The 144,179-nt window shown below is 42.8% G+C and overlaps 6 protein-coding genes across 9 annotated transcripts; 4 read left to right on the forward strand and 2 right to left on the reverse strand.

Moving 5' to 3' along the window:
* Positions 1-19,581: 19,581 nt before the first annotated feature.
* Positions 19,582-26,984, reverse strand: hpxa (hemopexin a). The gene is made up of 10 exons (XM_069663418.1): positions 26,974-26,984; positions 26,709-26,737; positions 26,490-26,606; positions 26,201-26,355; positions 24,359-24,512; positions 22,463-22,675; positions 20,753-20,851; positions 20,320-20,447; positions 20,075-20,222; positions 19,582-19,852 (listed from the first exon to the last, which is right to left on the reverse strand). Exons 1-10 carry the CDS (start codon positions 26,982-26,984, stop codon positions 19,626-19,628), a joined length of 1,281 nt encoding a protein of 426 aa, XP_069519519.1. The 3' UTR covers positions 19,582-19,625.
* A 9,691-nt stretch (positions 26,985-36,675) lies between these two features.
* Positions 36,676-58,287, forward strand: ankrd50l (ankyrin repeat domain 50-like). Of its 2 annotated transcripts, none has more exons than XM_069663494.1 (4): positions 36,676-36,849; positions 41,840-42,655; positions 53,335-53,552; positions 53,778-58,287. In XM_069663494.1, the coding sequence occupies exons 2-4, from the start codon at positions 42,228-42,230 to the stop codon at positions 57,323-57,325; spliced, it is 4,194 nt and encodes a 1,397-aa protein (XP_069519595.1). In that variant the 5' UTR covers positions 36,676-36,849; positions 41,840-42,227; the 3' UTR covers positions 57,326-58,287. The 2 variants fall into 2 exon arrangements, with proteins under 2 accessions (XP_069519595.1, XP_069519594.1); XM_069663493.1 differs by lacking the exon at positions 36,676-36,849 and adding an exon at positions 41,608-41,762.
* Positions 58,288-74,443: 16,156 nt separating this feature from the next.
* On the reverse strand, positions 74,444-101,337 carry fhip1b (FHF complex subunit HOOK interacting protein 1B). Of its 3 annotated transcripts, none has more exons than XM_069662969.1 (12): positions 101,182-101,337; positions 96,249-96,683; positions 92,788-93,192; positions 90,891-91,121; positions 88,032-88,277; positions 86,456-86,623; positions 85,771-85,850; positions 85,387-85,556; positions 83,819-85,216; positions 81,486-81,664; positions 80,773-80,935; positions 74,444-79,518 (listed from the first exon to the last, which is right to left on the reverse strand). In XM_069662969.1, the coding sequence occupies exons 2-12, from the start codon at positions 96,375-96,377 to the stop codon at positions 79,208-79,210; spliced, it is 3,480 nt and encodes a 1,159-aa protein (XP_069519070.1). In that variant the 5' UTR covers positions 96,378-96,683; positions 101,182-101,337; the 3' UTR covers positions 74,444-79,207. The 3 variants fall into 3 exon arrangements, with proteins under 3 accessions (XP_069519070.1, XP_069519071.1, XP_069519072.1); XM_069662970.1 differs by lacking the exon at positions 101,182-101,337 and adding an exon at positions 99,644-99,724; XM_069662971.1 differs by lacking the exon at positions 81,486-81,664 and having other exon boundaries at positions 79,443-79,518.
* Positions 101,338-103,688: 2,351 nt separating this feature from the next.
* Positions 103,689-108,556, forward strand: cnga4 (cyclic nucleotide gated channel subunit alpha 4). The gene is given in 8 exon segments (XM_069663420.1): positions 103,689-103,732; positions 103,822-103,928; positions 104,334-104,917; positions 105,387-105,632; positions 107,363-107,528; positions 107,644-108,370; positions 108,372-108,471; positions 108,527-108,556. Coding segments are annotated over 8 exon segments (2,004 nt in total).
* A 1,046-nt stretch (positions 108,557-109,602) lies between these two features.
* On the forward strand, positions 109,603-131,579 carry trappc10 (trafficking protein particle complex subunit 10). The gene is made up of 23 exons (XM_069662984.1): positions 109,603-109,750; positions 113,295-113,376; positions 114,304-114,439; positions 117,078-117,277; positions 117,598-117,793; positions 117,980-118,091; positions 118,204-118,451; positions 118,612-118,758; positions 119,104-119,218; positions 120,933-121,009; positions 121,236-121,327; positions 122,863-123,003; positions 123,377-123,486; positions 124,639-125,168; positions 125,314-125,455; positions 125,549-125,707; positions 125,984-126,213; positions 126,890-126,990; positions 127,122-127,245; positions 127,466-127,630; positions 127,814-127,994; positions 128,161-128,355; positions 128,709-131,579. Exons 1-23 carry the CDS (start codon positions 109,690-109,692, stop codon positions 128,954-128,956), a joined length of 3,792 nt encoding a protein of 1,263 aa, XP_069519085.1. The 5' UTR covers positions 109,603-109,689; the 3' UTR covers positions 128,957-131,579.
* A 2,306-nt stretch (positions 131,580-133,885) lies between these two features.
* On the forward strand, positions 133,886-135,696 carry gdf3 (growth differentiation factor 3). Its single transcript, XM_069663736.1, has 2 exons — positions 133,886-134,174; positions 134,849-135,696. The coding sequence occupies exons 1-2, from the start codon at positions 133,886-133,888 to the stop codon at positions 135,694-135,696; spliced, it is 1,137 nt and encodes a 378-aa protein (XP_069519837.1).
* The last annotated feature ends 8,483 nt before the right edge of the window (positions 135,697-144,179 follow it).

Below are 144,179 nucleotides of genomic sequence, written 5' to 3' on the forward strand. Positions count from 1 at the left end.
AAGAGACTATATATGGAGTGGGGACAAAGGGTGTGTGTGTTTGTGTTGTAACGCTTGTGTGTGTACCAGCAGAATAAGATCGGGTCACCATACAGTCTCTGTGACAGAGAGTATTGAAAGGCTGCTGAAGAAGAGAGATGCCTCTGTGTGTGTGTGTGTGCGTGTGCGTGTGTGTGTGTGCGTGTGTGTGTGTGTGATACAGAGGAGAAGAACAAAAAAGAGAAAGAATAAAGAAAGAAAGTCTGCAGCCTTCAGACACGTCCTCCTCCTCTGTCTGAGGCGTGACATTGTGTGTGTTTGTCTGTGTGTGTGTGTGTGTGTGTGTGTGTGTGTGTGTATGCATATGCATATGTATGTGTGTGTGTGTGTGTGTGTGTGTGTGTCATCCTTCGTACTTAATAATTTAGGAAGTCACTTATTTTGCTTTTGGAGTTTGTCTCACAAAGTCAATGATTAAAAGTCAATACAGATGCTGCAAACAATATTACAAGAGCACAACCTGATTATAATGCATGTATCTAATGATGCTGATATCAACAGGTTGGATCTGATGTCCTTATCGATAGAAGCAATAATATTTGAAATTGGCGCCATAGCTGTGGAGAAAGTTGTACAAACAGCTCGTGGTTTCGCCCATTCTACATTCCTACAACACCCAGCATGCATTGCACCCCTCCCTCTGACAGCCTTGCGAGAGGCGCTGGAGTGAAATGCTACTATTTCGCTGCAGGCGATGGCTCAGAGCGGTACAGACTGGAAATACGATGAGAATATACCAGTGGATCGTCAATCTTCAGGTCTGCAGTCTACATTTCAAACCTGACGATTTTTAACGAGACATGACATCGGAGGCGGCGTCCTAGATTGAGGAAGTGCAGTTCAGCAAGCTTTTTTCCAGGGCCCATTGGAGAAGCGGATAGCGTCCTCCAAAGGCACAGAGCGAAATGGCATTGGCTCCCCATAATAGCATGATAGGACTGAGGTTGAAAATCTGCGAACTGGCCCTTAAAATCTTAACCTAAGATCAAGGCATCCGCAGCCAAAGTCCCATTTAACCATTCTGTTGACTCTAAATTAAGACCAATTAAAGGGAGTGATTTTTTTAGGAGTAAAAAATGCGATTTCTCCCTCGCTCACTGTTAAGTGCGTCTCAGAAGTCAGTCAGTCAGTCACAGGGCTGACACATAAGCTGTGTCTCAATTCCCGCCCTTACCCTTGCGCCACAAAGCGCCGCTCCTGACGCCTAGCAACAGGGAGCTAGTTTGCTAACTAGCCAGATTCATTTAACATTTGTGTCACTAGCCATTCAATTGAGTTAAAACCAAAAACTTTTACATTTAAAAGCGTATTCCTCGGCGGCTTGACAGTCCGCTAATTTTAACTGGCACGATATGAATCTCGGGATACGTTGGGCTGGAAGGATGCACATGGGACAGCCTTCGTGACGCAATCTGCCTTGAAAAACATCCTTTAAAGGATGCAGCTGCTGAATTGGGAAAACTTTTCACGCTCACATTCACACCTACGGGCAGTTTAGAGTCACCAATGAATCTAACGAGCATGTCTTTGGACTGTGGGAGGAAGCCGGAGTACCCGGAGGGGGCCTACGCATGCACGGGAAGAACATGCAATGGATGGCATGGCAGCGCTGAGCATGATTTTGCTGAGGTGTAACCCTGTCACTGATCGAGAAAGAAACCCCGTGCCATCTTTAATCTAGCAAAGATTGGATTTTATATCAGTGGAACTTATTTAATTCAAATAGTTGATCATATTTACAAATTAATTTTGGACCAAGCTGTTGGAGGAGTCATGAATTCAGCAGGATGCACAAACACCGTCCTCATGCTGGTTTTGACTGGTGAACACAGGCTGGTTTGTGTGTGTGTGCACGTTTTGTCCTCATTCAGTGCGTCATACAAAGACAAAGAAAACACAGCCTGCAAAACGAAACACACACCTGCATCCAAACCCACAGAGGAGACACTCATGTGACCGTCTGAATGGTGTCACTGCTTTCTTTCTGTCTCTTTCTTTTCTGTCTTTATGTCCCTCTCTCTTTCTTTCTCCTACGAGCGACAGGCTGCCCTCTATAATCTGCGTACCATCAGCATACTGTACACAGAGCTGTCCCTGTTTGCAGTATGAGAGACAGTTGGCGGTAACAGTGTAATTCACAGTGAGTGCTGTCACAGCGAAGGAAGCAGAGACACATTCACTGTCTAACAGATGGCTTCGTACACGCTGCGGAGCCTGACGACTTCTATTCTCACACTCAGACGCTTCAAGGAGATGCGACTGTTTCAATGCCTGTTTGTGCTGCTCAGAAGTGACAGGGAACATGTTTACAGAAAGAAAAGTTAGTGAACACCAGATAGTAAATAAAACGCTGTGGAAGCAGGAAACGTTTGATCCTGTAACATAACCAGAAATCAATTCTTACTAAAATATGACTTTCTTTTCTCTCAGCACTTCTTCAAGATCCAATAATTTTTTAATTATAAAAGTGAGAAAGTTTTTGTTGGCAAAACATCCTCATGACCCCAGAAAACGACCTTTCAATGTATGTTCGATCTCATGATTTTGGACGTGCAGCACAGGACGCAGTCAGGTGACCTTTGCCAGGTGAAGCCAGTGGTTGCAATAATAAACAACAGGGTAACTAAAGTATGTAAGATGGTTGCAGTTGGGGCGGATGTGGCTCAGTGGAAGGTTGGGGGACACTGAACCCCAAATTGCTCCACAAGGCATAACCATCAGTGTATGAATGTGCATAGATAGTGATTGGAGAATGGCACTTAGGCCTTTGCCATCAGTGTGTGAAAGGGTGAATGTGACATGTAGTGTAAAAGCAGCTTTCAGTGGTCGGAAGACTAGAAAAGCGCTGTATAAGTACGGCCCATTTACTATTTAGGTTAAAGTGGTAATCTCCAAGATCTCAGTTTCGTTCTCTTTGGCGGCACCTGTGGCAATAAGCGGTAATTGCAGGAGCACACTTCCCAGATATCCAGACAGTGCTGCATGTGTGACGTCCACAGTTGGCTCCGGTTGTAACTCTTGATTTTCCTGCCTGACGGTCGCTTTCCTTTTCAGACTGTTTGCTTCATCTGAGCGTCGAGTTTGTTTCTTTTTCTTTGGATTTTCACTTCTTGTTGAAGTTGTATCTGTAGTCATCCATCTTTTCTTTGTTTGTTCAGCCATAGTAGATTACTGTTTACCCGCAACACTTGCAGAGAGCGGAAAAGCAGCCGCTTAGCTCCGCCTACCCTCTCTGGCAGACCAACCACTGCTGGCTGATGGAAAACGCGTCACTAACTGGACACTGCTTGTGATTTTTTCAGAGACACCCAGTCTGTCATACTGCAAATGCAAAGGCTTTCATCAGTGGGCCACAGGCTTAATCACCATTTTGTTACCTCATTCGGCAACAGATAGAGACTAAACAGACATTTATTTACATGAAAATCTTTAACACAGCCGTGTGATAAAACCTTTAGCTCACATAAAAGAGGAAGTTGCTGTATGTGTTTTTATTGTTCATCAAATGTTGCTGAAAATATAATTTGCGAATGTCTCGGCCATCCAATTTCGCTACATAGCAAACAGGACAAAATTATAACCTCCTGTCAGAAACCTGGACCTCCATGAGACAAAGTCTCTTTATGTGATCTCCTCAAATCTCACCTGACAGATCAGCACTTGTTCTGTTAAAGACACCATAAAAAAAACTACAGAGACCCATGTCTGGATATTGTTTCCCAATTAGCCAGAACGGCAGTCCTTTCTACAGAGACTGTTGCCAACATCTGAAACAACAGCCAGTGTATTTAGCAATTAGCCGCAGTGTGGCCCGATGGGAGAGGGAGGGTCCTGGCAGAGGGAGAAAACATCAGGGACGGACCTGGAGACGGAGCCGGGTAGAGACGACTAATTTCCCTCAGGAGGACTCGGACGCACACGGACGAGCACGAACGCATGAATACAGAGTGTATACGGACATATGCACACACACACACACACACACACACACACCAGCTCTTTTCTTCTTTGATAAAACCTCGGGGGAGTTCCGGGTTGGAGCCAGTGGTGTTGACCGGTGTGTGTTTGTATCTCTTGTCTAATGAGGAGGTGCCAGTCCCACCAGTTAATTTAGCACAAGACAATCGCACACTGACTCACACTGACATTTATAGGCAATTAGGACCTGCCTGAGAAAAGTGTGTGTGTTTGTCTGCGTGCATCTGTGCATGTTTGTGTGTGTGTGTGTGTGTGTGTGTGTGTGAGTGGATAGGTGCAGCGAGTAGATGAACATTTCTATCCGTTGAATGTGACAGAGCAGCCCTGCAGCTAATTCTGTTTGCATACAGATAATGGGGAGACATTATTTTAATTGCATCAGGACTTGTAGACATTACATCTCTGTGTCCTTTACAAGGTTTGTGACCATTACAGAAGTGTCTGTGGGCATTTACACACATAGACTGTATGTGACCTTTTGACCATTTGTGGGTTTTGATTACTATTAATTATGCATCATGTTTATTTATCTGAATATAAATATGTCTTGTATCTTTATATATTTAATCTATTGAAGTTTAAAGTTTTTCCCACTTTGTTCTTTAATAAAAAAAACTCTTGTCCCCCCGTCGGCCACAGTTACTCATCATGTCTGTCACTGTGCAGCTTTGCAGAAACATTTCAGTGTTTCTATAGCCGCTTACACTGCCAGTTCAAGGTGGGATTATTACACCTCTGTTTCGTCTTCTGGGTAAAACGTACGGAGGCGGAATGGTGGGGGGAAGTCGGTCCGCGTCTGAGCCGACATCGGAGGGAGTAACAGAGGTGAAACAGCACCGTGTGTGTTTGTTTACACCTCGTGCATGTTTTGCTTCCACAACGCTATGTAAAAACCAAGGACTGTATATAAAGATGGACGACACGTCTCCATCTGCTCTCATTGTACGAAAGTGATGCCAAAATAGCCCCTGTGATAGGCGCTGCCATCTTGCGATGGTGACATCATTTGGAGCCAGAGTCTGCGCAGTAGAGATCAGCGGGTGGCGCCGCCTCAGCCACTTTCGCTAACCAAAACACACACTTAACTTACTGAAAAAAACCAGCAAGAATCCCACTCGCCGGAGTGTTTAACAGCAGAACAGCTTCTTGTGTTGGTCTGAAGCAGACGTTCACAGATATGAAAACTTCAATGACTGTAGTGATTGTTTTAGTTACGTCTCCTCTCTCTGTTCCTCCTCTACTCTGCTAATCCGGAACAGACCGGCTGCAGGAGCCTGATTGGTCAACAGAGCTGTCAATCATCCTTTTTACAGCATCAAATAACTAATTAAAAATAAACTTGTCAGAAAAATGAACACTTGGACGTAAATCACAAAAGTTACAGCGCTGAGGTGGAACCGCAGTGTAAGAAGGGCACTAAAAAAAAACCATTATCAATATACTTAAAACATAACATTAGCAATAACATGCAGACATTTCACAGTCACACTTACTGCATAGAGAGTCCAGTTCAGCCAACATGCATGTCCTCGACGGTGGGAGGAAACTGGAGCCCCTGAAAGAAACCCATAAAATAAGATTTTTTAATTAAGAAAGTGAACTCTGAGTTTCGGGGTAGACAGTAGCTCGGTCTTTATACACTTGGCTTGGGAAGCGGAGGTTGGCTGGGTCAAGTCCCAGGAAGGGACCAAGCGTGAAAATTGGGACTGATCGCTGGAGAGGTGCCGTTGAGCAAATCAATGAATCCCTCGGCTGCTTCGGCGGCATGTCCATGTGCTACCTCCTCACTGTGACATCTCTCCATTAAAGGGCTGATTTTAAACTCAGTCCTGTCATGCTGTTATGGGGAGCTAAGGCCATTATGGCAGAAAAAACGCAAATCAGCTTTATGCCTTTGGAGGGCGCTATCCGCTTCTCCAATGGGCCCTGGGAAACGCTTCATCTGGCGGAGGCCAGGGAGCTCGCTAAACTACCCTTCCTCAATCAAGGACGCCCGCCTCCGATGTCACGTCTCGTTCAAAACTGTCAGGTTTGAAATGTAGACTGCAGACATGAAGATTGTTTAGACGATCCATCGGTATATTCTTGTCAAATTTCAGATTCTGTACCGCTCTGAGCCGTTGCCTGCAGCGAAACTGTAGCATTTCACTCCAGCGTCTCTCGCTGGTCCTTCCTTTCAGAGGGAGGGGCGCAATGCATGCTGGGTGTTGTAGGAATGTAGAATGGGCGAAACCACGAGCTGTTTGTTCAACTTTCTTCACAGCTATGGCGCCAATTTCAAATATTATTGCTTCTATTGATTACAGAGAACACCAGCTTTGACTGACGGTGGCTTTTTCCAGGGGCAGACTCCTCCTTTAATGCATGTCCATAGAGTCCTGTTTGTGCGTGTGTGTATTTCAAGCTGTTGCAGCTTTAATGGTTAAAATCAGTTCTGCCCCTGTGGAGATAAAAATGTCAAGAAATTGTCTCTCCTGCAGATTTGAGACTAGAAGAGTTTAACATCCGTAAGGTGGGTTTTAACAGATTGTACCCTCGGGAAACAAACTGTGAACATTTGGCAAAGGGAAAAATAGTTTGTCCAAAACTTTAGCAGGCAAAAACGTACATTAGAGTCTCAATTCTTGAACAACCTACATATAAACACTAAAGGTAAACTCTGGGTCCACAGAAGTCTGAGGTGAATGCTTCAAATCTGTCTTAATCAGCTTTAGGTCAAAAATAAAAGGAAAAACAAAATAATTTTCCCTCACAAGATACTTATTTTTGCACATTTTCCTTCATCTGAAATATAAACACAAAAGGAGTATGTTCCATAAAGTTCTGAAGATGTATTTCCAGTCCTCAGATGAACCCATCGAGTCTCTTACAGCCCGCCAAGGGTCTCAAACAGCGCTGAGCGGTGTACAAGCTGCAGCCTGGAGGATCATATGTGATGTAATGCTGCTTGCATCACACTGTATCTCCCCCAGCTGATGACAGTCAGGCCTGTTTCCCCTGCCAGCGCGTCCCAGCTGCTATGAGGCAATGTAGTCTGCAGGCACAATACGGCGTGTCAGCCCCAACAATGGCCGACTTGTGCTCCCTGGATGGCATCATTGTCACAGTTTTTTTTCTTCTTCTTTTGGAGGCAGGGCTTTGTGAGTTGTTGTTGTTGTTTTTTTGTTATTGTTATTTTAGATACATGTCTGTCTCTAGGTTAGCCAGTTATTAACCCTTTCATTGTTGGCCGGGAGACAATAGACGCAGTGCGTGATGATGCACGGCTCATACAGGCTGGATGTGGGTCATGGGAAGAAGATGGGGTGCGATGGCGTCGTGGGATCGCGGGGAATCTTCAGTGATGCCAAACCAGGTCAGTAGAGTCGGGCAGTACGGCAAGCTGAAAGGTGAAACCGAGCTGGAGAACTATCATACCCACACACTAAGTTACATTCAGAAGAAATAAAACCTCGCTCAGTTCAACACAGTTGCCCCATCCATGCATGGTCTGGCATGGTCATTAGTTAAAGATGAATGTTCTGAGAAAACATTAAAGGGGACATATTTTAGCTTTGCAATCAATGTTCTATTCTTCTAATGTGTTTTTGAATCACGTTGGTAAAGTTAGTTTTGCTTTAAAAATCATGTACATAATTGATTATTTTTCAGAGCCTTTCCTTCCTCCTGAAACGAACAAGCTGTTTTGCCATTCAAAAGTCAGACCTTAGCCACGATTAGCTGACAGTATTTGGAGTCACAGTGTAGCCCCTCCCCCATGTGTGCGATCCCACGTCACTCCAAAGTTGTAGAAAACATGGCTGCTCTAGGATCGGTTATTCGTACGAGCCAAAACTGCCCCGAGGTATCGGAGTGGTAAGTTGAAATCTTGACGACTGTGTCTGCGATGTGACTGCGGTTCGGCTAACTTGACTACAAGCTAGTGCAGGGGGGCCCAACCCTGCTCCTGCAGATCCACCTTCCTGCACGGTTTCTCTGTACTCTAACACATTGAATTTGAATAGTGTGCTCGGTATCAATCCCCCGAGAAGCTTCAGTTGATTGCACATCATTCAAATCAGGTGTTAAAACACGGGGAGACCTAAAACAGGAAGTTAGCTCTGTTGTTTAAGTGCGAGACTCGCCAGAAAAAAAATAAATGGGCGCTGCTCCGGGGTATTTAATGAACCAAGAAATGACATCATGCAGACACATCCAGAGGGGCGTTCTCAAGTTGCAAACTGGACTGTAAACAATGCAGCACACAGAGAAAGGAAGTCCTGACTGGAAGTTGTTTAACGCTAACTGCTAGCTAAACCGGACACGCCCGACATGTTATGTTGTCTCAGATGACGGGTTCCCAGATTGAGAGGGCTTTGTAGTGAAACAAACAAACTTGTTGTGTTAATACTCCTTATGACAATCAGAGTAACGAGCCTCTCAGTTACATAAACAGGAGCCTTCCTAATGACACTGGTTGCCTTAGGCCAAAATGTTTACAGTCTCTTCTGCTGAATGATTCATTAAAACTTAGAAATAGTCCCATGAGGGTGGATTTAGGCTCTTTGGGGGTTCATATGAATCCAAGCTTCTTTTTGCACTGCCAGTGTTTTATTTATACCAAGTGGATAAGCCAAAACTCTAAAGAGGATTGTTCAAGATTTGGTCGCCTCAGAGGGCTGATTTACCTGCTTTTACCTTTTGCCGAGCATGAACATCATGCATGGAGACGCTTAAAATCGACCAGAAGAAGAAACTAAGCTAGTGTGTCTCGCCTATGGTTGAAAAGCACAAGAGTGTACGGAGGTGCAGCTCCAACAGGGGGAGATAATGACATGAGCACAGACTCTGTCACCTGAAATCAGGACTAAAAGCTGCTGTGAAACAAAAGTCAACACTGACGTACTGACACAGACCTGACACAGACCTGACACAGCCCTGACATCTGCAGCAAAACACTCGGAACACCTCAAATGGACTGAATATAATGTGGACCCAGCCGGTGCCAACTCAAGGTATCAGTTACGTGGCACCGAGCAGACGTGTGAAAACCCCCTTTAAGTCTTTCTACCTCACCCATGTGTTGTCACAAAGTATCTCCTGCACTGCCTCCCCCTCTTCCTAGAGCTAAAGTCCCTCCCTCACCCTCACCTCGTCCCCTGAGCTTCACCCGTCCTCATTAGCGGGTATTTTTCCCATGTTTGTTAATTGTGTCCTGCTTTTCGCACCACCTGCCCCTCCCTCCTCCCTCCTCCCCCCACCTTCTCTTTTCCTCCCCCCTCCTTCTCTCTCTCTCTCTCCTGCCTCCCCTGCTCATCTGTGCTCTCTAACAGCCACTAATTGTCATCATAAGGATGCGTTCGCTGTCACAACTGGAGAACAGCCTGCGGACCGACAGTGTGCAGCCTGGCTGCTCTGGCCCCTGGAGGCCTCTGCTGCGGTGTCTGGGGGGCCCGGAGGACCTCGGCAGGCAGGAAACCTCCCTGTGCAAGTGTAGCTAATGAAGACGGGAGGAGAGTATTACCTGGATCCACATAGGCAAACTGGGGATTAGGAGTAAACTAGAGGAAGGACAGGCAGCTGCAGTGACTTACAAGGTATATTTAGAATGACTCAGTTCTGCGGTAACAAGAGAATAACACACAATAACTCCCACTGCTGAAGGTTTCATCACTCTGCACATTCATGGAGTTAAATCATGCAGCTTCAGGATGAACTCAAGTCAAACTTTTCGCTCAAATTAACAGAAATTAACAGAAACTTCTGTTTGTTTAAAGTGATAATCTCGAAGATCTCAGCTTCGTTCTCTTTGGCGGCACCTAATGGTGATGAACGGTAATTTGCAGGAGCACACTTCCTAGATATAAATGGAAAATGAAGCTGGGGACATCTCTGAAATATAAGAGTCACTTTGTTTAAATCCAGCAATTAAATCCAACATAATGAGGTGTGTCTTATTTGTCCAAGTGAGTGTTAACATCTGACATTGATTAGAGGACAGTGGGTCACATGACCTGGAAGCTATTGAAGAAAAAATATAGAAATGGCCGTACAAATATACATACCCTTAGCTTCTGTTGTGACAGCTCATGTTGGGTCCTCAAAATCAGCCCGACTGCACAACATGAACATTCAGTGACTAAACTTGTAATGTTGAAAACTAAAGGTGGAAATAGTTGTAATCTCAAAGATCTCAGTTCTCTTTAGCGGCACCTATGGCGATAAACGTAATTGCGGGAGCACACGTCGCAGATATCCCGACAGTGTTGCATGTGTGACGTCCACGGTTGGCTCCGGTTGTAACTCTTGATTTTCCTGGCTGACGGTCGCTTTCCTTTTTGACTGTTTGCTTCATCTGGGCGTCGAGTTTGTTTCTTTTTCTTTGGATTTTCACTTCTTGTTGAAGTTGTATCTGTAGTCATCCATCTTTTCTTTGTTTGTTCAGCCATAGAAGATTACTGTTTACTCGCAACGCTTGCAGAGAGCGGAAAAGCAGCCGCTTAGCTCCGCCTACCCTCTCTGGCAGACCAACCACTGCTGAGTGATGGAAAACGCGTCACTAACTGGGCGCCGCTTGAGATTTTTTGACACCCAGTCTGTAATTCTGCAAATGCAAAGGCTTTCATCAGTGGGCCATAGGCTCAGTCACCATTGTGTTACCTCATTCAGCGATAGATAGTGACTTAACAGACATTTATTTACATTTATTACTTTACACCCATGTACACCCATTATGCTTTGTTTTTACTTTCTGACACATATTGAACTTACAAACTCTTCATGATGAACTGTAGCTGATTTTCATCGGCTGGTATCTTTAAACAAAGCATGTATCAGAGCTGCTCGATTAACGACGACCTGAATGATCATCACGATCATTTTCATCGGCATTGAGATCACGATTATTAATTCATTTTAGTGACACATTTTTTTTGTACTTTCACATAAAATAAACAAAGCAACAGTTTCTTTTTGTTCGTACACAGGCATAGAAAACCAACACAATGAAAATCACATTCCTGTTTGGTGAATGTGATGATGATCAGTGAGATCTGAACAGTCTTTAAACAGATTTACTCGTAAAGAATCAGAGAAGAAGTAATTTTTATGTTTGTTTAAGGTTGGGGCGAGCGCACTGCAGCTTAGTGTTTGTTTATGTCTATATACGCAGGCAGGCCTGTGCTTCCACACATGCACATCTTAGTGTGTGTGTGTGTTTGTGTGCAAGTGGGAATATGTGCTGTGTGGCATGTGTGCCCTCAGCATGGGGCCGTGGTGGGCCCCGTGCCGGCCAGCTGGAGCCTCAATCTGTTGAGGGGGTCCACCGCTCAGTGGTGGGAGGTCGGCCGGACCCTCAACGACGGCCCGACCGCTTGCCCCGGCCTCCCCTCTGACCAGGACGGGCAGCTTGGCAGGACCAGCCGGGGATGACAGCTCCGCACAACACAAGCCACAAGACACTGCCAAGGAGGAGGAGGAGGAGGAGGTGATAGGAGAGGATGTGGAGGTAGTGGCAGCTTTAGAGAGGGATGGAGGCAGAGGGAGACCGCTCACAGCAAGGCAGCAAAAACAGCAGCAGAGTAAAGTCCAGGCACGATGCCAACTGCAGAGAGAAGCAGATTAAGACGGACAGGAAGGCCGAGAAAAGTATAAAGTGCAGACGGCTGAAGGAGGGAGGAGAGGAGGGTGAGGAGAAGAGAGGCGAGAAGGAGGTACAAGAGACAAATGAGAGAGGAGACTTAGAGAGTGAAGAAGGATCGATTCAGGGGACGTGTGTTTGAGCTTTCAGTTGTGTTGTCCCTCACAGCTTGAAGAGGCCCAGCGAACAGTGGAAGTATTTGGTCGTATCGTACGTATAGATCGTCGTGTTTTTCTTGAAGGTTCTTGGTTTAAACAGGATAAAAACACATTTTAGTCAACAGGGTCTTGTGTCGCTTCTCATTTCCTGTTTGATTATGACTGGATCTGACTTGTCACGTGGAAGCTGAACCTGGTGATTCTGCAGGTTAATCTCAGCGCCTCAAAACGTAGCGCAGGAGCTAACTTTAGCGTTTACTTTAGCAACTCTCAACTGAGTCCTGTTTTCTTTGAGGAGGTGGACAACTGCTGAAAGCAATAATAATTAGACTACCTGAACTTTTAAACTCAAAATTGCAGCCTGCGTGTTGAAACAATTTTCCAGATTAGAAGAGACGTCTGAACAGCAGCTCATCTCTTCTTCGCTGACATCGCAGTCAACTTCTGGTAAGGACTGAGGCAAACTCCTTGGGTATAGAACTTATTATTTCATGGTCAGGACTAATGACTGTATAAAAAGATGGACGACAAAGTGAAGCCAAAGCCTCTCTATCGCCCCCTGCTGACTGGCTGCAGTATAGGTCATAAAGCCCGCCTCCTCCATGTTAACAGATGGGACATGAGTCAAACTGTAAAATCAAAATACGTTTTTCTCAAACATGGTTTCTGTCATTATAGTTAGTTCTTATCATGCTGATTTACGTCCAAGTGTTAATTTGTCTGACAAGTTTAATTTTAATTAGTTATTTGATGCTGTAAAAATGATGATTGACAGCTCTGTTGACAAATCCTGCAGCCGATCTGTTCTGGATTAGCAGACCAGAGGAGACGTAACTAAAACAATCACTACAGTCAGTGAAGTTTACATATCTGTGAACGTTAACCTCAGACCAACACAAGAAGCTGTTCTGCTGTTAACCGTGCAGGTTCTTTGCTGTTTTGTGTGTGTTTTCGTTAGCGGTTGTGGCTACGGCGGCTCCACATGCTGACCTCTACTGCGCAGACTCTGGCTCCAAATGACGTCACCATCGCAAGATGGCAGCGCCTATCACGGGGGCTATTTTGGCATCACTTTCGTACAATGAGAGCAGATGGAGACGTATCGTCCATCTATATATACAGTCATTGTTCAGGTTATCTCTTAGCTAAAGCTCCATTTAACACGGACACGGCATCATATTGTGATTCACTCTCTTTGGTTAGTTTGCTTTTCTTGTTGCATCTTTAGCCGATATAGAGAGAGTCTTTAATACTAAAGTCTCGTCAACAAGCTGTCTCTTTCAAATAAGACAGTTGCACGCAGCCAAACAACACATGTGCCAAAATACTTTAAGAACAATTGCCCCAATGTGCCTTTTCCCAGAGCTTTGTTCACATCATTTTGTTGTGTATGCATGTGTGTGTGTGTGTGTGTGTGTGTATGTGTGTGTGTGTGTGTGTGTGTGTGTGTTTTGGTCCTCTATGTGTGTCTTTACCAGCCTGGTTGGCTGCGCTCTCTGACAGTTTGATGCAGGGCGCCGGGGTTACATCTGAGGAGTGTGTTTAGCGGTCACCAGTCTACAGAGGGGACGCTAGCTGCCACCATCTGGTCATGAGATCCAACGTTTATCTGGCACAGTCTTGGCCAATGTCCATACCTGCTTGTTCCACACACACACACACACGCACACACTTACTGGGGGTCAAGCTACCCTAAACGACAGGCTGAGAGCAGATGTCCGTCAACCCTCCCAGTCCAGTTAATTAAGCAGCATAACAAACAGCAAGGAGACAACTTACACACACACACACACACACACACACACACACACACACACTGTACATGCCCACAGACAGTCCAACGGCTGTTGGTCCTTAATGCAAAGTAAACATGTGGGGACTTTTTGTGCGTAGCTCATAGGTGCACCTGTGTTTTGGATATTTTAACATTAAACATGATGTCTGTCTTTAAGTGAGAGTTAGTGGTTGTTATGATTTCATGGCTGCTCTGCACGATCTGTCACTTATGATTCGGAGGTGATGAGCTTTAAATATGTTAATGATCATCAACAATTTAGGAAAGGTTGCTATACCTGCAGCTAGTAATCGTTTTGTCTCTCAGTGGATGAGGGATGAGTTCTAACTGGGGTTCCTTAGCTAGCTGCTAATGGAAAGCTTCTTTCCCGTACTCTTGGCTACTGTCTTTGATCAAACATTATCGTGCAGAAACCAGAGGGCAGAACAAGCTTTCATTTTCATTCTTAAAGTGGTAATCTCGAAGATCTCAGTTTCATTCTCTTTGGCGCCACCTATGGTGATAAACGGTAATAGCAGGAGCACACTTCCCAGATATCCAGACAGTGCTGCATGTGTGACGTCCACGGTTGGCTCCGGTTGTAACTCTTGATTTTCCTGGCTGACGGTCGCTTTCCTTTTCAGACTGTTTGCTTCATCTGAGCGTCGAGTTTGTTTCTTTTTCTTTGGATTTTCACTTATTTTTGAAGTTATATCTGTAGTCATCCATCTTTTCTTTGTTTGTTCAGCCATAGCAGATTACTGTTTACTCGCAACACTTGCAGAGACCGGAAAAGCAGCCACTTAGCTCCGCCTACCCTCTCTGGCAGACCAACCACTGCTGGCTGATGGAAAACGCGTCACTAACTGGGCGCCGCTTCTGATTCTTTCCGTGAAAGTCGCCACAAACACCCAGTCTGTAATACTGCAAATGCAAAGGCTTTCATCAGTGGGCCATAGGCTCACTCACCATTATGTTACCTCATTCAGAGATACATAGTCACTTAACAGGCATTTATTTACATGAAAATCGTACTAATTAGATTTGTTCCCATCCACCTTTGCATTTTCAGGCAGCTAAAAACACACATTAGGGTCAATAAGGTCTGCTACACACAAGCAATTTATTAAACTGCTTTTTATCGACAGCACAGTGAAGATGTCACAGGAAATGTGGGAAGAGAGAGGGGCTGATGTGCACCAGGGGGCCGAGGTCAGAGTCGGTGCGGCGAGGGCTTCCCCTCTGGTGCCTGCTCTACCAGCTGAGCGAAACCATCGACTGCTTCTACGTATTTTAAGAGTGGTCGTCATTCTAAAATTGTAGCGACATTTACAATGTAAAAATAGAGAGGAAGTTATCTTCTAATTTGGTGAAACTCTCCTTAGATTTTTTCAGTAATCTTTAAACGAGTTGGTGCTTTAATCCAGACTCAAGGATGTTTCCAAACATTACAAGCAAATACTGATTTTACACTTTAAATCTCCGAACATGTTGCTCTCATCAGACTCATTACAGATTAGACGTGTGTGTTGTTGTGCTGGCAGCCTCCGCGGGTGACCGTGGCATCATATCAGCGCTGTTGAAGGGCCTCAGTGTTTCTGCCTCTATTGTCATCCCAGCAGGCCGTGGGGTGAAGTCAGGGATTGTGTGATCCGATGAAGCGTGCTGTTATCAGAGGCTTCGGCCCCGCTCATGAAGCTGACATCACCACATTGCCTCAGTTTAGAGCTGCATGATGCTCAGCAGGTCACTGAGGACGGGAGGAGAGCCTGTGCTGATCAAATTCTTCTTTGGTTCTTTTTTAGACCTTCATTTAAGAAAGATTTGATATGAAAGTGAGTGAAGCGTGGGCCCAAAAAACTGTAACATTAAAATATTAAAGGTTCATTCAGGTATTTTTTTAAACCTGGGCCCTCTTTGTTTGTTTTTATTAGGGCCCGAGCACCAACGAATTCTTCTTCTTTTCCGCCACTTTAATCACATTTTTGAGGGAGTTGCAATTTGTGGCTCAGTAGCGCCCCTTGCAATATTTCAAAAATTCAGCCCCTGCAGCAAGTTTAGCCTAGATTTATGAGATTTAGTACACATATGTATCATGCCTAGGCCTACAAAAAAGCCTCTTACAGCCATACCTAAAACCCAACAGGAAGTGCACAATTTCATGATGAAAAAATTGTGAATTTTGCCCATTTTTACGCGTCAAACTTGGATTAACTGCTCCTACACCGTTCACCCGATCCACTTTAAATCCAGTGTACAGGTAGAGGAGACCTGGATGACGAAAGCAGCTTTCATTCTTTTTTTATCTACATGTTTTTGCAGAGATAATTTTTTTTCAATCCAAAAAAGACCCCGACTCGATCAAGTCTCTGAAATGTCACGGTGCAAGGTGAGCTGTTACAGAAAGGAAATGTGAGTAAAGCTGGAGAGAGGAGGTCGGGATCCTTTCTGTACTTTGACGGTTGTGAGAAAGAATTAGAATGCAGCCTGTTTTGCAGCCGATGGCTGATGTGATCTACGGGACGAATTCCAAATCCTTTGAATGGATATTCTCAGTTTATTGTTCACAGTGAAAAAGTGCATAACTGCATAATTCCATGTTTTTCCAGAATGACATTTTTAAAAAGGTCGCCTCTGAAATGGGCCGCTCAGAACAGCTGCAGGTTTCTACGTAGAGCCTTGCTTTCGCTGAAATCGACCAATCGTCATTCACCATCATTCACCTCAGGCTGCCAGCTTACCATTCCCATACCTCCTGGCGATTCTGGCTCGTACATAGAAGGCCAAATAACCGATCCTAGAGCAGCCATGATTTCTAGAACTTTGGAGTGCAGTGCGGCTGCTCCCCCACGTGGGATCGCACACATGGGGGAGGGGCTATGCGGTCACTCCAAATACTGTCAGCCAATCGTGGCTAAGGTCTAACAAACTTCAACGTGATTCAAAAACACATGAGAATAATAGAAAATTGATCGCATAGCTAAAATATGTCTCTTTTAAGACGGCAGCATGGAGGCCTTACAGCGGTCAGTAGGTGTAGCTTTGCTTGTAAGGCACGGTTATTATTAGTCCTGCACACTGAAAGGAGAGCAAACTGTTTAAACTGAGCAGTGAAGGAAAGCGATGGAATTTAGTTTCAATCATCGTCAGTAGACTTCAGTTTAACCACACACATTTTGTCATCTATTAAAAGCCTCACACCTGCGTAAAATCATGACTGAGAAGTGTTAGAGTTGTGAACGATGTCTGATACCACCACATGGTTGGAATATGTTTAACTGCTTGCAGGTTAATACAACTTTTATCACAGACAATTCACCCGAGAAGACACTACAGGTTGATGCCAACTACAGAGTGTCTGTAGGATTTTAAAAGGTGAACAGCTGACGTGTTCTGGTGTCGCTCTTAAATCAAAAGCTCCCTGCGGCTGACTGAAATCTTTGTCACAGTTGAATGAAACGGTTTCACACCTGCGCTGACGTATCGGTGCTGCTCTGCAACAGAGAAAAAGCATGAAGACAGACTGTTGCTGCAAGTTTTACAGTCATCAAGCTGATTCCTGAAGTGGAACTCTTGTGCCCTCTACTGGTGAAAAGCTAGAACTACTGCTTGTTAGGGCATTGCAAACGGGCTCTATTGAATTATAGAGGAGCTGGATAATACAATGTTCGGTCTGTACACGGAATTGATCAATTCATTCCAATCAGTAGGTAATTTAATCTGCAGAGTCATTGCTAATTAACATTTGTAAAAATAAATGAGTAATAAATTAATCTTTACATTAAATTTAAATGCAGCTTTTACTGTTTTTCAGGGACTTTCTCTAAAAACAAACAGCTCAAATCTACACAACTAACTGAAAGAAGTGCGTTCCTAGCATCATTTTTAGTATGGTTCAGTTGACAAAATTACGGATTTTTGTTGGTCACTTAAAGGGGACATATTTTAGATATGCAATCAATTTTCTATTTTTTTTAATGTGTTTTTGGATCACGTTGGTGAAGTTTGTTTCGTTTTAAAAATTGTATAAATATTTGAATTCAATTATTTTTCGGAGCCTCTCCTTCCTCCTGAAATGAACAAGCTGTTGCCATTCAAAGGTCAGACCTCGGCCATGATTGGCTGACAGTATTTGGAGTGAGGAGTGACGAGTGAGGTCCCACGTGGGGGAGCAGCCGCACTGCAAAGTTGTAGAAAACTTGGTTGCTCTCGGATCGGTTATTCGGCCTTATGTGTAAGAGCCAGAATCGCCAGCAGGTATCGGTATGACTACAAGCTTGTGTAAGCTGGCAGCCTGAGGTGAGCGACGGTGAATGACGATTGGTCGATTTCAGCGAAAGAAAGGCTCTACGTAGAAACCTGCAGCTGTTCTGAACGGCCCGTTTCAGAGGCGACCTTTTTAATAATGTAATTCTGGAAAAAAAGAATTATGAAGTTTTTAATTTTTCACTGTGAACGATAAACACCCAAACATGTGACACCCATGAAAAAAATGAAAATATCCATTTAAAAGATACGGCCCCTTTAACTCAACTCACCTCAGCCTTATTCATGTAGCACAAACAGACATTAGGAAAAATCTGAAAATGACAATAAAGTAAGAATTAAAATATAATAAGATAATAAAAGATGATTAAAATGCAATAAAAAGATTTAATTAATTATACAATTAAATTTAAAATAAATGTATTATATGTATATATATATACATATGTATTAATTAATTATATATATATATATATATATATATATATATATACACACATTAGATATTAAGAATCATCAAAAAAAATTACAAAAATAAAATAAAATTAGTAAAAGTTGAGTAGGCTAGAATAAATACCAGACATAGGACTATTGTTAAAGACAATAAAAACAAAGAACAAGGCGATAAAATGACTCTCTGTTAAAAGCCTGATCAAAAAGATATAGTACGTCCTTCACCTGCTTTTAAAACCCCCCAGAGAGCTTGTATGTTTGATTTCAGGAGGCAGCTGCTTCTACAGTTCAGGTGCATAAAAACAGAAAGCTCTGTGTCCGGTGCTCGTGTGCGATACACGGGGAACATTTAAAAGGGAAGCACTCGAGGACCTCGGTGATCTGAGAGGAACATGAAAAGAAAGTAGGTCTGAAATGTGAGGAGGAGCGAGGCCGTATAAAGCTTAAAAAACAATCAAAAGAAACAGGGAGCCGGTGCAGAGGTTTGAAAGTGGAGTTACATGATCTGGTTTCTTTGTTCTTGCTGCAGTGTTGTGAATCAGTTCAGACTTTTTAGGTAAACCTGTAAAAAGGGAGCTGCAGTAGTCTATCTATAAAAGCATGAGTTACAATTTCAGCATCCTTCTGTGTTAATTAAAATGAGGATAGTTGAATTTAAATGCGCTTTAGGCGTCAATATATATACTTTATATGGTTGTTGCTTATTTAAACATCCAGCAGCTAACTTTATTATTCATTTTCAGTCACGTCTGGTCATAGTCAAGTCCAATATTCATTTATTTTTTTTAGATCTGTTCCGTTTCAGTCTCTGCAAACACGAGGGAAATAACCCTAACCCTTTGTTCACCAGCGAGTCTCTAACTTTAGTGGTGTGTTGGTGCTGTTCAGTTTATATTACACGAGATTACATTGGATAAGTAACTGTGACATAACCAGGCCGTATTTCCCACTAAATAACAACCAAATTCCACGGTTGTAACTACATGAAAGTTATTACAATATCATTAGACCATTAAGTATGAAGCGAAAAGCCACAAGGTAACCGTCTCAGTGTGCCTCAAAGCCAGACAAAGTCGACTCTGTGTTGTTTCTTGCCTCTCCTCTTTATTCACAACACAAAATGAATCACAGAAAAACATGTTATACCCTTAACAAAGAGGACCACCGAGCGTAATCATAATCACAAACCAGAAGGGAAACTAGCATGAAACACTGCGTCATTGTCAGTAAGCACATGTAGTTATTGTTCGTAGAGGCCTCCTGCATGATGTTTTGTTTTTCCATGCTTCATCGTGTTGTGTGCGACGTTCTGCACCATCAGTCCTGTCAATCGAGCCACTTAGTGATTGCAGCCCAACAGCTCGGTGACCAGATGCTGCTCAGGAAGGACCGGGGCAGCGACTAACGCCTCGGGGCTATCAAATCGGTATAGGTGGTTTCCGACGACTATAACCAGTCCTCCATCGTGGTACATGGCAGCATCGACCTTCGTGACGATGGGAATGACACGCTCGTTGGTTGCAACACGAGGGGTTGCCATCATATCCACATCATACATGGTCTGACCTGGAGGACGGCAATCAGGAAGAGATGTGAGTACATGTTTATTAACTGCAGAGAAAAGTAAGATGTCTATCCATAAGTTATTCTTTGACCTGGTCTTTGGTACACTGCAGTAGTTTACCAGCAGGTATTAATTCAGTGATATGCAGATCAGAAAACTTTTTTAGAGCTCAGGGTTACATATGTGTGTTATTATTGTTTCTCTCTGTGTCTCTTTGTCTTTACCTTTAATAACGTGAGCAACGTCACTTTTACCCATGACAAAGGCAGCATCCACGGGGCCCTCAATGCCCAGCTCTACCATCATAGGCTTTGGGTAGCCCTCCAGGTGGGTGTGGGGCTCACCAATTTTGTAGACAAATACACCGTCACCCTGGAAGTGAAAAATTAATAAACGTTGTCTTTTAGCCTTGAGGAAAAGTTGATGACACGATCAGTATAATGTGCGTACTCTTGCCTGTGTAGTTTACCTTCATCATGTAAATGTGCTTATCATAGATGAAAACAGCGTTCACTTCACTGTGCAGCTCCTTGAAAGCATTCTCGATGGTGTCACCCTCTACTGATTGATTGCCCTTCATATGGACGAAGTGGTGGCCTGCAACACAAGGACAGCATTAAGAGTAAAACTGCAGGAGTGGAACTGGATAATTTAGGGCCTGTCTCCTCTCAAGGCATTTTTTGCACTGGCAGCTAGCAGCGCAACGATAAGTCCACATTGTCTGCAAAAATCACTGACAAAATTCTGCCGTTGGCCAATTTAATTGTCAATAATTAGTCATCACACGTGTTTTTCATGCTGAGCGCAGACATAACATCGCTTTCCAGAGACGAGCTGCTGAGGGGTAAGCCCTACCCGATACCAAAGTAAGAAGGAAAAAGCACCCTGCTGTCAGATCTCACCTCTGAAGGAAAAAACGTTGCCGTCCATGTCAGCTGCGATGGCATCCAGGTGCACATGGCTGCATTGCTCTCTTTCTGTGTGGTTGCTGAAGTCCATACCTGAACAACAAACAAGTGTGCTAATGTTAAATGTAGAATCGACAGCTTTGTCTGTGCTCATCATGAATTTCAAACTTTTTCATCCTCTCTAATTGTGTTGTGAAGAGCGGGTCTGGAGGAGGAGCTTTCTTTTGAGTGGAAACAGGAAGTGGCTCATCAAAGCTTATGTCAAGTTTCTTCCTGTTTCATGTCTGGTATATCCTGTTTTATTTTGAAATCACTCACCCCTGTCTCTGTTCCAGGTCTGTGTCCTGCCCCTCCCCCGTCATGTGCTCACCTGCTCTTGATTGTGCTCTCCCCAGCTGTGTCTCATCAGCCCCATTACCTCATGTATTTTACCCCCTGTCTCGTTGCCAGTTCGTTCGTACCTCTGTGTCGCGTTCCAGCATTCTGTTCCCTAGCTCTCGTTCGACTACTGTTCTGACCCTGTTTTGCCTACTTACCTTGCCTTTTACTGCCTCTCGTTTTTGATACCTCTGCCTATACTTGCCTTTACGTCTAATATTTCATGTTTAGGTGATGAATAGCCTATTTTGTTTATTTTTTGATAAATATGTACTGTCACTTTAAGAGAGCGCACCAAGGCGCATGTACTTCTGTGACGCTGTTGTACGGTGGCATTGTGTAGAGGCTAGACTAGCTGTGGAGTCACACTGGTTTTATACCGTGTCCTGTCCTGTTAAGTTTTATGTTCAGTGGATTAACATACCTGTGACACCTGTGGAATAAAGTTTTGTGTTTTCTTAACTCTACAGCGGAAATCGGTGGATTTGTAAAACTACAGCGATTGGACACGTGTAAGCCAAGGCTACCAGCTAGGTTATGTTTTCTGCGGTAACACCCTGCCTGCCATTAAATCAGAATTTTGATCACCTTCCTCTTGGTCCTCGGTTCATGACACTTATATAAGGAGGATGGGAATCCGGTGCGAGTCTTTCACCGTAGCTGCAGAGAAACCCTGGGCTTCAGGCAGCAATTGTTCTGTGTATTATGTGAGTTTCCTGATTAGATTATTTATCTTGAGTTTATACTTTTGATGTTTAAGTTGATTTACAATTGTGTACGTTTTAATTGTTTGTTTAGACAAAAACCAGCAACAATTGGTGTCATCCCCTACAACCCCGTGAATGAAGACTCTTGGTCTTCAAGTGTTTAATTGTGTCACAACTCCTGGTAACCAGCCTACTCCAAATAGCCTATATTCCTACAAGTTCTGACACACTTTTAACGTCCCTCTTAAACAAATTCAACTGCTCCTGGGACCACTGATAACTCTAATTGAACTCTAAAGTGCATTTTTATGTGCAGCTGGAGGGAAGTCAATTGCGTTGCAGCCAAAAAACAGATGCTCTTCAAAGATGAAAAGATAAAACTTTCAGAGATTTGGTCAGAGAGCGGGAGGATTGAGAGGAAAACAACAAGCTCACTTTGAGCACATTTATCCCCTCTGGCGAAGAAAAAGACCCAAGAGAGATGGAGGTTGGACAGGAAGTCTGGGTCTCATGAGTTTACAGTGATTATCTTAATGTCACATCAAGTTGACACTAATATGACTTAAAACAACACATATGCTTTAATGATGCATAAACACACACACTTCTATGCACTTACTGAACCTGGGGCATCTCATGAAGAAGTCGCGGGCCTCTTTGGGGTATCTTCCGTGCACATCGCCGGTCTTTGGGTCAAACTTGGAGAACATCTCTCCGTGGAAGCAGTAGTAGTTCTCCAGGAAGCGGAAAGCAGACGTGCAGTTTGGCATGGACTTGTATTCCTTCATATCTACAGCCTTGGTTTTGACGTTGAAGTGGAAGATGTCGTCTCCTACCCACATCGAGGACACATGATGTTAGAGATTTGTTTAAAAGGTGGAGAGTCCGAGTGTTCGGTATGCTTAAGGTGTTAAAATCTTTATTGTGTGAGCATTTCAAAACTATTTGCTTTTTAGCAAAGTCTAATAAGAGGTACCGTCCCTACACTGTTCACTTTATGCACATTCAACACCTTCAAATTAAATCTAAAAGCAAGCATTTTAACCGTTTAGTCATCGTTTCACTTCAGATGCGATGTCCATCTTGAAATCCTTCACATTGTTCCCTTTTTCTTTGACTTAACCTTTCACCCAATTTCACTAAAAATATCCTGCTAAAAAACCAAAAACAACCCCCTAGGCAAACATAATCATGGTTTAAAGTAAACATCAAAGTTTGTCGTTGAGTCTCTGCGTCAAGGAGGTCAAGTATCTCTGCGTCTTGTTCACTAGTGAGGGCAAAATGGAGCGTGAGATTGACAGACGGATCAGTGCAGCACCAGCATTTACGCGGGTTGTTGTGAGGTTGAAGACAAATTCCTTAATCTACCAGTTGACCTATGTTCCAACGAGGGATACGATGCACGGTATTGGATTTTTTGCCGATATTTACAACCCTTTTTGCTGTTTTCGCTATATTAGGCACATGTTTTTTTCCACCTAACTGTAGAGAGCATCAGGTCTCTCCTGTAGTGGAATTGATATCATGGCCACTCTTATTGTAGTGGCCAAAAACTGCCATATCGCAGACATCTTACACCCTTGACTGAAGAGCGTTGTACAAAAGGTTATGTGTCTGATCACTCACGTTTCTGAGTGCACCTGAATGCAGCATCTCCTCGAAACATGGCAGTGAGGGAGACATGTCCGGACTTGTTTACTGCACCTACTACGGAGACATCAGCGATCGCTGACGGACTCTTTCTATCGTGTGTGCGTCCATGAATATGTAAGTTTGTTTTGCTGATATTGATTGAATGATACTGATATTTATGTTACACCCTGTTAGCGTCAGCTTTGGCTGCGAGTGTATTTCTGGTGTGTTTGATGTTGTGAAGTCCGGTAAAATGAATGTGAGCTAACTGTTAGCTTGTTCAGAGTTGTGAAAGTTGTTTAACTTCTATTCATTGGCTCGAGTTTGTCACTTTTTAGTCTTTATTTCTATATTGTTGATAACTTTGTGCAGTGCGTGCACACTCGTGCCGAGTTTATGTCGTAGCATTACATCAAGCTTTTTTAGGGAATCATCGAGCATTTAGGCAGAATTAAATCGTTGTTTTATCGGTGGAAAATATTGGCAGAAAAATGCCGATGCCGATATGGGATTTTCAAGCCTTTATCTGCAGATACTGATAACGTGCCGATAATATCGTGCATCCCTAGTTCCAACCCTCATCTATGTTCTTGAGCTTTGGGTAGTGAGCGAAATCTTATCAGGATGCCTCTTGGGCGCCTCTTGTTGGAGGTTTTTTGAGCACGTCCAACGAGAGACCCCGAGGCACACCCAGAACTTGCTGGAGGGATTATATATCCCGACTGGCCTGGGAACACGCCGGAATCCCCATGGAGGAGCTGGGAGAGGGACGTTTGAGTCACCTTGCTTGGCCTGCTGCCACCGCGAACTGGCCCCGGGTAAGCGGAACATAATGGTTGGGTATCAAGATTCTCATGCAAAGAAGAAGGAATGGTACACTGACCCTTGAAGAAGATAACAGAGTCTTCACCACACTCTGATTTGGGACACTCCACAGCAGCGTCCAGGTGGTCGGGGATTCCAGGGAAGACTTCTGAGATGTCCTTGGGGTTATCTTCCTCCAGCTTGTGCTGGAAATAGCTGAAGACCTTGTTGTCCTGTACGAAATGATCATAACGATTTCCAGGTTATACTGACAACAAGTCATGTTCCTACAGTTAAAATACAAAAATCTATTAAGACACTTTGATACAGTTTGAACCTTATGGGAGAAGTAGGTAGTGCAGAAAGATTTGATGCTTGAAACAGTGTCAGAGCAGTAGAGCAAAATGGCAGAGCGACCTACAACTTTTGAGGGACGGAGATATCGACATCACTTTGAATTTGTTGCGTGAAAGCACCCTAATTTAATGGTAAAGTGCAAACTGTGTCCAGACCAGACGCACCTATCCACTGCTGTGAACACAACATGGAATATAACCAAGCACATGCAAAAGCGACACACGAACACAAAGCTGGTATCAAAAGAACCCCGGAACCAGAGTGATGTTCAAGCTGAGTGTTTGCCCACCCCAACCAAGAAGCCAAAGCTCGACAACAGGTAAGAGACGTAGAGATGAACAGGCTTGCAGCATCGTGTAGTCGAGGAAATGTTGCCCATTTCTACAGTAGAATTGCCGTCTTTCAGAAACATACTCGGCAAAATACAGACAGCTCCTTCTTAGGATAGGGATTTGTGCTGATACGTGGGCATCTGTAAGTAGTTAAGTAAAGTAATGCATTACTTTTTAAAAGAGTGACGAGTAATACATCACATTTTTGAGTAACGACCCCAACCCTTCTTGTTTTGGATTACTAGTTGGATTTTTTGCACATCAGATTAAGCCCTTTAGCGTTGTCTTGCTCAACGACTCAACGACTTACCAACTTTGTTTCTAACTTGCCTTTTTTTTTTTTGAGAGAGAGACGTGCATTTTTGTACCGTTCCCCCCTGAGCCAAACACAAAGTGATAGTCCTTAATATTTGAGCTAGAAAACTTTCAAGCATTTCAGACTACTTAGGGATTTTCTGTAGAACAAAGCGGTTGACGGAGTGCATCGCCAGCTAATTTATTTCAACACATGCTGCATAACTGTAATTTTGTCGGTGCACTTCTGGCTAAAGACCATTGTTGTACATTATTCCCCCCTCGCTCTTCCTGTTTACTGTTTAACTCTTCACTGTGAACTGTAAAGTAAAGGTTTATACTCCCTGAATCTTAAGGCCAGTTCAGGTCAATGATTAGCAACGAGACTGGATATAACTGCCAAGGGTGAACATTCTAAAACTGGGCCGTTCACATCAAAGCAACGCAATGCAGCTGACCGTCTCCATAGCAACGACGCACTGACATACCCCACTACTTCTGCGTTAATACTATAACGTTAGAGACAGGGTGCCTACGCCAACTTATGCTGTTTCCTGATTGGCTGAAGTGAAATAGCGACATCATTAAGTTCTAAAACTGCATTTGGAGATTTAACCAGTGAAATCTTTTGCAACTACACGCAACGGCTTCAGACGCTCTGCAACTAACCAGCTCACACTGCTGCAATTTGCTCTGCAACATTCTAAAACTGTTTTGTTGCATGGCGAATCATTGATCTGAACTGGGCTTTAAACAAATTTAAAGAAAGGTTACTCCAGGACATGAACCTTTGTTTCATAACAGTTGCAGTATAACGATATCTCAAAATAGATTAAGTCATTTGAATCATTTCCAAAACCACCTAATATGGTTGTTAAGTTCAGGACATTATTGGCCTCACTAGAAATTTTCGTGACGACTAAAAAACTCTACCCTACCAGGAAGAAGTACATGTGGTCGTGGTCGGTGGAGTTCTCGTAGTGCATGCGGAAAGCAGCGTCTACATGGCCAAGATGGTGATGGTCATCCAACTCAGCAAAGGATCCGTTGGACAGCTCTGCTTTGCCATGGAAGCCTTTGAACAGATGGTCACCTGAGCAGAAAAACAGGACAGAACATTTAGCTCGAACAATACAGTTTCTTCCACAAATCCACAATACAACTTCTCATTGTATTAAGATCATAAAATGAATTCTACTCATGATTGCTCAATATTTAAGGACTTACCCTTGAAAAAGTATGGGATTCCCTCTTCGTTCACTGCAACAGCGTCCATCTCAAGGCCTTCACAACGGTCAAGGGTCTCCGCAGCCGAAATATCAACCTCTTGAACAATTACACCAACTGTTTAAATAAAATGTTAACATAGACAAAGAGAAAAGTTTAGGCAATGACCAAATGTCCAACTAGAGACATCAAAATGAACAAAAATCCTTTCCATCTCACCTGATTGATGATCTTCTGGGCTGATTAAACTGAGCAAAAACAGAAAAGTATTCTCACTTCAGATCTTCTGATCATTTTGCTAAGTAAAAGCTGCTTCCCATTAGGATTAAGTATGAAAAACATGACCAAAAAACAAAGCTGAAATCACTTTTGCTATCTTACATACTACAAATGTAAATATTGCTGGAAAAGTGTTAGCAAATTATATCAATCTTTTACTGAACAAAATTACCGGTAACCCAGCATTAAGTGCAGGAATACTTACTCTTGAGCCATTGCACAAGTACACAGCAGGAGTAAGGCTAGCAGCTTCATGGTGAGCATTTCTCTGGACCGCGAGAGGCCGGAAACAGCAGGCGAAACGTAGCCTGGCAGATGCTGCACAAGCTTTTATGCGAGAGCCCAGTTTACGTGGGCTGAGGTATGTGGGTACCAATGGAGGAGGAGCAGACGATGTGCAGGAGCACTATTCATATAGACGCCCACAGTGTTTGATGTGATAGAGAGCTCTCCCCCAGTCATCCCACTGCTCAAACCAGCTTCCAGGAAATTAAATCCTGGGGCAGCAGAGATTCAAAGAATCAATACATGTGTATCAAGCACTTTAGGTGACACTGGGACAACTCATGCATACTTTGTCATGTCATTTACCACATTAAGCACTTTGCTGAGGACAAAGCAGCTGTTAATACAAAATTGATTTGTGAACTCTGCTGTTGGCAGATTTTACCATTTGATGACGCCAACACATTATTCATCTTTTATGAATGTAAATCATTATATTATTTAACATCAAATATGTCTGCAGCAGTAGAAACCCCTGCTGCTGGTACCAGAGAATTTGCCTGGTTCCTTTTGCTTCTTATATGTTGCTAGAATTATCCGAAGGCCGTGTGAGTATTATTGATGAGAAAAGTATACAGAAAACTTTGCAGTTTACTGAAAAACAGTCTTTTTAAAGCTTGCCAAACAATTTTAAAATCTTTATTTTAAGTTATTTGTTGCATTGTAGGGTGAAGTATGCTCATAGAAAAGTTTAGCCTTATATGTAACCAATATGTTCCGGATCATTCCAGCCGTCAGCCCGGACTGATCAAAGTCACCTCTGCATCTCGGATCTGACCCAGCTCTGAGTAACTAAGCCAGTGCACTTATAAAAATAAATAAAAACTGCTGACCACAGGTCTTCACAGTCCTAAAGTCTCACAGTTGTGTAATGTTTGTACAGTGAACATTAACAGAGTAGTGGCATGGCTTCATTGCATGTCATAGGCTACTGCAATATAAAAACTTGTTCTCTGTATGCTTCCTATTAGGCCTGTACGATATGACAAAACTCTGCAGTGTGTGATTACGTAGTTCAATATTAAAAAGTACATATTACCAATAACTCACAATCTCTATGTCTACTGTCTGCTTTTTTTTCCACCACTGAATTCACACCAATTAATCTGAGGGTAGGTAATAGCCAGTGTTGTGACCAAGTCATCTTTGTTCAAGTCCCAAGTAAGTCTCAAGTCATTTGGTCGAAGTCGCAAGCGAGTCTCGAGTCATTTTTTGTTGGGCAGGTCGAGTCAAGTCACTTTTTTTCCACCCAAGATGCAGCACTCTTACCTGTAGTATCCGGTCTTTATAAAGAGAAAAGACAAGGTGTTAGTAGCCTGAGCTCTGTTGACCAATACCGCTCCTGCAGCCAGTAATCAGTTCCGGATTAGCAGACTAGAGGACGATCCGTGACAGGAAACGTAACTAAAACAATCACTACAGTCATTGATGTTCCCATACCTGTGTACGTTAACCTCAGACCAACACAAAGAAGCTGTTCTGCTGTTAAACACGCCGGCGAGCGGGATCCTTGCTGTTTTTTCGTTTAGTGAAGTGTGTGTTTTGGTTAGTAGAAGTGGCTACGACTACTTCACCCGCTAATCTGTACTGCGCAGACTCTGGCTCCAAATGACTTCACCATCGCAAGATGGCAGCGCCCGTCACGGGGGCTATTATGGCATCATGCGTCGTCCATCTATATGTCATTGGTATCAATTAACAACAAAGTTGAGAAGCCAGGAAAGACAGAAGTCTGGAGCCAGGGTTTGGCTTACACTACAAAATGATACAAAAGTTAAAAGAACCAGGTTGATCCTTTAACCTCACTGCCACATTGGTTCTCTGCAGATGCAGGTTGAAGTAATTCAAGTGATTCCATTGATTTCTTTCTTTTCACAAACACAAAGCCCATTTTTATCTCATACGGCTGAACCTCAAATACGCGAGGGAGCTGAGTAGCATCATTTGAAATGGATGTGATAAAAAAAAAGGTTAGCGTGCCCTCCAAGTGTTGTAATCGAGACGGTAGCTGAGCCTAAAGGCACAGCTTTTGATTTACCTCAATCTACCCTCTCACCTGTCTGAGAGACATGTTCAGGTATGCAACTTTGCCAGCCCTTCTCAGTTATACTACCTTCCTGCTCAGCCTGTTAGTCTCACTTTGGTCTTTCTTTGTGCCAGCAGCATAATTACACCATGGTAGTTTGCTGACCTGGCAAGGCCTGTGAAAGGGCTGGCAAGCTTTTTTTTGGATAATGAGGTCAAAACGTGAACAAATATTTACCTCCACACACTCATAACAACCCAGTGAATGGGTATGAGTGAAAAAGACTTCACACACACACACACACACGCAGATTACAAGATAGCGGGTAATTTATGGAAGATCATTATCGACAGAAGTGTTGAGGCAGGAAAATTCAATCTGCTCACAGAGCTCCCGGGGACGGATTTGAAACAGCGGAACATTTGGAGAGCGAGCACAGACAGACGCCTGTCAGATTTCTAACCGGACAAGACAGCAGCGATTAAAGGAAGCCCCCCCCACCAAAAAATCAAGAGTTCACACTTTAACGAATCCTCAAACACTTAACTCTAAAGTCTTGTTTTGTCCAATGGGATCACAATGGTTTTTATCATGTCATGTAACGATACTCTACAGTTGTTTTAAGTTGTTTCTAGGGGTGGAGCAAAATATCAACACAGCAATATATCGTCGTCCTGAGTTGTGCAATATGATTATCGGCTGCTGCCAAATATCCACATTTTAATTTACACATATTCAGCACTGTAAACAGATTTAACTGCCATTCTGACTCACCGCATCACAACTTCACGACTCCTCGCGGTGGCGTGAATGAGGGAAACGTGAACGGAAATCAACTAGCCGTAACAGAAGTTAACAGCAGGATAAAAGAAGAAGACAGCAGACTGCGGTGACAAGAAGTTAAGAGATGCGGCAGGCACTTTCAAATCCAAAGTCACAATTTGTTTCTACAGTTGTTTAAATTTACGAAGGAAAACACGGACATTGTTTCATCTCAGTTTGTGTCAAATTCTGTGAAACTGGCACCATTAATACTGCATTTTACCTTTTAAGGGACGTTTTGTATTCTGCAGTTAATCAGATATCCTGTATCGTTAAATGATTGTCCTACAATATGCACTCGCCGGCCACTTCATTAGGTACACCTGTACAATCGAATGCAGTTCAATACAACAGCACTACCATGGATTCTTTAGTTTTGTAGAGTCTGAAGTGTGTAAATAGTCATGTTTATTACTGAGGCCGTACTTAAAGGTGGTGTCGTACTGAACTAAAGCATATTGAGTTGTGTCTCAAATTTTTTGTCCTCCCTATTTACATACACAAGGCGGCCAGAGGATTAGAAACACCCCTGAATATGATGCAGCTCAGTACAGCCCCACCACCAGTTAGGACCTTGACGCTGAAATATCATTGCGTTAACACCTCTATGACAGCTTAGAAAAAAACCTGTAGATTACAGGCAACATAAAAGCTAATGGCTAAACTGGTGTATTGGATTACATTAGATTTTTCAGGTGTACCTAATGAAGTCGCCGTTGAGTGTATACATTATTGCAGAATCGCCGTATTGTGATATTATCGTTATCGTGGGCCGCATATCGCATATCGTATCCTGAGTTACCATGTGATTCCCACCTCTGATATACACCGAGCAGATTTGTTAGAAATATATGTGCATCTTAACTGCAAGTAGAATATTTGTAGCTTAATTGTTGCCACTATTAAGTAAGAATAAATCAAGGAGAATACCTTCTTTTGGCGTGGAAATGATGTCTTGTACTTTTGATATGCTCAGTGTTGCTTCAAACAAGTCCGGGGCAATTTATGACAAAAATGGGTTATTGAAGCTTGTTTTTGTTTAGGCCTCAGTGCTTTCTTTTTATTGCTGTCCAGTTGTGTCTGTGTTTTCTCAGTGTTTGGTTTTGTAAAATCACTACACAGCATTGTTGAGCAACTAATTTCAAACTCAAGAGACCATACAGGTTGAATTAAGGCCAGTCCAGACCAAAGTGATTGGTATACGTGCTTTCTGAAAGCACAGATAGGAGCCGTGCGTCTGACAGCAGATTAATATCTGGCAGGTCGAGGGACAGTCCAGTGAAAGAGCAAACAAACACAAGCTGCCTGCTGACAGTGTTCATTACATGTCTGCACCATCTCGCTGCTGTTGTTACGCTGAGTCTCAGTTTGTCGAACATGCTCAAAAATGCTTCTCCAGCATATTCATTCATATTCAGTTTATTTGCTCACTTCAGTGTTTCATAACACAACATACATGATGCGCTTTCTCAAATACTTAACAGATATCTGCACTCTCTGTTACTAAATGTTGACTTAACGTTCAGAGGTCGATGACTCTTCTCTGTTTATGTTAGTTTGATTCTTGTGTGGTACGTGTGATTTCAACATGAATCAACTTTGTTAAATAAATACCTGGGTGGATATTTAAACAATTTCAGAAGAAAGAAATGTTAAGCAATCTACCCTGAAGTCTGAGAGTGACCTGGGAATAATTATAAACAATTTAGCAACAATTTAGCAAGCTAGCAAGGTAATGTGATGCAGCAATGCATAGGCATGATGATTTATAGAAGGCAGAATGATTTGAAATTATACAAGACCTCCACACTGATGAATAAAATCTACAAAACTTTAGTAAAAGTTTTATACCTGAAAAATACATCAGACTACAGGGTGTATATATAGGAATATATGTTAGGGACTTCCTGGAGAGGGAAAGGGCATGTGAACGTTCAAGCAACATTGTTCTTTTTTTTCTTTAAACATTTATGAAGATGTTGTTGTTGCTGTATCTCTTGTTCTGTGTTTTTGTAAGAGACGTGAGGTGGTATTTAACCATAACTAAGTCGCTTTGGTGCCTAAACCTGACCAAACAGCAGTGTTGTCAAGTCGAGTCCTCAGTTAAGGCAAGTCAAGTCCCAAACTTTTTTTCCACCCAAGCTCCAGCACTCTTACCTGTAGTATCCGGTCTTTATAAAGAGGAAAGACAAGGTGTTAGTAGCCCGTGTAATAGTGATATTATTGGCCAGTTTATATAACCTGTTCAAAAAGTATGACAATGAATTGTATCTGTATTATCTCGGCACAGACGCAGCCATGATGATGGTCTGCTCTGAGACTGTGTTGAGTAGTAACGAGTACGACTGATGAGGGTTCTCTTTGGGGGCTTTGATGTTGTTGCCATGGCGAGGAGTTTGACTGACAGCCAGCCATCCAATCATGATTCCCAGTTTGCGCTGCGTACATACTTGATAGTTAGACAGAAACTTGGCAACATTGAATTTTATCATTTTATATTTAACAGCTAACATTCAAACTTATGAACAGTCATCAGACAGACAACATGTGTAGTTCAATCAGGAGAGACCAGTGAAGTAAGTAAGGAAGAACATTTATTTTACAATGATGATGTGATAATGAATCATGGTCAGAAGTCTTTAGCGCTTGGACTCTACGGGGAGATGTGGTGATTGAAGGGTGTTGGCCCTGAGCGGCCGCAAGTTATGTCCCCCCCATGGTGCCTGGTGGTGAAGGTGTTGGCTGATGATGTCATCTAAAGGCTGATTAGAAGATGAGCTGGACGGTGTTCGGGAGGTGCAGGGTCGCACATGAGGACGGCATGAATGAACTGGAGGCAGAGAAAAGTAAAAAGACAGCAACAATATGAGAGTGTGCTGCTCTGCTATTGGACAGATGTGACCAGGTGATGAGAACAGCTGATGAGTTTGAGCAGAAAGGTATGAGATATGAACAATAGAACCAGCGTGCACAATAAAGTCTTCCTGATTGAATTTTGTCATTCATCACTCTCCATTAAAAACTTTTTTTAACCGTGTTGCACATCTGATAGCCTGTAAAGCAATTCTTCTTAATGTACCACATCAGGACCACATAATAGTGACTGGAGGCTGACTGTTACTTGATGGTGTTGTGCATTTTTCTTCCTCCCCCTGAGGTGCAGCAGAGATGATGGAGAGAGGTTTGGTTTGACATTAATGAATGATCCAACATTACAAAACAATACAGTGAGTCTCTATGAGGCACCAACAGACAAGAGGAGGAGGAAGCCTCAGAGATGTCAGGAGCTAAATGAACATCTAAAGATGGATGTCTTTCCTAGGGCTGTCACTTGTCAATCGAAATTTGATAAATCGTTCGAACATGGTGAAATATTAATAGGACGAATTGTAATGATGTAATCCAATTCAAAGTTGCCCACGAACAAATTCGTAATCTGCTTTCCAGAGTCGCAGGATGCTGTCACATTTAACGTAGTGTGCCTTGTATTCCAACAGATGGTGATAATACGCTGCCTGCTACAAACCAATGAAGGAAACTAACGCTTTTGTTAATCTTTCCTGCTTCAGCGTCCCGACCGTAGTCAGAAAGCACAGGGGAGACTGTTCTACTCCAGGGCCGAAGCTGCAGCTAGCTTCAAGGCTAACTCCCGTCACTTTTATACATCAGCAGCATGCCCAAACTTCACATTAGTTCTGTTGTTCAAACATCTACCGGTCACTCTTTTCTCAACTCTTTCGCTGCTCCGGTTCCCGACACATCAATTAACTCGTAGGTTCTTGTGCACTCGCTCTAACACCCCACATTCAGGTGCTTTTCCCGAAACAGAGCTACGCTTCTAGTGCTACAGGACTAATCATGTCAACACCAACGCACTTCAGTAAGCGCTATATGTACCACTACGTACGGGGGTTGTTGTTGAGGTTACTGTTCGATATAATTCTAATGAATTCCGAATCCCGTTGAAGTCCTTTGATCTTGATTTTTCCTGTTAGTATTTCATTAATTTAAAAGTATCTTCTGACACCTGAATACAGCATCCAGTGTCAGCTGAAATGTCAAAGAGCTTGTAACGACATGCAGAAATCTAAAGCAACCTCATTTTTTATCCTTCGTCCTGTTCATTTTTTTAATCTGCTGTTCATGATTTAGTTAATACATTTGCTTTAAATGTAATTCTCTGTTTTCTATTAGTCTTAAGATTTCGATATTTGGCCGACCTATTTTACATTTTATCAAATGTTTTAATGTCAGTTCTTCATTTCTGTTTCTTCTTCTAAGATGTTTATTATTATTCCTCAGCTGTACTGTAAACGCTATTCTACCTTTATGTATCTCCTATTTCAAATATAGGTTGAATGAGTGATGAAGAAATTAATATATGTCAGGTAAATCTGTGTAATTAAAACTATGATTATCATTATATTAATGCTCCTTAAAAAACAAAGTAATATGTTTAAAGGTCTGTCTGTCATTACTACAAACATCCAGTAGAGGTCTCCCCTGCTAATATATTAGAAGACTGTGACTGACTTCCATGTAAGAGAAATATCATTGATAAAGATTAGTTTAAAATTTACCCTGTAGTGTGAAATTTGTAACAACTGGGAAGTGAAACAGCAGCATGAAGAAGGCCAGAAAATTAACTACTTTTATGCAACTTTAAAAAAGTGTTTCTGGCCTCTCTCTTGATCTAACTTTGCACGAGGACGAGCTGCATTCATGGCATTCAGCACCTCATAATGTCACGATGCAATATTTAGTGGGAAATATTAAAGTCATGACATTTTGTTGGTATTTTTGAGTCCATGTGAGAATGTTAGAATGTGGAGAATTGGCTAAAAGGGTGAAAAGGTCATTTCTCATTGCACTGTGAGTACACTTGTCATCTTGGTACAGTTCGGGGGCCCCTGAAAGCCCAAGGCAGAGTTTTCTGTGTATTTTGACGAAATACATCATGTCTTGACGTCAGCTGTGAAATCTGCTGCAACTGTCAGAAGGACCTCTGGGCATCCTACTATGAAAAATTCAGTAAAGAAAGACTGAATACTTGGACACTTCCTGGAAAGCAGCTGCACCAGAAATGATGCGTTTGGACAGTGTTGCCAGATTGGGCGGGTATTTAACAGCAGAACAGCGTCTTTGTTTTGGTCTGAAGCAGACGTTCACAGATATGTTCACAGTGATTGTTTCAGTAACGTCTCCTCTCACCGTTCCTCCTCTACTCTGCTAATCCGGAACAGATAGGCTGCAGGAGCCGGATTTGTCAACAGAGCTGTCCAGAGCCTTTTGACAGCATCATATAACTAATACACTTTTCAAAAAAATTTACTCTTGGACATAAATCAGCATGATAAGAACTAATGACAAAAAACATGTTTGGGAAAAATGTATTTGAGGTGTATTTCGATTTTATAGTTTGACTCATGTCCCATCTGTTAACATGGAGGAGACAGGGCTTTATGACCTATACTGCAGCCAGCCAGCAGGGGGCGATAGAGAGGGTTTGGGGAGCTGTCAGGTCGTCCATCTTTTTATACAGTCTTGGTTTAAACTGTCGTCTTCATCATCATTATCCTCGAAGAACGCCAGAACTTTTTTTGAGTCTGTTGGAGAATTTGGCGCTTGACTAGAAACTGTTAGAACAAGTTAACGGCATTGAAATTATCCTGCAAGTGAATCGATTACAGATTATATAAACCAACCAATCAAATCGTGCAAAAAAGTTAAACGGTAATCATCACTGACGTCACAGAAAGGTCATGACGTAAATTAGAAATATGATTAGCTTTTAGTTTTAATAAGCCAGTTCCAATCTCTAGAAAAAAATCATATTTTTTACTATATATATTTTTTCGCAAAGTATCTCATAGTTATTTTGTACTTAAAGCTAAAATTTACTTTCTACCTCAAACTTTTAATATTCTGTTTTATAATTTGGATGTTTTATATCTAAATTCTGACTTAGCTTAAAGCTCCTGTGAAGATTTTTTTTCGCTGGTCATGAAACAGACTGAAATTAATTCTGATGACTCTATATGAGCTACAAAACCAAATCAGACCTTCAGCGACAAGATTGATTATTTCTATGTTGTTATTTTTAATGCCTTAAACTGCTGGTGGGGGGTAGGTGTCAGAAGAAGCGATTAACTGCACGCTGCCTTTGTTTACATTTTCCAGGGCAAAAATTTAAAGTGAGTGATACTTGTGACTTGTGATTTTTTGTTAAAAAAACACCACTGAAGCACGTACAGGACAAAATAAGAAGAGAGATAAGAGGTACGGCTTTCTCCACAGGGGGCGCCAAAATCAACACAAACCGAAAGTTCCTCACAGGAGGACTAAATTTAAAATTTGGACTTATTTAAATTTTTACTAAATATGGCAAAACTATTAGCCTAAATAAAAAGTCCAAAATATGACATAAATCACAAGACATAGATCTGCGTACAATTACAGAAAACAAGATATGAAAAGGGACCATTAATCGATTTCTGTTGGATAATGTGTTCTTTGATTATCCATAAATAGGCTATTTCTATTTTTTGCCAATCCTAATATGTTAACCATCTTTGTTTTTTTAAAGGCGTTAACTGGTTTCAATATTCATCCTCTGAGAGTGAAACTAAGACAAATATCGCTCCAGTCTAACGTGTGTGAAAGCAGCCCTGCAGAGGATGTCCTTGTAACACAGTTTTTTTTCTCTCTCTAACATCCTCTTTGAGCGCGTGCAAGGAAGGAAGCAGAGAGAGCAGACCCACAGAGAGACAGTCCTTGAAACATGCAGGACATCTTCACCAGACATAATAAGTTTACCTTTAACGTGATGTTATGGAGGACTGTGGGAGTGAACGCACGTGATTAAATCCGGTGAAGTACGGCGGTTTGTCGGTTAAAGGAGAGCCAAGGAGGAAGGAGGGGGACGGAGATGGAGAGCGGTTCTGACAGGTAAGATCATCTTTGCTGGATTTAAAACTCAGTTGCGGTATTTTTGGGGGGGAAATAAACGGTGTCTGTGACTTTAGGGGCTTTTCCGGAAAGAAACTATCTTCACGTTTTTGTTTATAATGGCGTCGACCACAGCGTCTGTTTAACAAGGTCAGTTAAAACTCACATTTGCACGTAAATTGGGGGTTTCATTGGCTACACCTGCCGGGAAATATCGTTACATAGTTGTCGTCGAGGCAGACAGGTGCAGAGATGACAGGCTGCAGCGGGTCACTTGTAGATTCAGACAGTAAGACAAATGTGAAGGAGCTGATGTCATGTTTACGGAGGTTACAGTAAGTAGGCCAAATTTAGAGTGACCTTATTGATGTTATAGTTGCTTGTATTTTTTCCTCAATGCATTTCATAGGAATTGTCGCTCACTGTAGCCTACACCCTTTAACTGCAATGTAGCCTAAACATGTAAATTGTTGAACAAAGAACTAAAATGTTGTAAAGAAAAAGTTCAACAGTTTTAGCAAAAGACGTCTTTGCAGTTCACAAAAATGATATTATCGGCACGTTATCGGCATCTGCAGATTATGGCTTGTAAATGTCTCACTGGCAGATATGTAATTTCTCTGCCAATATTTTCCACCGATAGAACAAAGCTTTGATTTTGCCTAAATGCTCGATGATCCTCTAAAACAGCTTGGCACAATGCTACGACATTAACCCGGCACACTGCCTGGCGCCTCTTCTGTCAGATGTTTGCGGTGTGGCAGTTTATCAAAGTTTCAGAAAGGGACAGCAAGGTTGCTATTTGCAGCGGTTGCTCAGCAGCAGTCATGCGAGGAGGGGCTGAATCTCATCGTCCAAGCCTGTCTAAGTCGTATGAATATTACAGTTTTATTTGAAGGAAAATATTACATACAACATACTTTTCTTATCTTGCCGAGTGAATGTGTACATTTTAAAAATGACTATTATGTTATCATTATGTCTCTTAAAGCTCCTGTGAGAAGTTTTTTGCTGGTTATGAAACAGACTGAAATGAATTCTGAGGACTATATACGACCTACAAAAGCAAACAAGACCATCAGCAACAAGATTTATTATTTCTATATAGTTATTTTTAATGTCTGAAACCGCTGGCGGCGGGCGGGCAGGTGGGCGGGCGGGGGTAGGTATCAGACGAAGCGAGTAACTGCACGCTGCCTTTGTTTAAAGTGAGTGATACATATGACTGTTAAAGAAAGCTGGATGAGTTTCTTTTGTTAAAAACCACCACTTAAGCACGTACAGGACAAAATCAGCAAAGAGATCAGAGGTACGGCTTTGTCCACAGGGGGCGCCAAAATCAGCTCACACTTGAAGTTCCTCACAGGAGCTTTAAGTGACATTCAACTCTTCTTTGTCTGGCCTTTCAGACATAATAGGAAAACTGTCGCAAAGTAGCCTCTAGAAGTCTAAATAAATATTAAATGTTGGTGCTGTGAGGACCAGGTAGAGTCTGGGGATGGGCAGACATCTGATGATTGCCCTGCTATGACCGCAACACTTTCAGCTATGTAAACTAATTGGCATGACTCGACTCGGCTTCTGCATAAACAGCATGTCAGTGAAGCGCTTTAAAGACGCTCCTCCTGGCTTGGGTTGCTGCAGCAGCGTCCCTTCAGGCTACATGCCCGGTTTAGAAGGCTTTGTAAATACCACAAGTAATGACAAGAATGTGGACAACTTCACTTCTCTGTGTCAGCTGTCGTCACCGCTGTCTTCAGTGTCCTGCTGAAACAACAAATCTTCATTTCCCAGCTCTTTATTTAGTTTCTGGCACTTGTCCACTGATTGTGTAGCAAGTGGTGAAGTCATATTCTTAAAATGCATTAGCTTCTAAGAAAGCTGCCTGTTCACTTATTATGATTCATGTTACCACGCTGAATCATGCAGTCCCCAGCTGATCATGTTTTACCTAACATGCACAGCAGCGAGGCTTTTTCCAGCTAATGTCAGTTATAACCTGACAGATGTAGCTGGTGTTGGTTGAGTCATTGGCTTGAAACGCAGAGCAGTGTGCTCTCTCACCGCCGTGTTCACTTTGTCACAGAAGCCTTCGAGATTCCTCGTCTGGATTCCTTAAAAGTTTTTCATAAGAGGTCAAGCGTCTCGTTCGTCCTTTCTTCTTTTCTGTTCTCATTTTTATTCCCGGCGAGCTGAGCGGTGCTGGGTTTCATCCTGCTCGCTTTTATCACATCCTGTAAATTATTCAAATTATTATATTATTTAAAATTTGGTATCACTTTAAAATCACTTGGGTAAAAAATTAAAACAAAAAAGCCTCAAATAAATGCAAACCGCAGGCACCCAGAGAGCACAGACCTCCGCCTACAGTCCAGTCCTCTATTATGTGCAAATCTGCAAATACAAGCGCTTGATATGTTTGGAAATGTCTCCTAATCTGTAAATGTTACTGGGTGTACATGACTCGGATCTGGTGCCACTTCAGTGGTTTCTTCATGAAAATTGGGTCAGTAGTTTTAATGATCACACTTATAAAGAAATAAACAACACAGACAAAATAACCTCCTCAGCAGAGGAAAAACTTTTTCATAAGTAGGGCTGCAAAAAATGCTTTTCTTTAAATAATTTACGACTCAGATGATGGTAAATTATGAATTACACTCATTACAGCCCATCCAAAGTCGTTTTTTGTTGCTCCATCTTTTTGATCATCTCGAAACTCAAAAATATTTAATGAAAAAAGATGTTAAACACATTAAATCAGGAACCACATATCTTTTCCCCCTTTTTAACTGCTGATTTTATTGACTAATTATGTCAAGTCAACATGAATATTTTATCTAGAGTTACCGTAAAATCTGGAATATAAGTCGCACCGGAATAAAAGACTGTTTTTGGGGAGTCCCAGAGAGAAAATGTTTTCTGTAGCTATTTATTAAAGCTCCTGAGAGGAACTCTCGGTTTGTGGCGCCCCCTGTGGACAAAGCCGTACCTCTTATCTCGTTGCTGATTTTGTCCTGTACATGCTTAAGAGGGGGATTTTAACAAAAAAACCCGCTTTCTTTAACAGTCATATGTATCACTCACTTTAAATTTCTGCCCTGGAAAATGTCAACAAAGGCAGCGTCTGACACCTACCCCCGCCAGCAGTTTCAGGCATTAAAAATAACTATATAGAAATAATCAATCTTGTCGCTGATGGCCTGGTTTGCTTTTGTAGCTCATATAGAGTCATTAGAATACATTTCAGTCTGTTTTATGACCAGTGAAAAACTCCTCACAGGAGCTTTAATAAAAACGTGTATACACATTATCTCAACACAATTACAATTTATTTCAATTTAAAACGCATTCAAAACACACACAAATTAAAGTCTACCATCTGTTTTCGCCTTGTTGAGTTTGCAATCCTACTAGCTAGTGGTGCTGTAGCTAGCGGTAGCTGGCAGCCCACAGTAATGTTGATTGTTGTGAGGGTGGCGGCTGCAATGGCGATCATGACGGCGCACGTCTGTGACAAAATTGAAGCGAAAACACAAAACAGCACTGCTGCATATTGTGAATAGGAGACGTTGAAGTGGCTTATAGCCGGAAACAGTTAAATGCGGAGGTGTGACGTCACCACTTAACACCCTATAACTTTAGCTTGATTATAGCGCCATCGTCTGGGTAAAACACCACAACACACCTCTGCATTTTATACAGGTATACTGGTTGCACCGGTATAAAGGACGCAGCCCACTTTTTAAATTTTACTTTATTTATTTAACCTTTATTTAACCAGGAAGTCCCCTGAGATAAAATCGCTTTTCCAAGGAAGACCTGCCAAGACAGCATACCGGTTACAGTTCAGATAAAAATAACAAACAAGAAATACAATCAAATACACAAGGAGAGGACTCAGACCGGCTCAAGTGAAGCAGAAACATGGACTTTTAACAGGGCTTTAAATTGTTCCAGGGGGACTAGACTTTCATGAAAAAAATGAAATGAAAAGTATTAAAAGTGCGTCTTACACACCGAATTTTACGGTTGGTCAGACATTTTTTTTTATAAAGAGTCATGTTGTGATGCAATCTCATGAACCCTCAGAGGATGACATGTTACTTTCATGAAAGAAAACTTCAGTAGAAGGATGTGACTTTTGTGTGTGTACAAAACACCTCTACTGCGTGTCTTTGCAGAACCTCATCCTTTTCAATTTGGCGTTCTTGTTTGCAGCGAGCGCGGCCCCTCCGACCCTGCGAGTTAGCGGACAAAGTGCTGGTGACACATCATCCAGAAATTCAGCAAAATTCTCACCTATTTTTTCAGCGTGCAGCATGAGGTTCCTGGCAAAGATAGACTGTGAAAATGATCTGTTGACGCTTCCACTGACGTCATACAAGCAATATAACACCTTTCGCTATAGATTATATGTATGACACAAAAACAAGCAGCAGCAGAAACTGTCTGTGTGGACTCCACAGATCATAGCAGCGTAGTTCATGTACAGGTAGAGGTAGTCAGTGTGTCCCAGGATACAAACTAAAGCTTCAGGTGCAGCATTGCCCTGTGACTGAACCTTGACCCCAGGTAATCCCTCCCCCCTGTCAGCTGAAGAAACTGCTCCCGGCCATGAGTCCTCCCTCTCTCCTCTCCTCCCTCTCTCTGCTCCCCTGTGCATGCCCCGACATGCCACCGAGAGGGGGAGGAGACAAAAAACAAAACAAGAAAAACCGGAGAGCATGCGAGACGGAGCGACAGAGAGAGGGAGGTGTGAGGCTGGAGGGAGCGTGAGAAAGGAAAAGGGAATTTCAGCTCAGAGCCGGGATCCACTCGTTGAAATCTTGAGAGAAACCAGGACAGAAACTGAGAGGAGAGAAGAGTGTAGCTGTAATTGGGAGACGGAGGACGACTCAGTCAGGGGAGGGGTGAGACACTGTGTCATTTTATCTGTGAGAAACATGCTGTCAGTTCCTCTCTTGACTCATTCCTCTTCCCTCTTCAGATTCTGACTGAGCAGCTCCATGGACTGAAGGAGAAGCATGACGAGCGGTGGTAACCATGGATTCTCTGCTTCGATTTGGCGCTCTAACAGCGAGCAACTCAAAAATGAAGACAAGTCTGAATAATGGAAATGAAGAGGGGAATCATTAGCTGTTTAACGTTTCTTTAACTTCTCCTCTTGTCAAAATTACCCCTTAAGACCTGCAGGCTCCTGATAACGATCGCCTGATGCAACACTTTCAGAAGCTCACAGCGTGAGGACATACCAGAGCTGTCACGAGCCAGAAGTGTCACCAGCTGCAGCTCTAATTTAAAGTCGGAGTGAAAGAATAATTCTGGAGGAGCATGGGACATGGAGTTCAGAGCAGTGAGTTGACCCCCAGGAGCAAATGAGCAGCAGTGGATTTGGCAGCAGCTCCAGCTTGCTCCAGGGCCGGCGTTTCTACTGCCGGGAATGGGCCCTGGACAAGCTGCAGCGCTGCCTGGACACCCGCTCCGTGCCAGGTCACCCGCCGGGGCTGCTGGTGATGGGGGGACCAGGTGCAGGGAAGACAGCCTTGTGCACCGAGGTGGTGTGGCCCACCTCAAAGGCAGGGCAGGCGGCCGGGCTGGCATCGCGCTGCCTTGCCTCCCACTTCTGCCACAGGGAGGACCAGAGGAGCACGGTGCTGTGGAGGTTCGTCCTGGGCCTGGTGGAGCAGCTGAGGGCCTCGCCTCTCCTCTCTCCGGGGTACGAAGAGATCCTCAGCAACCCATCTGTGTCCTCTAGTCTGGTGCCGCTCACCTGTCAGAGAGACCCTGATGACACCTTCAAAAGGTTTGTATCACATTTTTTGCTCTAAACATCTCATTGCTGACTGACTGATGGTCTCGCTTAGTCTGAGGTGGGTTGATTTCTAGGGAAATTTCAAGGTTGCCAAATGAGAGAGAAAAGTGATGTAGCATGAAACCCATCCAGGCGCTCTGCATGTGTGTGCATGTTTAATAGTGTGGCTCATACCCAGCTCTACACAGCCAATGTATTGATGGAAGCTAAAGCAGCTGAACAAAGGTCAATCCAACATGTGTCAGCAGGAAAACAAGAGGTTTAGCAGTGAAGTGAAACCTGTGCTACAAGGCTCTATTTGTTTTGTAAACGGCCAGTTTAAACATGAGATTGTGTGAGTGTTTGTTATCATCTTAGACGTGATAAAACAAATGTGGGTTTGATTTGAGAGCAAAGACACATTTAGGAAGCCTTAAAGTGAACGCTTAAATGCTACACAACATAGGTAAAATACGGTGGCTGACAAAAAAAGCCGGAACAGAAACGATGCAAAGTCAAAAACACGAAACCCAGAAAGTGAATTAAAAAATAACGCTGCACATCCAGTCATCACAACAGAAGTGCTCCAGGCCTGTAGGGGGCGCTAATTGTAACCGCTTTATTTTCATTGAGAGAGAGAGACTTCATGTATGGTCCCAGTCCGACTCTCCACCCTAAAGCCTTAGCACAGGTGTGCAGTGCGTGAGTCCGTGAGGGTTTGTGGGCTGCATAAAAATGAGGAATGGGACGCACTGTCATGGCATCACACGTTGCCTGGAAACCAGATGGGCCATTGAATCTAATAAGAAAAAAAGCCGACCTCCAGCGTGTATTTGTGTGTCACATTACAGTGTTTACATATTTTAACAAACTATCAAAAGCCAGAAAGGCATTATTATTAATCATTTTGAATATTTAACTGTTGTCACTTACAGATAAACGTATTTGCGGTTCCCGTCAGCGTCCACGCTCTGTGTTGAATACTACTTCATATACAAACATTTGTTTACATTTAGAGGGAGTCTGGACAATCGCGTCACCAAGTTGGCTATGAACTCTGGGTAAGTCCCACAGGAAAGTCAGTAAAGTAAATACATTTCAACAAATCTAGTTTCAGTTAGCGCCCCCTACAGGCCTGGAGCACTCCTGTTGTGATGAGTGGAAATGCAGCATTTTTCTGTTGAATTCTTTGGGGGGGTTTGTGGGTTTTTGACTGCTTTTTTTTCTCTGCCCTTTTGCAGCACTTATTTTGTTATTTGTTTCTGTCGTTGTAATTGTTTAGGACTTTTGTATATGTTTTAGAATTTGCATCGTCGCGTACTAGAACCGCCCGGGGTCACAGTTCACCTTAAACCGCAAAAAATCTGAAAATGTACCCGTTATTAGATTGTATTGATTTTCAATGTACAAGGTTCATTTATTAATCATTTTACAACACAAAGTTGTTTAATGAAATGTTAGATGTGGTGTCTTTATGCAGCGTACAGTATGACAGCATGACAATGAAATATATAACAATGAAACAAAAACCAGCATACAGTCCAGAGACCTCCGCACCTTCCGACTCACCTTCACTCGAGGCACTGAGTCAATCTAAGGCCTGATTTACACTCATGCATCTCTTCCTCTTATCCATGTGGAATTGGAGTTTATGACTTGATGACACACAGTAGTAGAAAAAAAAAGGCGTTGCCATAGCAACATACAATGTATCAATCTAGACGCGCGGAATGAACAGCTCGAACACGACGACGTTCTATATATGGGTAAATTTGACCCGCTTGCGGTTATAGGTATAAATGGCCATTTTTAAAATCTGTCTTTATGTTGACATTTTTTAACAATAGGGGGCGCTACTGAACACACATTTAGGAAAAGTCAAAGACTGGGGGGCTTCAATATTTCCTGAAAAAAAAGTTACATACAATCAAGACAGGTGCGGGTAAATTGTACCCTTTACCCTAAATTTTACCCTTTGGCGGTTTCAGTGTTAAACTTGGAGCCTGTCTTTGTTTTTGTGTTTTTTTAAAGTCACACAATTCTGTCAGTTATTTGCAGCCCTAGCTGCAATATCAGCAACCCTGTTATTTAACATGAATGCATAAAAAGATCCCAAAGCTGCATAGAAAAGCTGCTGTCACTTATGTTCTGGGAAAAAGATCCATAAAAGCTTTATGCCAGCGCCTATTTTTCTCTAAATAGAGGCGATTCTCTGCAGGTGTTTGTACTGTCTACACACAAAGACAGTTTCAAAGCCTGTAAAATGTAAACCTGTCTCAGAAGCAAAGAGAGGCCACGGCAGTCACAGGAAAAAGACGGCAGCAGCAGCCATTCTTCCTCGTCTTATATTTATTTCTCGTCTCATAATGCCGCCCATTCACAGCACACACAATGGGCCTCCAGTGTGAATGAATGCTACAGTGTTATTTACGACACAACATCCTTTCAGACGGGGGAAAAAAGAACAAAGAGGTGAAAAATGCCTCCAGTACCCCAGTGACCGTCTCTGCACCAGTCAGCGAGGTCGTCCTCCTCTCCACAACTTTTTCACTCTCTCCTGGTGTGTTTGCTCTGCGATGAGCCGGAGCTTTTACACTCCTCCTGTGTTTGCTCTCCTCTGGTGTGAAGTACCGAGCTGGATTCCACATTCCCCTCCGGCTGGCTCACATCCAGCAGCTGCTTGTGTTTCGGAGCTCTTGTGAGAGAAAGTGGCTGCAGGCGGAGTCTGCCATGTGAGAACAGCCGTCGACAAACTGATGAAACACGGGCTTGAACTGGCAGTGAAAGGGAGCACATGGGACGTGAGCCTTGAACAGGCTGGTAGCTGCCTGTAGTCAGCACATCATTAACTGTTCCGTGAACTTTTATGGGGCGCTGCTCCCATTGCTCGAAACATTCAACGGTTAGATGTAAAGTTCAAAAAGTAGGTCCTTTTTTGGATCTAAGTCAAACCTGAAAAGACAACTCGATGTGTCATTGTTTCACACCTGTAGTGTGGCAAACTTCACATGGGAAAAAGATCTGTTTCTGCCTCTTTGTTCAGGTACACTTTATATTCACACCAGCTTATTACAAAAGTAGCAAGAATATCATATGAGTCATAAGGACTGACAGGTCATTCAATAGACTTTATTTCTGTGCACCTAAGGCCCCCGCGCCCTTTTCTTTGTTTCTATGACAACAATAGGTTTAACTTAAAACACAGCTAACAACAAGCGTTGGGCGATAAAAGCTCAACACTTCCGAGCAACGTTTAGTGTCCAGCCGATCTGCTCCCACAAACGGTCTTTTCGGTCTCTGTTGCGATTCTGTTTGTTTGTCATATTGTACAGCTCCGGGTGGACAGAAACGGCCAGAACAAGTTGCTCCTCCATGTTTGGTGGTAACCAGGGTGACGAGTGGCGCCTCATCTGATAGGTTGCCTGAAAAAAAGCGGCGGTGACGACAGCAGCGCCTTTCTGAAAATTTGAGAGAATTTCAACTCGAAGCGCTCGGAGCGGCTGCATGCAGCTGCATACGCTCTGTCCTCATGGGGAACAATTGCAAAAAGACTCAGAAAAAGGCGCTATGTGGACACAAGGCCTAAAGTGGTCATTTCGATGTTGCCAGGGTCTTATGATTATAAGACATTGGTTAGGGCTCAGGTTTGGCAATGGCATTAGGGTGGGGATGTGACGTTGTCAGTGCAGGCTGCGTTGTTGTACACAGAGAAATAAAGCAATAGCCCGACAGCCTGAATTGTTTTTGGCAAACCAAACAAATAGATTTACCAACCAGTCTAGAAATGACCCCAAACCACAAACTGACTGTGATGAAGGCAGAGAACATACTGAGACAGGACAGCCTCCCTCATGTCCGTTGGGTGCTCCGTCGCTCTCTGCTCTGCTGACTGTCAGAGAAGTCGGCTAAGCGACTTTTGAATACCAACAATGGTTGGTAGAGGGCGTCTTTAGATGATTGCATCGTCATCAACCATCCCAACCCTAGTGAAGGCTTTCTTCACAACAAAGGAGGATGGGCTTTCAATTGCATGTGCTTTGACAGGGCCATCTGATCCTGCTTCAGGTGGAGAGCCTGCATGGATAGGGCGCTGTCGTGGCCGCTCCCACGATGCACTCTAGGTTAGGTACAGCCTTTAAACCATCATTGACGGCCAGCTGGAGCGTGTGGGCCAGAATGATTGCCGCCGCTGCTTCAGATTTCTGTAACGTGTCACAAAGTTGCAATTAAACGATTCCACAGAGATTTCTGCTCCATTGGTTCATTGGTTGCCACGACACGTGAAGTCGTGGCAACCAAGTAAGTGTGTCAGTTTACTCCTGACTCAGTGTTCTAACGGCAAAAGAGGGTCCGACATCAGACGCTCTCTGTCCGTACACAGTCATATGCAGTTGTGTTTCGGAATGTAAACAATCCTATTGTGTATCTCTGTGTGTCCCTATATAAATGCATTGATTGTCGCTGTCTGTAAAGCTGAGGTGAAGATGTCATTTGGTAACAATCGATCGTTTGGATCGCTAAGTCATGAATAACGTCCCTTGTGCACACGCGGCTCACGTGCTGTGAGAACTGAACCGGAGAGAAAATATTTAACTTTTGTGACTTAATCAAACAGACTGCTGATGAAGACAGTCAACACAGCAGACAGAGAGGGGGCGGGGCCAACAGCTGTGCAGAGAGCAGAGGTGCAGGTGTGTTGGGGGGACTAAAGCAAAGCAAAGTGATCAGATTAAAGTAGATTGTGAATTCTAACTTCATAAGGTGAAGAAGAGAGAACAATTACAGTGTTGAAGTAAGAGATAACCCTAATCCAGACTGAGTAAGTCGTATGGTACACCCACTTTACTTTTAAACCTCAAACTGTTGGAGTTATGTTTAGTTTAATGTTGTGTCTGTGGTCTGAAGATCAGTGTTGTTGCTGTTTATCTTGGCCTGGGCACTTAAGTTTAAAGTCTTCCTTTTTAAGTTAAAAAAAGTGCAGTGTTACTAATAAAAGGAGTTTCACTTTAGATCATCCCGACTGTGAACATAAGAGCTGCGAAAGTCTAGTTTTCTAATTAAACCTTGCTCATTTAGCTCAGTAGCAAAGGGAAGGGAAATATGCAGAAGAAGAGTTCAGCCAGGATACAAGAAAAGGCAACACATGAAAAACATCCTAATTGTGGGATGTCTGAATCTGGCACGCTCCCTTCTACATGTCCAATTAAAGCTCAGGGTCAGAGGTCACCGACAGGCCTGTGTCCGGGACTGTGTGGGCTGAATGAGGCGTAAATACCTTAAGCAGTAATACAAGGTTCATTACACTCCCTCCTCCGCAGAACGGAAAGTGTGCCAGTGAGGGAGTGTCGCTTTAATCGGATGACTAAAGCGCACAGAGGTATGATAATCCTGTTGTAACCTAGATGTATCTCGCTCACCCACGGCGGGTTTTAGTCCTGCTTTTAATTACAGGAAATGCACGATAATAAAAGTCAACTGTGTTAGATAATGTGTTACGGTGATGACATGATTCACACACGTTAAGGCTTGGTCTGTTAGTTCTGCAGAAGAGGAAACTAGGCTGATATAAACCTCTATGACTAAAGAACACTATCTTAGTGTGACTCTCCTGTGTTGTTTTATATCCCTCAAACACAAGAGTTAGACCTAAAACATGTAATTTATCAAAAGAAATGTATTTAAATTCACTATATAGAGCCAAAAAAACAACACCTTTGTGTGCTATATCATTGTAAATAGAATATTTTTGAGTTTTTGTTTGCACAAAAGTAGAAAATTGAAGATGTCACCTTAAAATTTGAAACTATAGATTGAATTTGACCTTTTTTCAAACCTTTTATTGATTGTATGAAAGTATGAAAGTAAAGATAGTTTTTATAACATGTTGCCCAGACAGACAGACTCCACCTACGTCAAACTAATTTAAATCTTTTATGATAAATTATATTAACCTTCAGGGGAAAAGAGCAAACACACCAAATATTTAATGGCGATGACTCACTTCCTTTTAGGCTGTTATCTATGAACTAATTATTCATGGGATGAGATGTGATAGCGGCTTACCACCTCTGCTGAATCATATCCTGGGTTAAACCCTGACACATGTAAATGTTGTTGACGCGTCTCCATCTGCTCTCACTGTACGACATTAAAGCCAAAATAGTCCCTGTGATAGGCGCTGCCATCTTATGATGGTGACGTCATTTGGAGCCAGAGCTGCGCAGTAGAGATCGGCAGGTGGAGCCGCCGTAGCCACTTCCTCTAACCAAAACACACACGTAACTTATCGGGAAAAAATCAGCAAAGATCCCGCACGCCGGCGTGTTTAACAGCAGAACAGCTTCTTGAGTTGCTCTGAGGTTAATGTTCACAGATATGAAACTTAACTGACTGTAGTGATTGTTTTAGTTACGTCTCCTCTCGCCGTTCCTCCTCCACTCTGCTAATCCGGAACAGATCGGCTGAAGGATTTGTCAACAGAGCTGTCAATCATTTAACATTTAATCAACTTAACTTGTCAGAAAAATGAACACTTGGACATAAATCAGCATGATAAGAACTAAATATAATGACAGAAACCATGTTGGAGAAAAATGTATTTGGCGTGTATTTTGATTTTATAGTTTGACTCATGTCCCATCTGTTAACATGGAGGAGGCAGGCTTTATGACCTGTACTGCAGCCAGTCAGCAGGGGGCGATAGAGAGGGCTTGGCTTCACTTTTAGGGAGCTGTCATGTCGCCCAGTGTTACCAATAAATGCTGTAGCACCTTAGTTAAAATATCCATTATGTGTGGATAAATGCATTAATTTACTGACCATTTAAAGGAGGTGCTGATGGGTAATTTTCTGTGTGTGTACATGATGCATGTATTCATGTCAGTTTTTTGAAGGTAGCTCAAAAAGGGGAGCTCTTCTTGTTTCGGATTCAACGCGCATGTTAATCCTGATTCTGATATTTTACTATTCATGTCGACACCTGAAGTTAATGACCCTGCTGCTTTTAATTACTCGTTCCACTTCTGTTTGGTTAATCCTCCAAGCTCCTGCATCAGCGTTCAGTGAAGTGAAGTGTTCATTTCTGACATGACGGCTGTGTTTACAGGTTACACAACCTCTTCCTGGTGTTTTATAAACACTTCTGGAGCTGCTTCCTTCATGGCAGCATCGTCGTCTGCTTTCACAAGATTGGAAATGTTGCTTATTTTGCTCTTAATAAGCAGCAGAAACACCTTTTTTTAGAATAACTCTAAAACTGTGGATGATTTTGAGGCTGGAAAGCTGCATTTTTCTTTTCTCTCTGTAACTGATTTTATCTGAAGATGAAAGGTTTTTCGGTTTTCTTAGAATCAGGTTAAAGAAAATAACCAGCTTGGTGACTAAAGGTGACAGGACCTTCTGGTCACTCTTAAACATAGACATTACCTCTAATGACAGCACACACGCAAACACACACCCGGTGTTTATTGGGGGGTAATTGACTTGAGTTCAGCCCCTGAGTGACCCATTTGTACCAGACTGCTGTCACAGGTTAATCACTGTTTGTCACCTTCAAAACAAGAGCCCCGTCTTTATGTGTCTTTTGTTACGATCCCTGTTAAGCAGAGCACAAAATCAAACCAGGCCTTGTACAACAAACGTGGTTCCTGAAACTGTTAGAATGTAGAATCAGAGACAGTAAACTTTATGGGCTCATTTTCTTTATAATGAAGCGAACAAAAACAGCACATCCGACACGTCATTGGGGATTGATCAATAAATACCTTATTCCTATTGTTTAAACGATATTAAATCACAAGGGCAGACGGTCACAACATTTTTAAAGCTAAACATGCTAAAATGTTAATTAGCACTAAACACAAAGTACAACAGAAGCTGTTGGTAATATTGTTTTAATTTATTTGTTTGTTAACCAAGACTTTTTTTAAGACCTCATGGTTGAGTTGGAGAATATACGGGTACGACCCCCGGGGAACATGAATGACGAAAATTTAATGGCAGTCCATCTGATAGACTAAACTGGTAGACAGTCCCTATGGCATTGTCGCTAGCATGGCAAAAACTTCTTTATGTTAAAGCAACCTTCTTATATTGTCTAAGATTGATTGTTGATGATGCTAAAACATGTCGTCAGTAACCACTATATAAGTTAGGTCAAGAATCTCAATTCCGTGACCATTCTCTGGCTAAGATGTTTTGATGATTGATTTGACAGTAACCACGACAACAGCCCCCAGAATAGCCTGTCCCATTTGTTTAAACCTTGGTGTATTATATATCATTTTGATATATATAAAAATATGTTTTCCCGTTTAAAAGAAGTGTTCACTCAACTGGGAGGCGGCCATCTTGGATTTATATGAAAAAGTGTCTTCGTACATAATTCTAGGTGCTTTGGTTCAAAAGTACATTTTTCCTGATGGCGCCGGCAGCCATCTTGAATTTAGCCCTCTGGCAAATAAATCCTGGGGGCAACATTTTTTTTATAAAGGGTCCATAGAAGTCAAATCAATCATCAAAACAGCCAGAATAGTCACAGTTCTTGACCTACAACTATATGCTTTGTAGTTAATCCATTAACTACTGTTTAAGACGCCTCTCCTGACCTTGGTTAAACACATGTCTGCCACTGCTTTGTTAGCACATGGTGAACATGGGTTCCTGTTATAACAAGGATAACTTTACAGCTACCATAACACTATTATTATTAAAGGTGGGGTTTTTTTTCTGTGTAGAATATTTTCACTGCAGCCAAAGAGGACATCTCATCTGGACAGCTCTGTAATTTATGTTGACTGCAGGATTTCATTCTCCTCAGAGAGACTCGCCTCAGGTCCTGGGTCATGATTCAGGATTTAAAGCCTGCAGCTGTAACTGCAGTCCAAAAAACCTTTGCTCTCTGTGCTCCAAAGCCGGGTTCAGGTCCTCGTTCAGTTGTTACTCTTTTTGCCGCATTATGTACAAACTTTTCCTTTTTTTTATTGTGTTATTTTACATTTCTAGAAGTTTCTGAACCGCCAGATTTTGAATCGGCGTGAAAGTTTATGCAGAAATTTTCATTAATGTTAGTATTTTGATCCTTGATGTTATGGTCAGAAGTAAAGGGTTTTGCAGGATCAAAGCTCAGGCATGTCACCGTGAGGGGTTTTAAGGTTCGGGAAGGACTTCAAAAGGAGAGGTTGCAAGTATGCTTGGGCATGTTAGGATTGTGTGTGTGTGTTTATAACCTGTGTACACTGTGTGTGTGTGTGTGTGTGTGTGTGTGTGTGTGTGTGTGCTAGCCCAGGGTGGAGCAGGAAATTTCAGAAGTTCCATTAACCTGAGTCACCGTGAGATCACATTAGGATTGGTGCTGACTGCGCTCTTTGAAGGACATGCCAGGCACTGATTGAGGGTTGAGCAAAGTTTATGACTGTTTAACTGTTTTTTATTATAATTTAATGTTGAATCACAGGTGAAGATACGATACTTAGCATTTGTGTTGGCTTATCACAGCTGTATTCCAGTGTTTAGGTTTAAACCTTAAACCATATTCCCGATTAAAGAAGAATGTGTTGGTTTGACCAGAAAAGAGATCCAAAGTTTAGCATCTGCTCCACAAGCTACAACAATCAATGCTCAATATTCAAGAGGAATAGAAACCTTAAGGGTCCGATCAGACAGGACGCGTTTTGCAGGAGTAAAACGCGAGGCGCACTGCACTGCCTTTTTGTGAAAGTAAAATCCCAATCAGACAGAGCGCGTTTTAGCAGCTGGGGGCGGCTTTTTTCCCCTACTGTTGTTAAGGCAACCACCGAATCATTAGCTGTCATTAACCGAACCGTTACATTGTAAACTGACAGAAGGCTCGCCTCTCCTTTAATCCGATTGGACAATGAGAAAAAACGCCCACGACGTCGGGCGCTTTTCTGCTTTGAGTTGAACTTTTTTCAACTCGAGGCGCTCGGAGCGTTTCCTCAAAAACGCGAGGCGCACAGAGCGGAAAAAAGCGAGGCGCTCTGCAAAGCAAAAGCAGCGCGCAAAAAGCCTCTCATTGAAAACAATGACAAAAAAGCCGCCCCCAGCTGCTCAAGCGCGTCCTGTCTGATCGGGCCCTAATGGTGTTAAAACACATTAATATTTAAAAACAAACATATCAAATTGTTTTTCACAAAACTAAGAACACACAACATTCTGCTGAGAGTAACACACTTCTTGTCCACGTCTGGGTTTTAGTCATTAGGAAGGCTAAACGGCTAAATATCAGCGGGGTTTTGAGTAAGGTTTACTATTCTGAAAGTTGTTGCAATACAGAATTTGTTAAGTCATTTGAGTACATATATAAAGTTGTTTACTTCATACCGTCTTGAACTTAAAGTGTTTTTTACACAACCTCAGCGATATGGTAAAATTTATTCTAAAGTTAATGAAATGGAAAAAAAAACATTTCCGTATTGTAAGTGTAATTGCCTCCAGTCATGGGAAAATAGCTTTCTGCACAGACATTGAATGATTTCATTCAGAGTCACTGATTTTATATGCAATGGTTGACTTGTTGTGTTCTGTATCTGCGATGGAATAACACTGCAGGCAGTATAAAGGGAAGGGTTACTCTAATCTCTCGTATCTGCCCTCGAGTGCATTTTTTATATCGCTGTCTTAAGTTTCATCTCTTTCTTTTTATGTCTCTCTTTATTCTTGCATGTACTCAGAGCAGTGTTGGGCCCCCTGTTGGACCTTCCTCCCCCTGCCCAGACTCTGATGGTGTTAGTGGACTCTCTTGATGTAGGATATGAAGGCAGCGAAGGAGGTGGGAAGAGCAGCTCCATCGCGGAGCTCTTGGCCACCAATCAACACCTACTGCCTGGCTGGCTGCTGCTGGTCTGCTCAGTTCGCCGCCACAACAGGGCTGTGTGCAAGATGTTCTCAGGTACCAGCTGCCTGTTGTCCATTTTCCTCTTAATCATAATGTTCACAATTTGTTTATAATCCTTCATTTTGACCTTTTGTTCCGAGGTACAATGAAAAAAAGATTATTGCAAGTTATCTTCACATTTTCCTGTAACCCAAAAAACATTTTGTAGGAAGTCAATGCAAGAGAAGTGTTCAAAACTATAACTGGGTTAAAAAACATGCATCTTTTCCTGTGTTGTAGGTTTTCGTAAGCTCTGTCTGGATGATCTACGAAAGCCCCCGCCAGTCCGTGACGTGCAGCAATACATCCTCTGTCGGCTGGATGAAGAAGCAGCGCTTCGCCGTCAGCTCACCCCTGACACAGCTGACATGCTGAATCTGCTGCACATTAAGAGCGGTGGCTGCGTGCTCTTCCTTGAGCGTGTGCTGGATGGCGTGGCAGGTGCATTGGTAGGTCTCCGGGAGATCCGAGACATCCCAGGGACTCTCAATGGCCTCTACCTTTGGTTGTGCCAAAGGCTCTTCCCCCGGGGGCTCTTTGTCTACGTCCGACCTCTCCTCAATGTCCTGTTGGCAGCCCCAATGCCCCTAACGCCCCAGCAGCTGTTCACAGCAGTCTGGACACATGACACTTTGCTCAGCCTCCAGGACTTCCAAAACAAGCTTCGAACCCTGGCTCCTCTCCTGATCGATGGCCCTGGGGGCACCAAACTGCTTTTTCATGCAAGCTTTGCTGAGTGGCTGACAGATGTTAAGTATTGCACACACAAGTACTTGTGTAGCAAAACAGAAGGTCACAGCATGCTTGCCATGGCTCTGACTTTGCAGGGACCTCACCTTGAAATTGAGGAGACTTGCCAGCTGGCCACACATTTAGTTTGCTCAGGTATTCATAAAGAAAACCCCTCGTTATTGGCACTTTGGATGCTGTGGGCTGGTGTGTCTGTTCAATCTCCTGGTGGCAGTAGTGCCCACACCACATCCTCAAGCAATCCTGTTCTGGTCAGCCAGGAAGTCCTTCAGCTGTTTATGAGGAGTGGACTCGTCTCTGCAGACTTTTTTGCAGACGGTGACCCAAACGTCGGAGTTCATTGTCTAGGTGAAAAAGAAACTAATTCACTACATCAAGTTAAAGGGGAAGTGTCTGTAAAAATGCTGCTAGAAAATGGGCTATCTGTAAATCATATTGGTTCTAAAGAGAGACAGACATTGCTTGCCAGTGCAGCACATGAGGCTTCTTCAAATGTAGCTGAACTTCTCCTTACTAATGGATCTAATCTACTGGATAATGATGTTCATGGTCAAACACCTCTGACTTTAGCCTCCAGGCAGGGTCATGTCAGAGTCTTATCCGTAATCCTAGAGTGGGCCAAGAGTCAGGAGCCAGAAACTGCAGTGCGGATGATGGAGCATGTTGACAATGAAGGCTGGACAGCCCTTCGTTCTGCTGCTTGGGGAGGACACAGTGAGGCTGTCAAGCTTCTCCTGGATGCAGGAGCAGATGTCGATGGATGTGACAGCGAGGGCCGTACTGCACTCAGAGCTGCTGCGTGGGGGGGTCATGAAGAAATTGTCCTGACCCTGCTGGACTATGGGGCACAGGTCGACAAAGCTGACAGCAAAGGCCGGACGCCTCTCATTGCTGCAGCCTATATGGGACATCATGAAGCTGTGGAGATATTGCTGGACCACAATGCAAAAGTTGAACTAGCTGATGGAGATGGACGAACTGCTCTGTCAGTAGCTGCCCTCTGTGTCCCCACAGCAGCAGGGGTCAAAGGTTATGGCGAAGTAGCAAGTTTGTTGCTAGAGCGTGGAGCAGATCCTGGCCACAGAGACCATGATGGAATGACACCATTGCTTCTGGCAGCCTATGAGGGCAATGACGATGTAGTTGAGCTTTTATTAGAAGCTGGTGCTGACGTAGATGAGACTGCTGGCCCTGATGGCAATGTCACTGCTGCAGCTGCTGTTACTCCCCTGCTGGCGGCTGCAGCAATGGGCCACATGAAGACGGTATCACGGCTGCTTTTCTGGGGAGCAGCTGTGGACGCTATTGATTGTGAAGGCAGGACAGCTCTCTGCCTGGCAGCAGCGAGAGGCAGTGTTGAGGTTGTCCGTGCCCTGCTGGACCGAGGCCTGGATGAAAACCACAAAGATGACCTTGGCTGGACTCCACTGCATGCTGCTGCATGTGAAGGCCATCGTGCTGTTTGTGCGGCCTTGACAGAGCGAGGCAGCATGGCACGTGTTGGAGAAATGGACATTGAAGGACGCACTCCTCTTATACTGGCTGCTCAGGAGGGTCATTGGAGCACTGTCAGGCTGTTGTTGGATAGACGTTCTCCCATTGACCACAGGGCATACGATGGACATTCTGCCTTGAGTGCTGCCCTCCTGGAGGGCCATTCTGAGGTTGCAGATCTGCTTATGAGGCGAGGTGCTGATACTGATGTCCGGGATGCAGAGGGAAGGCCTCTTCTCTACCTACTGGTGTTAGAGGGTCGTCTTGAAATGGCTACTCTACTTATAGAGAAAGGTGGGGTACCCTTGGAGTCCAAAGACCCTGAGGGCCGTACAGCGCTTCATGTGGCTTCCTGGCAGGGATGTGTTGAGATGGTAGACCTACTTTTAAAGCATGGGGCAAACACCAATGCACAGGACACAGAGGGGAGACCACCAATGCATTCAGTGGCTTGGACAGGACATGCTGAAGTAGGACGTCGTCTCCTGGAAGCCAATGGTGTCAATATTGACCTCGCTTGCCACCAGAGGGCAACAGCTCTGAGCATCGCTGCCCAGGAGGGGCATACTAACATTGTTGCAATGCTTCTGGAAAGAGGTGCAAACCCCAATCACATGGATAAATATGCCCGTAGTCCAGTCAAAGTGGCTGGGAAACATGGTCACTTTAACATTGTCAGGCTTTTAGAGAGCTATGGAGCCAAACCATACCTGGGCCTGTTGACCACGAACACTTTCTCCCCCATAAAACCCAACAAGATCTTCTCCTCAGGCATCTCAAATAGTAATGGAGGTGAAGTCACCGCCACTACCTCCTCATCTTCAATATCTTCTCCCGGCTCCACTGCTGAACGATTCCACTCCATGCAGAGCTCCCAAACCTCGTCTACTTGCCACTCACTTGCGACGGTTCAGACAGTTCCAGCTGACAGCCTCAGCTTCATTCAGCAAATCCAACAGCACTCACTGCCACGCAGTCGTAGCCGTCCCTCGACCCTCCCACCGCCAGGGAGCTCAGGCGTGGGCAGCCTCCATGGAAGCAGCCAGAGGTATCCCAAAGGCAGCCCTCCCTCTGTTTGCACAGTCACTGCCATGGTGCACAACTGCGACTTGCCTCAGAAAGGTTTGGCGCCTGGACTTGTATATCACGACAAAATGTACAAACAAAACTCAAACCTTATAAAAGGTGAGAGGACTACTTGCGCTGGTGGTAAATGGCAATCAGTCATGACTTCCCTTGGGATAATGCCAGGGCAAGACAACCCTGCAGTAGGTGCTAAAAACCGAGAGAGTCCACCTCTGGGTTACCCATACAGGCTTCAAAGCCCACTTCAAGGGGACGCTTGGGATTCTATACCCCAAAAGAACATTTTGTCACCTAACTGCTACAGTTTTACCCCAGTCTCACCTTGCAGTGCCTTGCCGGAGGATGTTATGGTAACCATGACAACTACAGATCCACAGCTTAATCTGAAACAGGCCATAAAACTGCAGTTTGAAGGTCCCACCAGTGCAGCCTTATATAAGCGAGAGACACCCCTCTGACTGTTGCTCCAGTCTGGACCAAAGATATCGCTACGCTTCTTTCCCAAAAGTTTTTTTTTTTACTTTGTTACAGTATTTGGGTCAGTGCTGAAACAATTCGGTCTTAGAATTTAAAAATTTAGAGAAAGAAATTTCAAGAAAGTTGCCTGGTTCCACTGTCTCAAATGTGAGGACTGGTATCTTTTTAAATTCTTTGTTGCAGCCTTAGTTATAGGCTATTTTCTGGTATCTTAAAAAAAGAGTAGCTGTCTCTGCCGGCATAAATTTACGACATTTACAGAAATTTGAATTCTAATAAGAATATTTTCTTTTGGGTGAAAACATTGTTGCAGTTCAAGGAGGTTCTGACAGGGTTTCAATGACCTTCTGGGTGCAGATAAAAGATGAAGTGATCTGTTTCTTAACTCCAAGCTTCAGAAAAACACAGAGGAAGTACGGACTGAATGACATCAAAGCTTACATTCCTGCCTTTCCGCTTTGTGTGTTCAGCAGGGCTTTCACAGACAAGATTGTGGTTATTCATTTAAAGTATAAATAATTCATTTATTTTCCTATTGTTCTGGGGACTCTACACTGAAAAACACGGCCTATAATTGAACTCAAAGTTCTAGGTTGAGATATGTTTTAAATTATATTTTGCTAGTAAAGATCACTATTAGCAGCGAACATCCTTGTGTAGGAGCTTTAAGCTTGTGGCCTTGATATTTATTGAAGCCTTTGATGTTTACTATCAACTGGCCTACATTCCCCGCAGGCCTGTTGCCGACAACCAAAACTAGTTTGCAGATAAGCAAGCCTTCCAAAGACTGACCCAGTGCAGGGTTTATGATACAAACTATAAAAGACAGCCAAGTTAACTGAACCCGTTGGCTCACCCACCGCGTGTCTGTGAGCAAACAGAAAGTAAAGTGAAAGTTGGACCGTAAAAACTGAGGGTGGATGTGGGAGGGTTGTTTATTCCAAACAAACAAGCTTGTATGTTTTCAAAAGAAATTTGTAGTTCTTTTTCATTTTTCATTTAATTAATATTTAATTAGATTCATTCATTAAAATGGAAAACACTGCCAAACTCTTCTCGTTTGTGAATGTTTTGTTTCCTGCACTTTAAAACAAAATGTCACGGGTTTCGTTTGATGTGAGGCATCAAGCAGAGATAAAAGGCTGGCAGTGGGCTGCTGGTGGTCGCCTGGGATTATTAAACCGAGCGCTTTCGGACAGTTTCCAGCCACATCCAAGTTATTTTATCCTCCATGTTTCTGTTGTCTTTGTTAGACATTTCATGTATTTGAACCAAGGGAACTAGATTTATGAAATATGCTTCCCATGTACAGTAAGCTCTTCAGTCAATATTTGCCCAGACAAACGTCTAGTGCCTGAGAGGTTCATTATAATCTGCTACATGCTAATATGAAGTGCATAGAGCCTGTCTTTCTCCATATAGCAATGTGTCATGAATGTTCTAACTTTCTGAAAACAATTTTAAAGCTAAGCTGGTTACATCTTCTCCAACTCTGTGATGACTTATTTTGTGTTTCAGTACAGAAAGCCAGTCTTCCCTCGTTACAGCCTCAAGCTTCACTCTTTACCACTTTAATTATATGTATTTACTCAACGAGGGCCCGTCTCATTTCCTGACATGTTTCTAGAAGCTTTTCAAGCCACATATAATTGACAAGTATTTTGTGTCTGTCCAATAAACATTCAAGAGAAGTCCTAATATTTGGCACGTTAGCTGTTGTTGGATGCAAACAAATATTTTCCTAATTAGGAGAGTTTTACATAGTTTGAGTAGAAGCGCTCACAGAAGACGGCAGGCTCTATGAAAGAAGAAAGCGACATAGAATGGATCAAAACCTAACCCAGATATGAGGTGCCAAAGAGCTTATTGAAGAGCACAAGATACAGATATTGTCACTGACAGCTGTTTCTGCTGTCAGATAACTGCACAAATAAGTGTTCCCAGAGTCTGATACACTGAACCATGTCTGTGAAGATGTGAAGCCATACATCTGGGTTATTTAAAAAAGCTATTTTACCCCTTTTTTTACAACATGGTGGATTTGTAAAAGCTCGCTCTTCAGCGGTGTAACATGTCAGCTTGTTGTGACAGAAAGGCAAACTAAGAGATGCACTTGGAAATCATGCACAAGACATGAATCTGTTTCCCGACCAGAGGCAGCCCTGTGTGCCTGTTTGAGTGCGTGATTGTAGGCAAGTCACGCTACTCGGATTGCTGACAGCTGTGTTGCTGCCTTCATAAAGAGAAGCTGGAAAGGTTGTCTGGTAGCTTTCAGCCACGCGGCTGCTCTGCGTTCTCTCTGGCGAAACATCTGCCTACTCGTCGGCTTTAATTCACGCTAAGTAAAAGAGCAAACATGTTTTTGAAATGTGTTGGCGTAATATTTGTGGAAAGAGTCACCTGCCCTGCCTGGCAGACAGGATCTGAAGGTAAACATCAGGTGCACAGAGACTCGGAAATATTAACTGAATGCAACAGGTGGTGGGAGAGTTCAGCAGCGGTTTGAAGGACAGTGTTGGAATAAAAGATCATGAGCCTCTTATAATGTTTAAATGTGCAGTTCTCCATAACAGTGGCAGTTTCATGTTAGTGTCTTGTGCGTAGGTGCTCAGTCATTTCCATAATTCTTCCTCTACAGCTCTGCTTTGAATAAATGATTTAAAGCAACAGCCTCGATGAACACAGTGTGCACAGAGTAATGATGCTCTTATATAAATAAATGATTCCGAAAATTAGACAATTGCTCGTTACAGACAAAATAAACAAGTACAAAAGGGATTCTATGTGTAAACTTTGCTTGGAGAATGGTTTCTAATTTAATTTGTTAGTTTTAAAATTCATTTTGGCAGCCTGTGTGTTCAGCTCCTTTGGTATTATTTGTCAATTTATTCTCTGCTGCTGCAGCTGTGCAAGCTTTTTTTTGTACGAAACAAGGACAAGGATTGTTTTGCATACTGTTTGGTAAAAGCTAGATTGTCTGAAAGCACGTTAATGAAATGAAAACTGATGGGTGGGGTAATGGAGGGCAAGTGAACTGGGGAAAGGGGTTCGCAGACTGAGGAACAGGAAAGCTTGATGACAGGATGACCAGCTGGCTAGGAAACAAGACGGCTCGCTTACGTGGGGAACAATGGAGGAACAGGATAGTACATCAGCAAGGAAACAGCTGATGGGAAACAGGAAGATTTGTTCTGCAGAGAAGGAGAATTAAAAGAGCAGATGATTGACCCAAGGCAAAGAGAGCAGAGAGCAAGGCTTTCGTCGAAAATGTCTCTTTAGCAGCACCTAGTGGCAGGGGCAAGAAAATGCAACACTGCACCTTGCCTGGACATGACCCTCTGGGTTTTCCCCAAATATTTTGTATGTTTTCATTTGGTTTTAATTTGACTTAGAGAGAAATCCAAGGCTGTGTATCTTAAAAATATTCTGTACTACAACATGAATGACCCAATCTTGCTCTGGGAGTATCCGTGTCTACTCCTGCACAACACTGACTCAGGTGAGGTGATTTAGCTAACGTAAGTAGTAAAGCTAAAAGTTTATAGCATGCTGAATATTCAGAGTATCTTGTGTGTGTGTATTGTATACAATAGGGTGACCATACGTCCCGATTTGATCGGGACCGTCCCGTTTTCAAGCTATATGAAAAATATCTCTAATATATATATATATATATATGTCCTGGTTTTGAACAGGCAATGTCCCGGTTTTGACCAATTGAAATAGTATCGATGCACCATGCTTACAACACTGGTTTGTCTGTATTTATGTCAATCAATGTCGTTGCCAAGGCTGTTACTGTTTTAACCAATAGAAAACATCACTATGCACCACCAGCCAAAGTTGAGTAGTCATTTGTTTGTACATGTGTCAGTCAATCGGTGTGCGGCTGTTGCTTCGCTTGCCCATCTTATCATCCTGAAAGGACCTGCTGCATAACATCAGGTAGGCGAACTGTCATGCCATTTTTATGTTTTCATTAATCTGTTTAAGTTATATTGGCCTCAAGGTATTTCCAGGCCTAGGACTTCCAGTCAAGACTTCCTTTTCCACGTGCTGCATTGTTTACAGAAAAAGAACCCGCTTTTCCTGTGAGGTACTTTAATTAACGGGTCTTAGCTTTGCCGAAATTTCAACATCGTGATGCAGATTAGTAAAAAGTAAAAATGAAGCTTTGTCAGGTCTGTCATCAAGAGGAGAAGAAAACTACTTTAAAATGCTCGTTTGTTGAACGGAGGTCGGCTGATCATCTGATGATGCATTCAAGGAGGTCGGGAAATCTGAGCGCTAATCGGCTTTAGTAACAGCGTCAAGGGAATTTTAGATCTAGTAGGGATTGTTGGCTGAACTTACATACAGACTGTTTACAGCAGCCTATTGCAGCCTGCTGATACGTGATTAGTCAATATTACTCAGACTAAAAGCGTACTACAAATGAAAACTAGAACAATTGCAATCCCTTAAATCCACGTCCCTTTCTACAGATTCTATATTTCTAGAATCTGTAGATAGAACTTACCGATCTAGTAATAAATAAATTAATGTTTTGTGTTTACTGGTGTTATATAATTATATTTTTCAAATAGGCCTAAAGTTTCGGTTGATCTTGAGAGACATGATTTTTCGTTTGCTGAGGTACTTTCCATGGTGTCGAAAGGTGCACTGATGAAATATCGAATTGTACCATGAGCTCATACATGTGGGTTTGCGGTAAAAAATGTTTATGATGACATGCAGTTACATTGCTTTGCTTCATCAACAACATAAGCTTGCTAGCTTGTGGTGGTTCATGTTAGCTAACATTCTTTCATATTGTGTAGCCTGCCACAAGGACATGATGTCAATTCCTCGAAGTAAACAGGAAAACTTTAGGCTAGTAATTGCAGCAAATACACACAGCCCTACCTATCTGGTTCAGGTGACTTGATAATGTGGAGCATTCCCAGGAAATATACACAGCCGGGGAAGCTACAGAGTTTGAGTTATTTTACACAGAAATCAGTTAATATTACTTATTGCACCTTTTAAGAAACACTTACCTGGGACAGTGAGTACAGGAATGAGGGTAGTCCGTAAATTAGGGTATCATGCTAATGCTCAGGGTTGCTTGCTAACGTAGCCTCGTCTGACCATAGTGCTCCAGGAGGGTGCTGACTAATTCATGGTAGAGTGCACTTTTGCATTTGCAGTTCTTTGAGAGACATAATTGTGTCAGCAAGTGCTGCTTAATTTACTGTGCATGCTTACGTCACTGCTAAAATATATTAGCTAAATAAAACTGTCTAGTTTAAAACAGGAAGAATGGTTAATGTAAGTTGCTTACTACCTTTATGTGTTGGTTTCAGGGGCTCACACACTTGTAATAAGAAGACTTGATTATATAATGATTTTGGCTTTACGCTGAAGCCCTCGAGCACACTGCTCTTTTATGACTCCAGACAATTTGGTGTTTGATTCATAACAGGCCTTTTATTAAAATCCCTACAAGATCTAGCTTAGCAATTGTATATTTACCAGAGTACAAAATGTGTTACTTTATAATGTCATAAATCTAATTTGGACTATGGCTGATTTACACAACCCTGCAGTTTTGGTCATGAGATATTTCTCGATGAACCCCTGCTTTTAAATCTATTCATGAGCCCAGAACTGGAAGGCACCATCCTGAATGAGTCTACATAAACAGTTGATCAGTGCAGGGGTTTCGGTATGATAATGAATCTCTCAGATGTGGAGGAAAAAGACTTAAAATGCAAACAAAGCTCTCGTGTTACTCCTCACTTGGCAACAGATATGAGCAAGTGGGTGTAAGACCCAAGAGATTCCTCCTTCAGTTCTTCCAGTGTGCAAGTTCGCTTTGTGGTTATTAATTTTTTCAGCACTCTAATTCTAATTATGGTTTGCTGGAGAATTGAACTCATGTGTTCCCACTAGAGCCGGAGATGGCTGACATATCCTGTCTAATAAGTGAAAATAATTAAGTTAATAACAAATATTGCGAGATATGAAATATAAATTCCTCCATTTAGTTGAAAGACTTTCTCCATTCTGTGAATAAACTTGTAGATGCAGTGTTCATGCATTCAAATACTGAGACTTCTACATACTAAGATTAACTTTCAAATACAGTAGAAGGCATTTAAAATGTATGCGTAATTAGGGATAATTAGGGATATCAGCCCTCTGCCTTTTTTTATTATTTTTTTAAAATCTGACGGCCGATAAGAGATCATTTTAAAACTGGGTTATTTTGGCTCTGATGCAGCCGCGCCTCTCTGTCTGCAGTCACTACTCCGTCTCCAGCATTGTCCCACCCACAGCACTGATTGGTTACATGCAGAGCCATGGCACAGGTAGCAGCCAATCAGCAGTGAAAGCTGTGCATGCAGAGTGCTCACACACACGGCGGAGAGGAGAAAAAATTCATTTCTTTGCAAATTTTATTTAACTTTGTTTTATTTACTTTATAAAACTTCAGGAAGTTATTTATTTATTTATTTAAATTTTCAGTTAACTTTATAAGAGATGCTGCTGACCCTGGGAACTCCCCGCTTTTTGTTTGTTTGTTTAATAAACATATGCTTAAAGGCATTTAAACAAAGTTAAGTGTTGGAGCTTGTATTATTCAAAATTTTGACGCCAATATTTTCATAAATACAATATTATCACAATATTTATTTTCCTGCAAATGAATATCGGCTCCAAATACCGGTTATCGGCCTCCTTGACTATTATTAATCGGTATCGGCCCTGAAAAAACCATATCGGTCTATCTCTATGCGTAATGTGTAATGCGTAAGTGGATGTGAACGCCTCACAGAAAGGTCTCCTACGGGGCATGTATGGGGCAGGGGACCCTGTGCACGGGTTCCCTCCGGGTACTCTGGTTTCCTCCCACAGTATGAGCATGAATGGTTGTCTGTCTCAATGTGTCTGGCAGCCCAATAACAGCTGGAATAGGCTCCAGCCCCCCCCCCCATGACCCAGAACAGGATAAACACTATTTGATCATTAATGGCTGGATTATCTTTATGTAAGACAAGAGAAGTAAATAAAGTAAAGATCACAAAAATTCAGTCCAGCCAACATTTTGTTTTAATTAAATATTAACACACATCAGAACAGTAATGTGACTTAATCTAAAGCCCAAATCTAGTAAATGGGAATTAAACGAACAGGTAACTCCAAATTTCCTGAGTTGTAGAGGAGTTCAGGTTTAAAATATCCCCAAAATGAAACACTTCCATATTACCAACATTTATACACAGTACTTGTGTAGACGTTTTTAGTAACTTCACATCTTGCCAAATCCCAAATGAGCATTATTCCACTGAATGAAACATCTGCTATAAACAGACAGAATCACTGTAGATGATTCACCCACCCTACTAGCTGGCATCAGTGAATCCACATGTTGAATACAGAATCCATCAAAGACAGATGGATCTACATGACAGACACAGTTAGTGAAAGAAGGCAGTAGGAGGGCTGAAGAAAGCCAGCCAGCTCCACTCATTGCGATTTAAGATCAGCAACAGTGTAGAAAAATCTGAAAATTATTGAAGCCAATCATGACAAGAAACACTCAAACCACATTTTAACATCACACAGCCACACAGGAAGAGCAAGTGTCTGTATCTTGCACCTGATCTAATCTCTGCATGCTAACGGTTTTGAGTGAAAACTCTGACAACTGCTAGCATGTCCTGGAGAAAATTAAAGGTAACACACACAGAAATTAAAGTGACTATAATTAGATTCTAATTTATGACAAATATTCTGCAAGTTATCAGCAATTCTATTCGACCCTGAACTGTTAAGGACAGCAAGAATTAAAATATAGGAACAGGGTTTGGTTTTAATTGCAGTTATAATCTAGCAGTAAAATTATCCAAATTAGTTTGATATGAATATATACATTCAAGGTCTCAGCTGTTTAAAAAAATATGTCTCTTTAAAAATCAACTTGCCCTAGTCCTGTCTCATCTTGTACTGGTATATCTTAATGCAATGGTGCATACTGTCGGACACTGCTAGATGGCCCTCGGATAGCAGGGCCAGGCCACGTGGGCTACTCAAGCCCTGGCTTACTATTGGCCACCCCACTCCCTGTGCTGGGTATAACAGGACTCTGTGCTGCTCTCCCCAGTCTGCCACCAGCACGTTACCATCTGAATCAATACAGATTCCCCAGGGACAAGCTAGGACTGGTCCCATACCAGCACATACACCAAGAACTCTCACTGTGTTCCAGCCTGGCTCGAGGACTTTTATGCAAGGCACGCGACCTGTTTCATTGCCCCTTTCAGACACAGCGATCATGCCAGAGCTCAAGCAGGCTGCAACTAGGTAGGGCCGATGGAATCCGGTAACCACTGTGCGCTCAAGGCGGCAGCCTGTTTTAGGCTCAAGCTTAAGGGCAATGAGGGTACCTTTCCGGATATCCGCTATCAAGAACTCATCCAGTCTGGTTACGGTCACACCCCTTGGAGCCTCAAGCTCATCTCTTGCAGAGCCCAACCCTGACCCTCCAAAAGTCTGGAGAAGGCGACCATGCCGGCTGAACACAAGAAGGGCTCGCTCTGCTGCACAGCTTAGCGCTATCAAGCCTTTTGCATTGACGGCAATGTCAAAGTAATTCCGACATCGTCTTGCAGAGGCGTCAGAAGTTGGGGAGGTCACTTGCTGGAGGACATTCCCCCGAGGATCAGTCACCTGTTTCAAAATTTAAATTAAGTTTGGCTGCAACTTAGTTTGCCATTTTACACATACTGTATGTTGTACATGTATGAAAGAAGCTTGAAACAACACATACCTGAACACGTGCATTCCCACAGTCAACTATAAAGAGTTGGCCCTGTGGTGTGCCATGGATACCACTCGGTAGGGTAAGGTCAGACCGACCTGAACCCTGCTTCCCAAACTGGCATATCAGATGGCCTCCTCTAGGGTTGAATGCTGTCAAGGACAGGTCTCCCTCCTCCTCTAACTCCTCCAGGGCTGGCTCTCCTCTCTCCCCTCTGACCCTTTTTTGTTCTTGGGAGGTACCATCTATATAAGACATGGATAAAGACCTAGCTACCGGAGGTTGTTTAGAGCCAGCTACTGTGCTTTTTTTCTGTTGCTGCTGCAGTGTATTATAACCTCTGTATGTCGGGTATGCAAGCGTCTGTCCAGTGTCAGAGACCCGTGGCCCCCTACTTAGAGTTGGTGAGGTGGAGGTGGAGCTTGACATAGAGTTGAAGTTGCTACACTTCACCTTCCAAACTCCTACGTGCTCACTTGTCCCAGCATTGATTGATGGGCGTGTCTTGTGAGTCAAGTCCACTGCAGACTTTGATAGACGACAATTGTAGTTCAAAGATCCTCTGTTCATGCTGTATTCATGGGATGGACTTACAATAAAAGTATAGCTGGAGTCAAGGCTGTCTGTTGGGGATGGTGCTCGGCCAGAGTCACCATGGGTCCCAAGAGAGTGCTCATCAGAAGACTGACTGAGGCGAGAGTGAGGTCTTCCCCTGGAGGTGAGGTCCAGGCAGCTTTGGCTGGTCAGAGGTTCTCTTGAAGTCATCCTGGGAGAGGATATACCACTGTTGCTGTACTTTAAATGTCTACTATTAGATTCTAGACTATATTTTCCTTTATGTCCATCCTGGCTGTCTAAACTCAAGCAGTGACTGAGCTTAGTATGCTCCCGTCTTCGTTCCGGTGAGGGCGATGGCTTCCTACCAGACGCCACAGTAATCGACTTCCTCTGATTCCTTGGAGAGTAGTGTCTCCCATTACTTTTCATCTTGTATCCTGGCTCCTTGTCATTGGTATCCATGTTTTTAAGTACTGTGGGGACTGTCAGAAATACATCCTCCCCTTGTGGCGTAAAAGAGGCAGAATCCATCTCATCATCCTGGGACGACTCCCAATCAGACTGTTCACCCTTAGGAGGCCAGTGACATGTCTTTGTTGAGGGGAGCTTTTTTTCCTCCTTTGATTCTAGATCACTCCGGTTAGACAGGCTTATCTTTCTGACAACCCTGCCTGTTGGTGAGGTCCACCCCTGTCCTTGGGTGCTTTTCTCTTCTCCAGAACCTTGATGGTTTGCTTCTTCACTCTGCATCTCATGTGAATGGAGAACACACAGCTGGCCATGTGGCCCGCAACCTCCGACATGCAGGCACAAACTTTGTTCTTGCACACGAATATCTCCAAAGGCAACTGCATTAGGTTGGGAGCTGGGTTTGAAGTTCACCTTCTTTAGGGAAACCGAGATTTCCCAGGGTTGCAGAAACTCTGTAATCTCCTTCAGTAGCAGGTTCTGGTTAGGCAGTTTTACATCCAGACCTGACTGTTGTCCCAGCTCCTGAAGCTGATGCTGAAGTTGATCCAGTTTACGGAGTCTTTGGTCCATCAGGGACTGGCTGACCCGGGCTGCTGCCATGTTCTCCCTCTGGACCTGCTCCAATTGTTGCTGAGTGTCTCGATGGTCCTGCTCGACCCTCTCAAGCAGACGCCGCTCTTCTCTGCGTGCTCCCAAGATGGCCCGCTCTACACCACGCTTGACAGATTCATTCTCAGTTGCATGGCGCTCTTGTAGGCGCCGCAGCTCGCCCTCTGCCTGGGCAAGGTCGAAACATGCCTGTGTTGCCCAGCATGGAGGTGACTGATGCAGAAGAGCAGGGGAAGTACCATCTGAATGACGATCGGAACCTGGGATAGGGGAGGCGGGATTGCTACCCAGAGGAGACCCCACAAACATCATAATGATTGTATCTTTTCTTATCTTCTCCCATTCAGTTTGAGTTCCTGCAGAAAGACATAATAAAGGCAAGGGAAGATAAATGTACACATAACAAACAATATCGTGAATGAAACCCATTATGCAGGTAGGTCAGATTTCAGATTCTTAAGCAATTGGGATTTTATGCTATTTAGGTCTTTGCTGTTCCCATTTAATAACAATCAAATAAAGCTTAGATACTTTGACGAAAGGAATTCTCTAAATCTTTTGATTGACTAACTTCCAAGGAAAAGGGTGCCAATTATTATCACAGAATTAGATCTCAGTGTGGCTTATTGATTCATAACCATGAAGACCATCACTAATACAAACCTCCATGTTAGCCTTTGTGTTCAATACCCAACGCTTACACCTCCATGTTTTTGTGCAGCCCCAAAGTATGTTTCATAACGCTAAAACTGTACAAAGTATTTTATTGAATCTGAAACCCTTTTTTTATCATTCGAAGCAGAAACGTCCTTATTAGAGCATTTTCTGTGAAGAACACTGATGCTTGTGGAAAGGTGATACAGCTATAAAGTATGGCCATACGAAAGATGGGGCTGTGGGCAGAACGAACTAGTATTGGAGAAGAAAGTTTGGAGTTTTGCACTGAGAAGTTTATTAGCATTTCAAATGGCTGCAGACAGCCAGAAGCATCTAGAGTGAGGGCGAGAGTGGGAGGTAAAGAGACAGCCTGAGTGTCAACACAACAATACTTCTCAAATCCCCAGTACTGCAAATAGACCCTGCTTTGATATTTTATTCATGAGCAGAACAAAGTGATGTAGGGAAATGGCAGTGAAAGATGTCTGTCCACTGTGTTATGTATTGTGATAATACTCGAACCCCCTGGGAGTCGTCATATGATAAACAGAAAGTAGCTTTCTTACCGGGAATACATTAGGACGTTTATGGCCCCAAACATTGTCTTCATCTCAAAGAATTGATGCAGTTGCCAGTCCTATGCATGAATACAATATAATGCTTTTTCATTACTTCACAATTTGACAGGAATTTCTAAAAAGAAATAAAACAAGCCAAATCAGCCTCGAACACAGCTGTGCTAGGACTTTGACTGTAATAAATGCAATCTTAAATAAACAAAATTATGACTAAAATAGTAAATTACCTCCTCACGTTCAGAAGAATAACACAAATGAAGTTTTCAGTGACAATTTTTTACTACTTATTGGTTTGATAACAGCTCGGATTTAGTGACATTCTATCGTTTAGAAAAATAAGATGTTGAAGAAAAGAAAAAGAGATATCAAAGGCCCTAATTTTTTCTTTTTAAAGGGTGACATTTTGATTAAAAAAAACTATGTTAGGAATACAAAATACTAAATCAATCAATCAGACTTTATTTGTATAGCACTTGTCATACAAATAAAATGTAACATAAAGTGCTTCACATAATACAACAATGTGGAAAAACATTAAAATTGTAATAGCTAGTGGGAGGAGTTTGCCCCCAGGGCCCCCTGCCAGAAAGCCCCCCAACAGAAACCCATGTCCCCCAGCAGGGTCAGGGTTTGGGGTAGGGGTAGGGGAAGGCCCCGAAGCCAAAACCCCCCCCTCCCTCCTGTGCATCAGGATAATAATAAAAACAGGAACTGAGGAAGCGCTATCATAATTCGCGTTAAGTTGCAGTTAAGTTATTTTCATTCTGGTAGAGGGTCTTTTAAATTCCAATGTCGGTGGTTTTAGGCTCTCATGATTTGTTGACGAAAACAAAGTATTGATTATCAGAAGCCTAAACCATGTGAGGCAGCTGCATTCGTAATATAGGTAGATACAAACTGTAGCCTAAGTTCTGAATAAAAGGGAACTATAACTGCTGCTGTTGGAATAGCAGTTAAAGTAGTCCTTGAGGGAGACTTTTTAATATGTTTTAAGTAATGTCCCATTTGTATTAGGGGAATTAACACTGGGTCTACCATAATTCTGAAACTACTAGAATGACCATAGCAGTCATTTTGACTGCTCAGACATTATCTGCATATAATTTGGATAATTAATAAAAAGATCTAAGAATAAATTGATGGAATAGGTAAAAAACACATCAGAGCACAAAATGAAAATGAAATGAAAATGATCACCATTATTTGTCTGGATTTTGCTGTCATGTGTCTGGAGCGAAGTTCATTTGCGAGTCGCATTATGAAGTTCCTCCGTGACATCATCTCATTTCTTGGATAGGATGTTGTCAGTAGTTGTCATTTTTGCCTCTCTTGGGTTTTGAGTGAAGCTTTAGCTAGATTTTAGCTTCACAGAGCATAAAAAACAAAACAAACAATAGAGCAGGAGAAAGAGCGGGAAAATGTAGCAAATAGTGAAATATGACACCCCTTGTAAAAAGCATGCAGTCAATTTGACTGCTATGGTCATTCGAGGTAATAATACTCAGATCTCTTTTGTGTTTTGAAATTGTAATGATAAAACAATGTTAGAATAAAATATACACACACGTAGGAAAAGTCAGGGTCCTATTGGTACATAGGTTTTATTTCAACAAAGTTATGACGTTGCAAATTTTGAAAGCAGTCAAAATGACTGCCTTGGTAGTTCGAGTGTTAATAGTGTATGCATTTCAGTAGCCAACTGTTATCCTACGTGCTGGGGTTTAAGTTACTAAAACATTAAATATTTAAAAGATTCTAGTGTTCATAAGAATTACTTGTACTTTTATTACTTAAAAACATTTTAGTTCACCTTTTTTAGGTTAGATGATGAGAGAACGTGTAGTGTAAAACTTGTTGTGAAGATTTTGATGTTTTATAGTCTTTCAACACAAGTGCCAGAAAAGTTGTTTACACTGGAGATAAATGATAAGTGTATTTGAGGCAGTTTGCCAGTCCTATCTGTTTCCACACTCTTATTACAAAACTACATTATAGATGAGGAGGGTCCAGTTTCTCATCATGTGAGTGCTGCTGTGGGATAATCGGGTCATTAGCAAAACAGCAAACAAGGTTTACTACACTACAAAAAAAAATAAGACAAAACTTAAGGGATGTATGATATTGAATTTTTTTGCCGATATCCAATATGTTGATATTTTCCAACCCTTTTTGCTGATTTTGATACCGATATATTGGGCACATGTTTTTTTCCACGTCTCCCCTGTAGTGGAATTGATATCATGCCTGCTCTTATTGTAGTGTCCCATTGGCAGATGCAGAAATAACATAATACAGTGCTTTCTAAAATGTACACATTCACAGGGCAATATAAGAAAACTACTTAAACTTAGGTTATGTACAAAATGCCATATTTATTTGTATGTAACATCTTCTCTTTTTTTCTTTAAGGGAATCAGCGAGCATTTAGGCAGAATTAAAACGTTGCTTTATCGGTGGAAAAATGAACGATATATCATTTTTATGCCATAATTTGCAGATGCCGATAACGTGCCGATAATATCGTGACCCTACTAAACTTTAAAAATAATCAAAATATTGCACTTAATGAACCAAAAAAAGAAAATATTTATAGAAAAGTCGAACACTGCAATTTCACACACAAACAAAACATAAGGTGCGCTCAATCAAATTGTACTTAATTATACAATCTGATTTTATAGAATGATTAAAAAGATGAACCCATCACTCCATCTTACCTGAAGTCAGGTACCAGCTGCCACGACCACATCCTCCGCTCTACTTTACCTCATCTCCTCCCTCCCTCACGATATCCACCTACCTTTCTTCGTGCCATCGCCCCTCTCATTGGCTGTTGCCCGGAGACCGCCAAGCCGACTCCAGTTTCCCGTGTATGCAAACTCAGAGTGTGCATCCACAAATGACTTTTTCTTGCTCTTCAAACTGTGTGCTTAATGCTCTTCTTGGCACCCCGCTGTGTGCTTGAGAGAGAAGCACTGTTCTGCTGTCTGTTTATTGACTCAGTGGGGAGCTGATTCATTAATAACACAAACCACACAGGCGGAGGAAACAAGGTTATTTTCTGAAATACACCTAGAAGCTTCTGCATGTGATTCAATTGAACTGATGTGTTCTTGTTGTTACGGTTTACCTGGCCACCTAAGCATTGATTTCTTGGGTTGGTTAGCATGTTGTTTGGCACTCAGTTCTGGGTTGGTTCTTCCTGCATGGACGATTAACAACAGTCCAAAGATGATGAGACACAAACGAGCGTTAAATCGGATATTCTGGAGTATCAAGCTTATCTTCAAAAATATGTTAAAACAACTGTTTTTGATTGAGCGCTGGATTTAGTATGTTTTAGTTCTAAAAGTGTCCAGGTGTTTTCTTTAGGCATCAGTGCAGGTGTGTGTGAGACATCCAGCTCTATTATACTGTTATTTCTGTATGATTCGAGTTCCTTTTTCGGTCAAGGATTAACCCACTTTGGTTGCTGGTTGCCTAGACACAGCTGTATTTGTCACTCTGTCGTTTTCTTCTGCACCTCCTCACATTAAGAAGATGAGAGTGGGAGTGAAAAGAATGATTAATTAACTAATACACTGCCGGCGTCAAGACAGTATAATTATATTGTTATTTCATAGTTTGCTATTTTTTTATTACATCAAGAAATCCAGACATGGATTGTACTCCTCGGGTACTTCTGCAGTTGCATACAGGAGGCTTGTGGCTGAGCTAAACGAGAGTAGAAATTACGATTTTTTAGGAATAAAGAATTTATCGATACATTGCTGTAACAACTGAACACTACATATTGCAATCATGCAAGTGTGCATGTAAAGTAGTTAACAATCAAGGACAGGGGTCTAAACAGGTAGCTAACAGTAATGATAAACAGTTGAAATAGTTAGCTTAAAGTCTGGGACAGTTAAATGCAAAAGTTAAATGAATAGCTTAACAGTAACAGATTAATGGTTTGAACAGTTAGCTTAAGTAATGATTAACTGTTAAAATGGTTAGCGAAGGTAATCAATAAACGGTTAAAATGGTTAGCTAAAGTAGGCTAATGGACAAACCGGTAAACTGGTTAGCAGCAGTATATTGATAAATGGTTAATATGGTTAGCTAAAGTTGGACAAACCATTAAATGGTTAGCTAAAGTAGGCTAATGGACAAACCGGTAAACTGGTTAGCAGCAGTATATTGATAAACGGTTAATATGGTTAGCTAAAGTTGGACAAACCATTAAATGGTTAGCTAAAGTAGGCTAATGGACAAACCGGTAAACTGGTTAGCAGCAGTATATTGATAAACGGTTAATATGGTTAGCTAAAGTTGGACAAACCATTAAATGGTTAGCTAAAGTAGGCTAATGGACAAACCGGTATACTGGTTAGCAGCAGTATATTGATAAATGGTTAATATGGTTAGCTAAAGTTGGACAAACCATTAAATGGTTAGCTAAAGTAGGCTAATGGACAAACCGGTAAACTGGTTAGCAGCAGTATATTGATAAACGGTTAATATGGTTAGCTAAAGAAATGGAAAACGGATAAATTGGATAGCCAAAGTAATAGATAAACAGTTAAAATGATATGATTTATTAAAGTCATGGTTAAAACGGTTGAAGTAATTAGCTCAAAGCTATAAATAAGTGGGTAAAATAGATAGCTTTAATGACTTAAATAATAAAAGTTATGGCTTAAGAGTTGCTTAGCTAAGGTAATGGCTAAACAGTTAAAATAATTAGCTAAAAATAACAAATAAATGGTAATACCTAGGAATACCTGAAATAGTAAGCTTAAAGTAATGGCTATACAGTGAAAAGTAATAGATTAACAGTTCTAATAATTGGTTAAAGATAAATAGCTGAAAGTAATGGCTGAAAGATTCAGCTTCAACGACTGAACCCCCCAAAATAGACACTTTAGAAGGAAACAACTGTTGTGACATTCACCTTTTAGTTTCACCCACACATGGGAGAAAGGTGTTTTAAATCTGGATATGGTGTAAGGGCCCAGGATCTTATCTGAATACCCTTGTTTCTCAGGACCAGGCCATTCGCTTCATAAGGTTTCTATAACCGGGATGTGTAACCATTTAAACACGATCGCCTACAAACTTAAATTTGAGACACTACTTGGTGGACATGTTCAATAGATGCTTCGATGGGCTCCAGCCAAAATGTTGCTTGTATAGAAGTAAAATCGGGATTTAATTGCATTCATAATTGTCTTAAATTCAAGTTGTAAAAACCTTGTGAATAGTTCAAACTTTCAAGCCTCTAAAAGTCCTAATATAAGAATGTAAGAGTGATTTAACCTTTCCGCATTAAAGCCGTACTGTTTGAGGAGAGGTAACATGAGATATGATGTGTGTGTATGACGCAGATTAATACAACCAACCCGACACAAAGACAAGACACCAGGACGAGTGCAGTATTGCTAGGCAAAGAATTTATAAATTAATAAAAACATTCCCTTTGTAGTGTTCTTCTGACAGCTTTTTCCCACGTTGTATTTCTGTCCTTTTTCTAATGATTTCAAAATATAGAAAAATATTTCTGACAACATTCATCATTACATTATTTTTAGCATGATTTTCATTCTGTCTCGTTGGTTATTTCACATACCTCTGCATTTTTTAACCCATCACGTTTTTACAGTATTTACACATTAAACCAGTCGACCAATCATCTTTCAGCCTCGAACATGGGGGGGGGACACCAGAGCATGATTTGCATAGATCACAGGGGAGAAATCATTCAGAGGGGGTGGAGAGGCAAAGCTTTTTAAAGGTGAGATTTTGTGTTCATCCTGTGATAAAGCGTTACAAATCAAAACAATTTCAAACATGGCACTAAGTGTACAAGACGTGTTAAAAGTATTCATGTTCGAAACTTAAGAGCCTGAACTGTAGGAGAAAAATGTCTGGCAACTCAAATGTGTTGCTATGTTTCAGTGGAAGCCTTATTTGGCACATATTGCGCGTTACTGCTTGCAGAGTGAAAATATTCCCCAACGTTTATGTTGTTCTGCGTCGCCATCGTAACCCAATCAGTTCAAATCTAAATGAAAGTAAGTGACACTGAAACACTTTTCTGTTTTGCAGTTTGCATCCGTTCCAACCTTGCATCCGCAAAACACAGAAACTCAAAACATAACATGCTGTGAATTTAGACAGGTATAAACAGCAGTGAGATTTAAAGGATCTAAAAGGGTCTATTTTTTTTTTACCTATTTGTCACATCAATGGTAGTGTTCAAGTACGTCTGGCTGCGACACAGGCAGCAGGAAACAACAGAAAAAAACAAAACCTGTGACAATACACAAAAACACTTTTGCAGCTTAGCTTTGGGTTTGCAAACAACCACCATCTTTGTCAGTTATCAGTTAGAAAGTCTGAATTTCATCAAGTTCTGAGAAAGCTGAGGTGAGACAAGAAACATATAAGCGACATATTTAGGCCTTAACTCGTTACAGATACATACAAATGAACTTTTTTAAGAGGGCTCGATTAGTCTTTCAGTCACTGCAATAACATTATTTTGGTGACAGTTTCTGGTGGGCTTTAAAGGAACTGCAGTCAAAGACGTTACATCACTGACTTCAGCATCTAGCTATGAAACTTCCTGCACAGTGAAAACTCAAAATCCCAAATGTACATTTTAAGAATTTAAATCAGTGTTTGTGTTTAAACAGGTTGTCCCCCTGCCCACCATCCCAACTGGTGTCTGAACAGTCTGAGCGCTCTCTTCTCTACCAGCAGAGGAAGCCGTTTGCTGCCATTCATTAATACCTATGGAGTGTGGAAAAACAACTTCCTTAATGCGAGGTAATCTCTCACAATAAAGATGCAGGCTTGATTAGAGAATTTTACTGGGTGTTTTTTCTTGCCATCTGACAACAAATTATCCCTTATAAATTTCGTACTTTGTCTTAAAAATGAAATGAAGCAATGAAAAATGACTGCAGGACGTGTAGACAGGTGCTGAAACCTGAAACATCTTCAGTCTCAGAGATATAATGCCAACATTTGAAGTTTTGCTCCCTTTTGTTAATTAATGCCGAGTCTCAGAAACAAACCTCGCCCTGGTCGCCTTTTTAGAGATAATTCTGGGTTATAAAAGCTTGGGTCCAATTTTCATTGGGTTTCGCACTTTTGTGCTACAACCTGAAAATGTTGTGGCACCAACAAACTTGGTGAGTACATTTTTCTCGCCTTCTGCCATGTAACTCTTACTGCAGCTGTTTCACCTTCAGCAGTTGGCACATTTTCCTTCTTGTGGGTTTGTTTAAAAAAACTTTCAGCAGGTAAAAGTGCTTCATGACTGTGGTTTATTACATTGTGTACTGGAAAACTTTATGATTAACAGAAGCCGCTTTCCCACCGGTCAAAAAATCCGCTAATTATTTTTGCTTAATGGGATTCAATCGTCATTCAGACCCGGGTCAAACGACTCTGCAGTGGACCTGGGCTCTGATCGGCAAAGATGGCAACACAAAACCCGAGTCGACACGCTAATCTCCGCCCCCCTTTCCGGCGCGATGCTATTCAAGTTCTGACCGCTGTCGTGTAAACACAGAAGAATAACACACAACGGCGAATTTGTTCTTTGTTTCGTGCAAGATGCAGCAACACTGGCGAGACAGCGACGTGAGAGGGCTTCTTCTGATCCAGGGGAAGGTTGTTGTTCGCCCCCGTTTCCGGCGCATTTGTGATGTCAGACGGTGACGCAGCAGAAAAGAGAGCAAACGGAGTATACTTCACTGGCAATGGGAAAAGAGACAATCGGCATGTCTTTCCGGGTCTGAAAAACCTGCGTCAACGCGCTAATTTTGGTGGGAAAGAGGTATTAGAATCTTGAGTATTGTTAAAGAAAGATCGTCTTTGGTGTCCACAAATGTATCACAGATAAGTGACTGAAGCTGCTTTTTACACTGTGACTAACAGACAGGACTGAAAGCTGAGCGTTTACCATCACGCTCAAAACACAACCGTTTCTTAACTGAAAATAGTCGGACACAATCTTGAGTGTAACGGTGGAGGACCCCGGTGAGGAATGACACCCTCTGGCCTTTCTCATTCGGTGCAGGGAAACATTAAGGTTCTGAACACGCGGGGTGAACAGCGGCAGGCTGAGGTGAACCGATGGAGGGACTGATGGCAGTGTCTAAAATACAGAAGTGATTTCTCTTCCAGTGCGATTAGCTGAGAGAAAACATTCAGTGTGAAACGTGTCTCGTTGCCGTCTCTGATCTATGCAGGCTCCGGGCTCACTCGCTAAAAACATACTGCATGGAAGAACGTTTAAAGCCACCATTAAAACAAAGGAAGCTTATTCTACACTATTTTCATTACAAACCTGGCCTTCGCTTGCATGCAGGAACTCTTAAACTAATGGCGTGTAAAAAACAAACTGGGCTGTTACAAAATGTGTCTAGAAATTCCATAGAAAAGTGATTTACAGGGCGTACATTTACAAACACGTCAGCTGTGGCTATGGCTTGAGTTGAGGAGGCCTCAACATGTTGAAAAATGATCCAAAGGTTAAGACTTTACAGGATGGCAGGAGCGTACAGCAGTTTGTCTTCTGCTAAAAGTCGAGACAGAACGGCTAGTATGAGCAGAACCTGAAACATCATACAGGTGATGCTTCGTTTTACAGGTTCCTGGGAAATGTATTAACAAAATAAAGGCCTGCAAAATAAAGAAATACCTTCTTATAACACAAACAATTCAAAGCCTCAAAAAGGCGAAGGAGTATTTCGTCTTGGCAAAAAGCTTTTAACACTGTGTGGCTGCGACTTCATTCAACCTCAGACACGAGAAAATAAATTACACGCTGATCACAACACTGACTCCTCCTCATCCTCACATACTTGGTACCTCACAATGAAATGAAGACATAGTAGCTGTTACGCTACAACACAAAGGGCGTTAGTGTTAAGAAAATAGCAGCTTGTTAAGTTTCAAGTTGAATTGTTGTGTTCAGTTTGGCTTGTGTCACCCGAAGGAGACTTTTTTGCAGCTAACAAAACAAAGTTGAAATGGAGTTTGCTCAGAAACAAAACACGTTTTAAAAGAAGTCAGTGAATGCCTCACAAGGACCTTTTTACTGTCATTTCAAAGAAAATGGAAATATTCCTACGCTTCCTAGAAGAAGAAAAAAAAGTTGCTTCCCTTCTCGCTTTTTTTTTTTTTTTTTTTTCAAGCAGACTCAGGGGTCTTTTTTTAAAAAGACTAAATGACACACAAAAGGTACGACTCTTAAAAGCAGTGCTGCCTTTTCATTCCCACTCATGGCAAACAGGCGAATGGCTTACTGAGGGGCCTGGAGAGTTGGCGTCAGCTCTGTCATTCACTAAAATAAAACTCACACCTGCTTCCACGTGTGGCTGATATGTCTCGAAAATGGTGCAAATGCAAAAGACAAACACAGGTAAAACAACATATTTAAAAACGGCCTCAAATATTGAACGTTTTCCAGGATATTTGTGAGAGAGAAGAGAAAGTGGGTTTCCAGTTTTCATCTTATTGGAGTTCTTTTTCTCAGCCTTTAAAAACAAAATAGACACTTCAGATGTGACTCGGAACATTTTCTGCTTTCTGTGAGCTCTCTGTGTTGGCCGGTCCTTGAGAGAAGACAAAAAGCTCTGTGATGAAAGCCTTTCGCACAAAGATGGCCAAAGCTTTCCATGTTTTTTCCTGCCAAAGAATTTTTGGTGTCATAAATTTGCTGAGGACAGAACCTTCTTTCTCCTCTGTGCTGCCTGAAAGCACCCTGTCAAATTAAAAGATAAAGAGTGTCAACTAGCACCAATATGTGCACCTATTTCTTCTACCTGTGGCTTCACTGTGTCACATTATACCATGACATGGTATGTGTATGTACAAGCTCCCACATCTCAAGCGTTTACTGAGATTTTTCCGTGTATAGAATGTAAATATAATACATGATATGCACAATATTGTATAAGTTTACAGATGAGGAAAATTCTTCCAGTCTTATAGGTATCTTATAATGATTTTGGTACAAAAATGCCAGAGTTTTCCTCTTGCAGTTTGTTTCATTGCAGTGACAGAAAAGTCTCAGTGCTCCAGTCTGTCCTCTGGTGATGGGAGAATCCTATAGAACTCTATTTAGAGCCTAAACAAAAAAAAAAACAATGGATGCCTAGAGCTCGATTTTAGCAGTTCACCTTCTATTCCTCTGCCTCCTGGCTCTGAGGGAAAGGCAGACTGACGGCGTGCTCTTGAGCCAGGGCGGCCAGCTCCTTCAGAAACTCACAGAAGATGACGGCGCAGTAGACGGCGTTCTTCACTCGCAGTGCCTCTGCTTGTTTCTCCAGGCCAGAAGCCCCTCCGCCTCCGCCGCCCCGGAACAGAGCGCTGTGCAGTGATTGGCTGCCGTCCCGTACATGTGCGAGGGCCAGCTGAGCGGCGTGTCGAGCCCGCGTCGGGCTGTTTGTGTGGCGGAGGATCAGGTCTCCCAGAGATGGCTTACGACTCTTCACTGGAAGAAGACATGAAGTTCACAAGTTATTACAGCACTAACAATGATGTGTGTGTTACAGGAGTTTTTGGGACGCGAAAAAAACATGTATTACATTCTTATAAAAATGTATCTGAAGAACTAAACAGTAAAGTTTTTATTGCCAAAGCAGAATGCGTTTTCTTTGCTCATGTGTGTCGAACTGAAGATATAAATCTGATGTAACACAAAAAAGTAATAAAATATTTTAGACTATATAACAGTGAAAAAAAAGGTTATCTCTAAGATTTTCATGTAAATAAATGTCTGTCTATCTACCGCTGAATGAGGTAACACAAAGGTGATTGAGCCTATGGCCCACTGATGAAAGCCTTTGCATTTGCAGTATTACAGACTGGCTGTCTGTGGCGACTTTCGTGGAAAAAATCACAAGCGGCGCCCAGTTAGTGACGCGTTTTCTATCAGCCAGCAGTGGTTGGTCTGCCAGAGAGGGTAGGCGGAGCTAAGCGGGTGCTTTACAGTCCCTGCAAGTGTTGCGAGTAAACAGTAATCTACTATGGCTGAACAAACAAAGAAAAGATGGATGACTACAGATACAACTTCAACAAGAAGTGAAAATCCAAAGAAAAAGAAACAAACTCGACGCTCAGATGAAGCAAACAGTCTGAAAAGGAAAGCGACCGTCAGCCAGGAAAATCAAGAGTTACAACCGGGGCCAACCGTGGACGTCACACATGCAGCACTGTCTGGATATCTGGGAATTGTGCTCCTGCAATTACCGTTATCACCATAGGTGGCGCCAAGGAGAGCGAAACTGAGATCTTCGAGATTACCACTTTAATTTATTTTATCTTTTAAATAAAAGATGTTATTAATTCTTCTGTTTTTTAAGTTTAACTTTATATAATACATTGAAACAACTCCAGTACATAAATTGTATTATACTTACAAACTTGTCTTACCTCTTTTAAGAAAAGATTTTTAACTATATAATAGTAAATAAAAACATGTTAAGCAGATTCTTTGTAAAAAATTAAATAAAGCAGGTGAGTCATCGACTTACATTTCAAGGTTTTAATAATTTAAAATAATTAATTATTCAGTTTTCATACACACTGCTGAAGAAATCGGACTCTGAGTTTAACAGCTAGATGGAAAGAGAAAGACTTTTCTCTTACTCGTCCCAGTCTTTCTGCATTAACACCAGAGACATACAACACAGTAAAACACAAACACACTCTGTGTAAGAGAAGTTTCTCCTGTGTCCATGCTCACCCAGTGAATCAGAGCGCCGCAGGGTCGGAACTCCTGCGGGCGAGTCAGACCAGTCCACTTTGCCTCGGGCCACCAGATACTGCTGGGCTTTCCTCAGCATGGCAGGGAAGTCCTCGTGGGAGGCTGCAAACGCCTCGATGCGGTTCTTCACAGAACCGAGAACCTGAGGTGAGTCAGTGAAAAAAAGTTTCAGGAGTTTTTTATTGATCTTTAAAAGCAGCCAGCTTGTTTTAATTGATTATCAGGTCAGTAATTTTTTATGACTCTGGGTGCTGACATAGAGACCTAAAGCTGCATTAGCAGAGCATCAAAGCTGCGTGTGGAGCTGGAAAAAAAGGCCACAGGGTCGTTTAAATTCAAAGGGTAACTTCCTTGAGATCATTATGTAACTGTGTGTGAATGTTTTTTTTTTCTGTCCAGTCCAGTGTAAGGTATCCACTTTCAATATCTTAGAGTATGGACAGAAATAGAGAATGAAAAAGACACTATTTATGCAAATGCATTGTGGTCCTGATGGTCCTGGAACAGAACTTAGCACAGAAGTGAGGTGGGCTGGAAGTGGACGTCTAAGCCTGAGAACAGGAAACGAAAAACTGCTTAAAAACAAGTATTTATTAAACTACTTCCTCCTGTTTCTTGTGTTTGCCAAGTTTTGAAATGTCATGCACTTCAGTTAATCAGACAGATCACAGGTTTCGTGTGGCCCGGCGTACCTGGATCAGTGATTTGACACTTGGCTGGAAGACCATGTTGGTGTTGAGCAGGAAGGAGCGAAGGAGCGGCTGAGGATAGCAGGCCAGCTGAGCCACGATGCCCGTCAGCAGGATGTTGACGTAGAGCGAGTTCTGGAGCATGTTCTCCAGCTTGGCAAACAGAACCATCATGAACGGACCTGCACAGAGAGGGACTGACAGATCACTACATGGAAAGACACAAGACAAAACTGTAGCTTGGCTGCATGTGAGCAAACTGTGGGTGAATCAGAGGAGTCTTTGACAGCCTTTTATAGAATGACTGATGAGGCGTTCAGGCTGTCAAAGTGAAAACTCAGCAGCAGGGAGCTTAACAGCTTGTAGAGGTGAAATGGGGACATTTAAAGTCGCCACCAGTCTTTAGCAGCACTGCCACTGCGGCGACTGACAAGCTCTTATTGTCCCCTATGACTGCAGGACTTTGACTCGCTGAAAAACAGTGCCAATAAAGAAAGGTTGTTACAAAGAAGAGAAATTGTTCAGTCGGTTGGAAACTGCTTCTAGACATGTTTAAGTGCAGTTGAAGCAGCGGTATGATCAAATCTGCTGGTGGCACAACACAACTAAGCGCTTACGTTACAGGGCGACGAGAGCGGCGACAGTTAAGTAACCGACAGATGCAGTGAACACAAGGCCAGTGAAATGAGTGTTTGCAGCTAATGTGGATTCTTTTACACATGAAGCTGCAATCTGTTTGAACAAGCATTTAGGTAGCATGTGTTGTTTATTATTTTTAACTAGTGTCTGTTCCCCTTGCATAATTTGGTCTTTATTTGATAGGACAGCTGAAGAGAGACAGGAAATATGTGGTGAAGAGAGCAGGGGATGACATGCAGCAAGGGGCCGAGAGCGGGAGTCGAGCCTGCGGCCACTGCATCAGCACCTGTAGCCTCTGTACATGGGCGCATACTCTACCAACTTGATTTAAACCAGCACCTCGCTTTTATGATTTTATTTGATTTATTATATTCTAACGATATATGTTATAACTGGTGTCTAAAAATCTTGCTTGCTAATGCTGATTCCATCTGGCTTCTAAACTTTTAAGGTAACTGAAGCCATACTAAAATCAGAAGTGAGTAATTACAGTTTAATTCTAATTAAACACAACTTTTCATGTCTGTTAAGTCACTATCTATCGCCGAATGAGGTAACACAATGGTGATTGAGCCTATGGTCCACTGATGAAAGCCTTTGCATTTGCAGTATTACAGACTGGGTGTCTGTGGCGACTTTTGCAGGGAAAAAAATCCCAAGCAGCGCCCAGTTAGTGACGCGTTTTCCATCAGCCAGCAGTGGTTTGTCTGCCAGAGAGGGTAGGCGGAGCTAAGCGGCTGCTTCTCCGCTCTCTGCAAGTGTTGCGAGTAAACAGTAATCTACTATGGCTGAACAAACAAAGAAAAGATGGATGACTACAGATACAACTTCAACAAGAAGTGAAAATCCAAAGAAAAAGAAACAAACTCGACGCTCAGATGAAGCAAACAGTCTGAAAAGGAAAGCGACCGCCAGCCAGGAAAATCAAGAGTTACAACCGGAGCCAACCGTGGACGTCACACATGCAGCACTGTCTGGATATCTGGGAAGTGTGCTCCCGCAATTACAGTTTATCGCCATAGGTGTCACCAGAGAGAACGAAACTAAGATCTACGGGGTTACAACTTTAACCTACCAAAGTAAAAACACAGAGAAACATACCAATGGGACAGATAAAGAACAATAGAGGAGGAAACAGATTTAATGTTATAGAGAAAACAGACCAGTAATGTCTTTAGCTGAAATTTAAACAGAGATCTAAGGAACAGATCTTATATCTAGGGGCATCTACACGGACTCCTTGACCTTTTAGTTTAAGTTGTGATCGTAGGACGTATAAGAGAAGTGTATTGTCAGATGTAAGAGACCTTGGAGCTGAGTGCAAGTGTATAATGTCTGTGAGGTAAGATAGGGCCATTAAGAGCTTTCTAAGCACTCAAGCAGGGTCGTAAAATCGAATTCTCAAATGAACAGGGAGCCAAAGTAGAGAGGCAAAGACTGGGGTGATGTGATCATACACTTCCGTACTAGTCAGCATCCCTGCAGCTACAAGTCCAGACATGTTCTGCTGAAAGCTTGAGTCAGTTTTTCCATGCTTTGGAAAGACAGAACTGGCTGGAGTTTTTAAACAGTTGGATGATGGAAGCGATTTCTTGCAACAGAAAAGATTTGTTCTGTCAGGACAGAGCTCCTTTTAAACATCCTAGTTTGAAAACACACATGCAGCAACAAAGTGTCATCAACAATGTGAGTCTCACCTGTGTAGGGCTGCGAGGAAGCCTGATTTAGAGGTCTGGCAGGGCTACAGAGGCCCACCACAGACCCTTCTCCCTTTGTGTCGCCTGTCAGCTTCACCTCCAGCGCCGTTGACAGCTGCTGTTCCTCCTCCTGCTGCTCAGCTGACAGGGTCTCTCTGGCAGTTTCCTCCAGCTGGCAGGCCGCCCTGCTGCGCTCCTTCACCCGGTCCTCCAGCTCGCACAGCTCTTGCGTGAAGGCCTCGATGCTGATGCCCTGACCGTTGGAGTCTCCAGGCAGCTGCGGTTCTCCTGGCGCCTGCTCCAGCAGCTCCTGGATGAGACTCTCTACAGACTGTTGTGTCTGGTTGGCTTCTGGAAGATCTGAGGATGCACTGTGTGGGTTTGAGGTGTCGCTGGTCGGCAGTTTGGTGTCAGACGGTTGCTGTGTGACGGAGTTCTGAGAGGCAATCTGGTTAGCGCAAAGAGATTTTGCATCACTCATGTCACTGTTGCTAAAAATGGACTGTGTGAGAGCAGTGCAGCTTTGGGAGGGGCAGGTGACCAGGGATCCATTCTGATTTGCATTTTCATCCAAATACTGCTGCTCCCCTAAGTCTCTCTTTACTTTCTTTACCTCCAGTCCTCTGTCCCGATTGTCTGAACAGCCGTCCCCCTGCCCAGCCGTCCCATTAAACATGGCCTGGTAGCTAACAGTGATGGCAGACGTTGGAATGTGAGGAGCTGGTGACGAGGCAGGGTGGGAGGTCGATAAAGGGGCGGCTGAAGACGAGGAGGAGGGTAAGAGGTGAGGTACAGGCTTTGGCAGGAGCTCTTCTCTCTGCAGGCTGCGTTTCTTGGAGCGTGGCGTGAGGCTGATGCAGTTGTTCTTACCGATCGTGACGTCCCACTCCCCGCTGTCCCGCTCCGAGCTGCTCCACTCGGATCGTGCCGCAGCCACGATGGCCGCCCTTTGCTGCCCTGGAGGGGTGTTACTGCCTCCCCCCTGCTGGAAGGAGAAATGCTCAGGGAACAAAGTCATGGAGGGGTTGGAGGTAGGAGGAGGTGGGGGTGGAGGGACCGTGTTTGGGGAGGGATTTTCTCCATCATAGGGCGCCGACCAGTCACGGCACGCCCAGGAGCAAAGCTCGATGCCCCGCCGGGCGTCCTTGAGGTACTCCAGGTAGCCTGAATCCCAGTCCAGACACTCTGTGTGAGCGTGCTGCTGGTGCATCGGGCTGTCAGGGGACATCGGGTGGGAGCTGGAAGGACCCGACTGCATCGCCTCCATGCTGGTGGGGGTTGATGGACCCCCTCCTCCTAACCCACCTCCAGTGCTCTGTTGGCGGATGAAGAAGGCTAAGCGGGACGGGGTGCTGGGCCTGGGTGGCGCTGGAGACTCTGTGCTTGGACTGTTCAGAACTGTAGGATTACAAGATACAGAGCAAACTGTTCACTTCCTGTACATTTACTTGACAGAATATTAAATGCCACAACTTCATCCCCCTGTAGTCATGTTTATAGTTGGTTTTGCCCTATGACCCCAACAAAGCAGGGAAAAGGAGGTGAGCCAAAAAAAAAGATTTGCTCACCTTTGCCCCAGAATGGATTGTCCTCGTCCCGCTCAGCAGAGGGCGCTGCATTTAGCCGGCAGCACTCTGGGATCAGCGACAGGAACTTGTTTGCTGACTTTCCGTACATGTCAGTCTCCTTGATAGCGCGACGCTGACTCAGCATGACATGGGTGCAGGGCAGTAGATACCTGAGAGAAAACCGCACACAAATGCACGAACCATTATATCTCGAGTTACATAGTTTAGTTATTATTTGGAGACTAACAGACTGGTGAAAATCAATATACCACATTCTCTTGGCATGGTTGGCCAACATTCTTATAGGAGGGCACAACACAATGTGTTTTCTATTAGATCTGTTTTGCATAATAAATGAGTCCATTAGAAGACGTGAAGACGTACCTGAGAACAAGCTGCAGCATGATGTCTTCACAGTTCAGGGAGAGAAGAGTCCTGAAGAGGCTCAGTGATACCATACAGAGCTGCAACACACACGGAAAAAACGATGATACAAATGGATAATATGCTAATTACTTAAATCTATTGTTAAAATCAGTATTTCAAAATTAAACAGGGAAAACATTTATCTTTTCGTCTTTTTTCAGATTATTTTCCAGTCAAGAAAAACTGCTCAACAATTTCCCAGACGCGTGGGAATCCTTTGTTAAGTGCTGCTGCTGTATTTAAATGTTGTCCTGTGAGTGACAGCCAAAACACAGCTTTCACTTAAAGCTAAAATCTTTACTTCCTGCTTTGTTTCTCCTTACCCACCCCCGAACTGAAATTATGTTTAAACTACAAACAGATAATACATTTAAAGGGACTTACTGAAATTAATTATACTGTTACTTGGAGGATTTGTAATCATAAATACACATATTTCGTTGTGGATTGTTTCACCAATTACAAACAATAGGCAAGAAACAGCAGTCCATAGATGCAGAAATGTTGTTTACTTTGCATGTTTGTCCTGAAAAAAACACACACATGCAATCTATTCTTGCCCTCAGCCCACGCGCCGCCCACACAACCGAGTTTATATAAGGCCTTCAGCCTCTATCACACAAATACATAGCTTTTTTTATACCCTTGAGTTGCTGCTGATGCGTGTGAGCAGTGTGTCCAGGATGGTGTCGTTGTCGTGGCGATGCAGCAAGATGAAGCGCAGGAAGGTTTTGAGGAGGGAAGTCTCGGACACGCTGCGCAGGAAGAGGTCCAAGTAGGCCGTGCTGGCGATCATCTCGTCTACAGACGACTACAAAACAAACAGTATATAAAAACATGTATTAAAACTGCAGAACAGGGCGGTAAGACAGAGTAACAATTAAAACATGAGACAATTTCTTTAAATAATTATCTCGGGCTGTGACTCATAATCTGACTCATCTGTTGAAAGTTCAGCGAACAAACAGTCCATTTAATTGTTCCAAGTCTTCTGCTAATTCACACTCAAACACATGGTGCAAAACATCTTCCAGTAACCCGAGAGGAGTCATAACCCAGGAGTCAATTTCCATCAGCCAGACAATTTGTGGTCCACCTGATCCGGTTTTATTTACAGAGTTTACTCAAATCATAAAAACAAAAACTGGGCCAAAATGCTAACCAGTCCAATTTCTTACTTATTACTTTGGCGGGGACAAAAGGTACAATTTTATATTGAAACAATTTGAAAAATGTATTACTCGAGTCCTAAAACATAGGTAGCTCGACATAACATGAGAGAACACAGCTCAATCATTCACAGGAGGGACATTAGCCCTTTTTACTCTGCGGTTCTGTCTCTGCGCCGTAACGAAGCTCCGCCGTCATGCAGCCGTTGTCATTCTACATTGGACCAAGCAACGCCTACGTAAAGATTCCCCAGTGTGTGTTTTTAGATAGCGTTACAGCGTTGTGGAAGCAAAACGTGCGCAAGGTGTAAACAAACAGCGTGTGCTTCTGTTCCGCCCTGCCGGCTCTGCTGTTTACACAGACGCCGTTTCTCCTGTTACTTCCTCCAATGCCGACTCAGAGCTGAACGACTTCGCCCCAACGTTAAGCCTTCGTGCGTTTTACATAGAAGACGGAACATTACAGAGGCGTAATAATCCTGCCTTGATCTGGCAGTGTATAAGGGGCTATAAAGAGAGGGATGTCTCTCTCCTTCTGCAGAGCTTGTGATTGTCAGCAGATCTCATCTGAACAGCATAACTAAAAAGGTATGTGAGAGGTAGAGCAAGGGGAGATTGTCTGCCAGCCAAGTGCAGACGGCATCGCGTTCTCCCAACTGAATTGAAAGTATAGAAGGAAATGTGCTACAGGCATTGCTAAAATACGGGATTCAGGAGAATGCAATAGACACGAAGTCTTTGTGAGCTTAACTTTTGACCTTTGACCACCAAAATCCTTCCAGTTCATCCTTAAGTTTAAGTGGACATTTGAGCTAAATTTGAAGATAGCAAAAGCCACAGTTTTTGAGATATTATGTTCATAATAATGGGAAGGAAGGACAACCTAAAAGCATAATGCTTTTGTCCAGAACTGTCAAGCACAGAGGCAAATGTACTATTTTCCCCATATACCCATAATGGTGTCTAGGATTGGGAGTAGTTTTTTGGTGCTCAAAACCTTAGGAACTGTCTTATTAAATAAAAACGGTTTCAGTGCCAACTTGTGACTACCTTGTGCAGCGCGGGGCCCATGACCGGTACGAGGAAGCCGTTGTGGAGGTAGTCCAGGAGCTGCGAGCGGACCAGGGGATGAGCGACCTGCACCACAGCGTTGCAGAACTCCAGCGAGTTCATGAACAACACGAGTGACGACACGCCCATCCAGTCCTCCCGCCGCAGGGCATGCCAGTCGTCTCCCCGCACTTCAATCTTCCGAGGCAGAGAGGAGTAGAGAGCGCTGAGGCCTGTCGCCAACACCTGCAGAGGAGAGACGGGCTTCAGGTAAGACAGCTGGCTCTCAACAACCACCAGTGGATCAAAAGGTTTGATTGACAAGCAGGAGAGCTCAGGTGTGTTTTGTGTGGATCCTTGAAACGAAATAAGTTTCTACATATTTTCACAAATGAATTCTTCAATATTAAAAAGGAAAAAAATGTTATAACTGAGAGATGAGAGGATTAATGATTAGTTATAGAGTTGATTGACACTTTGCTATTAGACAAACACTTGATTTTTTCAGCAAAATATTTGGGGGTTTGGACAGTTTTTCTGACCCAGAAAGTAACAGCAATTTGTCACTGAAACATCTCCATGTGGTGTTCTTCATGTGCTACAAGACATATCAGGGACAACATCAGCAGTCGTCTCCATGGCTGGGCCTGTCTGCTTTTAAACTGCAGTGTACCAAGGACAGGCTGAACAACACGTTTTCAGATTGGCAGGTTTGAGACGTCACAAACCTAAGGAGCCAATCCCGTTAATGGACGGGGTGACGCTATGCATATCATTATGTGCAACCTATGGCGACCACTTTGGCGATGCGCGAGCCAGCTGTAACCGTCATCGTAATTCTTGCAAACTCACTACTGACTACTAACGTTAACGTTACTACAAATAACTACAAGCTAGCTAAGTTTCAACAAGTTGCCAGTAAACGACGTGTTTTGTTTTTGCGACGGAGTGGGCGCTTGTAAATTTGCATAGTGGGCGGGGACTATGCTGATTCTGGAATTTTCAATGAGGGAGAAGGAGGAGAGGCCTTGGAAGGATTTTTAAAGGTACTTAAAAGTCGTATTTTGCAGAAAAAAAACACATCAGACACAATTTACTCTTTCAAGCAGAGCATTTAAAATGTCTTAAAACATGACTGGAGCTGGAAATCCCATAATAGATCCTGGGGTGGAAAATTCTGACAATAACTCTACCTGACGTTCCCCATTTCAGTCCAAGAGATGGCATGTTTATATTGTAAATAATACTTGGTAGTGTTCCCTTATATCTTAACTAAAACACATTTTGTTTTCATAACACCACCAATGATTTTACAGATTTGCACAGCTCACTTTGTTGCAGTACTTCAAAATATGTCCAGGCGTGACGGACAAAAGGTTCACATACAGCGAAGGTGAAGCCCTCATGTATCTTAGTTTCATAAGTGCCATCAGCTGCTGGCAAAACACTAAGTTTCCAGCTTGCAGGACCAGCGAGAACACACGACAGAGAAACCTGGAGCAGCCAGCTCGACTATGCAAATTCTAGCAATTATTAATCAAAAAGAGCCGGGCACTAAAAAGCAAGTCGGGACAAAAGAGCTTGTCAGCACCGCTCAGTACGAGGGCTGTTAAAGTTGTCTAAGACTCTATTGCTACATCCATAAATGTCTAACAGAGCTTATTATAAGAGGAAAGTGAGACTCAGACAGAAAGGAGCATTTGGTCCTTGATGCCACCTCCGCTGGTCCTTCTCGCCTGTAAGTAGGTCAGACTGTATCTGCTGGAAGGAGGACATGCAGAAAATAGCTGAGCCGGCTTTTTAACACCGGAGTGAAGCGGAAGAGGAAAAGATAACAGTCCTGACCGCTGCATTAAACCATGGTGCACACGACAGACGTACTCTCGTAATGAAGTCTTAAAGGTGAAGTAGCTGGCCACATTAAGAACGATGATCCTGGCATTCAGATGTATGCACACACACCTATGTCTCTCAAGCAAAATGAAATCAAGCAGGTGTGATTTTGATCTCATTCGGCAGACCTGGATTTTAAAGCGCTAACAGTTCTTTAATAACACCTAGTGGCAGCTGAAAAAAACTACAAAACCAACCTTCTCTTTGATCATCGTTTATCTAAAAGAAGTCTTCTCCCCCGAGCAAAGGAGGCCCGTGTCTGAAATGTTAGAGCTCATTTAAAGTGCTACATCTACATCTTCTTTTGGGTGCTCCGTGAGCTGCTCTGTTTTAATCGTGTGGTTAAGTTTCAGTTAAATCCGTTGATCAGATATCCCCATAGTGTACACATTGAGGTTGATGATGTGGTTATTTTTTATGATATCTACAGGAAGCCCTCTGAGTTGAGACAGAGCTGATAGGATGTAGATAAAGCTGTGTGCACTGTCAGAGTGCAAAGTCACGTCCTTCTTCCCCTTCCTTAATCACACAGCATCACTGATGCATCAGAATGAGACAGCACACACACAGAGCTCTGTTTCGTAAACGCAGCTTCGAAAGCTAGTCAGGTTCTCACATTCTATCAATTAAAGACTGGGTTATATTCATGTGTATGTAATACTTATGGCTTTTTTATAAGAGACAACATCTGCTAAAAAATGTTAAATTAGATATTACATGCATGGTTTTGCAGGGGGATGTGATAAGAGAAGAACTAAAGGATCATATCTCTGCCCTGCTTTGGAGTCTTGACTTAAAACAACGGAATAAATTAATGAATTAATGCTTAATAAGAGATGTTCTGCCTCACTGGCTTCTTGGGTATTTGATTAAAGCTTGACCCAAGCAAGAGAAACCTCTGAACAGGGAGAAAAGCTGCTTTACCGTTAGAGCAAAAAACACAACACAACACTTTCCATCACTCACCGGGCAGAAGTAGGAGTTCTCAGCGATGTAACGGGCCACGGCCTCGTTGCTGGCCGAGGTCGCCATGACCAGCAGCAGCGCGTCTCGGGCCTGCTGTCCGATGGCTCCGTCCCGGTGGATGAACGGCACGAGGAGGGAGAAGATCAGCAGGTTGGTGGAGCCCTGCTGAGCCGGTGCAGCCCGGAACAACATCTCTAGAACCACAGGCTGCCGGGCCATGGACACGCAGATCTGGTGGAGATTTATAGAGTCGCTATTATAACTGTATTATGCAGCGGTATAGTCAGCAGCTCCCTGTTCTCCCTAATTACTATAAAAATCATTAATTTGACACAAACTGTTAATAGCATGTCACAGAAGCTATTTAGAAATACCAACCATAAAATTATTACCTTAAAATTCAGTGTATAAGACGCACTTTAAATACTGTTTTTTTTCATCTACAAAGTGGGCTGCGTCCTACATACCAGAGCGACCAATATACCAGTATAAAATGATGATGACGATGGCGCTATAATCTAGCTAAAGCTTCGTCATGGATATGCGCCATCATGATCGCCAGAGCAGCCGCCATCCTTTAACGTTACCGTAGGCTGAGCTCAACTACCGCTCGGGGTGGCTAGCAGGACTTCAAACTCGACATGGCGGAAACAGATGGTAGGCTTTAATTTGTGTTGTTTTGAGTGTGTTTTAAATAAAATAAATACAAGTTTTTTTTATTGATAAATAGCTATACAAAACCTTTTTTCCCTTCTGGGATACGCCCAAAAACAGACTGTGTCTTATATTCTGGATTTCACGGTAATTTACGCTCATAATAAAGTTTTCAAAAAGCTGTTATAATGTATGATAAGATATAAAAATAATGGGGCACTCAGATAATTCTTATATTAGGACACCTTAGTGAGTTGGATACTATTATCAGATCATATAAGATGACCTCTTTATAAAGAAATATAAAGAAGGAAATCTGTCTTCAAATGATCATCTAATTTTTAAGTCTGTGAGCAGCTTTTTTAATGGTCGTGTCAGTTTCACATGTTGAGTTAACCATCCAGCAATGTTGTTATGAATAACTTATATGATTTTAACAGAAAGCCGTCGGCCAATCAGAAAAAAGAACTTTCCATTTGTAAATACGTAAGAGATACAAGCAGGACACGGGATGGTTAAAACATGAAAGGAACATTTTCTCCTGATTTAAGGGAGGCTGCATGATTCCAAAAAATCAACCAGGGAAACCATGTAGTTTCTTAAACACACATTAGGATAGTTGAGCTGAATTACTGTTATTTGGCTGGTTCGTCTGATCATTCTAAGATGGACTGAGTCTATTACAGTCTGGGTGAGCTGGGAGATAAAAGTATAGCTTCAGGTGTTCAATCAGCCTAAAAGTTTGCCTTCCACAACGATTATTTTAAGACAAGTTGTGATTGAAAATGATGACTAAAACATGCACACTATCTGTGGATAAAATGCAAAGGTAAAATTCTGCAGTGACTGAGACTTCTACTATAATACAGTTCAGCAGGTTTTTAGTGCAGAGCTCCAATTAAATCCACAACCAATCCACCACTTCAACCTAATTTAGCGTTTTCTTTCCTTCTGCCTTCATGCACAGTGCAGCAAAATTAGCAATGTATCCTTCCTGCAGTGCAAACTTCCTCAGAAAGTGTCTCCTGGAGTTGCCTAGCGACACAGCTCTAATCATAGTCTACCTCAGCTTTTCAACATGTGCTCTTTTCTGGTGGTCAGGAAAAAAAAAAGGTGTCTCAAGGTCTGTTGTCAGCTTGTGATTACAGAAAGCAAACAGGCATGAAGGCAAACAACAAGTACTTATGTAGCCTGTAAGTGATTATAGACATCAGAGAAGCATTTAAATAAACGGTGAATGTACCTGATTGAGCAGTAGCACCAGGCTGTTCTCCAGGCCTGAAGGACAACCAAGCTCCGGGTCAGCACAAGCTCCCAGCAGCCTCAGCAGGGGGTGAAGGACCGCTGTGTGCTGCAGCAGAGGCTGCTGGGACTGGCCGATGAGCATCTCGAACAGCTTCAGCAGCGCCCCCTGGCTGTCTGGGTCTAGGCCGCGGCGGAGATGCCACTGAACCAGGCCCTCCAGAACATTCTCGGTGACCACCAGCTCAAGTATGGGGCCCATTGGTGTCACCGTGGCCCCGCCGTCTGAGCTCTCAGCGGGCCGCTCCTCTGCCAGAAGACACAACATCTGGTCGGTGTGATTCCTCACTGCCGTCAGGTCGTCGCTGGAGGAGGAAGGCTCGTGCTTCTCCAAAACCCAAGAAACCTGAATGAAGAGTGCAAGAGCAAATAAGGAAATACATGATGTCTGAGTTCCATCAGAGTAACTAGTTCAGGGTACCTACTAAATATTGCACTTAAAGTAATAAAGTCAAAGATTTACATTTAAATAAATGTCTGTTAAGTCTATCTATCACCGAATGAGGTAACACAATGGTGATTGAGCCTATGGCCCACTGATGAAAGCCTTTGCATTTGCAGTATTACAGACTGGGTGTCTGGTGCGACTGTCCTGAAAAAAAATCACAAGCAGCGCCCAGTTAGTGACGCGTTTTCCATCAGCCAGCAGTGGTTGGTCTGCCAGAGAGGGTAGGCGGAGCTAAGCGGCTGCTTTTCCGGTCTCTGCAAGTGTTGTGAGTAAACAGTAATCTACTATGGCTGAACAAACAAAGAAAAGATGGATGACTACAGATACAACTTCAACAAGAAGTGAAAATCCAGAAAAGAAAAAGAAACAAACTCGACACTCAGATGAAGCAAACAGTCTAAAAAGGAAAGCGACTGTCAGCCAGGAAAATCAACAACTGGAGCCAACCGTGGACGTCACACATGCAACACTGTCTGGATATCTGGGAAGTGTGCTCCCACAATTACCGTTTATCACCACAGGTGCCACCAAACTACTCTACTACTCTACTACTCTACTACTCATTATTTTTATGAAGTGTCTTATGAGTGTGAAACCTGGGAAAGTGTAAACAGTGTAATGAAAACAATCAGATCATGCAAAGTAAACCATTTCACCTCAGTAAAGTAAAGTCAATTATTAAGTCGTTGTTTCACAGTATGGGGACAAGTGAATCAGCGAATAAGAGACTAAAACATTGCATAATAGTTGTGTAAAAAATTGACCACTGTGTGTAAAAGTTCCACAACACTTGTCAAGCAGTCTATCAGTCAGCATGACCACAGCGGTGCAGCTTGTGCTGATAAGAGATGTGCTTCTTGAAGTGTGAGAGAAATGTTTGAGCTCAAGTGCAGAACGTTAAAAAGAAATGCTACAAGGATCCAAGTCCGTTGTTGTTGCACAAGGCATATTTGTTTGTACACACTTCACCACAAATCCACTTCTTATATTTTCGTCTTTCATATCCACTTACAGGTAACTGAACAGTTGCAACATATCCACCCATTAACAATACTGTCATTTCTTCTATAATGTAACAATAAGTAAGCCGACAGTAAGCTGAGAAATGTCAAGACCTAAAAAGAGTACAGTTGCAACCCAGTGTATCGCGCAGTGTCACTCAAATCTCTTTTGCCTCCGAGGAAATTAGCAGTCAGGAGGTGCCAAGGCTCTGTAAACTATAAAACTTTCAGCCAGTGATTGGACATAAGCCAGCCACACTGATATAGTACACTGACTGACTACACCGACGCTGCCAGCTGAATGTGTGAACGTTCACACTTGGTGTTGGGAAAGATAATAATTCACTACAACAAAGACAAAGTCTTGAAAACTAACCGGCCCCACTTCCAGTCGCTGCTCGCAAAAAGTGAACATGTTCTTTTTGTGCTGCTCGATATTTTCTCAACTATTGTAACTCCCTTTAGTAGTGTGGGAGTGCAACAGATTTAGTGCTAAAATATTAGTTTAATAGTTCACGACAAAAGAAAACTTGTTGGTTCGAATTTTCAGCTTTTCTGTGTTTTATATATCTGTAAAATGAACTGTTGTGGACTGTTCGTTAGGGCTGTCACCTTTCCCCAAAAATCAAGTTCGAACGAATTCAACGTGATATGGAATTTGTTTGAATTATATCAAACACTGAGGGGTACGTAGCTCTGTTTTGGGAAGAGCCAAGTGCGTGAGAGTGGAGCAGTAGAGTGAGTGAGAGAGAACGAAAGCGTGTGTGTACGAGTTACGTGAAGTGTCGGGGACCAGAGCAGAAAACAGAGTGATTGGTAGCTGTATAAACAATAGAACTAATGTACAGTTTAGGCTGCGATTTGTGCATAATTAAGCCTCCTCAAGACTCAAGCCCCCGTGTCTTGTTTGCTGCCCGTGTATTAAAGTGACGAAAGTTAGCCCTGAAGCTAGCTACAGTTTCGGCCCTGGAGCAGAACAACAAGTCCCCTGTGTGCTTTCTAACTACTGTGAAGTACGACTACACCGAAGCAGGAAAGGTTAACGACGGGTTGGTTCGTTAGTTTGCCTCATTGGTTTACAGCAGGCAGCTATAAACGCGACAGCATTCTGCGACTCTGGAAACAGATTAGTAATTTGTTCATGGGCAACAATATCTGCTGTGTTTTAATATTGAATTGGATCACATCATTACATTTCCAACTATTAATATTTCACCAGGTTAGAACAATATTGTGATTGAAAAGTCGGACAAAACAAGCTCCTCTTGAGCTCTTCGGACATGGCATTTAAACTATTTTTATTGTTTTCTGACTGTAAATAGAGATTTATGATCATTACTTGCAAAGTAATCAGATGAAAGTGAGACAACTTGAGCTTTTAGCACGCCCTGTTTGCCATGAAATACAGACAACCATCAGTGTTTTCTTTTGACACTGAACAAAACTTAAAATCCACGCTGATTCTCAGGAAAGGCTGGGAGTTAAACGTTGCATATTTTTCTCTGATTTCCAGGTGGATTATGGACTTCTATTTGACATGACATCAGAGATAAAGACATCCTAGAAAATCCTCCTGTCTTTGTGTTCATGTGACCGAGTTATGACTCAGAGAAGGAGGACTGAGAAGTGGACAACTCTCCCTGACGAGTTAAGCCTCACAGTTTGAAATCTTTTGTGTTAAACTGTGTTCAGTTGTAACCTGAGTCATGATTCTCTTCTTTTGGTGATTATTTCTCACACTAAAAAAAACTAAATACACAGCGGTCTGGGTTGCAGAAATAATGGTAGCTAAAGCAGTTGAGTAATGCAAGCAGTGATACATTTAATAAATTTATAACTTCACAAACGTAGTTCCAATAATATTGTTTAACTGGGGATGTGATGGCCTCTGCTCTTACCCTGTACATTATATGGTTAAAGATACAGGACAGGAGGTGCGTGTCTGCAGCTCACCTGTCTCCAGTGGTTCTCAAACACCATGAGGCAGGTCTCCGGGTCAGCGGTGCAGGGGCTGGAGGGGGCGGCGCTCCGGCCGGACCGACTCCCAGGTCCCCGCGGGTTTAACCTGCTCAGCCAGCTCATGCTGGACCCGGTGAGAGGCAGGCAGGTAACAAAGACTCAAAGGTCAGAGTAAAAAACAAAAGATGGCAAAAAAAGGGGAAAGATGATGTGGGACGGAGGAGAGGGGGGAAGAGAGGGGTAGGGTATCCAAAAAGAGAGAAGGAGGGGATGGAGGTCGGCCTCAGTCGTGCTGTCACTGCTAGTCAGTGTGTGTTGAGGAAAAACCCGCTCCTGCTTTAGAATCTGTGTGACCCTGTCCTCCCTGTAGATCCTGTCATCCAGTCTGAAGCCAACACCACTCCATAGCCGGTCAGGACGGGCACTGTGCTGTAAACAAGCAGAGAACACAACAAAAACATCAACATGTGAGTCCAAATCCACAGCGAAACACAACCTTCTGAACCCTCTCTTTTAAATCTCCTACAATATAATTGTTTATTTTCCAAGTGCATATTACTTTAATACGTGTAATTCCTTTAGTGTGGCTCTGAGAGATTAATGTAGCAGCTTTTGCCTACAGCTGGTCACACTGGGCACTTTAACACCAAATCTAAAAACTGATCGCAATCTGGATCAGCCTGAACTCGTGCGCTGTATTACATATTCCTCCATGATAGCAAAGCTGTGTGAAAACTGACATTCTGTGTATTTACATATAAATAGTTAAAATAACCAGATGGGGATTTCTGCTTTGGATGGAATATATCTGAAGATATATATCAAGATACTCTGAAGACACAGTGAGGCAAACAGATGAGATCCAGTATTTCCATAAAGCGTGTTCCTACTCATTCTATTGTAACATGTCATGGTCCAACACAGGCAGACATGTAAGTGACAGTCAGGTTAGTGCAGAGAGTGTGCCTGCATTCTTTCACACTCAATCACCAAGAAAACGCCCATTCATTCAGAAATATATAATTTATGTTGAAGAGTGTTTTTTTCTGTGTTTCCCCAAACAAACAAAAGTCAGCGCCTACAGTATGTTGTTACCAGGGAAACTATTCGTTTCTTCTCTGGAAAGTCGAAAGCCAGTCCGCCTTCTGCTTACCATGACAGGAGCTGTGTGTCCTATTTTATGCTTGCAACTTTCTTCCTTCAGTCAGAATAATCAGGGGTATCATGATCACATGAGATGCATGCTTTCCTTCAAACAAATCTTTAATTAACAATTGATACGAGGGATTTTCTCCACACACACTCTTCATCCACTGAATAATTTAACTTCAATGAGCCAGAGGGAAAATAAACAACTTAGCCTAAGAATTAGGCTAACCTTCAGATAGACACTTTTCTTAACCCTTGAGTATGTCAGGAAACAGAAAAACTAAATACATAAATCCATCCATCCATTATTTACACCGCTTATGCTGTTCAGATTCGCAGGAAGCCAATACCAGCTGTCATTGGGCAAGAGGCGGGGTACATCCTGCACTGATCGCCAGTCAATCACAGGGCTGACACATCGAGACAGACAGCCTTTCACACTCACACCTACGGGCAATTTTAGAGTCACCAATGAACCTAACGAGCATGTCTTCGGACTGTGAGAGGAAGCCGGAGCACCCGGAGGGAACCAACACAAGCACGGGGAGAACATGCAAACTCCACACAGAAAGGCCCCACTAAGTCTGAACCAGGATTCGAACAGCCCTGGAACATTAATCCTAGCAACAAACAGTGCCATGATGATTTATGCAATAGAAGAGGGGCCTGTCTCTTTGTGTTTAGTTACATGAGTTTAGGTTATTGGGTTACTGTCATCTTTTTGCAGTTGCCAGATATTCTAATGCATGTGTAAGCAATATATAATACATGTTTCTTACACCAAGGTAAGCAATGAAGGTTATATGCTGTCAAAAAAATCACTCTCAAGTACTCCCCACCTTCTGTTTTTCCAGCATTTAGCTCAATAAACTATTTCTGTGTTGAGCTGTGACGTCGTGATGGTTCCAAAAACATCTGGCAGAAGTTCTGTGGTGCTTTTAGTGCTGCTCAGTGAGGATTATTTGCAAACTAGTGAACAGATGGATCAACAGTTGAGAAGTGGATTATGCTGCAGGAGTGGTTTTTGATGTTTTGATGCCTTTTTTTAAATGCCGTGACTCTGTGTGATACCATTAGAATCAACAGTAACTGTTGTGAATCACAGCTGACAGACGCGGCTGACTTCTATCAGGGAGCAAACTACAAACATTTGAGACCTTCTTTTCAAGCCAACAGGCATATTTCATACTTAAAAGACTGATTTTTCTTTGGGTGAATTCCTTTTAGATCAACTCTGATTGTTAAAGTTTGATTTTTCCTTGAGAAATTTGACTTCACTGAGATGCATGTGGGTCGAAGTTAATGTCACAAGAAATCTTGAAACCTATTTCTGTGTTTGAAAAAGATCATTCATAATAGCAAGGCTCAATAGGTTTAAGAGTTTAGTGCTACGTAATAAGGAGGTGAAGATTTAACACGCAGCTTACAAATATTTTTGTTATTATTTGCGGCCACATGATGTGGACTGACTTCACGTGACTTGGACTTTGGTCAGACATGAGTAACAGATTTGATTACTTCCAGCATGACTTCACTAAATCAATAAGTGTTCATGCTTTTGTTTATTGAATTTCTCATACAGCACCTGTATCTACACACAGGACTGGAAAAGGCCGATAAAATGTAACATCCACACTTTTTAATGATTCACCCGCCCTCAGCAGGTGAGTCAAAGTCAATGATCCTCAAGTAGCTCTTTTCACTAGCTTATATTCAGTAAATGAAAACATGACCTGGCATGTTAGTGGTAAAAGAAACTCAACTCACAAAGATTCAAAACAGAAACGTCTACGGCTAAATTACAGACTGAAAATGAACTATCTGGAATACAGTCAGCCTACCACTCACCGTCAGTGCAGCTACTGTACATGCAGGTCGGCCATTCTGCCTCAGCGTTAAAGACAGAACTTTCTGCTCAGCTGATACGAGGTATAAAACCACAAACAGAAATGCAAAATGTGGTTTATTTCCAGGTCACACACACACAGAGCATCGTAAAAACCGTGCATAAAAGGAGTTCAAAGTTCGACTACAGATTCCTCCAAAGGGAGGCTGCCTTCATAAAAGACAAGAGTTTGTCAAAGGTTAGTGATCAAACACACCATACCACCGCTCAGCTGCGATTATCTAACACCACAAAGTCTACAGGCCAAGATATACCTACTCTCTGTATAGTTCAGACAGACTCAAAGTTGAGAGTGTTTCCATAAGATTATAAAACGACCAACTGAGAGCCACACCTGCTTCCTGTAGGAATTGTCCAGGTGTACACAGGTGAAAAAAACGGGCAAAGCTCCAAGGTCTCTGGAAATTCTGTCCTTCACATTCCTCACATTTTCTCCTTCTGTAATTACCGTCGCTGATCACTTCCGTGTTTGCTCTCACAGCAGAGGTGGGATGAAGGTGACGGATATGAGCACACACGGACGCCCACCTTCAACTAATGTGGAAGTCAGTCAGTGACAGAGCGAAAGGGGCCACCTGTGTGCTAGCTGTACGTGCTACCATGTATTTCCTGTTGCATGTTTACTGATCTCTTTTCCGTCGATAACAACAGCACCCTCGCTCTGAAAACCAGCATGTCCACTCACTTTGAAGAGTTCTCTTTAAAAAAAATACTGGAGATTATTGATTGAAATATTGATGCTCTCTGTGATGTGTCTTACAACCATTTTTCTGGAGGGTGTCAGTGACTGTACCCAAGTGTTTGCAAAGAAACTTGCAGGAACAAAAAGGCATCAATTAGTTTGTCCAAACTAAACAGCTGTACAAAAACAGTCTGAGACCGTAACTAGTGTTTTTTATTATCTATGCATATGCAGTTTATTACCTACACGCACTGATTGTTTGTAGCATAAGATTTAACTGAGCAACACTTCAAAAGCCCAAAATATTTAAGAAAATTATGATATAAAAGTAGGATTTAGAATTAATTAATTAATTAATAAAAAATAAAAAAACCTGAATATCTTTTTTGTTATAGTCAAAACAAGACATTTGAGGACATTGTTTTTGTCTTTGTGAAACATTTATAAATATTTTTTATCAAACAAACAGCTATTGATTGACCAACAACATAATCAACAGAATAACAGACAAACAAAATAATCCCTACTAAAGCCCTTAATCAAAGAAAAAACACAAAAGACACGTTGTTGACCAAACATTAGCTGCTCTCCATACTTTAAGTTTAGTATAAGTATGGTTGTATAAGTTTAAATACTCTGTGGTAAAGACACATTTCAATCAGCCAAAGAGAACAGAGCCAGAAGAGTAAATATCTTTAATCAAGAGAACTAATCTACTCAATTTTTGAGTGAAATTAGATTATTTATTATTAAAGAATAAAGTTGTGAGTCACTCTTGGAAGATAAGTACTAATAAACTGTGGCTGAGTTTCAAGGAAAACAATCTGCACTGTTATAACTCACAGATCAAAGACATCAATCACTGCAGTGTTTGGGTCTGACAGATTGTTAGCTCAACAAGCTCCTTAGTACAACCACCAAACACATGACCTTTCCTTTAGTCTAATTGAGTAGTTAGAGCGTTAACTTAATAGCATTTGTGCTTTACACCTGATCTTGAAGTCATCATCCTGCGTCAGATCTCATGTTAACGGAAAACAACAATCAATGCATGTCAACGGCCAGATGATGTAGCAAGCTAGTTGATACTGCAAAGATAATTAGCTAGCATGGAAATGTCAGCGATATGTTTGATTTGATTTATAAAGATAAAGTGCATATTAACATAAAACAATCCCGAAGTTACTCACCTTTGATATTTGTAGGAGTCGTAACGGTTAAACGAGGTGTTGATTTCCACGAATACCTGCTAGCTGGATGCTAGTCAGTTAGCGCTGCTGGGTTGCTAACGGCTAGCCGCTAATGAATTCCACAATGTCAGAGCAGTAAACGGAGGAACAGCTCGCAAGTACACTGAAGACAGCTGGCAGGCTAGACCACACTGAGCCGGGGAAGCTAAAACATGAACCACTCCTTCATTCTGACTGCTGTGCATCCTGTTAGCGACTGATAAACATCCCATTAGATGATTTCTCAAACACTCTCCTCTCACGCGCAGCCATCTTACTTTAGCTCCTCCCACACGACTCCTCTGACTCACACCCACAGCGACGCTGCTCCACTCTGCTGTATGAAGCTTTTAGTGCCCAGGTTAAGTGGCCCAATTACATATTAATACTTTCAAATGTACATTGTGTACTAATGTTAATAAGGTTTTGTCTTATCTGTTCCGGGCGGTACTTGTATTTGTATTTTTTTATTTGACAGGGACATTAATAACATTTCTTAAAATATGCCAGAGTTAGCCAGAAGGCAAATTTTCATCTGTACTCCCCAGGCAGGCAATAGTTAAAAAGCACAAACATTTAGAGTAAAAGCATGAAAATACAATCAACGATAAAAGCTATAAAAATATGCACATACGAACAAAGCCTGCACTACAAAAGATCAAGAAAGACACATATTATGTTCACAAGTCTGATTACTTATAAACCATGCTTTTAGTGTTGTGGAGAAGGAATGGCAGTTTACACAGTTTCTTATGTGTTGTGGCAAATTGTTCCAATCCTGAGAGGCTCTGACAGAAAAAGCAGATTGGCCAAAACTACTCGGTCTTCTTGGAATAAGACAATCTCAGCTCATGAGAAACTGATGAAAAATGAATCCTCACTCTGAAAGCAGCTCAGACTGAGCATCAGTTTTGACCTTGGACATAGTTATTTGACAAAACAATCCCAACTCCGGGACTATTAACTCGCTTTTCCTACAAATTTAAATATCAGAGGGTCTCCGCAGTTATGTTGGATGTCAGGGAGTAAAATTGGCTTACACTGAGGTGACCTCTCATCCGTATGACCTAAAGTGGCACTCTTTTTTTAAGTTGGGGGACTCGCGAGTAACAGATTAAAAACCAGAATGGTCGGGCGATGATTTAGCTCAGCGGTTAAATCGGCGGCCATATACAGAGGCTATAGTCCTCGATGTGGCAGCCCTAGGTTCAACTCCCTTTGCCGCATGTCATCCCCACTCTCTTCCCTTGTTTCCAACACTATCCACTGTCCTCTTTCAATAAAGGCATGAAAGGCCAAAAAAAATATCTTAAAAAAACACAATGAAACAGAAAAATGAAGCAGAACATACCCTGAAGTAGTCTCCGCTATGGGTCAACCTAAACCTTTACTCAAACCTCAGACAGCTCCCTCCAGTGCCACAGAAAACAAAATACATGTTGTCTAACATTTGTATTAATTAAATTAGACATCATAGTTTTTTTCTTCATAGTGGAAAAAAAAGTTCATGACAGTAAAGGTTTTAATTGAAATCAAATCGCACATTTCCAACCTCACATGTTCATTTGAGCTTTTCCATGTTTGCATTTAACAGTTTCAAATTAGCCAAAATTTTTCATTTGATTGCCAAAATATATCATTTTTGTATGTTGACCAGATTATCGCTAATTAAAAATTGATAACAAATAAAATAGCCTACCACTGTGGCATACTCACAGTACAGCCTAGCACTACTACAGAGCACTCTGTTTATTGACGTAACAAGCAGTACAGTGGCCTCCATATTACAGCTATAGTTTGTTGTCTCCATTAGTCACTGGGATGTGCAGAGGAAGACCTCTCTGGTTTTCTAGGCGAGGGAAGAATTCCCAGAGGACACGCAGGACTCATGACATCTGTTGTGGTTTCCTTCCATAGAGACCAGCATCACCAGGCAGAGCTCAGGTGGACCTGCTCTGTTGTTAGGTGGACTACACTAAGGTGTCATAATGCAAATCAGTGGGGTCGTCTGATCTTATTTACCGCAAAGCTGGACTTCTAAGGTGAACACTTGATCGCTTGGATGGAAAAATGTGTTAGCTAAAGACTAAACTTTGGAGGATGGATAAAACAGGTGATGTACGCACTGGAGGAAAGCAGTGGCAGAGGCTGCTCAGGTGGCATCGGGGGCAGAAAGTGAACGAGGAAGGAGAAGATGGAGTCAAGGAAGAAGGGAAACAAAACACCTTTCTAAATCTGAAGCTGAAAGTAAAGTAAGTCATAAATGCTTTGACCAAAAGACTTGTAATGTACAATCTCTGTGAACTCATAGCTCTCATAGCTATGTTTTGTTATGTCACCATGATACTATCACATTGAAATTTTAAGTCCTCATTTCCCCTCTCTCTTCTCTTCTTCATCGTTTCCCTCTCAGGAAAGACTGGCTGGTTGATCCAGCAGAACACTTTTATTATGTCTGGTTACAGGTCATGATTTTTCCCATCATCTACAACTCAGTCATCATCATCTTGAGGTACAAATAAATATGATTAACATAAATCTGAACACATAATCTGTAAACATGTGACACACCAGTTTAAAACTCTGGCTATGTCCTTCCAGAACGTGCTTCACCACCATCGCTCTCAGCTACCTGCCTGTGTGGCTCACACTGGACTATCTGGCAGACCTCATGTACATAGTCGACATGATCATCACTGTTCACACAGGTGAGTGTTTCTATTTTTGTCTGCTTTGATTGAGTCTCTGAATAAAATAAAACCCTTTAAATATAACTTATTACCAATGTAGTCATACAAAATGTGATCTGTTACATACTTACACCTTGTGAATGATGAAAAGCAAACAGGTATTGGTGCCTCACATCCACTCTAGTCCAGTGTTTTTACACCCTCACATGAGAAACTCATGCAACAATATTCCTGAGTTGTTCAATGACGTCTTTACAATCTCCTCTCACCTACCATTCGTGATTAGGAATCTGCATTATCCCTTGCAAGTCAGATGGATTTGATACTCTGTAAAAGTCAGAGCCAATCTGTTCTTGACCATGATAATGAGCCAGTGTATGGAGAGTACTCTGGGGTTGTTAAAGCTTGTTCTTCCCTCTCCAGGTTACTTGGATCAGGGCATCCTTATCAAGGACGTCAGTCAGCTGAAGAAGAGGTACCTTCACTCTAAAGTGTTCCTAAGGGACGTGGTTTCCCTGCTGCCCACTGACCTCCTCTACTTTGTCTTTGGTATCCAAACTCCGATGGTGAGAATTAACCGCCTCCTGCGTCTGCCGCGACTCAACGAGGCCCTGGACCGCATGGAGACGAGAACCTCCTACCCAAACACCTTCCGCATCTCCAAACTCATGATCTACATCTTCGTGTTGATCCACTGGAACGCCTGTCTCTACTTCGCCCTGTCCAGCTACATCGGCTTCGGGAGCGACCGCTGGGTCTACCCCAACACCACCGACCCGGAGTTTGCCTCCATGCGACGCCAGTACTTTTACTGCTTCTGGTTCTCTGCGCAGATTTTCACCACAGTCGGAGACACCCCCCTGCCAAAGAGAGAAGAGGAGTACTTGTTTATGATTGCAGATCTGCTCATTGCTGTGCTGGTTTTTGCATCGATTGTTGGGAATGTTGGGAATGTCATCACAAGCCTAAGGGACCGGGATAATGTCTTCTTCCCAAACCATGAGCTGGTAAGTTGGAAAACTGTCAGGAAGTAGAATTTTTCTGTTTCCATTTGAACCTGGAAGTCTGACTTTTAGAGTTTTAAGTTGGAAATTTCAAATGAAACGCCTCCGAAAGTTGGATTTCAAACTCTGGAAAGTAGGAAGAACCTTACCAACTCCACCAAGAAATCCAAGATGGCTACCCTGCTAATCCATATTAGTAAAAGCTGCATTAAAGTAGTGTTTATTACAATTTCTGCCTTATTTTTCTCTCATTACATTTCAACAGATATCGCCAACAATTACTAACCTGGCTAGAGCAAGCCCCACTTCCACCAACCTGTGGAAATATGGATTTTCCAAATTGTTGTTTTGGAAAACAGTCAACTTAAGTTAAACATAATTCCCAGCTCCAACTTTTGAGAGAAATAGGTCTTCTTACTGACATTTGCTGGCTAGCTTTAAAGAATATAATGCTCTTCTTTTCCTCTTCAAGGTGAAGGCATACCTGCGTAGCCACCACATTAGCAAGGAGCTTCGACAGCGCATCGACAACTGGTACCAGCATCTTCACATCAACAAGAAGATCATGCGAGAGAACGAAATCCTGCAGCAGCTGCCCGTTCACCTGAGGACGGAGATCGCTGTCAGCGTTCACCTGCCCACGCTCTCCAAAGTCACCATCTTCCAGAGCTGTGAGAAGAGTCTGCTGGAGGAGCTGGTGCTCAAACTAAACCCTCAGGTCAGGGGAGAAAAAAGATGGTGGTCAGTGGGTACAGGTGGCTCAAGGAGTTAAGGCAGGTATTGGAGTTGGGCCTTCTCTTAGTGTACATTCAGAACATAGACAGACGACATGACAGCTGCCTAAAAGTGAAGCCAAAACATTTTGAGTGCCCCCTGCTGACTGGCTGCAGTATAGGTCATGAAGCCCGCCTCCTCCATGTTAACAGATGGGACATGAGTCAAACTATAAAATCAAAACACAATTTTTCTCAAACATGGTTTCTATCATTATAGTTATTATCATGCTGATTTAAGTGATTTTTCTGACAAGCTAATTTTTAATTTGTTATTTGATGCTGTAAAAAGGATGATTGACAGCTCTGTTGACAAATCCGGCTCCTGCAGCCGATCTGTTCCGGAGTAGCAGACTAGAGGAGGAACGGTGAGAGGAAACGTAACAAAAACAATCACGACAGTCAGTGAAGTTTTCATACCTGTGAACGTCAATACCAAGACGCTTCAGACCAACACAAAGAAGCTGTTCTGCTGTTAAAAAATGCTGTTTTTTCCCCCGGTAAATTAAGTGTGTGTTTGGGTTAGTGGAAGTGGCTACGGCGGCTCCACCCACCGATGTCTACACACAACTCTGGCTCCATCGCAAGATGGCAGCGCCTATCATTAGGCTATTTTAGCATCGATTTCGTACAATGAGAGCAGATGGAGACACGTCATCCAGCTATATATACAGTCATTGATTCAGAACAATAAATAGAACTGTGATTAAAAATTCAAGGGACTGCACTGGTGAGGATGTGTAATAATCCAACTCCAGTGTGAATATTATTGTACATTTAGGAGCAGGGGTTTAGCACAAAATCCTGGGCCCTTTGCTTAGGCATTCTCTCTGGGCTCCTCCCAGCATCCTCGGCGATAAAGTCAAGTATCTTTGAGGACCCTTCTCGTATGAGGGCCCTGAATACTTAATCCCATTTTTTCACCCAATCCAATGATTTCAAGAGTAATCAGGCTCCAAAACAACACAAAGCAATTTATAATAAAGAGTTTTTTATATTCCGGAAATTCATGCTGCATTTCATCCTCCATCATGGTTGTGGTGTAAAAAGTGTAACTAAAGGCAGTGTTAATGCTACACAGTTAGGAATGCATGTTTGTACACATTTCATTGGCCAAAGGCATATGTTGCCAGAAGACATCACATTGCTTGGTGCAAAACTCAGGATAGGTCCATCTCTTTTGTCCTAGTTCTGTGAGTCGGTTCCCTCACTGCACTGATGAAGTGGTTCCACTGACACGAATGAGTCAGAATAGCAGATCATTGTTTGGAATCAGGAGTAAACGGCGTGGGGAAGGGAGTGGATGAGCTATAGCCCCTCCCAAAGTCATGTGGCTGATGTGAGTAATAGAATATAATTTGAACCAGGCAAGTAACGTCACCCCCTGGTCCTTCCATTGTTCATCTTGGGCTTTGGTTGTTTAGAGAAGAAAAGAGCCAACATTTGGCTTTTAGACAGAAGTCAAATAACAATAAATGAGGCACAGACGTGCAAAAACTACAACAAATACAAAGTAAAGTACCTTAAATACAGGCGTTGATTCAGTCTCCATGAGAACAACACTCAATGGTATATAAATAAAACGTAGATTTGAACTCCACCTCGTTGTTTTCCCTAGTTTATAATGTGGCTATACTCTGGTTTAAGCAATACCTCATGCCTCTTTGTCTCACAGGTGTTCAGTCCAGGAGAGTATGTCTGCAGGAAAGGAGATGTAGGCCATGAAATGTACATTATTAAAGAGGGAAAACTTGCAGTTGTTGCGGATGACGGCGTCACAGAGTTTGCCGTTCTGAGTGAGGGGAATTTCTTTGGAGAAATCAGTATCCTCAACATCAAAGGTAAGTCACACATCAAGAACTCTGCACACAACAGAGCACAGATTGTGATGTGACTCTGAATGTGGCTTGCATTGGTAACATATCATACCCTTTGTGTTGTTATTTGTCCATTCAGGTAACAAATCAGGCAATCGTCGCACTGCTAACATCCGAAGCATCGGCTACTCTGACCTGTTCAGCTTGTCCAAAGAGGACCTGACAGACGTGCTGTCTGAGTTCCCTGCAGCCAAGTGTCACCTGGAGGAGAAAGGCAGACAGATCCTCACCAAGATGGGCATGTTGGAAGAGAGCGGGGAGGGAGCGGAGGGGGAAGCAGAGAAAGTGGAAACTAAAATACAAAGGCTGGAGAGAAACTTGGAAATTCTGCAAACCAAACTAGCTCGACTCATGATGGAACTGGAGTCGAGCAACCGCAAGATGCAGGCCAGGGTGGAGCAGCTGGAGTGGGACGTGGCCGCACTGGGGACTCAGCTGCCAGAAGACGTAGAAGGAGAGAGTGCAGACGGGAGAGGAGAAGGGGTGGGAGGGGAGGTTGATTGGGAGCGAGAAGAGGCAGAAGGAGAGGAGGAGGAAGAGGGGGGTTCAGATGCAAAGGTAAAAAAACAAGGGCAGGGAGAGGACGGAAAAGATGTGGCCAAAGAGGGAGACGGAGAGAGCACCAAAAGCACAAAAGACGACGTGGAGAGGATTGTGGAGGGAGATAAATCTGGGCTGAAAGACCCAGATAATCAGAAAACGAAAATTGAAGATGAGGGAGAAAAAAACAGAGACAAAGGAGATGACAGACCTGGGAAAGGAGACGGGGCTGAGATTGAGCCTGGAGATGAGAAAGAAGAGAAAAGTGGAGGGAGAGAATCTGAAGAGGGAAGAGAAAATGCTGAAGAAGGCTCAGAAAAAACAGAGACAGAGCCGAAAAATAAAGGGCAAAAAAAATAAAGGAAAAGTGAAATGTTGGATGATCTTATTTTTTTTGTTAAACATTAATTTAAATGTTAAAGACTATCTGCAATACCAAGCAGTACCGCTAGGTGGCAGCATTTTACCCCCACTGTGTATAGAAATACACCATCCAAAACAGAAGATGCTCAAACTACATGACAGACAGTGTCTGACATTTACATTTTTTAATTTATACTTTTTCCTTCTTTTTAAAAGATACAAACATTTTCATGGTTCAATCGATTGCTTTCTATAAGAATTTAATAACCAAATGTTTCAAATGTCACGTGGTTTTGTCTCTTTTGTATACACTTTTTTATTTTCATTTGTCTCTTTTGGGATTGAAAAAAATGTAAAGAATATTAATGGATTATCACGAGCAGATTTATACACTAAATAAAAATGTTTTATATTAGAATTGTGGTTAATTTGTCTTTTTTTTTTAAACCACCGAGTGTGTGAGCATTTAGAACAGTACTAAAACTTGAAAGAATGATTAGGCCATTTAGAATTGTATTCCCATGAAAATACTAGTGTTGTCTATTTAGACTGCTGGATGATTTATTCTAAGACTTCTGTCTGTATTGTTTTCAGTAAAAATAAATGTTTTCCAATGATTTTACATTACATTTAATATAAAAATGTTTTCCCTTGAACCCCTTAAAGGCCCAATCTGTGATCCAAAAACAAGGTAACCCTGCCACAGCACCACCAAAAAAGGACCTGTTACACTGCAGTAATCTAATATTATATTTCATAAAATACCAACTCCAGGAGCCATGTTTCTGTTTGATGACTCACACTGAAAGTACATTTTACTTATACTTGTGTATACTTTTACTGAAGTAAAGACCGAACTTTAACTTGTCATTGTGTAGTATTGTAGTATTGGTACTTTTACTGAAGTAAAGGATGTCTGAATCAGAATTAGAAATACTTTATCAATACTTTATAAATTCGGGAATTTGTACCTCGTTACGTAGTCAAAAGAGACAAACGTGGTTTCTTCTCCGCGTCCAATTTAAATAATCTTCAAAAATACACCCCGTATGTGTGTAAGAAAGAACAGGTTGGCCCTTTAATGACGTACGGGTTACGTACTTCCCGGAAGTGCAGTGGGGACACAGGCCCCATCGATTCAACACAACTGCACACATAAGCATTTACTAATAATAAAGCTCTGTTTGTATGTCATTTTCATGGAGTACTACCGCTAACACATATGGAGTGTCAAGAGGAAAAGCCGATCATCTACACAATGGAAAACAAGCCGATTGTGACATGTGAGTGTTAAATAAAAGGAGACGTACTGTCTTATTTTTTCTGGTTTGACAGTTAGCCAGCTAGCTTAACTCATTAGCTCGTTTAGCTTAGCTAGCTGGCTCCCTTATATTAGCAGGGTTGGAGACGTGTGTATGTGGCGACTGGTGGTCCAATTTCATCTTGTCAGTGCTGAAGCGTTTCCATTTATCTGTACTACAATAATGTCTGTGCTCTATATTCACACTGAAGACGGCATCCCTTTCAGCTAGCTATTAGCTACATTGATTAACAGGCCTAGCTAACGAGAAAACGTCACGGCTAGTTGCTGCAGTTTTTGGAAGGATATCACCTTGTTCCCTGCTGGACAGCCACTGTCCCCAGTGTTAGCAGCTCTGTCTGTGGTCGCCACATGTTGGTTGGGCGCAGGAGTCAGTTTGCCATTCATAAATCCCTAGGAGTCATATGGAAGCTTCATGGGGAGGTTATTTTAGGAGCCGATTATGGTAGTGGATGACAGCTTCACCTCACACCGCAAGCTGCTACATTTTTAGGACAGAGTGGTCCGAATGTGCCCCAATACAGTACAGGAGTACACAGAGACACTGGGAAGTCTGAATATGACAGGGATTCATAGATATGAATAGCTAACAAGTTAGATTTATTGGTCCCTGAGGATATCCCTAAGTGAGATCCAGGGAACACCTGGGTCTCCCGAGGGGTTATCAGATTTCCTTCCTCAATTGTTTGCCTCTGAAATCATTCAAGTTGCACATCAATCACTGCCCTTTTTCAGGCCTGTAAGCATTGTGTACAATGGTGCAGAATTTAAGCACATTTTTCCAAATTCTGCCTTCTCTGACCCAAGCAAGATTGTTAGTTTCGTACAAGGAATTTGTTATGGAGAATCTATTTTTGGTAGTCTTGTATGTCCTTAAAAATAGATTCATATATTGATCAATAAAAAGCTTCATTGGAGTCTTGATTGTGCAACTACAATCTGACCCTGCTGTGTGAGAATGGCTCAAGCTGTCACTGGGAATAAAGTAGTGTTGTCTTCACGTTCAGTAAGTTCAGTTTTGTGTGGAGTGCACTGGATTTTTAAGACCCTTGAAAGATTGATAATATCTGCTAATGCACATAGATGCATTAAGGGATACGTATATACTGCTGACACTCTACAATGGCAGTCGGCATCCACTTTTAGATACACTGAATCCATGCCTAATTGAAAGCACCACCATATTACAGTGTTTGCTGGTAGCCATGAGCTGTAATGTGACTTGTAGGATATTTACAATAGTTGTATATGTGACGCATCAGGTCTCCTCGTCAAGCGATGTTTTGTATCCGTCCAGGTGTTAAACAGCAGACAGCAAGGCTAAATACATTACAATGCAAGTTGTCAACACCAGGAAATGTGTTGGCTTATATCCAGCACTCTAGATTCAAACAAAACTCGTTACGAGGTCTGCTGACGCTCTTCCAGCAGGATGTTTGTTGGTGTCAACACTGGGTGAGCAGTGAAGGACTGGTAGTCCTGTTCACCCTCAGGGGGTGTTTATAAAAAGGCTTTTTACACGCTTCGTTTGTCGTGGCCCAGTTCCAGTGTGGCTCGAACAAGTATCTCAGTCTTACAAGTCACTGTGTATTAAAATGCAAACTGTCAGCTAGCAGGAAGGACAGTTTGAGTGTTTCTAAAACGGTGCACAGGCGGGGAAAGCTGAGTCTTTTTATTGTGCAGCTGGACGGGGGGTTCTACCAGTCGTAGGTGGCAATGAGAGCGCCTGGTTCACAGGACTGGTGACGATTTAGAGGATGGACAAACTACAAAAAGTGGCAATGTAGTGCACGATGAGCTGAGCAAATTATGGTGAAAAAAAAAGATATTGTCTTTCCAAATGAATTTAAATATGTTTATAAGGCTCTGTGTAGGGCAGGGGGATATACTGTATACTGTAACAGCAAGTGTTTGTTTGTCTGCAATGCTCTTAACTGTTGTTATTTTTTTGTAATTGCATTCTCATTGATTTTTGGTTTCGTAATGGCTTTTGTGAGAATGCACTGCATCTTAATGAAACTCGCTTTCAGGTCTGACTTTTCTTTATGCCCCTCAGGTAGAGACTTTTCTGTTGAGTCTTTTATAGCTGCTGCTCTGTGTGAGAGTCACGCTGTGTGTGGAGAATACAGTGATGAAACAGGAGACAGCATCATGCAGCATATGTCGGCCTCCTGATTCGTAAAACAGATTTGATCGACACACACTTCACAGATGTTGAGATATACTGTACATGTTTCTGCAGCAGCAAATTAGCGAAAGCTATAAACTCTCTGTGCAACACATCAGTCTCGTACTATGTACTGGAACTATGTTAAATTGCATCGTCCCTATTCAAATAAAATAAATTCAATTCAGTTTGTCAGTTTAGCAATGTACTTCCAACATGAGTCTCCCTGAAGCAACATAAAAGTAGCATGCATGAAATGTGCAGAGACATTTTAATCACCTGCAGTACAGAGCTCAGTTATGAAGCTTTCTGGGACCGTGCATTCAGCAGTCAGTCAGCAGAGAAGACAGAAAGAAGCTTTAAAAATAAGACAAGTAATGAGTTGCACATTTAAGAGGAAAATGTTATACTTGTGTTGTTCTGTGATTTAGTTTGACACAGTTCCTCTAAATGTGGCTCTTTGGGTTGGTGGTATTTAAACTTTGAATTTATTTACTAGGATGAACCCAAAATGTAATAAAGTTTAACAGGAAAAGTTTCAACAGAATTTTTGCAAACGTTGACAAAGACATCCATCACTGGCAAAACAAGTTTCCTAATTCAAGGCGGCACATCTTGCAGATCCACGGGGCTGTTAAACAGGAGAGAGCAGATGAAGCCTCAGAGCGCTTCAGGACGCTGACCTCTCTGATGGACTTGGCTGTGAATCAGACTGTCCTGGCAGAACCCCAGCATCCTTCACTACATTCCTAGTTATCAAAATCACACCACAGCCTCCCCGTTTTTTTGTTGTTGTCAGTGTTTTCAGTCAGATGTTTTCCTGTGGCTCACTCGGGAGGTTTAAAAGCATGCAGGCTTTACTACACGAGTTGCATAGACTTATTATTCTCTTAAATCTTGACAAGGCTGCTAAATGGATGCACTTCTTTACTCAGTTTCCCCAGTATTGCCTAAGGATTAAAAAATGATCAAAGACACACTGTTGTTTTGCAATTTATATTTGATACGTCTGAAAAAAGTGTTATTATTAAGAATTACGAGATCAGAAATAAGACTTCTAATGTTTGCTTTAAACCTTTTTTAAGCGAGTAAAATCATTCTGTGCAGCCTTTGTACCCTTTCTTGTTTTATACCTACCTTCTCTTTCTTTTTACATTATTAAAATATGGTTGAAAATGCCAATGTTTAACCGTTACTATCCCCAAACTTTCCTCCATGTCCCCTTTCACTTCATCCTTGACTAGTCAAATGTGAGGAACTTTGGGCACGAGGCAATTTTGAGGACACTTTTTTCTGACATATTTTTCTAAACGTTCTTCATCTGCTCCTTTCCTCCCAGGTGCTGGAGACCAGAGCTTGTTTACGTCTCTCTATACCTCATTGGCCCAACAGCTTCCCAGAGAGCCAATGGAGTGGAGGAGGTGAGTACAGCCCTGCTGAGGGTGGTATAAATATATTTGTAAAGCTTGTAATTTTTCAGTTTCTCTTGCCACTGTGTCACAGAGGTGTTTGGAAACTTTGCAGGATTTAATTGATGAAGTCCTACAGCTAATAAGGAATTTGACAAAGGATGCAATTAGTAAAAATTATGACAATAAACAGAATTTTCCTTCAATAATTTTCAGCTTCTGAGAAAGCCTGACAGATCCAGGTTCATGCGTTTTTGTTTTAATATTTAATAGAGATAATAAGTAGGGATGCACGATATTATCGGTATCGGCCGATATTGGCTTAAAAATTAACTATCGGATATCGGCCAACACACTGATATAATTAACCGATAAAATAATGGGCTGCTGCATACTTGATTAAATGCCCGACCTCGGTGCAATGTCCCCGGCGCGAAGAAGACCTGCGCGGCGCGGCGTGATGACGTCAAGTGTGCCTACCTGCAGCATGAGAGAGTTAGAAGCCAAAATGTCCGTGGTGTGGAAGTTTTTCAAAGTGTCCGAAATAGATAGAAAACTGCTATTTGCAATGACTGCTCAGCTTCGGTGATGCGAGGAGGAGCCAAGGCAAAGTCTTTCAACACTACAAACTTGATTAACCATCTCAAGACCCGTCACCCCGACCGCTGTAACAAGTGTGATAAGAGTATCACCATTATACTGTACGCTAATTCCAATACAGAAGAGAGTTGATGATCTCTGCAATTAGGTGTGCGGGGAAAAAAATATCGGTATCGTTATTGGTAATCGGCTAAATGAGTTGTAAAATATCGGCATATTGGATATCGGCAAAAAATCCAATATCGTGCATCCCTAATAATAAGGTCAAATTGTGGCCAGTAAAAACATTCCTGATCGTAAACGGCAGATAATTGATCCTCTGCTTCCTTCTCTGTGCAGGACGTACGGCCGTGCACCAAAAATGATCCACCTTGAAGCTAATTTTGTCCAGTTTAAAGAGGAGCTGCTCCCAAAGGAGGGCAACAAGGCTCTCCTCACCTTCCCCTTCCTGCACATCTACTGGACTGACTGCTGTGTGAGTAGCACGAACACACTAACACACACACGTTACACAACAGCCGCATTCATTCAGTCATGTAGTAATTTAATTAAAAGTACTGGGAAACACTAATTATTGCATTGTGACAAGCTTCCTGTTCCAGCAGGACAATAAAGGACTGTTCTGTAAAATGTCCCGCTGGAAGACTCAGTTTGAGCTTCTGTGTTTGCTGTCAGACTGATTGTGGTGATAAAAGCTGCATGCGAACTAAGACGCATGAAAAATGCGCTGCTGCAGCGCGGGTTTGGATTAAACAACCGTTTTATGGTCGCTGTCATGAAGTTGTATGACACCATAAATTTAAAGACGCCTGTATAAGACTGAACACTTTTATTGAGCGGTTGCGTGGACACAAAGTCTGCTGCTGCTGCTGCTCGACTTCTTCTGTCCAGGAAGCGACAAGAGCAGATTAAGTTTATTTACTGCATGTGGTGGAGAAGAGGCTGCTTGTCTGCCCTCTAAGAATAGACGGGGACTTATGAGCATCCCATCTGGGTAAAACTGGGTCACAGACAGCTCTGTATGCAAGATATGCAAACTCATATCATTAGATATATCCGATATGCATGTTCACTCAGTTAAGATGACTCCACGTTTGAAGGTTTACAGGCTGTTTGAACAGCTGTTTTCCCTGTGCACACACAACACTCTGCAAAAAGGGTTTTCCAAAGATGTACGTGTCTAAGTTTTGAGGAGAGAAAAGATCAGCTTTGTATGTAAAGAAGGAGAGAAGTTTCAATGTGTCTGCACTAGTGTGCACAGAGCTTTCCTTGATGCACTTCAGCCACCACCGGCTCAAAGTGAACTTGACGTGTACTTTGCGAGCCTGCTTAGGGAGAGCAGATGGGAGAAAAACAAGGAGGGAAGCAGGAACCTGCTGCTGCTGACTGAGCAGCTGTTTAGTTTAAGGAAGTGCTGTCATCAGCTCGTGACTCATGACATTTCCTACAGACTCTGCCTGCAGTGTCAGAGCAGGAAGCCTGTATGTGTGTGTGCAGTATGGACAACAACAACAGTGTGTACATGACTTTAAAGACCTGCAAGAAGGATGAGTTTTGTGAAATGTACACGTTACAGAGGGGTTGCAAAATAAATGGAGATTCAGGACGATGCAGTCTGGACATTCCCACACTGTGTTGATTATATAAGGGGACTGAATGTGGGAATTTATGGCTGCAGCTTTCCCTTCTTTTACTTCAAGAGCAACAAATCCTGTACACACAGCATGACAGGTGGTGAGGACAGGTTGATTATGAGGTTTAAACAGTGAGCTGTGACCTGGACACGCTATAAAACAAGTCTAACACACTTGTCACATGTTTGTGTGCAGACTTTGTAAACTAGAGGCAATAGTTTTACTGCTCCAGTAAAACGTATGAATGCAAACTGCAGGAGGATGTAAGCAGTAAAGACGAAGGATTCATCCACAGTCAGCTGACTGTGGGAGGCAGAGCATGCTTGTCCAGTTGAGTCGGGACGTCCGTTCAGAGGACAGTGGAACAAAACTGATAAGTCAGTATGAGTGAAACAACTCTTCGATTGCTTTCATTTTTGATCAACGATTCACAACCCAAAAGTGATTTTAAAGGAGCAGTTCTCCCCTGGAAAAAGCCGCTGTCAGTCAAAGCTGCTGTTCTCTGTAATCGATAGAAGCAATAATATTTGAAATTGGCGCCATAGCTGTGGAGAAAGTTGTACAAACAGCTCGTGGTTTCGCCCATTCTACATTCCTACAACACCCAGCATGCATTGCGCCCCTCCCTCTGAAAGGAACGGCCCAGCGAGAGATGCTGGAGTAACCTTTTCCAGTCAAGGACATTGAGCGCTGCAGGCAACGGCTCAGAGCGGTATAAAATCCGAAATATGACAAGAATAAACGGGTGGATCGTCTAAAAAACCTTCAGGTCTGCAGTCTGCATTTCAAACCTGACGATTTTGAACGAGACATGACATCGGAGGCGGGCGTCCTAGATTGAGGAAGTGTAGTTCAGCGAGCTCCCTGGCCTCCGCCGGATGACGTGTTTTACGTAGTAGCGGAAAGCATCAGAGCCAAATTGCATTTTTTCCGACCATAACGGCGTTAGCGCCCCGTAATAGCATGACAGGACTGAGGTTGAAAATCGGCGAACTGGCCCTTTAATGTTTAACTACAAGTTCACTTTCTAAGAATTGTGTAACACCCGAGCTGGAGTTCCTCTCCCTGCCAGTGGACTCTTGTTACATAATGTCTGACCTGTCACATTATATACCACCTCCACTCAGACGCAGCCACTTTGAATCAAACTGTACCTTCAAGCTGCAGTCAGTCACTCTGTCAATGCCAGTCACAACAGTCAAAAGCGAACAGTTTAATGAGGTTAGTCTTCATTAGATGTAAACCTGCTGGTCTGCATTCTTCTGAAGTTTCTTTTATCTGATATTTTCTGCTGTGGAAACTGAACAACAGGAAGGAGACTTTAAGGAGACAGTCTTTTCCTTCTCTTTACCTTTTAATCCTCATTTTTATGACTCTTTTTTTATTGCTAAATATCCCCAAATGTATAATTTTTTCATCAGAGACTCCCGCTGATAGAATCATTATTTTGCTTGAATAATAAAAGTCCGTTCATTGCAGGACACAGAGGTGTATAAGACATCGGTGAAGGAGGACATGATGCGCTGGCAGAACAGTTTGCGGACTCACGGCTCGGCAGACTGGGTCATCATCGTGGTGGAGACCAACGACACCAAGAAGAAGAACAAGACCAACATCCTGCCTCGGTCATCCATCGTGGACAAGATCCGCAGCGACTTCTGCAACAAGCAGAACGACAGGTGGGGACACTCTAGAGACGAGTTGATTTAGATGAAATACTTTTTTTCCTTCCTTCATTATCCTGGGATGATGTGATGAGAGTAAGGTGATCATATAAAGCCTAGATAGTTGATTGATAAGTTAAAATATTCCCGGATTTCAGGTTCTTAGAAATGAGCCTGTCCTGGGTCCCTTTGTTTATAAATTAAGATAAAAGGAATATATGAATTTTGCACCTTTTTACTAGCAATCTGTTGACTAAATATAGGTAGTTACTTAAAGAAAAGATTGTAAAATTAACCTAAATTGTTGCTGTTTCAATTTTCGCCCTTCAATGCAGGTGCGTGGTGCTGTCAGATCCTCTGAAGGACTCGTCCCGATCTCAGGAATCCTGGAATTCCTTGTTGCTCAAGCTGCGAACTCTCCTCCTCATGTCCTTCACGAAGAACCTGGGACGCTTCGAAGACGACATGCGCACGCTCCGAGAGAAACGCACCCAGCCGGGCTGGAGCTTCTGTGAATACTTCATGGTCCAGGTAGGTAACAAAAACAAGCTTGTGGACTTTTGATTATGGGATTGGACTTTAACTTCATGGCATAAAACTTCCCTAATACTGTAGAGTACTTTAAGACCTCTGATGATGCTGATGCTCTCCTCGATCTCTACCTTGTTTGCAGTCGTGGATGTTGTGTCTCACGTTATTTCATGTGTGATTGTGCAGGAGGAGCTGGCCTTTGTTTTTGAGATGCTGCAGCAGTTTGAAGATGCCTTGGTCCAGTATGATGAACTAGATGCTCTTTTTACCCAATATGTCCTTAATTTCGGAGCCGGAGGTGAGTAAATAACAATTAACACTACGTTTGGTTTCATAACGGCTGGCTTTATGCATGAATTCTCTTTATTCAAAGCTCCGTTCTAGTTTTTGGTTTCGCTTTCTCTCCACAGATACGGCCAACTGGCTCGGCTCGTTCTGCGCTCCGGTGCGCAGCTGGAGCGGCCTGCTGCTGCGGCGGCCCATCGACATGGAGAAGCGGGACGGGATCCAGCGTGGGGAGGCCAGCCTTTTAGATCTGAGGAGCTATCTGTTCTCCCGCCAGTGCACCTTACTCATCTTCCTCCAGAGGCCCTGGGAGGTCACCCAGAGAGCTCTGGAGCTGCTGCACAACTGTGTCCAGGAGCTGCGTCTGCTGGAGGTAAAACAACTACAACCGATTATTGAAAAAGCTCAAGAAAAAGGGGTTATTTTCTATTTTCATAAAGAATTAGGAAACATCATCTATATTGTGATGGAGGGACAGCAAAACTGACTGTAGTAAAAGTGTCAATCATCTGTATGCCACTGTTCTTGTTCAGGTGTCAGTACTGGAAGGGGCGCTGGACTGCTGGGTGTTCCTCAGCTGTTTGGAGGTTCTGCACAGGATCGAGGGCTGCTGTGATCAGGCTCAGCTCGCTGCAAACTGCTCTCATACAGTCGGGCTGTGGGCTTACGCTACTGACAAGGTAACAAAATATACTGAATCATGTATCTTTGATCTCTTGTGTAACCTCCACGACTTGTCATGATACTAGACCAGGGACTCGTTTTTTTATATGTAGAGAAACAAGTTCCTCAGTAGACTAGAATGTTTTATAATGAGGCACAAGTGTGGATGTTTTTTATTCTTTCAGTATGTTTAAAATATTGTCAATTAGCAGGCTTTTGTTTGACTGTGTTGTCATGGTCACAGTGAAATGATCAGCACAAAACGTTGTCTGTATTTCCATAACAAAATATTAAATATTGTACTAAAAACAGCCTCAAATCAGATATATTTTTATAAAACTAATAAATGCGATACTCTCCAGCTGAAGTCTCTGGGGGAACTCTGTGGCCTGGTGTCAGAGAAGGAACCCACATCTGACGACCTGAGCAGGACCGTCGATCTGCTGGCCGGACTCGGAGATGAGAGGCCTGAGACTGGTGAGTTTCCAGACGCTTGCTCTTAAATGAAACCAGCGAGTCCTGCTGGACTGAAGGTAAAGACCACGTGAATGTAAGATCACAAGTAATGCCAAAATCCCATCCCTTATAGATTTCTAAGCTCCGCGTTGCTGTTGTTTGCCTGCAGCTTTAGCAGTGCATCCTCAGCTGCTGAATTGTACTCGGCATAAGTTCAGCGTATTCAGGACTCGAGGTCTTACTGACTGATCAGCACTATTGATCTGTGATTTTACACGTTTAGTGCAGTTTTTTTCTTATTTTTTTTTCTGTCACAAAAAGATGAGTGTGGTTGAAAACACCAGCCTAAAAAAAACACACTAGTTCCAACTGTTTATCAGACATAGCAGCTAATACAGTTTGTTCTCAGTTGTTACTCCCACTCTAAAGACTTTTTATGAAGGTATAAATTATTCAAGCAACCTTTGGAGCTGTGCATGCGCAGTAACTGAAACACTGCAAGTTCAACTCGGGCCAGTGACCCTTGTTGCTGTTAAAGGTGAAACGTGGCCAAATAAGACCTTTTTAAAGCAACATCAAAATGATTATTGCACTTTGGTTAGTCTGTTTGGTTGTTTCTCCTCAATCTGAAGAGATTGTAGTCTGCAGTCTTCAAGTGCAGCTTATAATGGAACAAATGGTTCAGTGTCTGAAGTTGTTTTTAATGAGCTTGGTGTGTCAGGGCCTTAAAGACCCCCTCCAGTGAAAATCAAGTGTTCAACCTTGTAAATGTTCTTCATGTGCTACAAGACATATCAGGGACAACATCAGCAGTCATCTCCATGGCTGGGCCTGTCTGCTTTTAAACTGCAGTGCACCAAGGACAGGCTGAACTACACGTTTTCAGATTGGCAGGTTTGTGACATCACAAACCTAAGGAGCCAATCCCGTTAATGGACGGGGTGACACTATGCATATCATTATGTGCAACAATAATAATAATAATAACTTTATTTATATAGCACTTATCTAAACAAGGTAACAAAGTGCTTTACAGAATACATAGAATAGAACAAAATTAAAACATAGACAGATTTCATAAAATACATAGGATATAATATATATATATATATATATATATATATATATATGTAAAAACAGCAAGTTACAAAGTTATAAAATAAGAACAAATTAAATAAATAGATGACTGCAGCACATAAAATACCAACTAATCATTAAAAAAGGCCTTCCCCTAAAAAATATGTTTTAAGCAAAGATTTAAAAACCGGTAATGAGTTTGCCGGCCGAATGTCCTCGGGCAGGGAATTCTGTGTGCAACCTATGGCAACCACTTTGGCGATGCACGAGCCAGCTGTAACCATCATCGTTATTTCTGCTAACTCACTACTGACTACTAACGTTAACGTTACTACTACTAATTACTACATTTCAAGCTCGCTAAGTTTCAACAAGTTGCCGCTAAATGACGGCAGAGACGTGTTTGATTTCACGACGGAGGGAGCGGTTGGAAATTAGCAGAGTGGGCGGGGCCTATGCTGAGTTAGGAATTTTTAATGAGGGAGACGGAGGAGACGCTTTGGGAGGATTTTTACAGAAAATACAGACACGATTTTTTATTTCAAGCAGAGCATTTTATGTCTTAAAACATGACTGGAGCTGCTCTTTAAGGGTTGGAATTAGAGTTAAAAAAAAATGTTGATTAAAGTTTATGTTGTTGTTTTGTTTCCCTCCTCAGTCAGCAGTTTGCAGAGCCCTTACAAGAAGCTGAAGGAAGCCTTGTCGTCTGTGGAAGCTTTTGAAAGGCACTATCTTGTAAGTGGCTTTCTTACCACAGCTCAGTGTTTTGTTCAGAAGTTGGCAAAACAGGAAGTGAACACACATTCTTTGAATTCCTGTCCTGATTTTTCGTATCTTTTTCTCTCTGATGTAATCTCGTGGCAACCTCTGCTGAAACTGTTAAATTGATTATATTTTCTCCCTCCCTCTCACCCTCCTCCTCCCCCACCGCCGCAACCTCATTGGCGACTTCTTGCATCAGGAGCTCTCTCACGCTGCGATGGAGATGTACAAGGCCATCAGCAGGCTGAGGTCGGCCAGACTGGTGGGGAAAAGCCTGGCTGAGTTCTACATGTAAGGAAGCCTCGACACAGGGCGCACGTACACACTGGTGTTTTCGGTTATTGAGGTTGATTTGGCCTCTTCTGCAGAACTGTCAGTCAGTCAGTGCTTGTAACAAGCCACACATTCCTGAGGAGAGGGAGTCGTCTAATCAGGCGGAATAAATGAAACGTGGTTCAACGTGTGGGAGGGGATTTTCAAATAAACGAGAAGCCATGACAGTTCAGATGAAAGTGAAATTTCAGACACGTTTATTTAGAGGTTCGACTCATCATGAAGTGACAGGATTCATTTCCCTTTTAGGCATGCTGTAGGTGTCTTTACCCAAACATATGTGAAGTCTGACAGCTTATATTATATTATTTTATTTGCACACAAAAAAGACAAAGATAGAGAAGCATAACACTTGGATGGTAAAGAAATAAGAGATGTGTCTGAAGAGGTCAGGAAGCTGCAGGCTTACAACAGGCCTCTGCTCACACTTAGGAGGGAAAACAGCAACATAGAAGTGAAGCTGGGGGCTGCACGGTGGTGCAGTGGTTAGCGCCTCACAGCTAGAAGGTTGCTAGTTCGAATGGCAGTCCGGATGTAGTGGGCCTTTCTGTTTCTGTGTGCGTGGGTTCCTTCCAGGCAATCCGGCGTCCTCCCACAGTCCAAACACATGCTCGTTAGGTTCACTGGTGACTCTAAAATTGCCCGTAGGTGTGTGTGTGAAAGGTTGTCTGTCTCTGTGTGTCAGCCCAATGATTGACTGCAGTGAGTCCAGGGTGTAACCCCACCTCTCGCCCAATGACAGCCGGCATAGGCTCCAGCCCCGCTGCCCCAGCCGTTCTGTGAATGTTACGTGCGATGTTCTGGTAATGTTTTGAGCGGGAAGTTTTTATTTAGTTCCCAGAATGTTCCTTTTAATGGCAGGAGAACGTTCTCTTGCAGTGAGAATGTTCAAATCACATTTCAGGAACGTTTTATAAATCACGTTCTGGTAGTTCAGGCCGTACTAACATCCTGAAAAGATCCTCAGAGTGTTGCAGTTAAAACGTTTTGTCTTTAAGTTTTAACATTACTTTCTTTGAAGTGATGCACATCCTTAAAACGTTCTTTGAATGTTAGATTAAAACTTTTTCTTTCAAACGGAATTAGAACATGTAGGTGATGTTATGGGAACGTTCCCTGCTAGTTGGGGGCGACCCTGAGCAGGGTAAGGGTGTAGATGATGGATGGATGTGAACCTGGCCTCTGCTATCAGCAAAGCTTTAGTGTTGTGTGATGTCACTCTTTAAATAGAGATAAGAGCGTCATTAAATCTCTTTTGTTGTGCACCAAACTACTTTAAATAAAAGTTACAGACAGCACAGGCTTGTGTTTGTAATTATCACTTCCTGAAATCTTTGTGCTCTGCTTTTATTTGGTGTCTCAATAGGATTAGTTCCCTTTAAGTAGCATTAAAAAGATTTGAAGACACATATTTAATAACCTTTGTGTTTTGTTTTTTTTACATATACACTGTGTTTGGAAAAGTTGATGTATTTCTATGTGTGTGTTTGTAGGAGGAAGGGCGACCCCGAGCGGGCGGAAACCTTCCTACTCGAAGCTCTGAAGTCGTACGTGTCAGAAGGATGGAGCCTCCCCGTCACTCACACCAGGAAACAGATCGCCGAGTGTCAGAAGCTGCTGAGCAAAACCGAAGAGTATCCTTCAAATCACAAACAGTCAGAGCTTAAAATGTCAGCTTTATCGTAGTGTAAACTGTAAGGGTGCAAAATGGTCCTGTGGGCGTCCCAGTGAGACGGTTAAGGTGCTGTTTCATAGAGAATGAAACATCAGATTTAGATCTTTTGTTTGTTTAAATGCCGTATATGTTTTTATTTTGGCATTTGTTTGTTTAAAATGTCAAGTTTTAAGTTTGTCCAGTCGTATCTCTGCTGTTATGGTTAAAGTAGGCCGGCACAGGGATCTCATTCAACGCGTTTGAGCATTGACAAACTGTTTAGGGGTTCCTGTAAAGACCCGATGAAGATGGCGTTCTTGCATTAGTTTGTTTTCCTTTACAGTTCCCCACAGCTACCTGCAGACCAGTGCCTTGTTGGCTGGTGACGTGAATCTGACCACGGAGGAGAGGAAGCACTTCTGTCAAGAAATTCTGAACTTTGCCGGAAAGTCTGGAGATCAGGGTGAGTGATGGTCATCTTATATAGTATATTTACTCTTTTTTTATATCACCAGTCTGCAGTGTTCAGTGCTTTCAAGGGTTTATTGATGATTTCCAAAAAAACCCTGTAGAAAGGCTAACTTGTTGCTTTCTCTCAACAAAACATGGATCAATATTTGGCTGGTCTTTTGTCTGTTATAACTTCCTGTTACAGTTACACCAACGGATTATTCTTTATAAGGGATGCACGATATTATCGGCAGGTTATCGGTATCGGCCGATATTGGCTTAAAAATGAACTATCGGACATCGGCCAACACGCCGATATCCGCCGATATAATTAACCGATAAAATAATGGGCTGCTGCATACTTGATTAAATGCCCGACCTCGGCGCAATGTCCCTGACGTGACGAAGACCTGCGCGGCGCAGCGTGATGATGTCACGTGTGTCTACCTGCAGCATGAGAGAGTTAGAAACCAAAATGTCCGTGGTGTGGAAGTTTTTCAAAGTGTCCGAAATAGATAGCAAAACTGCTATTTGCAATGACTGCTCAGCTTCGGTGATGCGAGGAGGAGCCAAGGCAAAGTCTTTCAACACTACAAACTTGATTAACCATCTGAAGACCCGTCACCCCGACCGTTGTAACAAATGTGATAAGAGTATCACCATTATACTGTACGCTAATTCCATTACAGAAGAGAGTTGATGATCTCTGCAATTAGGTGTGCGGGAAAAAAATATCGGTATCGGATATCGGCTAAATGAGTTTTAAATATCGGCATATTGGATATCGGCAAAAAATCCACTATTACGTACTATTCTTTATGTTACATTACAAGTTAAATATAAAAGGTGACTACCTCTCAACTATTGTTTAAACTCTCTTCCAACACATATTAAAATTGATAACGATGTAAACAACCAGTCTTTTTTTCCTGTAGTCAGTCGCCACATCAGCACTTCAACCTGTCTTATTATTAGAACTTGTAGAATTGGCTTTGTATTCTTTACTCCAACCTTGTAAGACAGTGGGTCTTCTTATATCAGCCTCCCTCATGTGCATAGTACTTCAGTAATCATTCCTTAAATGTAAATAATGTAAATGTTCACTGTAAACTGCAGTAATCTGTAATTCTTTAACACAATTCAAATGTTGTTTCCTCCTCCACAGCGGACAAAGTGACTCTCAGTCTGGGTGTTTTCGCTCAGCTCACGCGCCTTCAGTTCCGTCCGGCCACGGCGTCTGTGCACTCTGGAGCCGTCCTGCAGGTGGAGATCACTCTGCGCTGTTTGATGCCCGTGTCGGTGAGCATACAGCAGCTAGCTGCTAGCATTCACTTCGACCTGGAGCGAGCAGGAACTAACGGGAGGTTGAAGGGCGCTCAGAGGCAAACGAACCCAGGGACAGTGGAGTTTATCCAGTCTAACTCGTCAGCAGGGCCCCCCTCCTCTTCAGCATGTCCCTCTTTAGAGCTGGATGAGATTCAGGACAGGAGTCCCACGGACAATTCTCTCAACTCTACAGGAGTGGTGTGTAAAAACACTCACCTGCTCATGCGGCGTCATGACAGCAACTCGCCGCCGGACACGCCAAACTGCGTCAGCCCTCCGGCTGTGGCCATGAAGGAAGGAGGGCAGATGCTGAAAGTGCAGGATGTGACGTTAGAGCCCGGGAACAACAGCATCACATTCACAGCACCAGTAAGAGACTCTCTGCTGCTGCCTGAAATAAAAAAACATTAAATCTTAACCCGCTAATCGGTGTTTGACATGTTTTTCAATTTTGCTGATTGGTTTCCTTTCCCTCTTAATTCCTGACTCTCCTTTTCTCCGTCTCCCTCTGCAGAGTGGCCAACCAGGCACTTACACGCTGCGTCAGCTGTTTGCCACAGTGGGTCAGGTGCAGTTTGTGCTGCCTCATATCTACCCCTCTGTCCAGTATGAAGTCTATTCTCAGGAGCCCCAACTCACCGTGGAGCCTCTCTCAGGTCTGATTGTTCAAATGATTGAGGACATGAATGCTTGAAATCAATTTTAAAAGTTAATTTCATGAAACGATGAAACTGTGTTTGTGTTTTCAGAGCCGCTGCTGGCCGGTCTGCCTCAGATGGTGAAGTTCACTCTGCTGACGGGTCACTACGCCGTGAAGAAAGGGGACGCTCTGCAGCTCAGCAACACAGACACCATGCCCATCCTGCCCTCCACCAGCTGCTCCGCCCGCATCAGCAACCCTGCTGCTGGTCAGAACACTTCTTTAATGCCTTTAGTTAAATCTGCCAATATTCTTTAAGTTCAGAGATAGATCTTATTTCAGTTTTGGGTTCAGCTGACCGTGCAGACCGTGCTGTCATTCTGTCCCTGTTTGGGAACATGACCACATGTAAAACAATTAAAATCTTCTTACACATATCCACGGCAACGAGAAACCTCTGTGCTCTGGTTTCCTGCGGGCCTATAAACACACTGACAGACAGACAGGTGTGTTACATTTCTTTTCCATCCCCTTCTGTATCCAGAGTTGGTGGGTGAGAGCGTCCTGTCCATCCAGTCCTCCGAGAAGGTGACCAGCATCAGCCTGCCCGCCTGTCAGCCCTACCACACTCTGGAGTTCCAGCTGGAGGTTCTGTGCATCATCCCCTCGGGGTCAGACCGGCCCCCCAACGAGAGGCTGACCAACGGGGAGGTCCGACACCGACCACGTAGCTACAGTCATCCAGACACGCCCATGACCGCCATCGACCAGAGGGTGAGGCCCTCATGGAGCACATTTCTGTTGCATGATTTCAAAGCCAGGGTGGCAGCTATACAGTACATTGTAACAGTGGAAGTCCCGCTCCCCTTGGTTACTGTTGCTACACCTGTCAAGCTTTTTGCACTGGCATGTAAATATTATGGCATTTTCAACTATAACAGCGAGGTGAATTATAGCACATTTCTGGAATAATAGTATAGACAGAAGGGACGACAACGCCCATTTTTCTCATTTTGTTTAAAGCGCGTCAGGATGTTGCTCGCATATCGTGGGCTCGATCAAAACACTGGATCTCCTAAAGGCACAGCAGGAAAGCCCAACAAAATCCTGCACAAGTTTACCACAACCATGGCACAAACCAAAGGGCGGTAAAATAAAGGCGGTGCCCATATCATCGGTGGTGGTAGCGAAGGCCAGAAATATAAAAGACACCCCCCTCCAAACTTTGTGGACATCTGCTGTCGGACTCACAGATTCCATATGCACACCGTTTCTGCATTTCTTCTCGTTCTGAAAGCTTGACAGGCCTCCCGCGCATAGTTACGGTTGCTAACGTAGGATTGAAACAGTTGCCGTTCAAGGAAGGGGCTTAGCGAAGGGTCAGTTGTCTTTTTAATCCAAAACACAAAAGGATGTTTGATACTAACGTCCTCCTTCTGTCGGTCCACAGATGTCCATCGACTGTCCGTGGTCGATCTACTCCACGCTGCTCGCCCTCACTTTCTACATCCCCTTCAAGACCAAACACTCGCTGCTTTCTGCTGGTAACAGGTGAGCGCCACTCTCGTAGAAATGCCCTCATGTGAAGTTACATTTGTAATCCTTATCAGGATATGAAAGGGAAAAAGACAAGAAGTCCTCTCCCAAATGTCTGACCTGAAACCTTTGACCCCACCCCACAGGAAGTACATCCAGGTGTGTGTGCAGAACGTGTCCGATGTGAGCTTCACGCTGGCAGAAGTGAAGCTGACGGAGAAGCAGCACGCGTCACTGGAGCTGCAGTCCCTCAACACTAAAACACAGCAGGTGAGCGGGAACAAAAGACGCTACAAAACTCTGACTGAAAGGTGTTTTTTTAAGGTTCACGCAGGTGAGGATAAATATGTAAATTATTTATTCTTCTTTGTCTGATGATAAACGTGTCGTGTTTACATGTTATATATTATCGCGTGTTGTTTTTTTTTACAGCAAATCGAAACTCTATTTAACATTAACTCATCTGGTGTGTATGTGTGTGCGTGTGTAGCTTTTGTGCAGTAAACACAGCGTGTTCTGCCTGTGGGAGGTGAGGTGGAAGGACGACCTGCCCTCGTGTCTCCAGTGTGTTTTCTCTGCAAACTTCTCTCCGCCCAACCAAGACGTCTCCGCCTTCAAGCCCTTCCACTACCAGTTCCAGCTGGAGCGAGTCACTGTGAGTCCGCTTACACGTTTATGTTGTTACTCTGCCCGGAGAGTTCGATAGGTTAAAGGTCTACACCTTTGTGAACACACTCTTTAGTGAGGTAGAAATGTCAATAATGTCTCTGGTGATGCAGGAGAGAGTGAAGGGGCAGTTAATTCACCACATTGAGTAACGCCTCTTTGATGTTGTCAGACGCTGTACAGTGTGAAAGCGGAGATCTGTCCTCCGGCCAGTGAGCAGCACTGTCGCTCCGGTCTCCTCTGTGGGCTGGAGGTGTGTATAACACGCCTGACTGAACCCGGAGAGGGAGAGATCGCAGAGGACAGCAAGACCGACACCGATGGCCTCAAAACCACCAAACTCATGTATGAAGGTAAGTCTGGAGGCGGTTCGTCATCTTACGAACACCTGAGATCAGTACAAGCTGATTTGTCAGGTTATAGCAGCGCTGAGAAAGGAAACATTAAGTCTTTTATTTAGTAACAACGATTCCCACAAAATTCAAGGTACCGAAACTAAATGTGTGTTTGTGTCCACAGTGGCTGACAGCAGCAGCAACTGGGCGGTGTGTGGGAAGAGTTCAGGGATGGTGTCGATGCCCATGACAGCCAGCGCCACGCACAAGGTGCAGATCGAGGTGATGCCTCTGTTTGCAGGACACCTGCCCTTCCCCAAGATCAAAGTGCTCAAGTACCTGCCTCACACTGCAGCTGTGGCCGCTCAGCAAGACCCCGGTAAGACCCCACCGTAGTTAACCATACACGTTTAAAAGAGCAATTCGGCCCTGGAAGAAGCCGCTTTCAGTCAAAGCTGGTGTCCTCTGTAAGCGATAGAAGCAATGATATTTGAAATTGGTGCCATAGCTGTGGAGAAAGTTGTACAAACAGCTCGTGGTTTCTACATTCCTACAACACCCAGCATGCATTGTGCAGCTTTTTGTCATTTTGTAAATGAAAAGTATTTTAAACTGTTGGTTTGACTAAAGAACCAATTTGAAGACGTCACTTTAGGCTCTGGGAAATTGTGATATTTTATACTAGACAGCCCTGGGATTCTCTCTGAATAGTATGTTTCTTGCCGTCCTCAGACAGCTGCGTGGAGAACGACAGTCTCTCCCTGCTGGACAAGACGCTGGACGACCAGGCGGACACGGCGAGTATCCGCAGCCGAGGCAGCGTGCACTCAGTGGGCAGCGGCGACCAGCAGCAGAGGGGCGTGGCCATGCCGCGCCTGGAGCCCTTCAGCCCCGGACAGGTGTTCAACCACAGCCACACACAGCAGGTCCTGGTGCTGCCCGCCACCGACGACCACATCATGGAGGTCAACGCTACATGACCCTGGTGGGGACACCAAACACCCCCTTCTTATAGAACTGAACCCAGACCCTGGACGGACTCTGATGAGCTTTTACTCCGGGGAAAATCGGGTCCATGAGTCCACGTGGAAGACCGGACTCACCCCACAGCATGAAACGTTCACATCACTGGAGACATTACGGACTAGCACAGTGACGAGCCAATGACATCTGCAGATAAGATTTAAATAAAGAGTTTTCTTTGCCATACGTTGTACATAGCTCATTGGATGGATTTATAGTTATAAATACATAAATATATATATATGGACTGATGGATCGGGTCGGCACCTGTCGTGCTCCTCCGACCTGAAGAAAAACAGTCCTGATTGTCCCATGATGCACCAAAGCCCTACATGTGTGTACGCCTCGATCAGCTACTCAAGTACTGTAACTTTGACTGAGTGTGTCCTGCTGTAAGTGCTGTTCCTGAGCCTCTCGTGTCGTCTTTCACAGCTGAGACTTTTGGCTCAGTGGTTAAATTTGAGCTGAAATAAGCTGCTGTTTAATTAAAGACATTACAGACGGTTAAAAAACGTCTACGCACAGTTGGAGACGTGTCCATAATCCTCAGACTCTTCTGTCCTGTCCTTACAAACAATATTCTCTCTGGTGTATGTTGACGATTATTAACTTAAAGTTCTAGCCTCATAATATCAGCACAACAGATGTGAGGTGCAAGGAATAAGAAGTAGTTTGTCGTGGTTGAAGACAACATCTGGGCACCTCTAGCTAAGAAACCAGATGACTCTGCGAGCTGTTGTTTTATTTGCTCTGGCAGATACGTCTTGTCCCTCTCCTGCTCAGACAGGATTCAGGTCGAGCCAATCACAGCTGTTTATACAAGGCGGCTGCCAGTGATGCAAAACAATCTGAATCCACTGGACAGAAGTTCACGCTACCTTTTAAATGGTAAGTGTTACTAATTATGTTGAACTAGCAGCCTTATGATTTGGATGTTGAAACTAGCCACCTAGCCTAGCAGCCTGACGCTGTGTGACATGTTTTGTTGCTTGCTTTGTTAGTTGGAGACGTATCCATAATCCTTACACTTTTCTGTCTCTCTGGTGTATGTTGAAGATTGTTCCCTCAAAGTTCTGACCTCATGATACCAGCCTGATCGTGGTGCGAACCAATGGACAAGATAGATTGGATTTTAAGACTAGCAGTGCAACATGTTTTGTTGCTCTTATGGTTGTAATGTCCATCGTCATTTTGGTCTTCGTGCATGGATAACGATGACATTTCTTTGCCTTCTCTTGTTAAGTTTGATAACTCTTGTGCCGTGTTGCGTGATCAATGCTTGCGCTAAACAATTAGGTACAAGCTGTGATTGTTCAGGGTCCAATGTGTTGTCTGGGTGAAGGAGAATAAGAAGACATTACTGTTTAATTACCTAATCCAACACAGTGACATCTTGGAAGGAAGAACATCGTCTGATCTTTGACTTTTCTCCAGACAAGTGAGGAGCTTTTACTATTTGCTACTTTACTTTAAATGTTTCTGATTCATTGGTCCCATTATGATCACAACCCGAGCATTTAGACCCCGTAACGTTTTGATGTGAAGTTGAGTTTCCTCTTGCATCCTTTTTTATCGTCGTGACAACACTTTAAAAACAATTGCATGCGTAAGACTGACATTGATCCAGGTTTTAGGTTGCTTTTTTTATTAATAAAAGAAGGACAAATCAAGTAATTTGTTTCTAAGATAATTTCAAGGAATGTAGTAAATCTCAGATTTCCAGAGGTCCAGATAAAAAAACAACAACAAATAAAATAAGTTATACTAAAGCACAACAAAAATTCATAGTAAAGTACAATAAAGTATCAGCTCTGATGAGATGAAAATGTTACCGCCCTGCACAGCGGAGAATTTTAGACAATTAATTAAAGATAAAATGACCGAAACTGTTTAAATCTAAATATCAGCGTGCAGCAAAGAGGACCGTTTTTGTGCCTGCAGGATATAAAAGTCTTCAGTCATTATGGACAAACTTTAAAAAACGTTGTTTCATTAATATCACTATTTATTTTTAACAAAAACTGTGACTCATTTTCTCTGACATAAAAGCAAACAGCTCCCAGTGATGACGTGAGAGGCTCAGAGTAAGTCTAGTGGTGTGTGTATCTGTTCTGCTGTAGTTTGTGTGAGTGTGTGTGAGGGTCCACGTGTGGGCGCGTGTGTGTACGAGTGTGTGTGACCAGGTGAGACTTTTAAACAAGGATCAGCCAATGCACATTGTCTATCTATTGTCTGACCTACCAGTGGATTGTTCATATACAGTGTGTGTATATTTATTCTGTGTGTGTGTGTGTGTGTGGTGTGTGTGCGTCGCCAAATCTGTGTCCGAGCTATGCACACATACTGTTAGTTAGGTGTTGGGTAAATGAATGAAGTAAGTCATTAATGGATTTATTCATGCATTTATTTAAAGGATGAATGTCAGCTACTTCTCCTCCTCCTCCTCCTCCTCCTCCTCCTCCTGTCCCCCTCCTCACAGAGTGTAACTGCAGCCTCCTCTTTGACCACTGTACATACTGATGTGTAAATAATGATTCCAATCAAAATCATCTTTGATTGCCAACTATATTAAAAAATCATTGGAACTGACTCCGTGTGAGATGTTTACAGTTATTTTTGAACATGCATTATCTATACCTGCTTATCCTGTTCAGGGTCGCGGGAGGCGGGGTACACCCTGGACGGATCGCCTGTCAATCACAGGGCTGACACATGAGGTGCTTTCCAACCAAAGCACCAGGAACTTACTGGTTCCTGTTCTCTGTTTTACACAGCAGCGTAAAGTCCCGGGAAGATCATGCAAATCAGGCCAATGATGTACGGAGAAGCAATAAAAGTGCACTGCACTACACCGCCAGTCCAGTAGGTGGCGGTAAGAAGAAGATGAAGGCCATAAAAGGCAACGAAGGAGTCGGTATCATCTTTTGTGCGACACTACAGTTAGCCTGTTAGCATGGAGGAGATTCAACTTGTGCTGTTTTTGATCGTAGGCAATAACAGTGAGCTTGCTGCTGCAGTCTTTTAAACATGGCAGGTGAAATATAAACGCTGCGGGTACTCGACCAATCAGAAACGCTCAGCACTGCAGGCCCCGCCCTGAAAGTTCCGGGACCTTTGGAAAGCACTACCCCCTGAGGAGGGACTTTCAGGGGGTAAATCAATTATCCCAGAAGAACTAAATTTAGACCCTGGTTTCTGCTATTGACACACAGAGTTCCTCAAAAGGTTCCTAGTTCCTGGGGAACGTTCCTGCTCACATTCACACCTACGGGCAATTTAAGAGTCACCAATTAACCTAACGAGCATGTCTCTGTACTGTAGGAGGAAGCCGGAGCGAACCCATGCATGCACTCGGAGAACATGCAACCTCCACACAGATGGGCCCCCTACATCCGAACTGGGATTCGAACCAGGAACCTTTTAGCTGTGCATCGTGCCCTATGTTTTTCTGATTTTCCACGAGATTTAAAACTGGCTGCGGGATTTCTTCTCTCTCATTTTTACTGCCTTGCTAGGCTCGATTTTACTCTCTTTTGGAACAGACTAGAGCTGCTGATTGAAATTATTTACATTTATGATTTTGTTTCCTGATTGATTACTTATTCAGTCAAGTATTCTAATTTCAGTGTTTCCAGAAAACATTGACATTTAAAGATCCAGTGTGTAAGACACAAGGGGATCTGTGGATGCAGATTGTGGCATAAATAGAAAATAATATTCATGACTGTGTTTTTATTAGTGTATAATCACCGGAAAATAACAATAGGTGTCTTTTTGTTGTCTTAGAATTAGCCTTTTATATCTACAGAGGGTTGTTAATTGGGTACTAAAATCTGCTCCTCAGGGTGCTCCTAAGATAAATCCGTGAGATGCTCGGGGATAAGGAAGAAAAATAATTAGTTTTCTTTTCTAATTTTGTGCTCGCTTGTTTAATAATTTATGTTCTGTTCCAAAAAAATCCCTCAAATGACAGTCTTAGGTTGAAAGAAGAGAAAAGCTTCCTTAAGATTACAAGGAAGAAGGAAGTACCTAAAATAAACACCAGATGGCGCGATAAACTTGCTGCTTGAGCAGATTCGGTGCTGGCAGACAAACACAGCTTTGGGCTGATATGTTGCTCCATAAACTCAAGTATCTGCTCTCTTCTTCCAGGTGTTTATTTCTTCCAGCACCTGTTCTGTTGTGTTTGTGATATACACCTGTATAACCAACTGCAATCTTCTTGTGAGTGTGGTGTCTGCTTGGTCGGGGAAAGGACACAAGGTAAGACTTGAGGCTCAATAGAGTGCAGTGAGAGCATCGCTGTCATTTCTGATGTTACCACTAGGGGGAGCCAACGTGATTTTTGACAGTGATGTTGATGGTGCTGCTTTCAATGTACCTTTGATAGACAGTAGAAATTGTTTACAGTGAAGAAATAAGTAGTAAATTCTTTTGTTTTTTTTATGGTTTTTGAAATTATAACATGGGTGGAATAACCTTTAAATTGGTTAAACAGCTTTCTATGTCGGACTTTGCATTTTTAACTGAAACACTTGGCCTTGGTTTAAAAGAAAGAAAGAAAAAAAAGGTTAACCCCCCAAAGGAAATGGAAGAAAATATCTTAGGATGCATCACATGAGTTTTCAAAACATTATTGATTCTTTTTTTTGGAGATGTGACGAGAAATGTGCCAGTTTGTTGATTTTTGACGACCTGACCTGAGACCAGTGTTTGTTCCCGCCCCCTTCACCTTATCTCTGCCCCGCTTCTCATTAACATAATCAGGCGGCCGCACACCGGGAGGTCTCACACGTTAAAACAAACGTCTCGCGCTCTCTGTGAGAGTGACGTTACAGGTGAGGAACAAAACAGTGCTGGCTGAGCAGTAGGCCCTACAATCAAACATGAGGCCAAACACGGCTCCTCTGCTGCTGCTGGCGCTCTGTGTCCCCGGTGTGTTTTCTCTCTCACATGTGGAGGAGTTGAACAGCCAGGAGCGCCTCTTCCTCAGCTCCATGGGACTCTCCAGGCGGCCTCAGCCCGCAGGGAGCCTCCAGCCGCGGCGCCGCGTCCCCTCCGCGCTGTGGAAGATGTTCCGGAGGTCAGAGAACATCCGGGCCCAGGAGAGCGACCCCTGCACGGTTGCAGAGTACGGAGTCCGCGGTAACATCATCCGATACGTCCAGGACCAAGGTAGGCAGAGGGTCGTCAAAGTTAGTTGCTTTACTAACTACTGGGCCTGCTTTTCAGATACAGCTCTTAAAGTTTGAACACTCTTTACATTATAAACATAATGAATTTGGATGAAACATGATCTTTAACCTGTAACCTTTAGCCTGTGTCACATTTTTTATCAGTCAAGTTTTAGAAATCGCTTACTTTTCAACTTTGAAACGTGTAACTGGTACCTTGATACAAGAGCTCATGAAGTCAGTGTTTAAGTTGTTGTTGTTGACACCAAATCAAACTACACACCATAGAAGAAGATGTGTGGATGGGAAGCAGGGGACTTTCCCCTCTTAATATTGAAAACACATGCAATAAGACTTTTATTTTGAAGAGCTGCGAATTGTTAAAAAACCTTAAGGCAAAAATTGGTGCATTAAACAAAATTTCCATGTTGAAATCAAACCTACTCCCTTGCTGCAAACATGCTCAAGTATAACTCAGCTGTCCTGCTAAAAATGCAGAGTGAGTACAACCACAGTGTGTGTTTGAGAGAAAAGTAATTGGTCATGACAAATTATTCCTCTCTGTGATTTAAATTATTATGCACCCCATTTCTGCTTAAATTAAAACCCCCCAAAAATGCCTGAAAAACTGTAATGACTTGTTAAATTGCTCCCCTCCCTCCCGGTGTCTCTCAGGGAGGCTGCTGTCTGGCTGGAGCAGCTGTCAGGTCTGCCTGGAGAAGCAGCTCTTCTTCAACATGTCGGTGCTGCAGCCTGTGGAGCTGCTGTCTCTGGCCCAGCTGGAGATCAAGTTCCACTGGAAGCCGTTCAGTCCTGCGGAGCTGCTGCAGGGGCCCCGGGCCCTCAGCGTGACTCTGTACAAAGTGATCCGCGCCACGCTGAGGGGCGCCAACCCTCAGGCTAACCGCAGACTCCTGCTGTCCCAGTCGGTGCAGCTGCAGCCTGACCCTGCCTCCATCACCCTGGACCTCACCTCGCTGGCGGAGAACTGGCGCAAACCAGGACGCAACTACGGCTTGATTTTAGAGCTGCTTCCTCTCACAGACCCGGACCAGCTGCTTCCTTTTCACCCCGGGAACTCCCTCCCGCTGGAACCAGCCTTCACCCTCCCGCTGGTGCAGGCCTCGCTGGTTGCCGTGTCCCTCAACCCCCACCAGTGTCGCTCCAGACAGAGAAGAAGCGCCATCCACCTCCCCGTGACCCCCAGCAACGTGTGCAAAGCCCGCCGCCTCTACATCGACTTCAAAGACGTGGGCTGGCAGGACTGGATCATCGCCCCGCAGGGATACATGGCCAACTACTGCCACGGCGAGTGTCCGTTCCCGCTCAGCGAGAGTCTGAACGGCACCAACCACGCCATCCTGCAGACACTGGTGCACTCGCTGGACCCGCACGGCACGCCCCAGCCCTGCTGTGTCCCCATCCGCCTGTCCCCCATCTCCATGCTCTACTACGACAACAACGACAACGTGGTGCTGAGGCACTACCAGGACATGGTGGTGGACGAGTGCGGCTGCAGATGAGGTTGGTGGACACTTGTGATTGGCCCCTGACTATCTTTTAAGAAAATCCTCATTAATGTCACTTAATTCTCTCAGATTAAGTGATTTTAAAGAATTTCAAACTTGTATTTTGTTTGTTCTCACATGAATGTAGATAAATCTTTTAATATGAAGACTGATGTTAATAAAAATTGCAATAAAGCCTCACAGGAGGACTGAATCTGAAAGTCAAGTTTCCCTCAGTCACTCATTCGGGCGGTCTGATAATGAAATGACCTGAGGGGCCACCAGCCAGGTTGTCTTCTCTTACGGGGCCCCTTTAAACTTTTGATGGAAAAGACTTCCAGTGTTTTCTAGTGGTCCCTCGTACCTACTGTAGAAAAGCTGCTCTGCATGTTCAGCATAGTAATGCTGCTTAAGTAAGCGAAGACTAGTAGCGTTAGGGATTACTCTGCTTTAAGGTGGGATTTTCTGGAAAATGAGCCAAGAAATATGATTAAATTGGTTTTCCATTCCTGCTGAAGACAGTCACATGACATCCTGCATGATGCAGTGCTCAAACATTACATACTTTGTGTTGCAAAAGTTTAAGATAATTTCTGTCGTCTAAACTAACGAAGTAGCTTAAATGCAGTCAGTCATAAATTAGACTGACATCCTCATTCATGGGTGAAATTCCCATGACTTTGAAATTCTGGGTGTTGGTATTGCTTTGTAATTCAGTGGATTATTTAAGTGTATAAGAAGTCAGAATATGCAATCCATTGTTAGTTCCAAAAGCTCAAAGGACCATCTTTTTGTCCGAAATGTTAAGTTAGTAAAAGTGAAAAAGATTTACAACAGAAAAGCGGAGTGGAGAATCAAAGCTGTTTGTGCCTCATGAAGGACGTTCTTGATCATTTCTGTTGATCAACTATTCAAAAATTCAACTGTTTAAATCATAATAGCGGTGACATTAAAAATACAATAAGATAGAACTTAGTTAATCCTGAAGGAAATAGCTGGTGTTCTCTGTAATCAATAGAAGCAATAATATTTGAAATTGGCGCCATAGCTGTGGAGAAAGTTGTACAAACAGCTTGTGGTTTGGCCCATTCTACATTCCTACAACACCCAGCGTGCATTGCGCCCCTCCCTCTGGAAGGAACGGCTCAGCGAGATACGCTGGAGTGAAATACTACGCTTATCGCTGCAGGCAACGGCTCAGAGCGGGACAGAATCGGAAATACGACGAGAATATACCGGTGGATCGTCTAAACAATCTTCAGGTCTGCAGTCTACATTTCAAAGCTGACGATTTTGAACGAGACATGACATCGGAGGCGGGCGTCCTAGATTGAGGAAGTGTAGTTGAGCGAGCTCCCTGGCCTCCGCCAGATGACGTGTTTTACGCAGTCAGGCGGAGGTTTTACAGGGCCCATTGGAGAAGCGGATATCATCCTCCAAAGGCTCAGAGCCAAATTGCATTTTGTTCTACCATAACGGCATTAGCTCCCCGTAACAGCATGATAGGACTGAGGTTGAAAAAACGGCGAACTGGCCCTTTAACTAACCTGAAACCTTAAGACATTATGTTTTCTATTATTGTACTGTATCCCTTGACAGTTGAAACCTTCATATTGACAGAAATATTAGACAGAAATTGAGACACTCAAACACACAGGATGATGTTCCAGGACTCGGCCTGTCGTCTGTCTCCCCGCGGTGTAAATGTCTCACTGACGGAGACCAGCGACTCTTTTTATCTACCGAAGAAGAAATTAACTGTTATCTCACCTTCCTGCCTGATAACACCCCCACCAGACACACCACTGCGGTTGCCATGACGACGTCTGGTCGCCAGAGCAACCCTGAGAGGCTGACAGGTTGTAGTAATTAGAGAGAGAGAGAGAGAGAGAGACAGAGAGAGTTTGGGGTGTGAAGAAGAGACCGACTAATCCGGTTTTGGCTCCCAGTATGATCCCCGTCTCTCTTTCATCTGTAGGTTATGAGAACATAGTTGGTCATCCCGGTTTTTGGCCGCCCTTAAAGCATCCAAAAACAACACTATTACCTAGTTTAATATTTGAGTTTTTTCCTCTTATATTTTACATTTATGGGAAAATATTTAAACTCTGAAATCTGCATCATATCATTCTGCTTGTTTTGACACATGCTGAGAAATAGTCAAACACAATACAAGAAGAAAAGATTTTCTTGCTACAACACTGAAATTGACACATTGCAGAAAATGTGATTGTTATTTTATGATACTAAGTGAAATTCAGCTTATTTCAGGTCTTTCTGGTTTCCTCATAAACTCTAAGTTTAAATTAAAGTTCTGCTTTGAACAAAACCAGGCCCTTCATCACGTTTGGAAACATTTCAAACAAACTTCCAAACAAACATCACCATAAAATATTAGCCGCAATTAAATCCAACGTAATGAGGTGTGTCTTATTTGTCCAAGTGAGTGTTAACATCTGACATTGATTAGAGGACAGTGGGTCACATGACATGGAAGCTACTGAAGGAAAAACATTAAAATGTCCGTACAAATATACATACCCTTAGCTTCTGTTGTGACAGCTCATGATGGTCCTCAAACTCAGCCCGACATGTAATGTTGAAAACTAAAGATGGAAATTTTACTATGCTATGCTAGCGGCTTTCCTGCTTCCTTTTTTTGTGCTAAGCTAGGCTAAACATAGATCCATTTGCACTCCTTACTCTGTGATTATACTCTTACAAGTGGGAGGGACAAAAAGGGCTCCATTTCCAAAGGTGAGGGTTTGATGATTTTACCGTTAAAGTCATTATCTCCAAGATCTCAGTTTCGTTCTCTTTGGCGCCACCTATGGCGATAAACGGTAATTGCGGGAGCACACTTCCCAGATATCCAGACAGTGTCGCATGTGTGACGTCCACGGTTGGCTCCGGTTGTAACTCTTGATTTTCCTGGCTGACGGTCTCTTTCCTTTTCAGACTGTTTGCTTCATCTGAGCGTCGAGTTTGTTTCTTTTTCGTTGGATTTTCACTTCTTGTTGAAGTTGTATCTGTAGTCATCCATCTTTTCTTTGTTTGTTCAGCCATAGTAGATTACTGTTTACTCGCAACACTTGCAGAGAGCGGAAAAGCAGCCGCTTAGCTCCGCCTACCCTCTCTGGCAGACCAACCACTGCTGGCTGATGGAGAACGCGTCACTAACTGGGCGCCGCTTGTGATTTTTTTCTACTAAAGTCGCAGCAGACAGCCAGTCTGTTATACTGCACATGTAAAGGCTCTCATCAGTGGGCCATTGTGTTACCTCATTCTGCGATAGATAGACTTAACAGACATTTATTTACATGAAAATCTTCGACGTGATCACTTCAATGCTGTTAACAAACCATTTGCAATGAATATGAACAAAATCACTGCATTGTCAGTAAACGTGGAGCTGATAGTGTGACGATCAGTAATCCCTACTGCCAGCTCTCCTGCACCTGCCACAGAATATTATCCTTCCAAACATCTCCTATAATAAGATGCTTGATCTGAGAGCAGAGAATTATCTTCTCAGTAGGGTTTTTGTATTTCTGCATCCCCTTCTTTATCCCTTCCTGTTTATTGTTCTGCCAATTTTCCTTAATCATATTGTTTCCTCATTCTCCTGTGATGTGTAACCTAACTGAGCAGAAACAGAAGATGAATGAAAGAGAGAGAGAGAGGGAGCGGAGACAGACAGGAAAAGGAAGAAGCCTCGGGCTGCTCAGCAGTACTCTGCTGTCAAAGACAAAGTCATTTCCACTTCACCCTCTGGGGCCTCGATACGCTCTCTATCTCCAACAGTCAGACTCACAGAAGTGTTTTTCTTCCTGTCTCTGAAACCTAAAGACTCTCGCTCTCTTTCTCCCAAATGAATCCTCACTCAGATAACTTTAAGATAACTTAAATTATATTTAAGCTCAACGTCAGGGCTGAGGCCCGGGGACACGCTGAGCTCCTCCAGCACTGTAAGGAAACAAAACCGAGTTAAACCTCCTATAAGTGGGTCTTAGACAACAGTGTGGCTCTGTGGATGGAAACGCTGAACGGTTGGTCCACTGACTCTTCCTGACTTTACTTATACCCTAAGTGTAATATCTCAAAAACAATGAAGCGATTGCACAGTTGGATTATTGAACAAATCATTATCCAGTTTATATTCAGTGTCCAGTGCACAAAATAAGTTTCAGAGTGTCAGAGGGAGGAGTTGAAAAGTTTGATGGCCACTGGCAGGAATGACTTCCTGTGGTGCGTCTCAGGGGACTGAGTCTGTCGCTGAATGTGCTCCTGTGCTTTAACAGAACATCATGGAGTGGGTGGGAGACACCGTCCAAGAAGACATGTACCTCTGACAGCATCCTCCTCTCTGACACCGCCATCAGAGAGTCCAGCTCCACCCCCACAACGTCACTGGCCTCTAATGCTAATTAGGAATAGGAATCATGCTTTCCTTTCTGAGAGCTTCCTTCTTTCTCTTTAATCTACTTTGATGTATTTTATTGTCTTGCAACCAGCTAGGTCTTGCTTTAAACGCTAGGTTAATTACTGCCACCAAATGGAACAAGGGGAATGGGTTAAAGAAAAGGGGGTACAAACAAAATAAAAGCTACAAGTACAATCTATTTTCTGTATTTGTACTAGCAAGATCTGCTAATTTCTAAACGTCAGCATGCTAAGAGCTAAAGTAAGATGTTAAGACACTGTACTCGCTAAATATAAGCGTGTTAGCATGCTGACATTAGCATTTAGCTCAAAGCACAGCTGAGTAGCTGGCATAGCTGTGGACTTAATTTGAGAGTGAAAGAGTCCTGGTGAGTTTTCAGTTTAAATGAAGTCACAATATGATATTTTATGGCCAAACTTTGGTGTTCTTTTAAGGTATTATAAAGAATATAAATATATCTGACCTGCGAACTCTGGCGTCTATTAGCTAGCTAGCATTTTTTAAAATAAAAACAAAGATTGTGGAATCACAAAAAATCTTGTTTTAAAATGATTCCAGTAAATAAAAACTGCAGGACATATCCTTTAAGTTTAAGAGTATTAGCTACTTTATTTACCCACCTACCAAAATCAACAAGGAGGTTGACTCAAGGCTAACAAAGCTAACAGCTAGTTGATTGTTGGATTAGGTTAGGACGACTAAGATTAGCATTTAAACTATGTATTGTTCATATAGCTAGACTAAAAATAACACATACATGCACACTTCAGTGCTTTATCAACTGGTTAAAAGTTCAGATGTTTTAGAACACAGTGGACGTTAGCTTAGCTTACTTTCTCTCACCACTCCTGCAGTTTCACTCTCCCACAGTCAATGAGAAATGAATAATCAATACCAGTCGGGATGGAGCCTGTGGAGCCAGCATGACTCAGCCGTCCTGACTGGACCAGGCCTCTTCCTTCCGTCTGTATTTCTGTCTCCACTCTGTATTGATTAATTCCTTCTCCAGCGGCCTCGCAGGAGAAGCAATGAAGGGAAATATGAATTCTGCAGTATGGAATGATACACCACCGGCATCCCATGCTTCCACCTTTGAGGCAGCGGTTTTGGGCACGCCTGATCTAATCTCATCTCACACATTTAGGATGAACGGGAGCCGCGATGGTGAGCCTGACTTATCACCAAACATCAGTGTTGGACTGAACTAATGCTGCTGTGGATGAAAGGGAGCAAATCCCTGCAGCTGGGTTACAAAAAGAGGTGGACAGCCCGAAACCAGAAGAGCGGAGGCCATTATTGCAGCATTTAAGAGACATATCCTTTTGTATGTTTATTTTTGGCTTATTTCTGATTAAACAGACGATTCTTTTTTAACTCGATTGTCCCACAGAACAGTTTGTGCTTCGCCGATTGAAGTGAAGCTTAATCAGATTACTGTTTAGATTGGAATCTGCTGCGTCTCTGACTGCTCATAAAAACAGGAAACAGCCAATATGAAATTATTTCATTTATTTTAGAAGATACAGCGAGCCCAACCCCACAGCGGGAAGCACTGAATTAAATAAACGTTCATGAAAAAGAACAGAAAACGAGATTTTACTGTTAAAAATCATTTTGTGCTTCTTTTTACTTCATTTCAGAGAATATTATTTTACGACATTATTCTCTGAGCCAGACTTATAAAGAAGTAGCAATTAAAAAGAGCTTTGCATGAGCTCATCGTATCTTATTTTGAAAAGCCAAACAGTAGAAAGAAGCTCTTCGATTCAGCTCCACCTGCACCAGATACAACTTAACACTGCATCTGTGTTTCCACATTATATAACTCTGAGGTCTTCATAATGAGAGGAACGACTTTGGCGCTCGACAACATGTTCGTGCAGACGCTTGTTTACTGTGACTCGAGCGGAGGACTAAGTGGAGTTCTGCTTTTAGGTTGGTAAATGATCTAAACGCCTCTGACACCCAGAATATTAAATATTCTTCTGTCGACCAGCAGGGGGCACTGTGGCTTCAGCTCAGTATGCTGAGCGGACAGGCTGCTGTAGCTGTCCTGCTGGTTTCATATATATATATGTGTGTGTGTGTGTGTGTGTGTGTGTGAGCACTCTCAGCATGGGCTGGTTGCTGGTTAGCAGTGGGTTGCTGCTGAGCTGACCACTGCAGAGCCCATCAGCAGTGGATCTTAGTGAGGATAGGCTGTTTGTGTGTTTGTGGGATTGTTGGTTAGTTTTCATGATTTCATAATTCTCTCTAAGAGTAAATATGTCAATGAAATATAGTCAAACCTTGTATTTGTTCTGAGCACCAACAGCGTCACTCCATCACTAAAGATCTGAACACAATGTGGCATTGTTTCCTAATTGATTGACAGGTTGTTTCACACTCTAAAAAACATCATAAATAACATTAATAAACAAAAATGTATTCATACTTAGTAGATAAAGACGCAGTTTCAAATTAAAATGACTTATTAATTCTGTTTATCATCATACGGCAGTTACTTTGCTTTGAAAATGTCTACACATTACGTATGTACATTTTTCGCTACAGCATATTTATAAGCATAAGATTATTAAAGCTTAATTTCAGTTCAAGTTTAGGTGGAGAGCTACAATAGAGTGTATATCAAACTTACCTTCATGTGTTGGCCTTTAACACGACTCCAAATGAATGTTGATTCATCTCATCAACATATCGTCTTGTAGTGAAAGTGATATGTCTCACATATATATACTTTTATTGCACGGCTGTTCCGAAGTCTGCTATTTCTCGATAACAGACCGTTGCTATGAAGAACAGACTGTTGCTAAGGATGCGGCTCTAATCACACAATCCAGAGGACTAACTGTAGTCATATTAATCCGCCGACAGAAGTCTGGTAAATTTGACGGCGGTCTGTTTACAGAAGGCTACGACAGAGAGATCTACAAACCTGAAGACGGCACATGAAGTAAACGTTAAACAGAACACAGTGCGGGATACGGCGGCGTTCAAGAGACTGTGACGAGGCAGAAAACCTCAATCAGGTGCTGCGCTGATTCCTGCGGTCCGGTTCATTGTGTCTTACTTCACCATCAGAGGAAATGTTTCCATTTAATGTGAGCAAAAACAGCTAGCTTAGCGCATTTTAAGAAGGCTAGAATTAACCGTTGCTATGGACGCAGCTCTCACTGTGAGGGGTTCCATTCCCCGATAACAACCTACCTGTGTTACCGACCCAAATGATCTGATAACCACATCTTACTTTTTTATTGTTTTATCCAAATTTCATTGCCTGCACTAAATCCCCTTGATCCGCCTCAGTCCAGTTGGTAAAGGTAACGCACCTTTGCTAACCACCAAAAACATGAAAAGAATATTAATAATAAGAAGAGATCTACTATTCTTTAACTTTTACATTAAGAATCACAAGAGTTAGACAAGAAATGAGACAAACTTTCAAACTCAGCAGCAGTTACAGGCACTTAAAATCTTACCCTTTCATTATCCTGATTATTCTGCAGACAAACCCGATGACCCCTGCTCCTGAAATAAGAGTAATAAAGGTGATGAGGCGGCTCGCAGAAAGGAACGGAGCCATGAGAGCTGTAATTCTCATCACTGAGAGTTTAAGATACAAGAATAAATAATTTGCCGACTGAGTGGTAACATTAACATCTGTACAGTCCTGAAGCAGTGTGTCAGTGTTGCAGCTAGCTTACAGCTGTCTGCAGATGTTACTTAAGAGCCCCTCTCTTTAAGCAGACGATCACATGAGTGGCAAAGATGACAGACAGGTACTTATTCTGTCTCACACACAGACGCGCTCATCGTTCCATTGACCTCCATACTGAGCATGGTAATACTGTCTGATACGACAAGCACTCTGACTAATGTTCTGACACACACACACACACACTTCTTGGCTCCCATATTTCTAATCCTTTTACAGTCTGTGTCACACTCATATACATTTGGCACACACACACACGCAGTCACCTAATCAATGATAATGGAATCAGTGTGTATCCTGCCTGGTAACACAAGCCTGTGCGTCATTAACATGCTAACC

Source organism: Semicossyphus pulcher, unplaced genomic scaffold, assembly GCF_022749685.1.
Source record: "Semicossyphus pulcher isolate SPU_LCO1_2020_fin unplaced genomic scaffold, fSemPul1.0.p SCAF_15, whole genome shotgun sequence".
NCBI lineage: Eukaryota > Metazoa > Chordata > Actinopteri > Labriformes > Labridae > Semicossyphus > Semicossyphus pulcher.

Coding starts and splice junctions, on each gene's coding strand:
- hpxa (XM_069663418.1), bottom strand. Junction 26,356..26,489: donor AATCCCATACTTTTTCAAGG/GTAAGTCCTTAA, acceptor TTTTCTGCTCAG/GTGACCATCTGTTCAAAGGC. Junction 19,853..20,074: donor CGTTGCTCACGTTATTAAAG/GTAAAGACAAAG, acceptor GCCGTCCTCCAG/GTCAGACCATGTATGATGTG.
- ankrd50l (XM_069663494.1), top strand. CDS start 42,228: ATGAGCAGCAGTGGATTTGGCAGCAGCTCCAGCTTGCTCCAGGGCCGG. Junction 42,656..53,334: donor CCTGATGACACCTTCAAAAG/GTTTGTATCACA, acceptor GCATGTACTCAG/AGCAGTGTTGGGCCCCCTGT. Junction 53,553..53,777: donor TGTGTGCAAGATGTTCTCAG/GTACCAGCTGCC, acceptor CCTGTGTTGTAG/GTTTTCGTAAGCTCTGTCTG.
- fhip1b (XM_069662969.1), bottom strand. CDS start 96,377: ATGAGCTGGCTGAGCAGGTTAAACCCGCGGGGACCTGGGAGTCGGTCC. Junction 93,193..96,248: donor TTGAGAACCACTGGAGACAG/GTGAGCTGCAGA, acceptor CTCTTCATTCAG/GTTTCTTGGGTTTTGGAGAA. Junction 91,122..92,787: donor TGGTGCTACTGCTCAATCAG/GTACATTCACCG, acceptor AATCTCCACCAG/ATCTGCGTGTCCATGGCCCG.
- trappc10 (XM_069662984.1), top strand. CDS start 109,690: ATGGAGTGTCAAGAGGAAAAGCCGATCATCTACACAATGGAAAACAAG. Junction 109,751..113,294: donor AAACAAGCCGATTGTGACAT/GTGAGTGTTAAA, acceptor CTTTCCTCCCAG/GTGCTGGAGACCAGAGCTTG. Junction 118,092..118,203: donor CCTTAATTTCGGAGCCGGAG/GTGAGTAAATAA, acceptor TTCTCTCCACAG/ATACGGCCAACTGGCTCGGC.
- gdf3 (XM_069663736.1), top strand. CDS start 133,886: ATGAGGCCAAACACGGCTCCTCTGCTGCTGCTGGCGCTCTGTGTCCCC. Junction 134,175..134,848: donor CCGATACGTCCAGGACCAAG/GTAGGCAGAGGG, acceptor GGTGTCTCTCAG/GGAGGCTGCTGTCTGGCTGG.